The sequence below is a fragment of the Phallusia mammillata genome, chromosome 1 (assembly GCF_965637545.1).
Source record: "Phallusia mammillata chromosome 1, kaPhaMamm4.hap1.1, whole genome shotgun sequence".
In the NCBI taxonomy this organism is placed as follows: domain Eukaryota; kingdom Metazoa; phylum Chordata; class Ascidiacea; order Phlebobranchia; family Ascidiidae; genus Phallusia; species Phallusia mammillata.
In genome coordinates this window covers 20721766-20856478 of record NC_137252.1, presented here as the reverse complement: position 1 = coordinate 20856478, position 134713 = coordinate 20721766, and the positions used below count along the sequence as shown (strand labels likewise).

Genomic DNA, 134713 nt, shown 5'->3' with positions numbered 1-134713 from the left:
TGAGTTGTTACAGTACTTTAGGAAGGCTTCCACATCCACAAATGTGACAATTTCTATTTCTTTTATTGTCTGTTTTGTAACATAAATATAACAAAACCACTTTTACTTATCTTAACTATTTCTTTTGAGTTATAATCAATTTATATAATTTTGTATACCACGATTCAGAAATTCCAATCAAAATTTGATAAATTGATGACATCTTTGTTTCTGAAGTGAACAAAACAGTTGTTTAGAGTCCAAAAGTAAACTTTTTGGAATGGTAGCAATATCAAGTATTTTGTTTTGCACCAACATTTAAGTTTATTTCATAAAATAGAAGTCACATCACAAGCTTGCACCTACAATGTGAGTATTGTAATATCAAGTATCATTGTATGTCACAAATCATGTTGTTTATTAAAATAAGAAAACAGATCAAAAGGTTTGTAGAACGAACACAACACAGTTTACAATCAAATTCATTTTTAAAGTTCTTCATGTCAATGAATTCACAAACTTTAACTTTTGACATAACTTTAACCATGGAATGAATGACATCCTTTAGTCCTTACAGTTTCTTGTCCTCGATATAGTAGTAAGTTCTCAAACTTGGTCCAAAACCTGGATTTTACACACACAATTTACTTTTTAGAAAATAAAGAGCTTGCAATAACAACATACTGTCACCAAACAACATTTTAAGCACACAAAAGTTAAGTATTACCTTTCTCAGGCCCATATGATAATCATTGTTCCAGATGTGGGACACCTTGTAACAACTCACCCCACCAGCATGGTGCAACTTAAACCAATCTGGACTTAAAATTAGCTAAAGTTTGCAACTTTATTCTGTTACAAGGTACTAACATACCACTATCACTTGACAAAAAAACTTGCATCACAGAATTTATGAAATTGTGTGCTTTAGGAGAGTAGATTTAGCTTAAGTCCAAAAATTTACTTTAGACACCTCAAAATAGCAAAATTCAAGAAGTCAGCGAATACCCGCACAAATTTCACCAAATTTTGTCACGCTGGCCGTCCCAGATGTAACAACCGACATGCGTAATTCCAGCGGTTTTATAAAAACATAGCCGAAGTTATTCGCGTTGTAACAACCCGCCCCTGTAACAACTTACCCAAGTTACCCCACTCTCCCCTACTGTTTAGTGTAAATCTCAATGGGTATGATTTTTGTATGGTCCAATTATAATTGGATAATTATCAATGCTTTCAGCATACAAAGAACAATCTGTTAACACTTTCCAAAAGTAAAATATATTTAGTAAAAAAATGTGTGTGGGAGTGTGAAATTTGGACCAGGTAGCTGGAAATAGAGCAACCATTCATACACCATTCGGGAAGGTTTCTGACAGTTTCAAAAGAAGTTTGACTTATATTATGACAAAGCAGCTTAAGTCTAAATGGATTCAGGAGAGACAGTCCTTTAATTCTTCTGTTTTTGATGACATAGACATTCAGTCAGAAGTACTGATGGACCAAGCTCAATGCAGGATTTGTATTCATTATGTTTTGCTTCACCAATTGTTGCTTTAATCTGCCATGGTGCTGTTTTTTGCAGTGCTCGTCGAGTTGTCCTTCATTTCAGCTACCTTACTGATTCCTTTTGTGGCCTTTTTATCTTCAAGATTTCTTTCATTTTAACTCTAATATCTCATTTATGATTTCATTCAATAAAAGTCAAATATTTTGTGAAACATTGTGGTAATGTATTCTTATGAAAGAGAAGTCGCACCGATTGTAAGTGGTCCATTTTACACACGCTGTAGCGGCGCACCTTCAGTGCAGCGCCTGGACAAGCTACCAGTGCGAGCAACAGAATTTTATTTCGACCAAGATGAATGACGCGCGCAATAAACGCGGTTTTCTGCAAATATAACAACACTAGTAAAAGTCAGAACGAGGAACAACGACAAACGCATTTACAGGAGAGAAACAAATAACGTACCAAACTTTGATCGGTCCAGGCATTAGACCAGTGTTTCTTAACCTTTTTAGCGCTCGTACCCTTTGAGCTTTCATGAAATTTTCTCGTACCCCCTATCTACAATGGCTGACGAAAGTACATAAAATCGTAATAATATGAATTAAACTCCGTGTATTTATAACTTATGTGGTGAATACATGCATTAAAACAGTCTTGTAAGTTTGACAGCACACCAACAATTAATCAATTCAAATCAGTCAAAACATACAACAAAGTAACTTGTTACGCACTCTTCACAAATATGCCTAAATAGCGTATAATTTCACACTGCATATCGTACCCCGTGTTTTGTACCCCCAAGGGGTACATGTACCCCTGGTTAAGAACCCCTGCATTAGACTTTCCAGTTGGAAATCACAGATTACGGTTTTCACACTGTAAATATCGTAAGGCGTAATGAGTAAAACATATAAAAACACACCAAGATAAAACATACCGGCGTACAGCAATGCAACCAAGTCACTTCCTCGCACAGATCGATGTACGCCGAATCTTGCCCACAGTAAATTAATCGGGTCACAATATTCCAATGCTCAGCGCAAAGTTCACAGGTCCAATTTACTTAGGTACAACTTTTGCACATTTGCAGTAAAATTTCTGTTTCAAATAGAATCAGAATGTCGTTACTTAGCTATCACAACTCACTTTCATGCGTTCAGCACATCACAGACACTAATAACCATGCGGTCTCGCACAAGGTAATTGCACCACAATGGATTTTACGTCACAAAGTCATTGTTGCGACAATAGCAATGCCAGGACGATCTTCCTGGCAACCGTACATAACAGTTTGCGCCGCTAGAGGCAAGAAATCTTACATCCTCCCCCACCAAAATGGGAAACGCTACAGTTATGCGTTTACAATTTTTTACAATTAAAAGATTTGCGCCTCAATAGGCTCCGGCGCACGCGAAATAAACGTCCATGGCAGTCCGAATTTTCTACATCCTTGGCTCTGTTTCTTCTTCGTCGCCCTCAGTCTCGGCAGGAACGATAACGCACAGCTTTGCAACAGGTCTCTTCAGAACTCCGCTGGAAGACTTCACTTCAACGCTTCGGACGATTCCGTTTTTGTCGTGGAATATGTTAAGAACTCGGCCCATAGGCCAGCGCCCTCTCGGGGTCGAATCGTCTACCAACAGCACAATATCGTTGACGGGAAAATTCTTCTTACGTTCATGCCACTTCTGTCTGGCGATGATTGTCCGAGGGTATTCTTGCATCCAACGACGCCAGAACTCGTCAGCAAGGTACTGAACAGCACGAAACCGGCGTCTCGCGTAGCAGTCGGTCTTCGAAGTATTCACTGGCGGCAAACCGACCGTTGGTTTTAGCTTCAGCAAATGGTTAGGAGTAAGTGGTAATTCCTCTCCTACTTCTAATTGAACTTGAGTCAAGGGCCTCGAGTTCACAATATCTTCAACCTCAAGGAATAAAGTGTGTAGCAAATCATCGTCGAGTGGTTTGTCTGGAAGCAGCGTCATCAATATGCGGCGGACAGATCTGACCATCCTTTCCCAAGCACCTCCAAAATGACTGGCACTAGGAGGATTAAAGTGCCAAGTGACCGCCTTTTGTCTCAAGTAGTTGTGTATTTGCTGTTGGTTCCATTCATCGACAGACTCTCGGAGAACTCGTTCCGCTCCGACAAAGTTTGTCCCGTTATCTGAATACATGTGCTTGATTGGTCCGCGACGTGCAATGAAGCGTCGCATAGCGTTAATGAAAGCATCTGTCGAAAGGTCGGGGGAAACTTCCAGGTGGATTGCGCGACTGGTCATACACGTAAAAAGGCACCCATAGCGTTTCACTTCACTTCGGCGTATCTTAATTGTGAAAGGTCCAAACTAGTCCACCCCAGTGTGGGTGAAAGGGGCCTCATTTAATTGTAGTCTGGCCGACGGCAGATCGGCCATTTGCTGCGATCCTGGGTTGGCATCACGTCGTCGGCAAAGTAGACATTTTCGCAAGGCACGACGGATTGCAACTCGCGCGTTAACAACCCAGTAGCGCTGACATAACAGGTTCATTGTATGGTTGACACCTGAGTGTCCTGCTTTCTTGCTGTGGTAGTGTTCAATTAGCAGATCGGTAAAGTGAGATTGGTGTGGGATAATGGCGGGATGTTTAGCTTCGTAATCCAGGCAACAGTTTTCCAGTCTTCCTCCTACTCGCAACACGCCGTCTACCATGATGGGATTTAGCTTGTAGATCTGAGACGTCTTATTTTGGTGCGAGGGAAGGTCTCCTTTAGTCCAATTTGGGAATTCTTGCCGCTGGTTGTATTGTACAAGTGCCTTTTCAGCGTCCTGTAGCTCAATAACGGTGATTGGCGAGCGAGAAAGCGTAGCGGTTTCCCCTTTAGTCTTTTTGTGAAGATATCCTCGGACGCGCAAGAGCCATCCAGTGGCGATTTTAAGTCGGTAGAGCGACGAAAAGTGGTTGATCAGCTTATCGGTCGGTGAGCTGTCGCTGATTGAAAGAAACACGTCAGTTGTTTCTTTTAAATCAAAGCTGCTGTAGATTCCTTCCGGTACTTCGGGTTTAGTAAATCCCTTGGGCCACTGATCCGGGGGAAATCGCAGGAAGTCTGGCCCGTTTTGCCATAATTTCGACCCAACGAAGGCGCCGGCCGCCATGCCGCGTGAGGCTTGGTCTGCTGGGTTCGAAGCGGTAGGGACGTGTCTCCAATCATGTACGCACGTAAATTTCTCAATTTGCGAAAGCCTGTTTCGAGAAAATACCGGAAAGTTCTTGCTGTCTGCAAAGAGACTGTGAAGAACAATAGTAGAATCACTCCAAAAAACACAAGGGCAGTTTTCCATACACAGCTCCTTCTTGACTGTCCTGGAAAGCTTGACAGCATCCAGCGCCGCCTCCAACTCCAAACGAGGGATCGTGTGCTTTCCAAAACCTGACAAGAGCGACCTTCCCATTACAAAACTGCAGTGTGCACTGCCGTCTTCCATCGTTGTCCGTAGGTAGCACACACATCCTCTTGCAACTGTAGAGGCATCGGCGCAGAAGTGCAATTGTTGGCCTGTTATGTCGTTCGTTGTTTTAGGCCTAAAACATCGGGGAATCCGGACAGCGCGCAAACGTTCCAAGCTGCCGCACCATTTTCTCCATTTTGTCAAGTCAGCTCCACCAACTTCCTCGTCCCAGTCCAACTTCTTCTGGCACAGATTGCGGTACATCAATCGGGCCTCCAGAACGACAGGTGCCACGAATCCCAGGGGGTCAAAAAGGGAATTAGTTACCGAGAGCATACCTCGTCGGGTCAGCGGTTTAGCGGGCAGGTCGACGCTAAATTGGAACTCATCTTCGTTCACGTCCCAGTTTATTCCCAACACACGTTGCTGCACGCAATCCCCTAAAGAAACGTTTTGGCATGCCTTGCCTCTTTCTTGGACTGGAACAGATTCCATGACTGCGTCGCTGGTGGAAACCCACTTCGTCAATTTGAATCCACCCAAGGCGAGCAAGCTTTTCAAGTCTTTCACTAACTTAATGGCGCTTGAGTCGCAAGGGGCTGTCGCGAGGCAATCGTCGACATAGAAGTTGTATCTCACAGCATCAGCAACTCTGGGGTCGAAGAACTTTCCGTGCTCCCTTGCAGTTTCACGTAAACAAAACGTAGCACAGCTGGGGGAAGAGCGGGCACCGAACAAATGTACATTCATCCGGTGCGGAGTAGCCACCTTTGACATGTCTCCTCCTGGCCACCATAAGAACCTTAAAGCGTCGCGATCACGGGGAGCGACCGACACCTGGTGGAACATGGCCTCTATGTCCGCGACAACTGCAACACGATCCTTTCGGAACCTCGCCAAAACGCCAACAAGGTTGTTTACCAAGTCGGGTCCCTTCATTAGCTTGTCGTTAATTGATTGACCCGAGCACTTCGCGGCACAGTCGAAAACGATTCTGACCTTTTCAGGTTTCTTTGGGTTGACGACTGGGTGGTGTGGGAGGTACCATACTCTATTCTTCGTACCAACTTGGTCCTCAGGAATTCGTTCTGCATAACCCTTTTCTAACAGGGTGGTGGTCATATTCTCGATGTACTTATCGCGCATCGCGGAATTCCGCAACAGGCGCTTCTTTAGGCCTTCCAAGTGCCCACTGGCCATTGGCAAGCTGTCTGGGAGAACCTCACTGTCATTCTTCCACGGAAGTGGCAGCTGATAATGCCCGTTGACGCGTTCTACCAGTCGCGTCATCATATCGTAGGCGACTACATCCTTCCTCGAGTATTTCATCCCAAAATTAGAAACCTCCTCGTGACTGCGCAGCCATTGCATCAGAGATTCAACATCGCCGATATCGTCTTCTAGCGATGGGAACGAGCTTCCTTCATCGTTAATAAGTACGTTTCCTAAACAGTCAGCTTCAACATCTGAGAAAAACGCCGTCAAGTAGAAGCTGGATTCTTCCTCCACATGCGCTTGTGACTCCAGAGAAGGGCCCTTCAGTAGCCATCCCAGCGGCGTCCTAACCGCATCTGGGGTTTCGCGTGGATTGGGCGCAAAGCGGCTCTCCAGGCACCTGTGTGCGATCGCATTATCGTTCCCAATCAGCAATGTTACAGCGCCACCCTCTATTTGTGGCAAGTCGACACCGCACAAATATTCGTACTTTTGCAGCCTTTTAGCTTCTGGTACCCGGCTAGGGTTTGCGGGGATCCTATTAACCAATACAACATCAGGGAGTTTCAGCTCTTGTCCCCCCTTTAGCGGTGAAACCAATAGTGACACAGAAGTAGTGTCAACGGCTACAGGCTGATCCGTGGTTAATGTGTTTAGCTTAAAGTGCACGCCATTCGCAGTTGTTTTAGCACCCAATTTCTCTGCAAACTGACGTTCGCAAAATGTCATATTAGAACTTGAGTCAATCAAGGCGTATGTATTCACCAGCTTGTGTCTACATCGTACTTGAACAGGAAGTATATCCAGGTAAGCGGACGGTCTCCGTGCCAAACCATTTTCTCTGTTGATGACGGAATTCATGCAGTCATTGTGAAATTCGCCCACATTGCCGTTTCTCTCTTCCTCGGAATCTGTGGGTTTGCTTATCCACTTCGGGTTGTGAAGTAAAGTGTGATGATAGGCACTATCGCAACCTTTCTCGTCGCAGTTAGTCTCAGCTTTACAATCGCGTACCGAATGCCCAGGAGACAAACATTTGTAACACAGCCCTTTGATTCTTGCAAACTTTCTTCGCTCCTCGTACGATTTACGTTTAAATTGTATACACTCGTCGATTCGATGAGGCCTTTTACAAAGTGTGCACAGACGTGAGAAATCAGCTGCTGCGGCACTCTCCGGAGCTGATACGTTTACGTTGTACGCAAATACTTTCTGTCTTCTGGGTGCAGCTGTGTCAGTCTTTTCCACAGGAGAAGAAAACAAGCACTTTCCAAAAACCGAATTGGCTTCTCGGCTTTGCTCTATGACAAACTTTGCGAAGTCAGCAAATCTCGCCACATTATTTGTTCTATCCTGAACACGCAACGATTCAGAGACCCATTTTTCCCGCATCTTAAGTGGCAGTTTGTAAGCAATCGAGGAAATAAATCCCACCGAGTCTACAATGGACGTACCAACCATTTTTTCCAGGGAAGCACAGCAATTTCGGAGCAGTACGGCCAGTTTCTCGAGACCGGCTGGGTCATTTGAAATTAGTCTCGGGACATCCTGTAGCAAATTCTCGCAGCGCCGAGCTATTATGTGGGGCTGCCCGTACCTTTCGTATAATTCGCGTCGGGCCATTTCGTAACCCTCTCGAGGGCTTTCACACGCAGAATGGTGCTTCAATTGTTCGTATACACGCTCTTCGCAATGTTGCAACAAATAAATCAGCTTCAGGTCGAACGATTCAACCTTATCCGCAATATGCAATTGGTAACGGTTGATGAAGCTCCAATAGTCCATTGGGTCACCTTTAAACTTTTCTACAATCGGTTTCGGGAGAAAACGTTCACCAACCTCCAGGTATCGGTTGTGGCTAGCACGGGGCGCTTGAGTTTCGAGTGGTTTGGGGGGCGCCTGATAGGAATCAAATTTAAGTTGTGTCGGCTCATGTGCGCGGCATTGGTAAGGCGGAATTGCTTCTTCTTTAACGTATTTCTGGACGAAAGTGTCGCGTACAGTATATCGCTGGTCTTGCGCATAATTCTTACAAAGTGCTGTCGGTTGCGCTTTATAGTCAATGTAGGTATGCACAGGGCTGTCCAGTGGGCTACTCGGCAAAGGCACTGTTGTCGAGCCAGAAAATCCAGGATGTTGCTTACCACAAATGGATTCAACTACAGACGAATCCTCCCAAGCTCTAGCTTCAGTTTCAGCAAGTTCCAACTTTCGTTGCGACTCTCGGTCTGCTAACTCTCGCTCAAGTTCTGCCTCGCGGTCCGCAAACTCGGCCAAATCTTGCTTTGCCTTTGCCTCGCGGTCGGCCAAATCTTGCTTTGCTTTTGCCTCGCGGTCGGCTAAATCTTGCTTTGCTTTTGCCTCGCGGTCCGCCAGTTCCTGTTTTAATTTCCTTCTAGCCGCCTCCTCTTGCTTGCGTTCCTCGTCCTGTCGCCGGGTCACTTGGGCAATCCGAAGTTTAACTTGACTTTCTTTTAACCTCAAACTACGCATGGAGCTGGTCGTAGAGCCTACACTCTTTTGATCGTCTACGATAAAGGGACTGTCCACTAATGGCGGTAGAGATGCGTTGGAAACTGGAGTTTTTTGCCGCACATCACACAGCCATTGTTCCATACGCTCGTCGAACTCGATCTTGTCTCGAATATAATCTATCTTTCTTGTGCGGCTACCTGGGACAATGTCCCCGTCGGACATTGTTTCGCACAGTGACATTACTCTTTGAAAGTCCTTTTCGACTTCGGGAAGGAATTGTTCAACGGCAGGCGCGTCAGTAGGTTTAAGTAACATACTTTCAGCTCTGACATATTTAGCCATGAGACTTCTGTGAGCGGCAACAATAACTTCATCATCCGGATCCATTTGTTGGTTAAGACACGTTGATCAGTTTGAAAACGATGTAGCGGCGCACCTTCAGTGCAGCGCCTGGACAAGCTACCAGTGCGAGCAACAGAATTTTATTTCGACCAAGATGAATGACGCGCGCAATAAACGCGGTTTTCTGCAAATATAACAACACTAGTAAAAGTCAGAACGAGGAACAACGACAAACGCATTTACAGGAGAGAAACAAATAACGTACCAAACTTTGATCGGTCCAGGCATTAGACTTCCCAGTTGGAAATCACAGATTACGGTTTTCACACTGTAAATATCGTAAGGCGTAATGAGTAAAACATGTAAAAACACACCAAGATACAGGCCATTACATTAAAACATACCGGCGTACAGCAATGCAACCAAGTCACTTCCTCGCACAGATCGATGTACGCCGAATCTTGCCCACAGTAAATTAATCGGGTCACAATATTCCAATGCTCAGCGCAAAGTTCACAGGTCCAATTTACTTAGGTACAACTTTTGCACATTTGCAGTAAAATTTCTGTTTCAAATAGAATCAGAATGTCGTTACTTAGCTATCACAACTCACTTTCATGCGTTCAGCACATCACAGACACTAATAACTAATAACCATGCGGTCTCGCACAAGGTAATTGCACCACAATGGATTTTACGTCACAAAGTCATTGTTGCGACAATAGCAATGCCAGGACGATCTTCCTGGCAACCGTACATAACAGTTTGCGCCGCTAGAGGCAAGAAATCTTACACACGCCTTTGGTCCAAATTACACACCATGCGTGTAAAATGGAACACTTGGCAAAATTGTTTTTAAATGCTTATTACTCTTTTCACGTTCATATCCAGACATTGCCTTTTTGTCAATTAATACTTGGCGTCATAACTTAACAAATCGCATAAACCGCCCTTTATTTGAACGACTGGATTTTATTTTATGAAGGTTCAAACTTAAGTGGTCCAAATTACACGACTTTCCCCTACACAAATTGGTATTAACCAACGCGATAAAATACAACACAAACCGTTTAAATGGCGAAACAGCTCCAAAGTCAACATAAAACAAAAGTTGTCCGACCCAGTGTTGCGCAATGGAGCCTCATGGATGAGACAGAAAGCAAGCGTTTTTTTGCACAATGTGCGCGAAAATGTGCAGGTGCTAAAATACAGGTCAAAATGTGCGCACATTTTGAGAAAAGATGCAGGTCAAAAAGCAATGAAAACAGTGAAAAGGGAGGAAAAAAGCCCTATAGAAAATGTAAGATAAGGAAATAAATTCCTGATACTGCTGAAAAGCAGTGGTCATTCGGCATGACAATTTGGGCAAAAAATGTATCATGTTAACAAAACAGGTTGAGAAAATGATAATATTGATAAAATCATGAAAAAAATAATAGATGCGTAATGCAAAAGTATGAGTTCTCTAAATTTAGTTAACTGATACCCGTAAGTTAGTTAACTGATCAGTTTTTACACCCTCCTTGTTTTAAGCCACATTGCTGCATTTTCAGTCATTAGGGACTACAGATTCTTTAAAAAAAAAAAAACTTAATCCACAGCATTTACAAGACAGAATATCATTCAAAACTAAAAATGTAGGGAGATGTTTGAAACGTTGTTTCATGTGTAAAAAGGACAGAAAAATTGCCTTTTGTGCTATTTGGGCATTTTGACCTATACATTTTTGCGCACATTGTGCAAATATTCGCCATAAGCCCTGTTGTCATGGACGCCTTTTTGTGTCCAAAATAACACAGCGATATATAAAAACACAACACATATATTGATTTTTACAAACTGGAGAGCTTTTAACGCGAATTTGTTTGGTCAAATTGAATGAAACCTATAGGTTCTGTGGGAGCAATTTAGCATTAACGGAATATCGCAAGGTTACATAACATATTTTAACGCGATATCTGGACAAGAATGGTTTTAGAGCTCAGGCACATTTACAAACGGTTGTGGATTTTATAGTTTGCAACAACAACATCTACTTGCACTATAAGTCAGTGCCTATATTTTTTTCAAACTGCAATGATATCGGTTAGGAGTAAAGTGCTCTTTATATTGTGATATTTCACTGTGACTCTGTGGAAATATATTTATTTTTGTTAACGTGTGGTGTGTGTTGTTACTTTTAGCGCTGTTGATTATTTTCAGATACAAAAGATACCTATCACGTACGTCAAATAAACGTCGGATGACTACAGGCTTATCAAAGTTCTTAGCCTGGCAACCATAATGGTAAAGTCGTTAAAACAAAGGTATTAATACTAAAAACTGTGGCTTTTACGTTAAGGGTGCACAAATCTTGTATCGGTGTTACAAACACGCGCAACGAACATACCAGTGACTTTATTAAATGACAGCATGAACGTTTTTCTGCTTAGCCACATTTTCGGTTCTCCACCTCATTTGCAAGTTGTCGCTATCCAGCACATTTACCAAATACATTCACATGCGTTGTAACGATTACAACGATTACTCTATAACTTAATAAACCATCTTTTATTTGTCAACTCAAGGGAAAAAAACATGTTCACAAGAAGATATTTCTGTAGAACTGAGTAGGCCTACTAAATATACACGGCTAAACAATTTTATAAAGTAAAAAGGTGGTAGCCTATATGTTCTATTTACTATGCACACTATTGACCTACAAGCATGATTGTTTTTGCTTGCCAAAACAAATGGGTCTCCACACATCTGTTTATGCGAATCGGTTACCGTACGCATATTTCCAAAATGTTTCCGAATTCGAACCACAGGGATTTTTAAGCCAATCACAAAGGCGGGTTTTCCCGGGTCATGTGACTTTTTAACCAATCAGCCTAGTCGACTCATTGAACCAATCAGACGACAGCTTGCGTATATTTTTAGATTCTTAAGGACGAAGTATAGTAAAAAGCAGCAGCCCAAACTTGAAAAGGTTTTGTCCATAGGCCTACTCTTTTTCCAATAATATTTCACCATATTTTTACAACAGTAGTAACAAGAACGGTTAAAAACCTTGCCAATCTTCTGAGAATTCAATCTTTAGCTTTGACCTGGACATTTCTGTTTAAGGCCAGTTTTAAAATAGTTGAAAATTCCCCCCCCCCCAAAAAAAAACACTACAGACACTAAAGATTAAGTAGGGGTTTTACTGCAAAGGAACACATAACAAATTGTTCTTCACTTAACAATTTGTTTCGCAAAACGTATGCCAGTGACCTGTAGTAGCCTCTCGCCGTGCGGCGGCCGAACGTTGGACACGGTTTACAATAGCACACAGTACTCGCACCGAACCCGTCTCAAAAGGTTCGGGCCGAAACCGAATATTATGGCTGAATAATTTCGTACGAATCAGGCCGAATCATAGATCTTTTTTCTGACTGATGTTTTTAACTTAACCTTGACAAACAACATGGCTTGTATTTTTTATACGCAACAATTAGTTAGTTCAAAATGTTATTGTTTCAAAAAATAAACATGGTAAAACGGCAAATTCGGCCAACCGAAGCATAATTCGCTGCATCACTAGTTTGTCGAGCTTGTTTGTTAAAAAACAAATTTGTAACAACAACAAATCGTTCTCAATATTTTTTACAATTATGTTAAGAGCTTGCTTGACATGCAAAAAACTTAATTTGTACGCTTAATAAGGAAGAAATGTGAGCAAACCGGCGATATTTCCTATATATTTCCATTGTATATATTGTGTAAAAAGCATCAACCCAAACTTCAAATAGATGTGTCCATCTCCTGTTTACACTATATTGTCATATATTTACGAAAGAAGTAAAAATAAACGTAAGAAATAACCTACTCAACATATCCTATGACACTTCAGATTACTGCCACACAAAAAAACTAGCCATAAAGCTTTTTGTTGGTATCATAACAAATTTAACAACCACATTACATTTGTGTCAGAACTTGTTTATTTAAACATCTTTTCTTTGATTTTTTGTGTACAGACTATATAGCTTATAATTCCTTTTTTCAAATTGCAAATGCCGATTATTGCCATAAAAATTATTCTTAACATACACTGGTTAAACATAAAAACTATATGTATTGTTTTGTATAACAATTTGGAATGTCAAGTAAAAAATATAGGGGGTGCTACAGCTCCGCAGCCCCCTCGCACGAGCCGCCCCTGCTACAAGTTCACCTTCAGCGGTCAAAAGGCGGCCAACTTGTCAATTACCGTTTAATGACTTTTTATTGTGTTAATCATGTTAATCAACAACGTTTGCCGGAAATTTATAAAACCGACGTATCGCTTAATAATCACTTCTAAGATATAAAACCTTCGCTGAAACTGAAAATACGCGTGCTAACTCAATAAAACCACATAGCATTACCGCGCTGACGCTAATGTCTAATCATCAAAAAGACTGCCTCGTAAAACGCCCGTCCACGCGTCAAGCAGCGATCTTACGCTAAGCATTAAGTCGCCGCAATTGTAAACCAGTGAATTACTCCCCTGGTCTTTCCAGTGTACACATATTGTAATGGTTACCATTTGGCTATTGAGCCAAAATTTTAAGCATTAAATGAGTAACTCGCTGCAAACATTAAAAAAAAATTAGCAAATATGACAGGCTTGTATTTCTGACCCAAAGGACCGGAAAAACTAGATTATTTTGGGGTAAAAGGGGTGAAAATGAGTCCATCCAATTAAAAGTTGGAAAATTATTTATAATACCTTAAATTGCACCAACCAACAAAGCATGAAACTCCTAGATCAACTATGGTCAGTACAGCCGTTTCAAAAATTTTACGTTTTGGGAGACTGTGGGTGAACCGCTGGGTCATTCGGGGTCAAAGTTTAGGAGGATCAAATTTGGATAAATAAATAACATCTGTGTAAATTTGAAGCACACTTTCTGACCAAACGCGTATAACAAACCAACGTTAGACAGAAAAAAGAAAGAAAATGCGGACAAAAACAATATGTGTCCCGTTCAAGTAAGGGGACCCATAACAACGACAGGCGATCAGCACCAGTGTTATGTTTTATTTTTCAGACAGAACAACAGATACCAATACCAAAAACTGTACGATAGGTGGCAATGACGGCGTTAGTAGCCAACAAAAAATGTATAGAGAAGTAAAAGGCAGTGACGTAATTAGGAAATGAGAGGTGCAGGTAAGTACAAAGCTTGGTTAAATCATTGGCTGGATGTGAATTCACGCCCTTAGTTCGTTGACCGTTTGTTCTCACATATTTAAAACTGAAATTTAACTCATTTTTAATAGATTTTTAGGATTTAAATTAAAAAGAGCATATTTTAAATGCAGTTGTTTAAACTTATGTTGTAAGCACTAAACAATTTTTAAATTTATGCTGTAATATAACAGTACTTTATTCTTTGGTCCGTAGTGCAGACCACAACACATATCGACTAAATATCAATTACTGCAGTTAACCTGTTGATAAATTTGTGAAATAAAAGTACTGCTTTAGTTGTCACAGGATTTATCATGTCACTTAACAGTTTGTTTTGTAGGGGTAAATCGAATGAAGTCAACTTCAATGTCCTTCGATTTAACTTTGTGAAATGTAAATGTTGCATCTAAGTTGTATCGGAGCTCTGCAAATCAAAGATTTTCAAATCATAACAAAGAGAATAGCCATGTTACACAACGATTCTATGTGCACTTTCACAATTATATCAATCAGCTTATTTTACACTGGCCCCTAGTCATGTATTTAATAACTTACTTGTTTAATGACATTATGATTTCTGCAGGCTATAATACATGTCACAAATTGCTCTTGAGTATTGTAAATCTTTACAAAAACTGTAGTGACATACCAAGTGGTTACGGTAAAAATGGTGCGATTATATTTAGATTCTTAAGAACAAATTACTAGGAAGCATCAGCCCAAACTTAAGAAGGTTTTATCGTTATTCGTTTTACATCATACTGTCTATTTTAAAAAAAGGTTGTAAAAAAGTAGTAGCCTCTCGCGGTGCGGTAGCTAAACGACTGTTTAATGACCTTTTGACACACTTTTTTAGTAGCACGCAGTCCTTTGTGTCCAACTATACAGCGTTCTGGCTAACTTATGCTACGTTGTGACAAAAAATCTTAATTGTGTTCTGCGATACCTACAAGTTTACCATCAGTGACCTCTCGTCGTGCACCGGTCAAATGAACGTTTAATGAACGTTTAATGACCATTTAATGTGGCTTATGACATACGTCTCGTTTTCTTACCTTTTTGTTAATCAGCAAGATTTTAGCTGACATATACGAAACGTAAAGTTAATCAAGTTTAAATCACGCCTCAGATATAAAAACTTCGCTAAAACTGAAAATGCGTGTGCTAACTGAAGTAGTAAAGGGTGGCTTTCGTATATATTTCCATTTTATATGTACTATGTCACATTTACCCGATTTACTATACACACTATTTGACCTACCAACAGGATTGTTTTTGCATTCAAAAACGAATGGGTCCCCACGTGTTTATGCGAATTGGTTACGGTACAAAGATGATGAGATTATTTTTAGATTCTTTTGGGCAAGTCAGTACAACTACAAGCATCAACCTAAGTTTAATAGGGTTTTGTCAATATTCTTTTTCCCATATGTAGTGTCATATATTTACAAAAGTAGTAAAAAAGAAAGGTAAAAAACACTTCCAATCATCTGAGAACGTAATATCTTGCATTGACCTCGATATTGCTGTCAAAGACCAGTGTTAAAAGGTTAAAATTTCCCAAGAAAACCCACTATAGGTATGAAAAATTAAGAGATTTTGAAAATATTTCTATGACAAATTGTTCTTCACTCAACTTTGTTGACAAAACGTTTACCATAGACCTACAGTAGACTCTCGCAGTGCGGCAGGTGAACGACCATTTATTGACTTTTGACACGTTTTTTAATAGCACACAGTCCTTAGTGTCATAACGTTTTGCTTAACTTTTGTTTACGATATATTGCCAGATTTACCAATAGCTTCCGTGGGATTTGATCTTGCAAACGCACAGGGTCTTAAACACGTGTTAGAGGCTGTCAAGGTAACCACTAGGATCAGGTTTCCCTAATTTATACATGACTTAAGTATTGTTTCTCGAATTTATTTGTCAAAAATAAAAAAGCTACGTTGTGCCAAAAAATGTTCTTAACTGTGTTTTCAAAACCTACAAGTTGACCTTTAGTGACCAGTGGTCATGCGGCAGCCAAACGAGAATTTAAAGACCATTTATCGCGGCTTTTGAAAAAGTCATGTTTGTTTTTTCTTTATGTTGATCAACAACATTTTGCCATATACGAGACCGAAGTACGTTTATCAAATTTAAACCACGTCGAAGGTGTGAAACCTTCACCAAAACTAAAATGCGCGTGATAACTTAATAAAACGGCATAGCGTTGCTGCGCAAAAACAGCTCATTTCTAGTTAACGAAAAGACTGCCTCATAAAACGTCTGTCCTGCCGTCAAGTAGAGATCACCCGCTCTGCATTAAACCGCCTCAATTGTAAACCAGTGTATTGGGACTTCCATCTTACTGACTGGCTGTTTAGTGTACACATATTATGGGCTGTAAAGGTAACCACTTGGCCGATCGACCCAAAACTTAAACACTAAACAGGGAACCCACTACAAACAATTGTTTAAAATTTCAGCACATTAGGGCTTGTATTTCTGACCTTAGGACTGGTAAAGTTACAACCAAATATTTTGGAGTTTAAGGGGTGATTTCAGTTAAAAGTTACAAAATTTATTATGATAACCTTACATTGCACCAACCAACAAAACATGAAACGCCTAGATCACATACTTTAGCCAGTACAGCTGGTTTAAAAAAATACGTCTTAGGCGCCTGTGGGTGAAACTGCTGGGTCATTCGGAGTTAAACTTCAGGAGAATCAATTTTTTTGTCAAAAACCAGCATGTAAATTGTGTAAATTTGAAGCACTCTTTCTTGACCAAATGCTTATAACAAACCAGCTTTATACAGAAAAAATATATGGACATCGTATGACCCATAATGAGTACGTTCATTTCATTGTTTACAAGCAAATGTACCATATTGGTAATGGATGTAAGTATTTTAATACATAAGCTATTGCTACCAGGCATAATGTCAAGTTTAAAGAGATCTTCTGGAAAATGTATTTTTATTCCAACGTTGATGAAGACAACCTGTATAAGACGTCGAAACGTCGGAATAAAAATACATTTGCCAGAAGAGCTCTATAAACTTAGTATTTCAAGTAGCTAGACTTGACAAGTTTCAGGGTCAGCAATCAAAACAGCTTAATTTCATGCTGCACAAACTGGTGTCATACAGTTGCGTACGTACCTGCTTGAACACTAGCATCAAGGCCCATGCTTTTAGCTCTTTTGCAAACATACTTTCTAGTAGAGGTTTTGTGTAAGGAATATATTGCAGTTTTAAACATATTTGTTGCAGCCTCTAGAAATTCCATGTCGATTCCTGCAAAGTCACTTCAAAATTTACCACCAATTTTTAAAATTGTTGACTCTGTACACACATGTTACCTTTGTTATTTTTAGTTCCATATGGTGGATTCATGACAATTACATCAAATGAGGTTCTAAAACTGTATTTACCTGTGATAAATTACAAAAATATTTGCACAAAGTGATAAGACACACATACCTTTTATTAGTCATGTATTGTCGAATGTCACATTGCAAACATTCTACAGAATTTGATGGCACTAACATAGAACAATTTTCTCGGAAAAGTGTCAAAGCATCTAACAAAACAAAAGCTTTCCTATATAATGTGAACTTAACCTGTGTTTTGGAAACATATAACCACATAAATTACTGTCTATGGTGGCCATTTATCACTCCAATGGGAATTAGGTGTGTCTGACAAGGACACAATAGTGTTTTGACCAACACTTGGGGCTGCTCAGGTAACAACTGTGTGCACTAAAATATCAAACAAGAAATAACCTATAAACTGCCTTAAATTTCGGCATAATAAGAGATTGAACTTCTGACCTAACAAACCTATAAACCCAAAAAATATTTTGGATTAGGGGGTGTATAATGGGTAAATTCAACTAAAAAATGAAAATCCTTCATAATGAACAAACCAACAAAGTTGGTGAAATTCTGATCATATACTTTAGTAGCCATTGAAAAAAATCGTGTTGTGGGGTCAATTAAGTTATTTGTAGTCCCACTTTGGGAGGATCAAACTATCATCTGTGTAAATTTAAAAAGTTTCGAAGCACTCTTTTTAATTAAATGTGTTGAACAAAATAGTGACAGAAATGAACAGAAAACAAACATGGACTGAAGAAATACATGTCTATTTCATGGAAGAGGATCTATAATAAACTATTGTAATCCACACCTTCATCAATATCAACGCCCAATGTGTAGTCAGCACCTAACAATGAAGCTCCACAAGATAAAATTCCACTTCCACATCCAATGTCAAGTACAGTTTTGCCATAAATATCATGAAATTTACTGTCAGCCATATGGAGCAGGCAAGCTGTAAAGAGAGTAAGCATAAAACTTCTCACAAATGTAATGTTTTCAATTTTGCCCTGCCATTAAAAAGGTTAGAAATTACAAAAATATTTTATCTATCATGCCAAAATTATAAAGAACTAAAAGGGTGGCTTAGCACATTTTGCTGTTGCACATACACTAAGATTTATTGACTCTATGCTTTTACAATGATACTGTGACATTGAGCCGACTTCACTTTGGTTCCCAAGCAGCTGCTTGGCCATTGTGAGCCAGTTTCCTCTATGATGTATGCCCAGTTGTGGCATCGCACAGACTGGGTGAGGCATGGGTTTTTACCCTGCTACTCCCAACAAACTGGAGTGCCGTCGGATGGCTACATTAGTCAATACAGCCGATCTCTTGCTTTGTCACCAGTTGAAACAGTGTGCAGTGTGTGTAGCTTATCACTAACACCTATGTTGAAACATTAGTATATTCCCTATGCTTATTTTATATTGTATCCCACATTTGTTAAAGTTTTATATAACGATAGTTTGTTTCTGCAGACAGAAACTCATATGTCCACACACACATCGACAGCTATAAATGCCAAATTGAAAGTTTCATCCAAGTCCATCAACGGTTTCATGCCAAATATGTATGGATATACTTAAAAAGGGATAAACCATAGTGTCTGGCGTGCTTGCAAGTAAAATCAGTTTCAACAGAGTTTTATTTGAAGCATTACTACAGCACTTTCAGGGAGACAATTTAATTTAAAGGGCAACTCTATATATCAAGCAAGCTATTTGACAAATATTTTTGCAAAAGCTAAATTTACCCACAGATCTGAAAGCTTTTAACGAATTCGTGCAACACTTGCTAATCATGGGAAATCTATTTGAGATAAAGAGATGTGGGCAATTTAGATGGTCCTGTTTTTGAGATGTAAAACAACCCATAAAAATTAAAATATATTTTAATCTCATCAAACTGTTTTGTAAGGCACCAAAAGTTAGTGGGCCATTTTCTATCATAATACTCAGAATTAGGTGTGTGTTGCAAATAATTTAATTTCTTAATTTAATCGACTATTTTCCATACTATTTATCCATATTGAGGGTTTTTTAGCAAAAAAAATAGAATAGTGGTTTTCCTATATATTGCCAGTTTATATCTACTACATCATATTTAACGATGTATCACATATACCATTTACTATATTTATAATGGATATATATTTGGCACCTGCATTTCATTGGGTCCCTATCTTTTTCCTGGCACTTTATAACATAATTGTTTCTGCAAGCATAATCTAATGGGTCCCCACACATATGCACATGCGATTTGGTAACAGTAAAAATAGGGCACAATCGTTGTTAAACTGGAATAGAATTATGATTTTTAATCGACACATAGCGTTCCCTGGCGCCGTTAAGTTTCTACATACCAACCCATTGCGTCAGCTGTGCACTGAGCGAGCACCAATTTGACAAAAGACAGCATGTAAAAACATATTTGGGGCTGTTAAGAGTAATTACTGAGCCGATTGCACTGAAATTTTTAACAGCCAACAAGGAGTACCCTATCCACAGCTGTTTAAAATTTCAGCAGGTTAAGTCTTGTATTTCTGACCTCATTAACATGTGAACAAACAAACAAATATTTGGGGCTAAAAGTGTGAAAATGGATATATACATGTGATATTTACCAATTTACTATACTATACACAATTGTATCTACATGTATGATTGTTTTTGCAAGCAAAAACGAATGGGTCCCCACATGCGTGTTTATGCAGATTTACGGTAAACGTATGTTGCGGTTATTTTTAGATTCTTAAGGACAAATTTTTCACAAAGCATTAACTTAACTTTACAAAAAAATGGTGAAAAAAGAACGGGGAAAATACTTTCAATTTAATCTCTTGCTTTGACCTTGATATTGTCGTTCAAGTTCAGTTTTTAAACACATATTTTCCTAGAAAGCCTTAACTGTTATATTAGACACTATATAAAAAAAGTCGTTTGCTACAAAGGTATACAAAACAACTTGTTTTTCACTTAACTTTGTTTCGCAAAAACGACCCTTTAATGACCTTTTGACACTGTTTTTAACAGCATGCAGTCCTTAGTGTTCAACAATACCGTTTTGCCTAATTTATACATAACTTAAGTACTGATTGTTGAACTGATTTGTCAAAAATAAAGAAGCTACGTTATGACAAAAAATTCTTAACTGTGTTGTAATGCCTACAAGTTGACCTTTAGTGACCCGTGGTTATGCGACGGCCAAGCTGACAGCGTGAATTTGAAGACCATTTATCGCGGCACTCAAAAAAGTTAAGTTTATTTTTTCATATTTGTGTTGATCAACGACGTTTTGCCTGGCACAAACGAAACCGAAGTACGTTTATCGAGTTTAAATTACGTCTTAGGTGTAAAACCTTCACCAAAACTGAAAATGCTCATGATAACTCAATAAAACGACACAGCATTGCTGCACAAAAAACAGCTGATTTCTAATCACCCAAACGACCGTCTCGTAAAACGTCTGTCCGGACGTCAAGCTGAGCACTCCCGCCTTAATCGTAAACCAGTGAATTCCTCCCTTGGGACTTATATCTGACTGATAGCGTACACATATTATGGGTTGTAAAGGTAACTGGCAAAGTTTTAAATACTAAACCAATACCCTGCCTAAACAATTGTTAAAATTTTTAAATATTTCTGCACTAAAGGGCTTGTATTTCTGCCTTAAAACTAAAACCGATTATTTCGGGGTTTAAAGGGTGAATCTGAAAAAAAGATACAAAATTCTTTAAAAAACCTTACATTGCACCAAACAACAAACCATGAAACTCCAAGACGCTGTACTTTAGTCAGTACAACGGTTTTAAAAAATTTATGTTTTGGGGGCCTGTGGGTGAACCGCTGGGGGTCAAACTTCAGAAAGGTCAAATTTGGATTATTAACTAGCATCTCTGTATATTTGATTAAATTTGAAGCACTCTTTCTTGACCAAACGTGTCTCACAAGCCAGCGTTAGACAGAAAAAAAAATACGGACAAAAACAATATGTGTCCCCTTCAGGGAAGGGGACCCATAATAATGGATTCTTTAAAACATATCTAATTGAAAACTCACCTGCTAAATGTGGCGGTGTCATATATTGCTCGAGATAAACCTTCGGATTTTTAAATTTTAGTACCTCCTCCAATTCTATTTCCAATTGGCGTAACTTCATCATTAAAATTGTTAATATAACAGGTAAAAAATGCTTGTACCAACACAAAATAGGCAATTTAAAGGTTAAACAACATATATTTGTTTGTCTGTACTAGGGTTGTGTAAAACTATGAAGTTGTATTTAAACAAAAAGTTCAGTATAAGGGGACAGAAGGACACTGCAAAGACATATAACCAAAATGGAGACTGTGATAATGAACCATATGGAAAAAACCATAGCCCATGCCTCAGACTGTCTCTCAGTTGATGAGATATCCATCCAACCATAAGCAATAAATGCAAATTGCTTAAAACACTTGAACTATTGATAAATATACAAGTTTTTGTCCTTTGCAACGTCTGTTTAAGCAAATATATTAATGTCATGCACAAGGGGATTGCAAGAACTGAATGAAACATTGGGCGTTTTCCAAGTGAAACAGCTTTCTACAAAAAATAAAACACACATAAACTCTCAATTTTAGTCACAATGTAATCAATATATGAGTAAACGTTACAACCATACCTTTAGTGAAAAACTTTTTGCAGCAATAAAATGATCCACATCAATAAGACTTGAAAGAGTTCCACAAATCACTGCTTCTCGCACTAAATGACTTAGTCCACTATTTGATGCTATTAACCAACACCAAAATCCTGTAAATATTTGGATTATGAAATATATTTACATACTTTTCAGATAAATAAGAAGTCATTACCAATTGTAAAATGTATGCCAGAATCCAGAAACGCACCAAATACATATGTATCATGAGCAAGATTTGAGGCAAATAATTCCAATCCAACAGAAATAAATATCATTCCAAAGCATAAACACATTTTTTGTGTGAATTGCCTATTCATTTCAAACTTGGAAAATCAGCACCCTTTCTAGTAATTGCTGCATATTGGTTTTGAAGATAGGTATCAATCAATTTAATAGGTACAGTGCAATTTGCAGTGTTGTAAGTTTACATACAACAAAATAATAAATTATCCGTTAATGCAGTGGTTCCCAACCTTTTTTGACAAATTCCTTACTTAACAATTCGAAACATTTTCATTCCCTCATTATGGACTACATACTAGATGCTAAGCAAATTACAAATGCAAACATTTTTTAAAATTGGGTCCTTTTTAACTTCATATGTGATACTACCAGATCTTATGTGTCTATTTACAAATGTGGCCAACCTGAATATACTATGTGACCGCTGTGACCATTTTTTTAATACAAGCGTTGACGGTTAGAGCTATTTGGTTTTGAGTAAAGGTTTGTTATGTAAATCAGTGGTTCCCAACCTTTTTTTGAAGCAACCCAAATACTTCCCAAAATTTTGTTTTGTAGTTTCTTGTGACCCATAGACATGCATTCTTACTATTTCAGTTGTATTTTTGTCTCTAAATCAGAAAAGGTCTTGCTTTTCGAAAATTATTACGCCAAATTTTAAAATCAAACAAATACCTTTCATTTTTTTACAAGACCTTTCCATTTAGCACAAACTTTAGAGCAGGATCAAAGCATTATCAGCCAATATACGCCACAGAATTAACCATTTTTATGCCAAGTTATCTTTAAGTAATTTTAGGCAACAATTTAAAGCAGTTTGTTAGATCATAGACAAAATATTATGTGCAAACAATCGCCTTCTTTTGTTGAAAACAATGGGGCATTACTCGGCAGAGGAGAATCCTGTACATTTAACATTATATTACTACATTTATCGAATTAACTGATACAAAAACTTGTTTCAGAAGTGCTATTACGCCTATAGAAAGTGTGAAAGCGAAACAAGTTTAAGGGAAAGCTAATTACTGTTGTTTAAAAGTATGACCCGTCACCATACATACTACATAGCCTGAATAAAAGGTCCCCTGTGGCAAATTAAATGCCAAACCTTGCTCTCAAGATCACAAAAAGCACAAACAATCGCAAGTAAACAAAATTTATATTTAAATACCGGATTGGTTAAGCTGATGCGCCCTTGTCCCCCATGCTTTTTTGCAAGATGAATAAAATCTGCCTGTAGATAATGTTAGCTGAATTTCACAGTTCTTGTAACCTTATATGTTTCGCCCCCAACTTTAAAGCTGTCACCATCACTCCCTCGTTGAAAAACCCTGATTTAGCCTTGGGAAATTAAAAAATAACGCCACGAAACGAAGTCAAAGAGCAAATCCTCTTATTGTCACAAAAAACAGCCAACCCAACAAAATTTTCAGGCGACCCAATTTTGGCCTATGACATGATTTAAACTTGATAAACGTTCTTCAGGTTCGTATATGTCAAGCAAAACTTTGTTAATCAACATAAAGATGAAAAAAAACTTGACTTTTTTGCAAGATAAATGTTTTTGTAAATGCTCATAGTCGTTGTCAGCTTGGCCGCACCAGAGTGAAGCTTGGCCGCACCAGCAACAGGGGTTGTAACCAAAAATTGCCACTTGCCACTTGCCACTTGCCACTTGCCACTTGCCACTTGCCACTTGCCACTTGCCACTTGCCACTTGCCACTTGCCACCGGTTCAGCGCTATCCACGTTTTTTTCTAGATCAGTGGCGTTTATGGTGCTGACTCACCAATTATTCTTACCGGAAACCCAAATTGCTGCAACAGCACCATAAACGCCTATGCTCTTTTGCGCCACCTACCAGAAGTTCCCAGGTCGAGCCAAAGGTGAAGCTCAGTGTTAGTAGCTCTACCACCAAACCACTGATCTCTGTAAACCCTGGATTGCGCTACTCCGTTGAACGGTTGGGTGGTTTTTGAAGCAAATTGAAGCGTAATGGCGGCTGAAAAGGAAGCCCCAAAAATGCATTGCGGGCAATGGGGAGAGAGTGGAAAAATGTCGATAAATTTTTTTTTGGGCATTTTTGTGGCGATTTTTTCAGATATGATCAGTAGTTTAATAGGACGCATGTATTCCAGTGTGTAATAACCTATAAATATGCGTAGATTGACTGTGAGGTGTAAGTACGTGTACTGGGAATTAAAACGTTTTTAAGTTAGTGTTGAAATAAATCTTTACTGAGTTGTAATAAATGTTTTTTGGTTCAATATGAGTAGTTTACGTGCGTTCCTCTATATTTAAGACATAAATCCAACAAGAATGGCTCTTTCCTTCACACATGATGATGTGATACTTCATTTAACATCATCTTGTGCTGATCCAAACTGCTGTTTTTGATTGTCACCGAAGTCTTGGAACTAAAATGTGACTTTAAAGTTTTTTCAAAGTTTGTTGCAGTAGGTTTAACATTTTTACTTGTATGCTACAAACTGTAAACCTAGTATGCTCAATTTTTTTAGCTTATTTAATGTAACCTTTTCAGTTTGCAACCAACATGTGTAGAATAAATTTTTGGTAAAATGTTTCGAATTCTCAAACTTAACTAAACTCCAAAATCTCAAAGAGATACATGTACATAAATGCATTTAATACCTCACACCCAAATGAGATGCCTATTTATGTACTATTTTAGTCAGAATCATGACATATTGTTTTATTTCCATTTCATTTCCATTCAATATGCAATTTCCCGCAAAAAAATATGCCTACACATCACTCCAACACTTAAATTCTTTCTTGCAAACCAGGAATGAAGGCAACGATTACAAATGCACTATATAGCCAAGTTCATACAGATATTCTGCATTTATTGTCAGATGCATCACTATTATTGGTGATCCCATTATAACAGATGGTGCATTTACCAGACAAAAAACCCTCAAAGTTGTTAATTAAGTTTAGAATGTGCAGCATATCATGTTACAGGCTATGTTTCAGAGATGATTACAAGACATACTTAGTCCTAGTAAAAGAGTATACACACAAAAAATATTTAATGTAATTCCAATTCCTTCATAGTGTATTTGTTGTAGAAAAAGGCTGTATTGTAATCTTGCAGTGTCGTGAAGCTTGTGGGTGTGGGAAGAGACTAAAACATTTCCAGTGGACTTTACCTAAGACAATTAATGTTGCTTATTGGAGAAACATAAACCCAATTGTGTCTGAAATGTTTAGAAACAACTTCATGAGAATTTTTAAATTTTATAATAACACCAATTTTATAATAGATAATAAACACCCAAATCAAATGCACTCAATCAAGAAAAAAAGTCAAATACTGTTAAAAATATTTTGAGCAAAATAGTTGAAATATTATATTATTATTTTGTGTTTTTAATTAAAACGTTCAAACCACTTGTTCCTCAAAATTTCCTGGAGTTTGATGACAGTCAAAAACAACAGTTTGGATAAGCAAGGTAATGTCATACAAAGTATAACACTAATGTGTGTGTAGTAAAGATCTCTTAAAATTTTTGGATATAGTTATCCTAATTTGTGTGTACTGTGATATGTAAACTTTAAGATCAAACTTATTTGTATGTTTTTTTTGCAATTTTGCTCCTTGTAAACATTATTTTTTTCTTTGTCAATGTGGCTTTTGCAGTATGGATTATAATAAATAAATACAAAATACTTGAATACATTTCGTGAACATTTAGGCAAATTCCTAGGTCAGTGGATCCCTTTCATGCACTGTGGCCCCCGTTTCGGGCCTCATGGGACCTATAAGTGGTAACCCAGTAAGACCCGTGCCACCCTAGCAAAAATGTATTTAACAAACTTAACTAAATTATAAAGACCATGACCTATCTGGATAAGTTTTTTGTTAAAAATAAACCACAAAATAGTCGATTAAATTAGGTTATTTAATCATTTGCAACATATAATTAATTCTAAGCTTTAAAATAGAAAATGGCTCATTGACTTTTGGTGGGTGGTTACAGTAAGCGTACACCCATGACTGCCCTAAATACAGCTCCTGGGCCCTGGTTGGAATCCCCTGTCCTAGGCAGATGCACTACAAGCATAAATAAATCATTAATCTTGTTTATTGATGAACTTGCATGAACAAAGAAAATGGGGTGCAAATAGGGCATTTATACTTTTGCTGTTGCTCAAGGAGGTGAACAAAATCGTAAACACATCTAACAAAACAGCAGTAAGAAAAAACATGATGGTTAATGTCTGTGTCACCTTGCTGCAAAAACATAATTAAGAGGAAATATAAAGTCCATCTAGTAATTGTCAAACATATCATAATGCAGTAACAAACAAAAAGCTTGACAATGCACATAGGCTTGTGTGTGTGCCAGAGGAGGAGAGTGCTTGCTCGACACTTAACTACAAAATTATCACCTCTAAACATTTTTCATTAAAGTATCACATGCTAACACATAATGAGTTGGTAATAGATCACAGAACAACTAAACATCCACGTAAGAAAATATGCTTGGGCAATCACCAAAAGGACCATTAAAATCCAACATGGAAAGAGTAGTGATGGCACAATAGCTAACCATTGAAGTGTAATGAATAAATGTTGGATAGGGTAGAATTACATAATAATCCACAAAAATACACAAATTTATTCACTGCTCTCAAACAACATTTAATTTACACTGACTATTATCAATCAATACAATATGCTAAAACAATGAAATATATGTAATGCTTGCATTCCATGGAGCAGGTTATGTTCAGTTGCAGGTCAACAATATTGTGATGCAAATCAAATGTCCTTAAATCTTTTTCTGAAATATGCTTAGTAGAGAATCACACATCAATTCTGAAACGATAAATAGAGCCAGCAATTATACAACAAATACAGAGCAATGTAAGTTTGCTTTGTACTAGAACAAAATTTAAGTCTAAGCAAGATAAAAGTCAAAAATTTTCACTAATTATGGGTCCCCTTCCCTGTATCTGCCATGGCCAGTGGGCATCAAGTAGCAACCTTGGCCAGAAACATACATGGCCGAGAATAAGTTCAGCATCAAGTATTTAAATACCAGGTATAGCAACCTTGATATAAATGTCATAAAAGAACAGCTTATTGTGCAACAACATAGGGCAAAATGTTCTTGCAACTGTATCGGACTTTGGACTTTTTAATTCAAAACATTTTAATTCGTGTAATTGTCGTGTCATATCATCACGGTCAAACCCGTTTATAACTCGCCTTTTTTCTACACACAAGCTTGACCGGCTATTTAAACCTGTTATCACTGAACCGGTCAATTACTGCTTAAGACTATTATTGCATCGCTTTTAACGTGTTAACAGTAACCCACGTATTACTTGGCCTCCAGCCATGTTATATATGACACTTCTATAAGCGATTTAAAGTATAATTACGGTTTAGAACACAGTTAATCTTCTCGGGCGTACGTTTTACGACTATGTCCGTTATAACGAGATTTGACCTGAACACTATAAAGATGGACGCATTTTAAACTTAAAATCAGTTTCCTTAAGTTATCATAAGAGTGACCAGAGTACGCATTGGAATTGATATCTCACAGTTGATTCGTGGCGCGGTGACTTTTGTGTTGCTTGTTATGCCGCAATTGGCGCTCTCGTGGCATGCCTTATTGAAATCTAATGTGGGAACGTTAATTTAGCTTTGCGTCTTGTTAGGTTTGTTTAGGCAGCAGTTAGTTTAATTTTTAGAGTCAGATATACGGCAGTGTTTTTATTGTCTACCCATTGGGTCAGTACACAACCAAGCAACTGCTAAGGGATTCCTTCACACCCACCAAAAGGGATTGTGTGCTAATCAGAGGCAGGGCTAACTTTTCCAGCATGGGGTTATTTTTTCAACACGGCCTTAAGATTAAAGTGTCTTAACTCTACAAAGACAAGTCTCCACTTCGTTGATGGGTATCAAGACAACTACATGTGATAAATATGTAATTAGTCCCAAACAAAAAGTTGGAATTGACAGTGTTCACAGTACTTGACTCCCTAACATTAGCAATTGGAAAAAAGTAACATAACATGTTTGGCATAGCTTGCTAAAAACTTCGAACTTACATGTTGCTGTCTCAATGAACATAATCGTCAGCAAAGCCTTTTTGCTAGGGGTTTTCGCTTTTTAGGCTTAAAACGTCCCAGTCCATTTTGTTAAATGCTGTGATACGCCTAATTACACCGTACAGTAGTCGATTCTACGATTTTAAGTTGTAGCCTGCTAGTGGTAAGTAACAAGTAATCATTTTGTGATTATTGCATCATTTTTAAGTAAAGATGTTTATTTTAAGACTTATCTGTACATACAGGAGCGCTGCTGTTAAACAAACCTGTTGTGTCCTATGACTTCTGCGCCAACTATGTCATCATACTTGTGGTAAGTTTGTGTATGGCCCAATTTCATAAAAGCTAATGCATGTCACTCATATCCTAATTCCTAATAATACATGCCACTACCTATTTTTTACTTTTGTTTTAGATAAATAAATAAGAGATTTACTGGGGGAACAGATACTTTCTATTAATGATCAATCTTTTATCTCATATACCTGCTGAATGCCAACCAACTGAACTGTCATAGCCAAAACTTATCAAATCTTCACAAGGAAAAGCACTTTTGCCAAACACCAGCAAAGTCAGTGATAAAGGACATCTAAAATCGGCTTTATTATATGGTTTTGAAAAGCAAACTTGTTACTTTCAAACAAAAAACTCCCAAATTGAAAAATTCCGGCAATTCAGATAAACCTCCAAGTTGCTCCAAATACACAAGTTAGGGGATAAAAGTGTGACAAATACAGTTCCAGTCAAACTTTGCAGTATTTTACATCAGTTTTACTTTGAAATGTTTCCTTTCTTTTTTGTCATTGTCAGGATGCTTGCTGTTTGCATGTGACCCAAGAGGTGCAAATATGCTCTAGCTCTACCACTATTTTACCCAGACTAAAAATATCTGTACAAGCCAACCCAACTAAACATTTTATGACAGGCATACTATGGTGAATTGTAGAAAAAAAAGAGAAAGCTTAACAAAAGTATAAACAATCTACAAATTTTTACTACTATTATAAGACTATAACATCATATTAATTGAGAAATTTAAAACCAACTTCAAAAGTAAAGCAACAATGAAAATGAATTTTCAAACTTTCTGCATAATTATGTTCTTTAATTGTGTTTAGCCAACAGTAAATTGCAAAATAGATTGCATGTGGTAGTATCCCTTCAGCATCCCTGGAGAACAAATGTTCTCATTTGCAAAATGAAAGACATTATTTTATCTTTTACGAGTTTCGTTCTGCTGTGTTTTATACTGTAATTTAAATTTGTGTGTGATGTTTTTAACAACTATGTACTGCATTTTACTTTGCTGCAAAATAAAAATAATGCAACAGTTTTTTTTTGTAACATTGCTATACAAGTTAGAAGTGACCAGGAAAAAGCTCAAACAAGCGATAGCAAACATTAACATTTTAAGCAGCCAAAATGCAAAAAATGCTGTGTGCAATTTTACTGGATTAACTCCACATTGGGTATAAGAATAGAAATTTGGATTGTAGCAATGAACCAACATTGGTCCTAATTAAAATAATATTTTGTATGATGTCAAACACTCAAAAACCTAATTATGCAACTTTAATGTCTGACAGCGACCATCTTTTTCATTTATCCTTGTTTTACATCTAAATACTAACTTTTTATTTAAAAAAATCAATAAAAATATTGAAACATATAGCAAAAAAGGTTTATACCGCATCATTTACCCTGTGTAACAAGTGGCAAATAGCTTAAACAAGTAATGCGGGAGTGTGGTTATGACGTCATAAGCGCGTTTCATTTTGATTGTTATTTTTGTGTATCAACCGTAACTCAGGACCTGCCGCTTTACATTAAGTGCTTTTTGGGTTTTCCTTCGTCCTGCGTCACGGTTCAGTGCATAGAAGTTTGTTCAACATTTTGTTTGTAGTTTGCTATAGTTAAGTGCGCAAAACGAGCCATATGTGTTTGTAATTATCATCGCATGTTTCGAATTTAGTGCGAGAGGCAGAAAAAAATTGCCCATGGCAGTATGGTGGTACTAAATGTAGTTTAGTTTCGTTTATTCGCACTTTTTTACGGACGAGGTGGCGAAAAACCTTGATTTCACTTAGACAGCCACTGCTTATTTCAGTGCATACACGCTTGCATACAACAAAGCAAAAAGACTCAATCCATATTACGAAACTATGAAAAAAATGCTTTGTGAACATAAAGCGAATTAGGTCTTTGCTTAAGTTTTGTGTTTACATGCTTAAGGTTTTTTCGAAAAAAAGCAAAATTTCGTGGAAAAATATAACTTTCGTGCAAAATGACTTTCATAAATAATTTTCATAATCTTTCTGCAATTCTGCACCATTCTTGAACTTTCATTGCCTGCCAGGCAGTCTGATGAGCTCTAACAGGGCGAAAAAGTTCAATTACTTTAATTTTACATTAAACGTGTCTAAACTCTGTTGTATGCCACATTATGTCAAATAGGCCTATTTAATGTTACTTGCAAAAGATAAAAAAATATCTCAGTTTCTAAACAAAAAAATATTGTACATACATATAGGCTGGACCAACAGATTTAAAGCTGCTCAAAAAAGAGTGGATTCGTGAATCTCACAGCTGTCAGACACTGAAGTTTGTATTTGTTTTTTTAACCATTTAATTGTTTATGTTTTTTGCTTTGTTTCTTGGAAGACAGCAACAAAACCCAAAGAATGGAAACCCATTAACAGTAAACAATGTTAAGAAAGTTTTAGGCAACAACCAGCACAAAAGAAAGTAATTCAAACTTGCATTTTAAAAGCGTTCAGGCTCTTTAACAGCCTTAAAGGAGTATAACAGTACGTCAAAGTTAATTTGTACTTAAAAGTTGACCAGGTTCAACAAGTGTTTGTTTGTTGTTTATTCTGAACTTGGAGTGAGTGCCAGTTTAGAGGAAAAGACAGCCATATTGAGAAGTTGCATGCCAGGGATATCACCATGAGGCACTTAGTCCATGAAGCATGAAGCGAAAAACGTGCAAAACTTCTATGCACTGAAGCGGAACGGCGTACGAAACTAAATTCAGCTTAACAATGCAAATAGTCACGTGACAAGCCCGAGTTTCATCTCATGGTTTATAATCTCTTTGCTTGGCGCCCCTATAAAATTGCCTCGTTGGGTTGGGCATAAGCTATGCGGCCCGCGCGAATGATTGTTATCACTCATCCGGCCCGCAGTGAAAAAAGTTTGGTGACCCCTGCTCCAGAAGTTTGACCCCGAATGACCTAATGGTTCACCCACAGGCCCCCGAAACGTGAATACTTTCATTTTATATATTCTATATCCTGTATTACCAATTTACTATACACATCATTTAATCCACACATATGATTGTTTTTGTAAACAAAAACGAATGGGTCCCCACACGCGTACGTGTTTGTGCAGATTTACGGTAAACAAATGTTGCGGTGATTTTTAGATTCTTAGGCTAGATCCACACACACGCTTGCGCGCCAGCGCATAGTTGGTTTGTTCTTTTACAGCCAGCGTTTAACGCCGGCGCGCGAGCGTACGCTTTCGACTCGCCTGCAAAGGGTGAGGTTTCGCCCACAAGGTGGCGCGGAGCTTGAAAACACGCTCGCCTTTTGCCGAGCGCGCGGGCGCTGGCTAAATAAATTTGATTTAGCTCACGCCGGCAAGCCAGCGCAGTTTTGAATTGTGAACTTCTGATGTTCAGTAACTTTACTTGCTGGGCGAAATGCATATTATGTGTGTAGTGCACAGTGATTTTAGGGCATTGTTAGCAAAACACATATTGATCTTGCCAATGCAAACTTCCTTAACTATTGTTATCAGTATACCAAACAGAACTAAATTCAAATTATAGTAAATAATATGGATAGAAAGAATAAACTTTATCTATATTAACCAATATGGTACAGCCAAACATTCTCCAGGTGAAAAGCACAAGTAGAAAAGATCCCAGTAAAGTGAGGCTGTGTGAGCCAGAACGCCAGCGCACGAGCTAGAGTTTTATGTCTGTGTGCAGGTTTTTTTTAAGGTTTGGTTTGGGTGACCGCTAAGTAGTTTTAAGAGACCGCAAGTGTTTCATTTAAATACCAAAAAATAGCCTTATTTGCTTAAACGAATTATTTATTAGGCTACTGGCAGTGCACAATCACAGAACAAATTTTTCAGGTTCTATCTCATGCAACAAAACAGATTCGCAATCCCGTTCCCATCCGCCAGCTTCCATTTCTTCGTTGTTTGCAGATTCCAACGCCTTCAATGCTAGCACTGTCACTGTTCGTCGGTCCTTTGTTTTTTGCCACTTCAGAGAGTAGCCTACCTCAGGCTCAGAAAAAGCAGAGAGTACCTCAGGCTCAGGGAAACGTTCTTCGAGATTACAGAGCAGTGCCTCACAGTATGTTTCTGTGGTGAATCGCAGCAGTTTAAAATCATCTTCAAGAAGTGTATTTTGAGATCTTGGTAAAATTTTTGAAATCTTCTCCCAGTCAAGTTTTAGGCTGTTAAAACCTGATCTGAATTGGCAATGCTCCTAATCTCTTTTTTGCATATTGAAAGTGCCGACTGCATGTGAGAAAAGTGAAAACTACCTTTTTGAAACAACAATTATCCCGTTTCCATGGCCGTTGGTCCGATCGGACTTTTCCGCTATTTCAGTCCGATTGGACGCAATAAGGAATGACTCAGCATTTTTTTCAGCGTTTTCGCGGACCTCCTCGCGAGGAGGTCCGATCGGACTTTTAAAAGTCCAACGGCAATAGAAACGGGACGATGCAACAGGAAGAGTCGACTGCTCTTGAACATTTTCAGCAGAATTGCGGTCATTCAGTAAAACACAATCAGAACTTGTGGTGCCGTTGGCAGATGCGGTTTCGGGGGTTAGAGCAACAGTACGTGTTTTCGGTTTACCAGAAAAGAACTGCTTTATACTTCGATTGTTTGGTTTATCAGAGGATAAGCGTTTACGCTGCGACATTTTCACCTGAAATACCTCACAAAAACTTAAAATTTTTAAGTTAACAAATAGAAAGAGTATTTAAGAAATAGCCTATTCTAAATTTTATCGCAAAAACAATCTTTCTATCTCAAAAATGCTCAAGATAGCGACTGTCACGTCTTCCTTTTCTTTTACCAGGAAAGAGATCGCTGATCAATTAACGACTGAATAGTTCTACTTCTGAGATCGCTGATCAAAATCTTCAGAGAACTGGCAAAAAGGGCGATGTAATCTACAATAGCACTTGCAAATAACGCATTAAAACTTGATAGCAACTGTCAGCACTTCAACGTATTTCTTAATTTCTGTCCTTCCTCTCTTTACATTGTAGCGTTTCAACCAATGTTTGCGCAAACAAAGTGACAACAAACGTATTTACACATAGCTGAAAATATACTATGTTAATATTTAGAGCTAAATCAGGGGTGCACAACCTGCGGCCGTACGGCCACATGCGGCCGCGGAGACGAGTTTGTGCGGCCGTGACCATGTATGTTAAAATACATGTACTGGCTGTCGTGACGTAACAAAAACTATTTTGCCTAATATTTTGATTTTCAAACTGCTAAAAACGGATTTCGTGAGACTGAAAAAAAGATTACCATCCTAAGAACCACATGCGCCAGGCTTTTTATCCGCTTGTTGTCTGCAAACATTGCAAAAAATCAGACACGGCAATCGTCACAATACCGATTATGACGTCATAAACAGTTAGCTCCGTTCGGTTAAACTTATGCACCAAGTTAGAAATTATTAATCTGACCATTTTAAGCGGCTTTGTATGGTATATACATGAATTAAACCCACTTCTTTACACCAGTTATTAAAAAAAAACCAAGCAAGCAATTGGGGGGCCGTTGGTGAAATACTATGCGGCCCCCTGAGATTAAGAACTTTTGAATGCGGCCCTTGCGCTGAAAAGTTTGCCCACCCCTGGCTTAAATGATTGTGACAGCGACCAAACAGCCTGCCCAATACGGCCGCCAAACAAGTTTGCTGCACAATCAAACAAAGTGTGCTTGTTGGCTTCTGCTTGTTATGTTTCCACACGTAAAAACTGATCATTACGCGCCATAAATCAGAAATAAACATTGACGAGTATCGAAGGTGCACTTCTTTTGTGAACAACTATTGGATTCAGCGGTTAGCTGTACCTCCACTTATTCTTTTTTCCGGACGTGAACTATTGATCGTAGGCTATATTCGTATTATCGACAAGACATAGCGAGAAACAACCATTACTTTTCTACTGTAGTTGCAAGTCCAAATTTTGGAAATTTTGTTTCGGTAAAAAAAACACTGTCTGTGTGTACGACTCTGCGCCAGCGGGGCAGCTCGTGGGCGTACGCTAAGCTGGCGAGAAATCCTGTGTGGATCTAGCCTGAAGAACAAATGTTTAGGCTAGATCAGTGGTTCTCAACCTTTTTTCTTTCATGGCCCAATTTCATTGCTCAAAAATTCTGTGGCCCAGTAAACTTTTATGAAAGAAAAAAACCACTATAAAATAGGTTCAGAAAAAAAAAGCAGAACATATTTCAAACAGATTATAAGTTTAAAATAACCTAATGCAAAAAATGCATAAAACAGCACCTTCCCTTCTTTAATCAAGCACTTTCAGTTATTACCAGAGTAATTGGACAATGGATATGCTGCTATCTGGCTTTATTGTAATCACACAGTAGTTTATTACATCATAAACATACGGGGTTGCAGAAACTCAAAGTAACTTTATGCTGTAAATAGATCAATTCAAATTAATTTACATCCCTTCTCAATTTCTCCCCAAGCCATTATTTTTGTAAAACTGAGTATAGTGACACAAATGAAAATAATTTTCAAAAAAAGCTTTCTATTAGATTGGTCTGTGGCCCAATCAAAATGCTCCCATGGCCCATTGGTTGAGAACCGCTGGGCTAGATCCACACAGGAAAGCATTAACCCAACAATAAAAAAAATTGTTCGTATTCTTTTTGCACTATTATTGTCATATAATTACAAAAACATTAAAGAACGAAACAAATACTTTCAATTTGCTTTGACCCAGATTTTGTCGTCCAATGTCAGGTTTTAAATACATTTATTTCTAGAAAGCTGTAAAGGCCATTATATTTAATATTGTAATTAATTGTATTTAAAATGTACATTTACCCCAGCACAGCGGACTACATGTTATAGAAACATGAAAGTAAGATAAACATGCCACCAATCTATGCAACAACATCCTAAACAATCCTGTATGATTACCAAGATGCAAAATCATGTTTAATAACAAAATATGATTTAATTTAGATTTAAACAAAGCTTATTCGATCTAAAATAGCTAACAATAAATTCATGTGCTGGTTAATGGTCATCGACAGTTGGTGTGAGCTAAAAAAGACGTATAGTATATTATTTAGTACGCGGTACGCACCGATAATCGCAGTGTAAACGGAAGGGGTCGCAAGGTAAGGTTAGGTTAGGCGCCGCTAAGCATAGTGTTAACGGGGGCAGGAACTTGGCCGAACGGTCTGGCGCGCCTGACCCATACACAGACTTTAAAAAAAAACCTGATCGGGATTCGTCCCCGGGAGAGTCATAGGTTCGAACCCCGTGAAAAAAAAAATAGTGTAAACGGGCCTTTTTAACAGTTGTGTTACAGACACTTTAAATTAACGGCAATTTGCTACAAGTGAAAATTGTTAAAAAAACAAATTGTAAAAACAAAAAAAACAAACGGGGTCAACTAACATATGTCCAAATTTGAATAAATTTGAAGCACCCTTTCTTGACCAAACTAGCGTTAGACAAATTTACGTTTCGGGGGCCTGTGGGTGAACCGCTGGGTCATTCGGGGTCAAACTTCAACTTCTGGAGGATCAAGTTCAGATTAATAACTAACATATGTCCAAATTTGAATTAATTTGAAGCACTCTTTCTTTACCAAACGAGAGTTACAAACCAGCGTTAGACAGAAAAAAGAAAAAAAAATACGGACAAAAACAATATGTGTCCCCTTCAGGAAGGGGACCCATAATAAATTTAAAGCACCCTTTCTTGACCAAACGCGTTTAACAAACCAGCGTTAGACAGAAACAAATATTTTGGGGTTTAAGGGGTGAAAATGGGTAAATCTTTTTTAAGGAACAAAATTCCTTAAAATACCTTATATTGCACCAAACAACAAAGCATATATATCCTAAATCAAGTACTACAGTCAGTACAGCCGTTTTTTAAAAAAATACGTTTTGGGGGCCTGTGGGTGAACCGCTGGGTCATTCAGGGTCAAACTTCAGGAGGATCAAATTTGGCTAACATCTCTGTAAATTTGAATAAATTTAAAGCACTCTTTCTTTACCAAACGCGTATCACAAACCAGCGTTAGACAGAAAAAAGAAAAAGATACGGACAAAAACAATATGAGTCCCCTTCGTGGAAGGGGACCCATAATTATTTTCATTTCAAAAAACGTTTTCATTTTAAACCCGTTTTCATTTCAAAATCAATTTCATTTTAAAATCAATTTCATTTTAAAATCAATATCATTTTAAAATTGTTTTCTTTTCAAAAATCGTTTTCATTTATGAAAATCCGCGTGTGGCCCGTCGTTGTCAAACCATAGAATTCTGAAAACATTTACTCGATTTTACAATCTGGGGCGGCTTACAATCCATGCCGTTTCATTCTATGAGCGCGAGCAATAGCGAAATTTTTTTTTCATTTTTGACCTGCGAACACTTCGCCAACTGACAATTGACTTAAAGTTTGTTGATTTTCCCCTTAATATCAAACAAGTTAATCGTCATATCAAACTGGCTTTCGAAGAATTCGCATGAATAGGTATAAAACGATTGTGAAGTGACCAAATCACGTAAGAAATTAAATCTATGCCTTAGTTTTGACTTTATCCTAAACATTAACGTAACGACCCTAGTTTATGTGTGGTGCATTGAAAAGGACAATAAAAGATGCACGGTACACATTTCGGTTATATGTCGGTGCGAAAAACACATCCGTGGATTGCTTGCTTGTGGAACCGAATAACTATATGTTTGATTCACATTCATCTCAACAAAGTAGAGTTGTTTTCGCAAGAACAAGATTTTTTTGGCGGTTTCTTAAGGTATAACTTACTAAACACAGGGCAGCAAAATCCTAACCCCTGTCGGAACCTTTTTTTTGGTAACTGGTAGTACATGTCTTGTCGGCAATTGATTGATTTTTTTGTTAACGACAAATTTTTGGATAGTAATAAAGTTATTGTTACGACTATTGGTTGATAATTTTTTGGACAAACAAAGCAGTTGTTTTTCCCGCACCTGTCCATAAAAACTAGCAAGTTCATTTTTCTTAGATTAGGTCAACCAGACACAAAGCAAATGTATGGCATGGCAGTCTTTGTGGGAACCAAATTATTGGCTACTATTTTCTAGTTAGCAGCACAAAAACAAGTCAAAACAAGTTTCCAGTTTACCCCTGCGTGATGGGTTTGAACATTTTGCAGAGGAAGTATAGACTATGCTTTTATGGTTCTGCTCGGAAACATAAAACTTTACCCAGTTCTTGTAGTGGGCTATCGAAAAAACGGGCATTTTAATGTTTCTTATCCAGCTTGTTTATAAAAAAGGAGATTTTAAATTTCTTAGTCCGGTAAGAATTTATTTTAAAGCACCAGTCACCAAAACGTATTTTATGTCTGAGTAATTTGTACAAAACGCTCTTTCTTAGAAAAGGATATTATGTTTTATTTTCGTGAGTTTGGCGGTTTTGAAAGCATTTTGTTAATTTGGTTTGACGTTTTAAAGAAAGCTTTATTTAAGTCGCTGCTTAATATAAGGACTTTATTAATGACCTGATTTTCAACCAATAGTTTCAGAGCACTTCCAATGTGTATTTTGCATTTTTTCTGAAAAAGTTGTAGTAAATACTTTTTCTTTAAATAATTTTATAGTTTGGTATTATTATATGAGCGGATTTGTGTTTTGAAACCATTTCTTTTGTCTGTTTTAATTTTTGGGTACTTTGTAGAAGATGCTATTTTTTCGAGAAACATTTTATTGCTCACTTGTAGAAGGTTCGGGGTTTACAGATATTTTTAAAAGGTAACTTAAAATAAAAGTGTTTACATGAGCTTCTACAGATAACGGCGCTTATTCACATCTCCTTTTTCGCTTCAAGGCTAACGTCGCTTTTCGAGAGAAGAAGATTATATGGTTTGTTTTGGTGAGGTTTTTTTATTATTATTTTTTTTTATTGTATTTTTCGTCAATCAGGCGGCAGTCCGAGAACTGAAAATTGATCTTTGTCGTTCACGGGATTCGAACCCAAGATACTCCCGGGGACGAAACCCGATCAGGTTTTGTATATGGGTCAGGCTTGATCAATACACATGATTGCACTTGGTTGCAAATACTGCCCACATGGTGTGTTAAGAAACCAAAACTTGAAATTGTCTTCACTAAGGTATTTCAAAATTCCTGTTGCTTCTGCAATTGTTTGTTCTGCATTTAATATTGCCTGAATTTCAGTGACTCCGCAGTCACAAAGGTGTTTTTTCTTTTTTAGCATTCAAAACTAAAACTGCATACTCATGAGTAGTTCTTGTGGTTGCTTATTCCTGCAAGTGTTAGATGACCCTTTTCTCTTTTTCAAGGTGTTAGATACACTTTTTAATTCAATGATAACTGCAAAAACTGAAGCCCACTTACAGTCATCTTAAAAATTCACGACTAACCTTCAAACAAATAAATTAAAAGATGGCAAAATAATTATTTAACTGTACTCACTGTCGAACTTAATAGCAGAGAATATAGCAAACGGGTTTGGTTTTGAAGCACAGTAGACCCGGAACAGACAACACAACTACAGGCCGGTTCACACGCTACGTGATTGGTGGAGCTGCGCGAGCCGCAGCACCCTATCGCCTATTTCGCCCGGCATTTAGCTTTTCCAAGTGTGCATGCGCACAAGTGCAAAACGTCACGGTTTGTCATGAAACTGGAGCTGCAGTTCCACCATAGATAACATATTAATGCCATATTTTTTTTAAAAAAACAAGAAAAAAATGCCGATCAAGGCGGAAATTATACTTATAAAAATTATACTTAAGAAAAAAAATTAAGTATCATGAAAGTTATGTGTAATGCTGTGGTAGGAATATTAAGTAAAAATATCTAGGGGGTGCTGCAGCTCCGCAGCACCCTAGCACGAGCCGCCCTTGTTTTTTTTCGCTTCAAGGTTAACGGCGCTTTTCGACGCTTGTCGTTTCAACTCCAAGCGCGCCGCACAACCGCAATCATTTAATTTTGGCGTAGCCATAGTTCACCATCAACACCGAGAAACTCTTCTCTACTAAGCTGCTACTAAGCTTTCCCCCAGAGATTGAGTTTGATAAAGCTGCTACTTTATCAGCTTATCTGTCAAAGACTGTGTTTGAAAGATTTCAAAACAGCACCAACGCATGTAACCTAGCGAGCCGCCCAACTTTCCCATTGTTATGAGGGGAAGTACCAGCAATATTTCACACGCGTCAACAATTTTCCAACTCCCGCTACGTCACCTTTCCAACACAGTTTTTTTACAAGCAAATCAACATGGATATACTTGCACCACAGCAGAAATGCGTAAAAACCGAGACCGACGTCTATATGAAATAAAAAAATCCCGATCGACTCTATCCATTTCATTGCGAAAAAGCTTCCACCACCATATCCAGGTAAAATTTCCACAACCACTACGTCCAGGTAAACACCACCACCTCAACCAGGTGAACTTGCCTCCTCCACCACCACGTCCTTTCAGATCTACTGCGCCTCTGCCACGTATCCCACTACTTACGTCGCACCAACTACAAGTTTCGTCGTGTCAAAAATGGATACCTGCACCAAATACGAGTTTAGTCGAGTCCAAACGAGTTACCTGTAGCATAGAAATTTTGGCCACGGTTTTCCCTATTTAAATGCATTACCTGCAGTAACCGAATTACCAAGCGGACCAGTAGCATTCGAAGACACCGTCCGTTTGTTGCGTGACCCCTATCGAGGTTATTCGCTGCAGCAAACAACAAGTAAATATATTGCAACAGCTGGTAAGTTATTTTTATAAAGCCAGCAAATTCTTTATGCTTGTGGCCTTCGACTTTTATGGTTTAAGCTAGACATGTACCTATTCGGTTTGCCGAATTTATTCGGCCGAATCGGTCATTTTTGCAAAGATTCGGTTTCGGCCGAATAATTTGTTGTGATTTTGCTAGAAGAAATTTTAAACCCAACATAACTGAAATAAGGACGAAACACAACTATTCTGCACTAGTTGCCTGGTAGATAACATTTTTTCATGTCAAACGCGTACCGTACGACTTCGCGTGACGTCATAAATGGTTTTGCCCGAATGAATCGAAATTTAGCCGATTCCGTACATCACTGGTTTAAACATCGCCGTTCATTTCGTTAAATGCTGTAATACGCCTAATTATTTTAAAGTAAAAATGTTTGTTTTAAGACTTTTCTGTACATACAGGATTGTTGCTGTTAAACAACTTGAAGGTATGTGGTGGCCCATTGTTATCAATCACTTTTTTTGAAAAAAAGACGAAAAAAATAAAAAATGAAAAAAAAGCAAAGTTTATTGGGATGCAACGAAAGTGCCATACATCGAATTACAGTATCAAAAAAAACATGCACTATCTGCAGGACAACTGTAACAACTGACCAGATTTCCTGTTGTTGGTGTCCTCAACCATGTTTCTTGTGTAAACATCACCAGTTACAAGAAGCATGTTTCATTTGTTCATAAAAAAGGTTAGCTTGGAGTTAGAATCAGTTGGAAAAAGCCTGAACTTTATGAATGTTAAGTTTCCAAAAACAACATAGTATTATGGTAAGTATATTGTTTGTAATATTTTTTTGGTTAACTGGACGTTTTTAAAAAAGGAAGTTCCTTAAAAAAAAGTTGGTGTTGCTGCTGATTTTATTTCGTGTTTCTTTTTTGTAAAATTTTTGTTATTTATATCCGTTTAAAGTGTGACACATTAAAAACTATCTCTTGTTTGTTTTGCCACCTGTTACCTGCCTAACACACTTATTGCCGTATTTCTTGTCCCATATTGAATTAACAATTTGTTCAAACACTTTTCATTTCAAAATCAGTTGAAGCTTTGCAGCCTGTCCCTCACTCCAGGTACAATATGGCTATTGGCGAAGGTCCTGGACTAAAAAAACCTAACGACCACTACGGATTGCCTCCAGGGCGTGGTTGGAAAATCCAATAATGTTGCTTTTGTAAGAGGCCAAAGCCACAAAGTATTGCTTTAGTTTATGTCCACAAAAAGATAACTAATTTCATATTCTTAAAAGCTAAAAAAATTTTAAGTTTAAGATACAAAAAATGATATTTAACTTTTATGCTACTCAATTAATTAATTGGGCAACACGAACTGCATCACACTTTTTATAGCACTGTGTAAAATGCTAACATTTTAAATATGTTCCATACAACGTTTGCACAGCAACTAAAGTTACTAAATGTCAGTGAAACGTGATTAATACAAAAAATTAAAATTACTCAGTGAAAGTCACTTGTTTTCGCATTAACTGAAGCCATGCATCCTGGCATCACCACGCGCCAAACTGAAATCGTCCACCAATGACGGAAACAATCACCTGGCTATGGTTACCGTAGGCAGGCTGCATTCCTTGGAAAAAAGTGCTTACCCTATGACATTTACGTTCATTTGTCACGTATGTCTGCAAGCGCTGGCGATCGACTCCCTAGGAATTTTAAAGCCAGTGTGGTGTTGGTAATGGCAAAAGGTATAAATCTTCATATAGGACTAGGTCAGTGGTTCTCGACCAGGGCCTAGGGCCCCTCAGGGGGGCCAGGAGCTATGTTCCGGGTGTAGATTTGTGTAGATTCACCAGAAACACCCACTAAAAGCCATTTTCTTTTTAACTTTATTCCCTAATTTAATCGACTATGTCGCATACTATTTGTCTGTATTGAGGTTTTTCATGATTACAGATTCTTGTTTAGGCTACTCTATTCGACCTGTTTAAAGCCGAAATTAGTACCGAATTCCAACACGAGATTGCCATTTACATTTTTAAGGGGGGCACAGGGTTACTTGAAGGGGGCCATGAGGCCCAATGGTTACTTTGAGGGGGCCACGGTCCACGAAAGGTTGAGAACCACTGACCTAGTCCTATTGGAAGAATTATACCTTTTGCCATTACCAACACCACACTGGCTTTGATATCCCTAGGGCAGGGGTTCCCAGCCTTTTTACGATCTCGTACCACTTACTTAGACGCAATGTACTGCCACGCGTACCACTTCTTGCAGAACGACTAATTTAATCGAATAATATTTTATTCAGAATAATAACACTAAAGCTTAAGTTTGTAGCTTAGGATATAAAACAGTAGATGGTATCTATCAAAAGCAATCTTTTGACATATTTAACGCCCACTGTCACACAGCGTTGTACGGCTTTTCAAAGCAACTGTGCTTCTTGTTGACAATTGATATGACCAGTATTTTCAAGATCGTAATATATATTGTCGTATGATACAATATATGAAACAACAAAACGTAAATGTCATAGCGCATATAATGTCTGTGAATTTTGATAGCGATAGGCCATCGCCCATTGAAAAAGCATTGGAATGATAGCGATGGGCTACGTGGATGTCATTTTTTTTTCGTCTTTTTTTTTCAAAAAAAGTGATTGATAACAAGGGGCCACCATAGTTGTGTCCTTCATCATACTTGTGGTAAGTCTGTGTATAGCCTTATTTCATGAAAGCTAATTCATGCGAAATACACGTCACCACCCATTTTTTTACTTTTGCTTCAGAAACATAAAAGTGAGATTTACTGGGAAAACATAGATTTTTCTATTGGTCTTTATTCTATTATCTCATACCTGCTGGATGCCAACCAACTGTCATTGTCAAAACTTATCAAATCTTCACAAGGAAAAGCACATTTGGTCAAACACCAAAAGTCAGTGATAAAGGACATCTATTTGGTCAAACACCAAAAGTCAGTGATAAAGGACATGCAAATTTGTCCCATTTAAACAAAAAAATTCCCAATTTGAAAAATTCTTGCAATTCAGATAATAAAAGTGTGACAAGTACAGTAGCCAACCAGTCAAACGTTGCAGTATTAGACATCAGTTTTACTTTGAAATGTTTACTTTCTTTTTTGTCATTGTCAGGGTGCTTGCTGTTTGCATGTGACCTAAGAACTACTGTTACCGTAATTTTTGCGTCGTTATGTTATCACCTTGTTTCACGTTAGCCACCACCTGTGTCTTGTATTGTCTTTAGTTCACTAAGTTTGTTTATCAAGAGTTGTTTTCTGTGTAGGCCTATATGCTTATTTTCCTAAAACGTAAAAACGTAGTTACCTTAATTTCACGATGTGTTTTTCATGTTTTTAACTTTAATTCTGCTTTACATCTTTTTGTTACGTTCACGTTTACCTTTTAACTATTCGTTTTGCTTTCCAGTGCATTGTTTTCAATTATACGGGAATTTAACCCACGGCACACCTTGTGTTCACTGCACCTTGCTTTAACTCCTCCCCTGCCGTTGCCTTTCGCAGCATTCCGGCTACAATCTCAGGTGTTACATTCTAAAGTAAGCCGCTACGGTGATGATAATTGACCGGGGCGTTTCGACCACGTGACTTGTTGGTTTCCTTGTTTCTTTTACTAGTTTCGTCGCGATCCCTTTTTCGAGTGTTTTCCAGTCCTTTTGCGGGCCACGTGTTGTTACGAGAGTTCTTCCCCAGCTGTCGTACTGTTCAGTTGTGTTGATTTTTGTGCAGCGGAGTGAATTTGCCAATATTGTATAGTTTTATTTAGTGTTTTTAAATAAAGACAGCAGTGCTCGAACGCGTCTAAACTAGGGTTTTTCGTGGCTAGCCGTTAGTGCAGTGTTCGAAGGCTTTTGGCAACCATTAAATTGGGCGCCACACTACAATGCTCTACCACTATTTTACCCAAACATCAAAACTTAGTGTATTGTGACAGCTGTTCATTGTGTAATCGAACTTCTGTCAGTGTCATTAGCATGCTGCTCATATCCTCGATTCCGCTGCTCGATTTCGGAAATTCATCCATGAAGGGGATTGATAGTCCGTTGTTTGATGGCTGAAATGGATTGGCGATAAAGTTGGTACGATTTCGTGGACGTTCGAGTCCACGTGCGTCAATTTGTAATTGTCGAATACAATGAATTCTTCATCAATTCGGAATGACAGTACTCGTCCTGGTAGGCTACGTAAGTTTTAAGAAATTTGACGTTTTGAAAAACAAAACCATCGCGGTATAATTGGCCGACTATTCTTGTTCCAGTTGAGTCGATGTATTCGATTAGTGGCCTTGTAGCGAAAAGTTTACCGTGGCGAAGGCTGTGTAGAATTGTTCCGTTGATTTCTTCGCAGGTCGTTAGGTCGGATGTTGTAATTGCTGCTCGATGTCCTTAAAGTGCTTGGCTGATGATTTCGCCAGGATATTGACGGGACAGCAGAGAGTAGCCTAGACCGTGAATTTGGCACTCTACGTAGTGTATATCGTTCGTCATGTTTGTGATGCTGGTTATCAAAGCATCAGTAGCTTCGTTCAGGATTAAACCTCGCGTCTTTCTGCGAACGTTGCATTGTGTCCAGCCTCTTTGTGTTGATACAATTTTTAGGTAGCCTACAACGATAATTATCGTAATTCCTCCAGCACAAAAAGCGTGCGGGGAGTAACAAGATGCAACCTCGTTGGGACATTCAAAAGTGTGGTGAATGCTGATGCCAAGATCGGGTATTTCGGGGCGTCGAGGTGGATTTGCGGAATCGCCGTGATGCCGGATCATCTCGTGGGTGCCTATGGGATATGTAATGGCACAGTCGACGTTTTAAGGAACTGACCAAACGAAATTACGAGCACCTATACTGCAAAAACATTGGTAAACGTTGCAGTTTGACATAATCCCCAAACAAACCGTTGCCCCCCAGTCTCGATGTCCAAATGCGCCAACCTCACCCTCTGACGTGAGTCCCCGTCAAATAACGCTTAGAATAACGGTGTAGCTGCAGCGCGTCTTCCATCCCTCCACCGTCATCTTTGTCGCGCTTTTTAACGTTTGAACATTGCGCAGCTATTTCCGGCCTGGTGAATATTTTAGCGCAATTGTGCTGCTACGATTTTGCCCGGCGAAATAAACTCAACTCAACCGCTGCAAATCTTTTTGTTGATGCGATCATAATAAATAGTCGACTTGGTCATTATAGCATTATTGACTGACCCCACGTTGTTAGTTGGCCACTTGCATTCTATTTTAATTTGGTTGCGTTTTTATTCTTCAAAAGTGCCAGGAGCGGGAGTGGAAATTGTATTTTTCGTGTAACATTTTTCACCGAAGAAATAGTAATGCGACTCGTAGCTTGTGGTGTATATCTGACACATGGCAACATTAACTTTAATTTCCCCTTTGGGCGGGTTAAACACGTCTACAGTGCATTTGTGTTCTAAAGGGTGTTTGTAGTTCTTCTTACAAAGCATGGATTTAGGAAAGAAATATTCCCCTTTGTAAAGCGTGTCGTGACATAGCTTGAACTTGGGTGAAGTGCTATTTGTCGTAATGGAAAGAAATGTAAACAAACTGAAATAAATCATGATGTTTAATCTCTGAATCTGAGTGGTCTATAGTATCGTTTAAGATCTTCAATCGCGTTTTAATGACTTGTGAGCGGATTATTCTTTGAACAGTGAAAAACTAGAAACATGGCTTTCCTATAGCCTATAGGCCTAGCCTATTGCCGATTTATATATTGTATCTCCTATTTAACAATTTAGGCTACTCTTTTCACTCTCTGATCTAGGCTACTAACATGATTGTTTATGCCTTGCAAAAACGAATGGGTTTTCCACAAATGTGTATGTAGCCTAGCCTAATAAGTAACAGTAGGCTGTTAATAAGTAATGATGCGAATAATTCTGAACACCAAAGAAAAATTACAAACATATTTGCTAATTCAGTCACAAAACCGAGATAGTGTTAAAGCACTAACACATTGGCACAGGTGCAATATGTGTATGTAGTTCTGCAGAAATCTCTTGCGTTGCGATGGTAATGCAGACAATGACCCTTTGACCTTCGCGGTCGTTCATCGTTTTGTTTACGACACATTGCCAGACGTTTTCGAGATTTTCTAAAGTTTGATTTTTTATTTCAAGATCAGCAAGTGGACCATCACCACCAGGCCGCCTCGCGCAGTGTTACGGTCCAACAGGCGCTAAAAACAAACCTTCAGCATTTTTTTCATTTCTTCATGTCATTCGCATTAATAGTCGAGAAGAAAAACAAATCAATTAAACAAACACTTGACACTTTGACATAAGCAATATTTTGTTGTTTACTGCAATAAAGATACCAACAATTTACGTCTGCTTAACCTTTTGCCGAACGACATCTTTTTCGACAACAACAGCGTTTGTCTGGGTATGCGTGGAGATGTTGTTTCGTATCACGCTAAGTAAACTGGCTCGTTAATCCGGCAACCATCTCCTCCCTTTCCCTCATGTCGTGCATAACCCTGGCTCTGCTTTGGTACACAAAAATTATATGCAACGTCCGTCATTGCGATACAAATAACTGAAAACGTTACAGGTTTATCCCAGCGAGAACCTAACCTAGCTTCACGCGTGGTCATGCGTAAGGCCGGCCGACCATAACCAACCAATCGCTTCCGTGGGATTTGATGGTCCACCAAGTGCACAGATACTTAAACACATTTTAGGGACAGTAAAGGTAACCACAGGGCCGATAAGGCGAAAATTTTAAACATCAAACAAGGAACCCACTACAAAAGTATTTAAAATTCCAGCACAGTAGGGGTGGTATTTGTTAATGAAAGGACTGGTAAAGGCAAATACAAAAAATTTGGGTTTCAAGGGATGAATCCAACTAAAAGTCACAAAATTCTTTAGAATACCTTACATTGCACCAACCAACAAAGCATGAAACTTCTAGAATCTAGATCATGTACTTTAGTCAGAACAGCCTTTTTCAAAAAAAAGGTTTCGAGGGATTGTGGGTGAACCGTTAGGTCATTCGGAGTCCAACTTCAGAGCGGAGGGGATTTGGATAACTAACTTTCAGGTGAGTAAATTTGAATACGTTTGAAGTACTCTTTTATGACCAAACAAGCGTTAGACAAAATACGGACAAAAACAATATATGTCCCCTTCACGAAAGGGTACCTATAACACTGAAACGAAGCAGTTTTAAATGTTAAGCCGCTTTGTGGCCAACAAATGCAACATCCAGGCGCTGTATCCGCGATTTAACAACATACGTCCGCTATATATGCAAATCATTCGGGATTACGTAGTATAGATATCAATGAAAAATGAATGGCGAAAGCTGTTTATTTATGTCACCAATTCCCTTCAATTGCAGATAATTAACAAATGGTTTGCGTTTTTTTCATCACAGAAATATTGCTAATTATAGCAATATAAAGTTAAAAGCAAATCCGTGACAGCTATGGGGCGCCGTTGTCGAATAAATTAAGTTGCCTCAACTTAGTTTATTCCACCATGGCGCCCCATAGATAGCACAGTAACAGTGATTGTGCGTGATTCAGATAAATAAGAAAACGCAAACAATTCTAACAGGAACTGCACATAATTCGGGATTTAATTGGCGTTACTGTTGCTTGTATTGGCTCATAGGAAACAGCTTCACCATCAACAGTAAGAAGTCCTGTTTTATTTGTGAATGGTTCCAACCTGAAAGCCCTGCATGGCACAACCAATGTGTTTTCGGATGAAATGTTTAAATGCGTTCCATCAGCAATGTTGAGAAGTATGTTTAGCAACTGAGCTCTGCCCTGCAAAAGAGCGAATAACAAAAAATGTAAGTACAATTCGCGGTTGCAATTGGTTTGAACTAGGATTTTTAAGCGTAATTCCAGGAAATAACTTAATCGGAAATAGTCGCGTTGCTAGTTGACCATGAAAAGGCAGCGGACACAAATGGTGGCAAATTTTTCAAGAAACCAATAAACTTTGATAGCCTTTGATAGCCTAGCCTTTTTTTAGGCCTAGTCAGGTTTTTTTAAGGTTTAGTTTGGGTGACCGCTAAGTAGTTTTAAGAAACCGCAAGTGTTTCATTTAAATTCCAAAAAATAGCCATTTCCAAATTTTGGGAAACCGCTGGAGAAATTTGAAAAACACCTGGGCCTAGCGCAGGGGTGGCCAACCGGTCAAAGCCTAAGAGCCATATTTTTTATTGTGTTACCACAAAGGGCCACATTATACACATAAGCACATTTGTTAAATGGCTCGTCCCTTCCTCACACACAGAGACCTGTGCTTATAGCCAGATCTATTCTAAATGTCCCACACCAACATAATAATGACACAATTTGACTTGTACAGACCACGGGCCAGTCATTTTCAACAATAAATGGTCAGTGCAAACACTGTCTCTCACATAAAACTCTCATTTCAACGAATCCATCAAACAAAAACATATGAATTAAAACACCCCTTTTTTCTCATTCTGTAAATAACGTGCGGTGAGATTCATTTCCGGTGAATTGCTAAAATCTTTTTTCACTGCCAATTTGAAGGCTAACTTGACAATAATTGTTTATTAAAAAGATTTTCCCTGCTGAAAAAACTTGCGGTATTTTCATCTAACGCGCACGCGCCCCAAAAACCTAACGCGCATGTGCCCCAAGTTCAAAGTGGCGAAACTAAATCGTCATTAATGCATTCACCACCAACAATCGCTCAATTCAAACCCAAGACAAATTGCCGATAGAATATAACGTTCGTCATAACCCGAAAAACAACGGATTGAAGCATTATTTACTTTGGAACACATTTGTTGTAAACATTGCTGTTGCTTCGTGTCTCATTCGCATTGTACGCAACAATGAGCAACCATTCATTGTTCACAATTAAATATATGCCATCATAATCACGCCATTTGCCACATAAAGTTGCAGTTTTAAGGCATGGTTTGTGGCCATAACGATAATAAGTTTGTTCAAAAGCAAAATTGTTAAAGCTTTACTTTAAATTTAACGATTTTTGTACCAGATCGCCACATACTAACCCAAATATACACAATGGCCCCAAACTTCGACAACAACTTAAGAGCCGCATAAAACCAGGCGAAGAGCTGCATGCGGCTCGACGAGCCGCGGGTTGGCCACCCCTGGCCTAGCGGGTAAAACAAACCCGCATTAGACATAAAAGGAAAAGAACGGACGAAAAACAATAAAAGTCAATTTAGGGAAAAAACATCGGTAAATGAAAGGTTTCCTGGTACTTCAAGCGCTATATTACCCGCCATTTAAGTCTCCTTGATCCAAATAATTGCGCACCAGTAATACTGTATGTGCAAAATTGATTTGAATACGTTTGAAGTACTCTTTTATGACCAAACAAATGCTTTGACCTTGATATTGAAACTTGATTTCAGCTAAAACAGCATCAAGCCAATAAAAAGCAAACTTGTTAGACATAACAACATATCGGTAGACAATAAGTCAGGGTTTATGCAACCTACTAATTTAAGTCCCTCATTCTACAAAAATAACTAGAATAGTGGTTTTTCTATATATTGCCAGTTTATATATACTACATCATATTTAACGATGTATCACATATACCATTTACTATATTTAGCACCTACATTTCATTGGGTTCCTATCTTTTTCCTGGCACTTTATAACATAATTGTTTCTGCAAGCATAATCTAATGGGTCCCCACACATATGCACATGCGATTTGGTAAAGTAAAAATAGGGCACAATCATTGTTAGATATTTACCAGTTTACTATACACATCATTTGATCTACACATACGATTGGGTCCCAACACGCGCGTTTGTGCGGATTTATGGTAAACAAACATCCTGGTTATTTTTAGATTCTTAAGGAAAAACTTAACCAACTTTAGCCTTAACCCAACTTTAAAAGTTTTGTCCGTATTCTTTTTGCATCATTATTGTCGTATAATTACAAAAAAACAGTAAATAACTAGAAGGGTGGCTTAGCACATCTTGCCATTGCACATATACTATGACCTATTTCGTAATGGGTCCCAAATCAGCCACTGTATTTTATACCTTTAGTTGTTTCTGCAAGCAGAAACTCATAGGTCCCCCACACATGCAAAGTTGTAAATAGTGCATTTTTTGAAATAACTATAATAAATTTTGGTGCTATGAGTTTAAACAGGATGAAAACAAGTCTGCAGAAATAATCATGCTGTGTGAGATAGAAACTACACAAGTCACATTTAATTCGGCAATTGTTTGCAAAATTTACCTATTTTAGGGATTGGTGGGGCTACATGGTAAAACTCAACAATGAACACCTCAAAATGGCATATTCTACTAACTGTCCAAATTTTATGAAATTCAGACATTTTTAAAAAAGTTAACCCTTTCTGGGGGCTAGTGGAGTAAATACTGGGGCTACAAGGTGAAACACAACTATCGTCAGCTTATTATAGCAAAATAAACAAATTGTCCAAATTTGATTTAATTCGGACAGTGTTTAAAATTTCACCCATTTTAGGGGGCTAACGGGGTAAACACAACAATTGACAAATTCCACAAGCTGTCCAAATTTCACTTAATTCTGACACCGTTTAAAAAACTCACCCATTTTAGGGTGTTAGTGGGGTAACTGATGGGTTTTAACACCCAAAAGTATAAAATATGAAACCACAATGAACTAATCAACAGTCATGTAAAATTTTATCCAAATCGGACAATGTTTAAAATTCTGACCACTAGGGGTGTTATTAGCAACATTCCTTAACAGTTTTGACGTCATAAGGCTGTTAATACCCCCTCTGACTGGCAAGTCCAAAACGCCTACCAAGTAATGCACAAACACATGTACCATATGTTATGTTGCCTATACTATACCGTTACACCACAGAAATTTTTCGTTTGTGGTGCGCAGCAACATACAAAAACGTTTTACATTTTGGGGTCTAGCGGGTAAATACTAGGGTTATTAAGTCAAACGAACCAGATGGCACATCTACATAACTATATCTACAATCTGTGAAAGTTTCATCCAAATCCACCAAATATTTCATGCCAAAAGTGCATGGACAAACTTCGGTGGAAAAAATCAGAAAAAAAAACAGAGCGATATCAAGATGTGTTCAGGGAAGGGGACCCATAACTAGAAAGGTGGTTTTCTGATATACTTCTATTGTATATGATATATATTCTATACAATATTTACCAATTTACTATACACATCATTTGATCTACATATATAATTGTTTTTGCAAGCAAAAACGAATGGGTTCCCACACGTGCGTTTGTGCGGATTTAACGTCCTGGTTATTTTTCGATTCTTAAGAAAACAATATGTGTCCCCTTCAGGGAAGGGGACCCATAAAAACTTAACCAACTTTAGCAATAACCCAGCTTTAAACATTTTGTCTGTATTCTTTTTGCATCATTATTGTCATATAATTACAAAAAACAGTAAATAAGAACGGAAAAATAATTTTAATTTAATCTCATGCTTTGACCTTGATATTGTCGTTCAAGGTCAGTTTTTAAACACAATTTTCCACAACTGAAAATGTACTTGATACTTAATAAAATGACATAGCATAGCTGCGCAAAAACAGCTGATTTCTAATCACCGACATGACTGTCTCGTAAAACGTCTGTCCGGACGTCAAGCTGAGCACTCCCGCTGCATTCACCCGCCCTAATCGTAAACAAGTGAATTACTCCCTTGAGAGTTGAGACTTCTATCTGACTAACAGTGTACACATATTATGGGCTGTAAAAGTAACTATTTGGCCAATTAAGGCAAAATTTTAAATACTGAACGAACAACCTACTGCACACAATTGTTTAACATTTCAGCACATTAGGGCTTGTATTTTTGGCCTAAAACTTATTATTTTGGGGTTTAAGGGGTAAAATGGGTGAATCCAATAAAAAGTTACAAAATTCTTTAGAATACCTTACATTGCACCAACCAACAAAGCATGAAACCCTCAGATTATGTACTTGGGTCAGTGCAGTCGTTTTTAATTTTTTTCGTTTTGGGGGCCTGTGGGTGAACCACTGGGTCGTTTGGGGTCAAACTTCAGGAGGATCAAATCCGGAACAATAACTAACATTTGTGCAAATTTGAATAAATTTTAAGCACTCTTTCTTGACCAAACGCATTTAACAAACCAGCGTTAGACAGAAATGAATATTTTGGGGTTTAAGTGGTGAAAATGGGTAAATCTTTTTTTAAGGTACAAAATTCTTTGAAATGCCTTATATTGCACCAAACAACAAAGCGTATAACTCCTCAATGAAGTACTTTAGCAAATATAGCTGTTTTAACAATTTCACGTTTTGGGGGGCTGTGGGGGGATCAAACGGGGTCAATCTTTAGACCAATATCTATAATGTGTGTAAGTTTGAAAGAGTTTGAACCATTCTTTCTTGACCAAAATGTGTGAACAAATCCGAGAAAAAAAATATAGACAAAAAAAAAACATAATGAGTTGGGTAGCTGGTCAAGTGATGTTAATTTTAGTGTCACAGTGAAAGTTTGTAAGTTGCCGACAAAAATGGGTAATATAACAGGTTAAATCTATTGTATCACTTGTGTGCCTATTTCACGAATTCTGTACAAGGCACAAACAACCAGCTTGACAGCCTGATAAAGCTTAAATCCACAATCATTACAACAATAGACTGAAAACTTTGACAAGTCTGAAGTCGTCCACCGTTTTATTAGACATATGTCTAATAAAACGGTGGACGACTTCAGACTTGTCAAAGTTTTCAGTTTTCAGTCTGTTATTATATGCGACTGTTGTCTCCATCTGTCGTACTGAGTCTCTGGTGACTCGTGATTTATAATATACTACACAGTTTATCATTACAACAATAATACCTATTTAACTAGAAGGGTGGCTTAGCACATATTGCCCTTGCATATACACTACTTGCATATACACATAAAAAAGAGAAAATAGGCTAAAGCACAACAATTAGCTCATACTAATGGCGAATTGCACATGACTGTAGGGGTCGGTCTAGTGGAGTAAATGATAGGTACTACAGAGTTTAACACAAAAATCAACACCTACAAATGGTACACTCTACAAACTGTCCAAATTTTATTTAATTCAGGGGTGTCCAACCTTTTTGGCCAAAGGGCCAAATGCGCTTAACAAATGATTGCGCGGGTCACTTGACTGTTTACTGCTAATTTGTAATCTTACAAATAGGTGTCTTATATTATCTAATTAAAACCTTCACACCGAAACTCTAATGTCAGAAATGTGTATTATCCTTGTTTATAATATTATAAGAACAATAAACATACAAAGATACAATAAAGTCAACAAAGTTTTTACTACACGGCGACATTTTAATGTGAAGTTTGGCACTGTTTTTCTCTAATAAGTTTGGCAAAATTCGGTGAGATGGACGATGTAGCAATGCGAAGCGAGTTTCCATATGGCTATCAGAAATTAGTGATCTCACAGGGGATTTGACATGGTTCATCTGCGAAAAAACTTGCTCGCACAAGTAAGTGCTGCCGAAAAATGAGGTCACGAATACTGCCAATCTGTGATTCTTCTGATATTTTTCTTTGGAGACATATTTTTTGTAAAATTCTAGCAATGTAACGTCTTTCAACTTCTCCCTTAAATCAGATGAGCACTGAAGATAAATGCACTCCATCTGTAGGTTTTCAGGCACATCTCCTATCTTTACAGAAAAGGGGCAGGAAAACAAATTAAAATGCATAGCAGACTTTTTGAAGTCAGCGAATCTGTGATCAAAGTCTTTCCTTAGTTCCGTTACTAGTTCTGCGCATTTCTGGGAGTTTTGAACTTGAGGACTCTGAAGAGTAGGAAAATGAACGAAGTTTTTGTTGTTTATCTGTGTTTTCCACAGGGTTAAATTCACAGCAAAGACGTTGACATGGTCGAACATGGAGTGTATCAGTTGCCCTCTTCTTTGTAAACATGAATTTAGTTTGTTTAGATGGGTAGTTATATCCACCAGAAATGCAAAATCTTTTATCCATTCCTCGTTCGTGAATTCATCAACACTATTTCCTTTGCTTTCTATAAAGCTCTGTATTGCATCCTTCCAACACTCGTTTTAGCATTTTGCCGCGACTCAGCCATCGGACCTCGGTGTAGCATGGAATGTCATCGAAGTCAGCATCCATGCTATGTAGTAGCTCTTGAAACTCCCTTTGGAACGAATGAAGTTTACCGTTTTAGTAACAACTGACATGACATTTTGCATTTTCAATGACTTGGCACATGGGTTCTCTTGGTGTATTATGCAATGGAATTGCATGACAGTGTCATTTCCGACTTTACTAGCTTCAAGTTTAAGTAAGTTTGCTAGACCCTGCTGTCTTCCAACCATTGATGGGGCGCTATCAGTTGTAATTCCCGAAAGCTTCGACAATGATAAACCAAGACGCTTGATTGTAGTCATCACAGCTCCCAACAAATCTATGCCTCTAGTCATGCCTTTCATTGGGACAATGGCTGCAAGTTCTTCGGTAATTTCAAAATCGTCATCAACTTCTCGCACGAAGATTGCCAACTGAGCAGTAGACTTGACATCAGTGTTTTCATCAAGCGCCAAAGAACACGATGAAAATTTTGGCGCTTTTGCAATTAGTGTTTCTTCTATAGAATTTCCAAGCTCTTCAACACAACGAGTTATGGTCTATCTTGACAGACTTGTTTTGGCAAATGTCTCTTTCTTTTTCAGACATACATCAGCAACACGAGCAATGCATTCCTTAACAAATTCTCCATCTGCAAATGGCTTTGATTTTTTGCTATTATTTCTGGCACCAAGTAACTCGCTTTCACAACCGACTCCTGCTGCAAAGAAACTTTTGAAAAAAAAACATTTGCTGTCCACGAAGAACTTTTGTTAATTCTTTCGCTTTATCTTGTCTAAACTCATTCTGATATTTATCATGAGCTGATTAATGTCTGCTGTAGTAAAGTCTCTTCATGTTGTATTCTTTGCATTCTGATACAGATTGATTACATATCAGGCAAATTGGCTTATTGTCGACATCTACAAAAAAAGTAGTCACATGACCACCTTTCTTGGAATATTCTGTTAGCGTTGCTTGCTTTTCGTTTTCTATTTGACATATTCTATTTCACTGCAGAATTCGGAAAAAATTTCACTGCTAAATGTGTGTTGCGCGAGTTTTTGATATCATTTGTACCTCATTGAAGCAAGAAATGTTACTGACTGACTGACTCTTGAGGCACGAGTAAGATTGTGGACGTAACAATGAGGAAAATGTGATGCGTAACAATTACATTGTGATCCAATAAAAGTAACTTAACAGTTGTGTATTGCTCTATTAAAAAAGAAACGCAACCAATAAATGCCGATTTCTCGAAATGTAATTCGCCATAAATTATGTAGGCGATTAAGTTGATAATATAAGTCATTTCGAAAATACCGCGCGGGCAACCCCTGATTTAATTCAAACATTGTTTAAAAATTTGAACCATTTTGGGGGGCTAGTGGGGTAAATGTTGGGGCAACAGGGTTAAACACAACATTCTACACCTATAAATGGCATACAAGCTATCTAAATTTCATGAAATTCTGACATTTTTTACAAAATGGACACATTTTGGTGGGCTAGTGGGGTAAATGTTGGGGTGACAGGGTTGAATATAACAAACAACAACTATAACTAGAAAAGTGGCGTTCTAATATCGTTCCATTTTATATATTCTATATCCTATTTACCATTTTACTATATACATCATATGATTGTTTTTGCAAGCAAAGACGAATGGGTCCCCACGCGCGCTTTTGTGCGGATTTACGGTAAACAAATGTTTCGGTTATTTTTAGATTCTAAGGAAAAACTTTTAGAAAGCATTAATCCAACTTTAAAAGTTTTGTCCGTATTCTTTTTGCGTCATTATTGCCAAATAATTACAAAAAACGTTAAAAAAGAACGGGAAAAATACTTTCAATTTAATCTTGTGCTATGACCTTGATATTGTTGTTCAAGGTGAGTTTTTGAAACCAATTTTCCAAAACTAAAAATGTAGGTGATAAAATAAAACGACATAGCATTGCTGCGCAAAAATAGCTGATTTCTATAACGTCAGTCTGGATGTCAAGCTGAGCACTCCCGCTCTGCATTCAACCGCCTAATCGAAACCAGTGAATTACTCCCTTGAGAGTTCAGACTTTTATCTGACTGACAGTGTACACATATTATGGGCTGTAAACGTAACTATTTGGGCAAATGAGCGATACAAACCAGTGTTAAAAATTTTACGTTTCGGGGGCCAGTGGGTGAACCGCTGGGTCATTCGGGGTCAAACTTCTGGAGGATCAAGTTCAGATTAATAACTAGAACAGTGGTTTTCCTATATATTGCCAGTTTATACTACATCATATTTAACGATGTATCACATATACCATTTGTTATATTTATAATGGATATATATTTGGCACCTACATTTCATTGGATCCCTATCTTTTTCCTGGCACTTTATAACATAATTGTTTCTCCAAGCATAATCTAATGGGTCCCCACACATATGCATATGCGATTTGGTAACAGTAAAAATAGAGCACAATCATTGTTAAACTGAAATAGTGGTTTTCCTATATATTCCATTTTACAGAAACTGTGCCATAGTTACGCACCATCCATAATTGTAAGGGATATATATTTAATGGATACATTCAGTATGGTGCCAATATTTTTTTATCCTGTTATAACATAATTGTTTTTGCAAGCGAAGACCAATGCTACACACACATATATTTTGAATTTGTAACAGGATGAATGGCGCATGCATATGGTAGCTAAGAATTTGGGGTCAATGCAAAGCTCCAGACAACAGAGGCTAGCGTCGATTTTTCACGGTTTCATTTCCTTCAGCGATCATTGTCTCGCGGCATGTGTTCATGTGTGAAGCAGAGGCATTTTTTCCATGCGCCACTATCGTCAATCACTCCCATTGCATCAGCTGTGCACTGAGCGAGCACCAATTTGATAAAAGACAGCATGTAAAAACATATTTGGGGCTGTAAGACTAATTACTGAGCCGATTGCACTGAAATTTTTAACAGCCAACAAAGAGCACCCTACCCACAGCTGCTTAAAATTTTAGCAGGTTAAGTCTTGTATTTCTGACCTCATTAACATGTGAACAAACAAACAAATATTTGGGGGTAAAGGGGTGAAAATGGATATATACAAGTTGAAGTTACAAAATACTTTAAAATATGCTGCAATGTACCAATCAAAAAAGTATGAAACTCCAGAATCATCTGCTTTAGCAAATATAGCCGTTTTAAAAATTTCACGTTTTGGGGGGCTGTGGGTGAACCGAGGGATTAAATGGGGTCAAAATTCACATGGACCATCTTTAGACCAATATCTATAATGTGTGTAAATTTGAAAAAAACTAGAAGGGTGGCTTTCTGATATACTACCATTTTATATATTCTATACGATATTTACCAATTTACTATACACATCATTTGATCTACACATATGATTGTTTTTGTAAACAAAAACTAATGGGTCCCCACACGCGTGTTTGTGCGGATTTACGGTAAACAAATGTTGCGGTGACTTTTAGATTTTTAAGGACAAATTTTTAGAAAGCATTAACCCAACAATAAACATTTTTTGTTCGTATTCTTTTTGCACTATTAATGTCATTTAATCACAAAAACATTAAAAAAGATCGCAACAAATACTTTAATTTAATCTCTTGCTTTGACCCAGATATTGTCGTCCAAGGTCGGGTCTTAAACACATTTTTTTTCTAGAAAGCTGTAACAGTTGTGTTACAGACACTTTAAATTAAAAAGCAATTTGCTACAAGTGTACACATAACAATCCATTGACCTGTAGTAACCTCTCAGGGTGCAACGACTGTTTGACCTATTGACACCGTTTTCAATAGCACGCCGTCCTTACTGTTCAACAACACCGTTTAACCTAATTTATACATGCCTTGAGTGTTGATTCCTAAATTTATTGCCAAAAAAACGCTACGTTATGACGAAAGAAAGTTCTGAACTGTGTTAGTAATACCTACTAGTTGACCTTAAGTAACCCGTGGTCATGCGGCGGCCGACCTGACAACGAGCATTTAAAAAAAAACATTTATCTTGCAAAAATGTCAAGTTTATTTTTTCAACTTTATTTTGATTAACAAGTTTTGCTTGACATATACGAAACCGAAGCACGCTTATTAGGTTTAAATCACGTCATAGGTGTGAAACCTTTGCCAAAACTGAAAATGTGAGTGATAACTTAATAAAACGAAATAGCATTGCTGTGCAAAACAGCTGATTTCTGATCACCAAAACGACGTCTCGTAAAACGTCTGTCCGACGTCAAGCTCAGCCCTCCTGCTATCGTAAACCAGTGAGGACTTCTGCCTACAGTGTCTTTCTTGACCAAACGAGCGTTAGACACATTTACGTTTCGGGGGCCTGTGGGTGAACGGCTGGGTAATTCGGGGTCAAACTTCTGGAGGATCAAGTTTGGATTAATAACTAACATATGTCCAAATTTGAATAAATCTGAAGCACTCTTTCTTTACCAAACCAGCGTTACAAACCAGCGTTAAAAATTTTACGTTTCGGGGGCCTGTGGGTGAACCCTTGGGTCATTCAGGGTCAAACTTCAGGAGGATCAAATTTTGGTTAATAACTAACATCTGACAAAATTTAAACAAATTTAAAACACTCTTTCTTGACCAAACGCATATAACAAACCATGTTTTAAAAATTGGGGTCAATCGGGGTCAAACTTCAGGAGGATCAAACTTAGATTAATAACTAACATCTGTGCAATTTTGAATAAATTTGAAGCACTCTTTCTTAACCAAACGCGTCTAACAAGCCAGCGTTAGACAGAAAAAAGAAAAAAAAAATACGGACAAAAACAATATGTGTCCCCTTCAGGGAAGGGGACCCATAATTAAAGCATTCTTTCTTGACCAAAACAAGGGAACACATCCGCGTTAGACGGAAAATAAGAATAGACAAAATCACTCCATAAGCTTTACCAATTTCATCTAATTCGGACAATGTTGAAAAAATTCACCCTTTTTAGGGGGCTGGATGGGTAAATATTGGGGTTACAGGATTAAACACAACAATTGACAAATATAAATGACAAATTCTCAAATTTCACTAAATTACGACACTGTTTAAAAACTTACCCATTTTAGGGGGTTAGTTGGGTAACTGATGGGGTTCAACACCCAACAGTATAAAATATGAAACCACGATGACCCAATTAACTGTCCTGTAAAATTTTATCCAAATCGAACAATGTTTAAGATTCTGACCACTGGAGGTGTTATTGGCAACATTCGTCAACGCTTCTGACATCATAAGGCTGTTAACATCCCTCTGACTGGCATGTGCAAAAACGTCCACCAAGTAATGCACACATTGGGGTCTAGCGGGGTAAATACTGGGGTTATCAAGTCAAACGAAACAGATGGCACATCTGCATAACTGTATCTACCAGCTGTGAAAGTTTCATCCAAATTTACCATAGATTTCATGACAAAAGTGCATGGACAAATTTCCCTGGAGAAAAAATAAAAAATAACTGAGTGAAATAAAGATGCGTCCCCCAAGGGGACTCATAATTCCTAATTTTGGCATCAAAAATCTTTTATGTAAATAAATCTTACCACGCCACTTTTTAGACAGTAAAGATATATTACGTCTTCATCGAGTTTTGCATTGGGCATCATAAACATATCTTGTCCAACATGAGACAAATACACCGGCATAACCCACACAAATTCTTCCTCAATAGATTTCCATTCATTAGGGAGCGACTCATGAAGTGAAGATGAAATATGAAATATCTTTGTGTTTTTAGATGAAAAATAGCCACTTTCCTCGGATCGTATTCCAGCTGATGACGAATTATTCCAGTTTGTTTCAGCCAAAGTTCTGTAATTTTGTTGTGATATAAAACAAAATTGTGACATTTAATTGCATAATTGTTCCTAAGTTGCATTGGTTCTAGAATAACTCAACTGCTCCAAAACTTCAAACAAGAACTAGATGGGGTTACTTGCCATGTTGCCCTTACACATGTTTTATGATGGTTTAATTTAAAATAGAGCAGGTTTTGTCCTGCAGTCACAGAATCTTTGTGAGATGTGTTACAGGTAAATTATTCAGCTACTAAGATACAGAGATCCACCCTATACTTTGCCATTTTTTCACCATTTCGATAAGTGTTTAATAATTTGACTATGACATACATGAGAATCAAACTATCCAAAAAAGCATCAATCAAGTGAATTAAGTGGTTTACAACTTTATACAAATAGTGCCAATTATCATACACATTGTTTTTAACAATTGACCAAAACACATTGTATAAAAGCATCAAGTCAATAAATGATAAGCTGCAGATAGTTGACACTGTTTCAAGAGATAGGCCGCCATCCTGTACTTTAGTTTGTTGAGAGTAACGGGCTAACATTGACACAAATTATTCACTACATTGTTTTACACCAGTTAAAATAAATTTTTATTAAGTGGTGATTCAATAGGTTATTAAGGGACTTCACACAAAATTAAATATTACATACACAACAAAGTTTTGTTACACATGATTGTTTTTGCAAGGAAAAACAAATGGGTTCCCACACACCAGTTTATGCAAATTGGTTACAGTGTAGAGAGCATGTCAATATTTTTCGTTTTACTGTTAGGCAAACAGTGATAATCAGTATTAGCCAGGCTGTTAATGGTTTTATTTATTACTGAAGCCCTTCAGGCAAGGGGACCCATAATTAAGAAGCGATTTTGCAGCAAATGTTCATTTAACAAATTGTTCTTCATTTAAATTTGTTTCACAAATGTTTACCACCTACAGTAGCCCTCCGCAGTACGGGAGCCTAATATTTAATGATCTTTTGACACGGTTTTCAATAACACACAGTCCTTGGTGTTAAACAATAATGTTTTGCCTAACAGATACATTACTCAAGTATTGCTGCTCAAGTTTAATTGTCATACAGCAGCTAAGTTGTGTCACAAAATCTTTTTTGCGATATCTACAACTATTTTTGTGATATCTACAAGTTGACTTTTAGTAACTCCTAACTCCTCAAGCGACGGCCAAGAAGACCATTTATTGTGGCCAAGGGGGACATTTAGTTCATCTTTTTACCACTATGTTATTAACCACTTTTTCCCTGACATGTAATAAACCGAAGTACCGTTACAGAGCTTAATCATGTCTAAGGTATAAAACCTTTGCCCAAACTAAAAATGGCAATGCCAACAAAATAAAACGTGTAGCATTGCTGGTAATAACAGCTCATGTCTAATTACAAAAAATATCACACAGGCTTAAAGCAGAGACCACCAATTTTGCATTAAACCATTACAATGGTAAACCAGTTAATCAATCCTTTGGGACTTCTGTGCCATAGTATAGACATAAGATTTAATCAATGTTTAACAAACAACTAAAAGGGCGCCTTTCTGATATACTTCCATTTTATTGATTCTATACGATATTTACCAATTGACTATACACATTATTTGATCTACATATATGATTGTTTTGCAAACAAAAACGAATGGGTCCCCACACACATGTTTGTGCGGATTTACAGAAAACAAATGTTGCGGTTATTTTTAGATTATTAAGGACAAATTATTAGAAAGCATTAACCACACTTTAAAAAACTTTTGTCCGTATTTTGTTTGCAACATTATTGTCATATACTAGTTCAGTAGCCTATCGCAGTGTAGTTGCTGAACGACCATTTAAAGATCTTTTGACACCGTTTTTAATAACACGCAGTCCTTAATGATTAACAATAACGTTTCTCCCAATCTACATTTAACTTCCGTATTGTTTCAGGAGTATATGTGTAAAAATTAAAGAAGCCATGTTGTGACAATAAATCATTCTCAACTGTGTTCTGCGTTTCCTAAGTTGACCTGCAATCTCCCGCTATGCATTAAATCGCTGCAGTTGTAAAGTGAATTACTTGGGCTTTCCTGTGTACACATATTATGGGCTGTATTGGTAACCATTTATTGAGCCAAAATTGTAAACACTAAATGACTTGCAAACAATTTTTTTCTTTCAATTTTAAATTTTAGCAAATATAATGGGTTTGCATTTCTGACCTAAGGGACTGGAAAAACTAAAACCGATTATTTCGGGGTTAAAGGGGTACAAAATGGGTGAATCCAATAAAAAGTTAGAAAGTTATTTAGAATATCTTACATTGCACCAACCAACAAAGCATGAAACTCCTAGATCATGTACTTTGGTCAGTACAGTCGTTTTTTGAAAAAAAAAACATTTTTAAGGCCTGTGGGTGAACCGCTGGGTCATTTGAGGTCAAATTTCAGGAGGATCAACTTTGGATTAATAGCTAACATCTTTGTAAATTTGAATAAATTTAAAGCACTCTTTCTTGGCCAAACACGTTTAACAAACCAGCAGTAGACAGAAACGAAAACTGTGGGGTTTAAGGGTGAAAATGGGTAAATCCTTTTTAAGGGTACAACTTTCTTTAGCATACCTTACATGCACCACACCAAACAACAAAGCATAAAACTCTTAGATTATGTACTTTGGTCAGCACAGCCATTTTTAAAATTCTATGTTTTGGTGGCCTGTGGGTGAACCCTGGGGTCATTCAGGGTCAAAAAAAGTAAACAAATAAAAAAATACGTACAAAAACAATATGTGTCCCCTTCATGGAAGGGAACCCTTAATAACTTATTCGGAGCTGTAAACATAGGCGTAGAGTTTTACAAACTACCAGGGGTGCGCCTGTTGATCTTCGAAAACGATGCCTATACCATGTGCAGTATCTGTAACCTTATAAGACCAAATAACGACGCTTTTTACGTGCTTTAGTATGTAGTTTCTATCACATTAATTTGCAAATAGTCACTTGGCGCAATTTCTTTGTGTTCGATTGGAACGTTTGCCCTGCGTCTGATAACGTCTGATGTAACGAAAGGGCGATTTGCCGAATCAGCAATTTTAACAACGATTTAGTTTAATTTAAAGTAACGTGTTACGGCGGGAAATAAAAGTAAAGCAATTCACGTTTTAAATATAGCCGATTATGTATTGTTGACGCTTAAACTTAGGTCAACTTGGATCAAGTTTAGGACGTTTCAGAGCTTTGCAAACGGACATTAAACTCAGCTTAGGAATCAATATATTAACTATTTTTATATTTATTTTTATTTGCAGAGAGTTATTGCGACAAATAATACTAAAACGTTAGTCTATAAGTCATGTTTATGTTGCATTAAAATGCCCATTTATTGCGAAACAATTGCAATTGTTACGTTTCGACCGATGTCTGTTTAAACAATGGCGTGAGTGCAAGCGCATTTGTTTAGATGGAAACACGTTTTGAAACCGACGTAACTTAAACAAAGATGCGATTTTGACTTTATACAAAGGTCCATGCCAGGGGTGTGCGGCACCCCCGCACCCCCGTACTCTACGCCAGTGGCTGTAAAGGCACCCATTTGGTCAATTAAGCTAAAATTTTAAACACTAACAAGAAACCCACTACAAACAAACAATTGTTTAAAATTTGTATTTTTTGTAGTTCTGACCTTTAAGACTGATAAACCTAAAAAGAATATTTCGGGGTTTAGGGGTGAAAATTGAGTGAACCTTACTATAAGTTACAAGATACTTTACAATACAACAAATGAAATAAGTCCTGGATCATGTACTTTAGTAGAGTGGCTTTCTGATATACTTCCATTTTATATATTCTATACAATATTTACCAATTTACCATACACATCATTTGATCTACACATATGATTGTTTTTGTAAACAAAAACTAATGGGTCCCCACACGCGTGTTTGTGCGGATTTACGGTAAACAAATGTTGCAGTGATTTTTAAATTCTTAAGGACAAATTTTTAGAAAGCATTAACCCAACAATAAAAAAAATAGTTCGCATTCTTTTGGCAGTATTATTGTCATATATATATAATTACAAAAACATTAAAAAAACGATACAAATACTTCAATTTAATCTCTTGCTTCGACCCAGATATTGTCGTCCAAGGTCGGGTTTTAAACAAATTTTCCTACAAAGCCTTAATTACAGACACTATAAATTAAACAGCCATTTGCTGCACAGGTATACATAACAAATTGTTTTTTACTTAACTTTGTTTCGCAAAACGACTACCATTGAGCTTTAGTAACCTCTCACTGACCTTTAGTAACCTTTTTTGACACCGTTTTCAATAGCAAGCAGACTTAGTGTAAAACAATACCGGTTTGCCTAATTTATATTTGAGTATTGGTTTGTCAAAAATAATGAAGCTACGTTGTGACGAAAATTCGATCTTAACTGTGTTTGTAATACCTACAAGTTGACCTTTAGTGACCTGTGGTCATGCGGGGGGCCAAGCTGACAACGAGAATTTAAATACTATTTATCACGGCCATAAAAAGAAATTATGTTTATTTTTTCACCTTTATGTTGATCAACAATGTTTTGCTTGACATTTACAAAACCGAAGCACTTTTATCGAATTTAAATTACGTCTTAGGCGTAAAACGTTTGCTGGAAGTGCGAGTGATAACTTATAAAACGACATGGCATTGCTGCGCAAAAACAGCTGATTTCTAATCACTGAAAAGACTGTCTCTTAAAACGTCTGTCCGGACGTCAAGCTGATCCCTCCCGCTCTGCACTAAACCTTTTAATCGTAAACCACTGAATGACTCCCTTGGGACTTCTGTCTGACTGACAGTGTACACAAACTATGGGCTGTAAAAGTCATTATTTGGCCGATTAAGGCAAATTTTTGAATACTAAACGAGTAAACTACTGCAAACAATTGTTTGAAATTTCAGCACATTAGAGCTTGTATTTCTGGCCTAAAACCAAAAAAGATTATTTCGGGATTTAAGGGGTGACGATTATTTCGGGCTTAAAGGGGTAAAAAATGGGTAAATCCAACAAAAAATTGGAAAAGTATTTAGAATACCTTACATTGCACCAACCAACAAAGCATGAAACTCTTAGATCATGTACTTTAGTCAGTACAGCCGTTTTCAAAACTTTACGTTTTGGGGGCTTGTGGGTGAACCGCTGGGTCAGTTGGGGTCAAACTTTAGGAGGATGAGGTTTTAAACAATAGCTATCATCTGTGTAAATTTGAATAAATTTAAAGCATTCTTTCTTGACCAAACGCGTTTGACAAACCAGCGTTAGACAGAAACGAATATTTTGGGGTTTAAGAGGTAAAAATGGGTAAATCCTGTTAAAAGTTAGAAAATTCTTTAGAAAACATCACATTCCACCAACCAACAGAGCACATAACTCCTAGATGATGTACTTTAGTCAGTACAGCCGTTTAAAAAAATTTACGTTTTGGGGGCCTGCGGGTGAACCTCTGGGTCATTCGGGGTCAAACTTCAGGAGGATCAAATTTGGATTAATATGTAACATCTGTCTAAATTTTAATAAATTTGGAGCACTCTCTCTTGACCAAACGCGTTTAACAAACCAGCGTTAGACAGAAAAAAGAAAAAAGGAAAAAAAAATACGGACAAAAACAATATGTGTCCCCTTCATAGAAGGGGACCCATAATAAATTCGGATAACTAACTAACATGTGTGCAAATTCAAATAGTTTTAAAAACATATTTTCTTGACCAAATGCGTTAAACAAACCTGTGTTAGGCAGAAAAAAAATAAGGACAAGGGGATCCATAATGAATTGTCAATTTAATACATAACATACTTGGTTTTAAAACTTGTTCCAATGGTTGTTTGTGTCTTTGATCCATTGTTTATTATCCCAGATTTCTAAAGAACATGAAAATTTGCAAAATTTATTTCTATCATAAAACTAACTTTGTTGGTTTACCAACCTCCAACGGCAAATAGGAAACCATGCCATGGTATTTTCGATAACTTGCGATTCTTACTGCGCATCCCAATGTGAACCGAGCATTTCCCAGACCTCTACAAGAAAAAAATGTCTAAATGTTGATTTTTTGCTTTTTTAAAAACTTAACATGCCTGAAAAAAAACTCACCGAAATTTTTCACTTTCAATATCTACATCTGCAACGAATCCCCATCCAACATTAAGAAATGAGAAATAGAAACTACTTTGTGATTGAATGTAAACAAGAGACAGATCTCTTGATCTCCCTTTTATAATTTCAAACATTGAATCTGTCACCAAATCTAAAGATGCATGTTGCCTAAAATGTAAAAGGGGAATTTACTTTTAACTACCCAACTCTAAAATTGGCTATTTTTTGTAGTTTGGTAAATTGCTGTGTATCAACGGTTGGTAAATTTATAACCATAATTAACTAGAAGGGTGGCTTAGCACATATTGCCCTTGCATATACACTATAACCTATTTTAAAACATTGATATATTTCCTATGCTTATTTTATATTGGGTCCCATACCATCCACTGTCTTTTATAACCTTAGTTGTTTCTGCAAGCAGAAACTCATGGGTCCCCACACATGCAAAGTTGTAGATAATGCATTCAAGAGATAACCAAAGTTTAGTGTTGTAAGGTAAAACGCAGTGATCGGGACTGGGCTTAAATATTAATACTATGTAGAGAACAAACTATATAAATTTAGATTTACCCCAGGTATTGTTTGAAGTATGTCCTATTTAACGTTCTTTTTCAAAGAAACGAAGGAGTAAGTAGTGGCATAATGGTGGTAGAACAAAAAATGAATAGCAAATTCTACAAGCTGTCCAATTTTCATTCAATTCGAACATTGTGAAAAGGGTTACACATTTTAGGAATTAGTTGGTTAAGTTGTGGTGCTACAGGGCAAAACATAACATTTGAGGACTTACTATGTTTAATAAACTTTGTGAATTTCATATAATTAGGACGTTTTTTTAAAGTTCATTTATTTTAGGGGGCTAGTTAAGTAAATGTTGGGGCTACAAGATAAAACACATCAATTGAAACCTACAAATAGCATAGTCCACATAATACCCAAATTTTATCCAATCCCGACACTGTTCAAAAAACTGACCCATTTTAGGGGGCTAGTAGGGTAACTAATGGGGTCCGACACACAAACTAAAAAAATATGAAACCTTAATGACTTAATCAATAGTACTGCAAAATTTCAGCCCAATCCGCCAATGTTTAAAATTTCGACCACTAGAGGTGTTTTGAGCAACAGCCGTTAATGTTTCTTACCTCATAGGGCTGTTAACAACCCCCTAACTGCCATGGCACAAACATGTTCACCAAGCAATCCACAAAGTCACAAACAAGTAACATACAACTGCTTGCCCTTGTAACACTATTGAGCAACAGAAATCTTTCGTTTGTGGTGCCCAGTAACATACAAACGTTTTACACTTTGGGGGCTTGTGGGGTAAATGTTGGGGCTACAGGGTTGAACACACCAATCGACATCTATAAATGGCATACTCTATAAGCTATCCAAATTTCAGCCAATTCTGACACTGTTTACAAACTCACCCATTTTAGGGGGTAGCGGGGTAAATACTAGGATTATTTGGACAAACAAAGTGGGGTGCACATCTACCTAACTTTATCTACCATCTGTATAAGTTTCAGCCACATCCATCAAACATTTGATGGAAAAATGAGTTGGACAAACTTTGGGAAGAAAATAACCCATTTTAGGGGGCTAGCGGGGTAAATACTGGGGTTATCAACAAAAACAAAGTCGGATGCACATCTACATAACTATATCTACCATCTGTGTAAATTTCAGCCAAATCCATCAAACATTTGATGGAAAAACGAGTCGGACAAACTTTGGGAAGAAAATAACCCATTTTAGGGGGCTAGCGGGGTAAATACTGGGGTTATCAACAAAAACAAAGTGGGATGCACATCTACACAACTATATCTACCATCTGTGTAAATTTCAGCCAAATCCATCAAACATTTGATGGAAAAACGAGTCAGACAAACTTTGGGGAGAAGAACAATGAAAGAAAAAAACAGAAAAAAACAAAAACAATTTGAGTAAAATCAATATGTGTCCCCTTCAGGGAAGGGGACCCATAATGAACAGAAAATGTTAACCAATCAATTGGCTAATTAAACAATGCAATATATAAGCGACTTTATTGGTTAAAGCAGGGCGATTATTTTTTGACTTTGTCAAAATTTTTAGAATAGGTCAAAAATTGTCAAAATTGTTTACAAAGTCAAAATCTTTTGCAAAGTTAAAATTGTTTACAAACTGCATTGTCGTGGTGTTGTAGAGGTTGCACTGTAAGTGAACTTTTCCTTATACACCTTGTAGCCTACTTTATACTGTTGTAATTGGCCCATTGCCTACTTACTGTGAATCATAAACCATCAAGTGAGTGAAATAATTAGGTTGATATGGCGTGATGCTCAACACCTCAAAACGTGCAAAATTTCGGTAGGTCCCAAGTCATTTTACAGAAGCTGCAGCTCTTGCTTCGGCTTTGCTTTAGATACTTCATGTATCTTTCGTTTAGACCAGGGGTCACCAAACTTTTTTCACTGTGGGCCGGATAAGTAATGATTCGCGCGGGCCGCATAGTTTGCATGCCCCAGCGCCGTCTTTCAAAACTTATCCCTCGAGGCGATTTTTATAGGGGCGCCAAGACATGGTCTTTCTACAATCCTATTTAAAATCTGGTAATGCGACTGTTAAATTGTACAGTTGGTCTCATCTTACGAGCAATGCTTGTAGATTACGTCATAGTCTTGTTTGTGACGTAACAAACCAGTTTGGATCAATCTTGGGCGTTGTAATTCTATGAAACTATAGGTAATGTCAATTCTACATGTCGCAACAGGAAAACTTTCGTGAGGAGTAGATTAATTTTTGAATGTTACGAAGTTATCAATACGATTCTGGCCCGCGGGCCGTAGTATGGGAACCCTGGTTTAGACAAATGTATTGAATAATTTTCGTTGTGTCTTAGCTGCAGTTTTTTGGCAGTGATTTTTAATTAGCTCATTTCCCTTTTCAGAATAGGCTAGGTCTGTGTTCAGATTTTTGCCCTTTTGCACATTCTTTCGCTCTAGTTAGATTAGCCTACAGCCATATTTTAACTTTTTGAACAATAAAGCGTAATTTAACTACTTGAATTCTTCATAGGTCAAAATTTTGTCAAAAAAAGCTTTCAAAGTCAAAATTTTCAATTTGTAGGTCAAAATTTTTCATTTTTTAGGTCAAAAAATAATCATCCATAGTTATAATCTTTGGACACAATATGTACACCACAGGCAATGTTTACAATTTTGACCATTAGAGGAGTTTTAACAGCAATAGTTATGCTTCCGGCGTTATACACCTGTCCCACCATCTGTAAAAACTTCATCCATACCCATCAAACATTTCATGACAAAAGGCGGTCTACCATAAACAATCCACTTCAGGGAAGGGTACGCACAACAAAACTATTTGAATACCTTCTGCAGTTGGTACCTTGTGATGCATGAAATCAATAAATCATTACTTGTACACATTTGGTCTAGGAGTGTTCCACAAAGCATAAAAACTTTTTAGTGCTACCAATGATACTCGCATTTCATTGCTTATATTACAATCTTTTTTAATCAGTGTAAAACAGACACTACATACAAAGGTTGCCTATATATTTCCATTCTGTATTTTCTATATTACTTACACATCACTTCGGGACTTACTATATATATCATTTGACCTACTAACATGATTGCAGTTTTTTCACTTTAGGTTAATCAACAACCTTTGCCTGACATAGACAAAACCCAAAACCCAAGTATGGTTTATCATTTAAATTTCAGCACATTAGGGCTTGAATTTTTGACCTAAAGGACCAGTAAACCTTAAATCTTTGGGATTGAGGGGTGAATCTGAGTAAAAAATTCGGAATCAAATACTATGTTTAATTTCAAAATCAAGTATGGTAAATTTTTTTTGCTCGCATTTTGGTTGTTGGAAAGAGTAAAAAAACTTCTAATAGATGTCAAATAGCAAAGTTGAGGACATACTTTTGTAGAAATAAGTGCTCTGAAAACCAATATAGTTGTATTTTGTTCACTTGAAATAAATGCCCGAACAAATAGGAGATACTTTTTGTTTGCACTTAAGATCTGCAGTGCAATTAAACAAGATCATTGAGAATTTCAGTTTACAAATGTGATTAATTAATAAAAAAATGCAGGCACACTGGTATGGCAATTGGTGAAATAAGGACATGTGATGCAGTCAGAAAATGATGTGATATCATATAAACTGAACATTTCCCATCTCACAAACAAAATGGCACAAGTTGAAAGCTTTATATTCATTACTTCCGGTTTAAAAGAAGACTTAACTTCCAGCTTTTAAAAAAAAATTGCAATTTAAAGGTGTGAATAGTATTTGATCGATGTTTGACCGGCCAAATACCCAACCCTATTATAACAACAGGAAAAATGTAGTTGTTTTTTATCAGAACCTTTCAGTCAACACTTGTTGAAAAGTTCAGTTACAAGTCAACAACCATTCAGACAATAATTCCAAGTTTAATCTCAAAAAAGCTTTCATTGGAAGGAAAAAATCAATCAGCATATTACCAAAGCAATCATGGGGTAAAATTATGTTTAGTTCCCATCTTGTTCGGTAAAGTTTCCGACTGTTATAGCAGTTTGAACCTGAACCTGTAAAACTTTGGTTCAATTTGGGATCATATTTGACAACCTTGCTAGTAAACTTACAAGAAATGAGCTTTTTGCAAAGAAGGCTCAGCTCTGCCATGTTTAGAAATGAGGTTAGTGGTTATTTATTACAAAACTTACAACAACAAAGAAATATATACTTGGGAAGACCTTAACAGCAAAGATTATACATAACAAATTAAATACTGTAAATATGAAACAGTATTTTTTTAAGTTTTTATAAAATAATACTATGCAATAGGTATGAAAAAGTAAGCAATAGTAAATAAATACATGAAAAAAAATTCACAATTGCAATTTTCACATTTAGGTCACAAATACGAACTAAATACCATTTACAAACAACAATAGAGAAACTATTATAGGAATGTTACAAAGTCATAGTGACCTTTTACTTATGATATGATCTTACATCTCAACAAAGCAAGAGTAACGACTAATACTTTTGATGTCAAACATGTTGCAAAAGTAAATCCAATTGCTGGTCTGCAGTTAATGGGAAGCTTTGCATAAAGACAAATTTAACTACATCCGCTCATAAAAACCCTTCCAAGGCCTTGATGAATTTGGCATTGTATAGCACCATAATCAATTCTTTCACCATCCAGTGTCATAATTTGTGAATGGTTTGCAGAAGGGATAAGTCTAAAAGCATTACACTGGGTAACAGTTGTGTCAATTGGTTCTCTTGTGTCTGTACTAATGCCAATACCACTTTCCATGAAATCCCATAATTTCATCAATTTGAAACGAGTCATAGAGGACTTCAGCTGAGTTAAGTGAATTTTTCCATCAGATAATTTACTGTCTTTATGCATCATTATCCCATTTGCTATGTGAGATATATTAAGAGCTGAAACCTGCACACAACTGCCACAAGTTGATTTCCACCTACCAGAAACAGGAGAACTGAAGTTTGTTAAAAGTTTATTTTCAAGTTGTTTATCTTGCGAAGGTTGGGTTTCAATGCCTTCCTTGGTGACATCCAAGACCTTATCAACTGGGTCGAAACTTATATCTACTGTGTATTGCCTTTTTGATAAAATTCGCAAAACTCCAAATATTGTTGATCTTAGTTCTCCACCCATCCATCTTATGTTTTCACTTTCAATGTCAATATCAGATATCAGTCCAATAACAAAACCCAAAATGCTGTAAGTTCTCTGAACTTGGTTTTCAGCAGTTTTGTCTGGAGTTTCCACAGATAAAATATCTAGTGGTGCTACTTTTGCTCTGCATATTTCAAATATTGATGAAATGACAAGTGTTGGTGCTGGGTGACACCTGTAGACATAAAACTCAATTAAAAAATATAAATCAGTAGAAGATTTTTTGTTTCAGACACAAAACATATTTAGTATAGTACAGCTACTTTAATTAAATGTGAATTAAACTTGGGTCTAACCAGTATTAGGAAAGACATAAATTAACTTTGCAGTATTACAGCTAATTTATCTGCTAAAATTGTGTAAGACTACATTATACAGTGTTATGCGGCTGGAGACCTAATCCCAGAGGTAACTAGAAGGGTGGCTTAGCACATTTTGTCATTGCACATACACTATAAGTAGGGCAAATATTTTTTGACTTGTCAAAAAAAGTCAAAATTTTGTCAAAATTTTTAGAATAGGTCAAAAATTGTCAAAATTGTTTACAAAGTCAAAATTTTTACCAAGTTAAAATTGTTTACAAACTGCATTGTCGTAGTGTTGTAGATGTTGCACTGCCAGCAAACTATTCGTTTTACACCTTGTAGCCTACTTTATACTGTTATATTTGGCCCATTGCCCCAATTATTGCGAATCATAAACCATCAATTGAGTGAAACAATTAGGTTGATATGGCGTGATGCTCAACACACCTCAAAACGTGCAAAATTTTGGTAGGTCCCAAGTCATTTTACGGCAGCTGCAGGTTAGGTGCAGCTCTTGCTTCGGTTTTGCTTTAGATAATTCATGTATCTTTCGTTCATACAAATGTATTGAATAATTTTCGTTGTGTCTTAGCTGTAGTTTTTTTGCAGTGATTTTTAATTAGCTCATTCCCTTTTCAGAATAGGTTAGGTCTATGTTCAGATTTTTGCCCTTCTGTTAGACTTTTGCACATTCTTTCGCTCTAGTTAGATTAGCCTAGCCATATTTTAAGTTTTTTAACGATAATGCGTAATTTAACTACTTGAATTCTTCATAGGTCAAAATTTTGTCAAAAAAAAGTTTTTTAAGGTCAAAATTTTAAATTTGTAGGTCAAAATTTTTCGTTTTTTTCGTCCTAACTATAAGCTATTTTGAAACTCTATTATATATATCCTATGCTTATTTTGTTTTGGGTCCCATATTAGCTATCATCTTTTATAACGTTAGTTGTTTCTGCAGGCAGAAACTCATGGGTCCCCACACATGTAAAGTTAAAAATAATGCATTTCAAACGATAACTAGGGATGGCCCGATAGTACTGTATCGGCGCCGATACCCGATGCTTCGAGCAGTATTGGTACTCGTCCGATACTTTAGCGGTACTTTTTCCGATACTTTAGCTTTAGCGGATACTTTTTTTGAGACTTTATCATGTGTAAAATTGAAAATGAAAGGAGGCAAAAAAACAGCAATCATCGGCTGTGATGAAATATTTATGGGACTACATTTAAAAAAACGAGTTCGTTTTGGATTTAATGAAATAATATGACCTAATTCGCTACAGCGACTTAATAACGACTAAATTGGAAGCTTAACAAAGCAAATTTTCCTGCATTAAAATGTTTTTAGGCCTGCCATCCAGTAGTGTTGCTTGTGAGCGATTATTTTCTGTTGCTGGTAATATTGTGTCTCCTTTAAGAAACCGTTTGTCACTAGAAAACGTAAACAAACTTATTGTCATCAAGCACAATGTGTGAATAGATAACTGATTACTCATTTCAATTTCTGATTACTGTAAAACAATGTTTAGTGCCAGTAGTTTAGTGTTGTTTCTTGGTGTTAAGACTTAAATGGTGAAGTGTTTTGTAAGTGATTTATTATACTGTGTGCGTTGTTAAATTAACTGTGATGGTTAAAAAGCAGTTAATGTGTTAGACTCAGTATGTTGTTATATTAACTGTGATGGGAAAACACATTACAAATACATCAGTTTGAAAATGTTGTTGCTTGTTTGCAAAGTATCGGGTATCGGATCGCAGTACTTTTGGGGTAAAATATCGGGTATTGGTATCGGTTCAAAATATTGGTATCGGGCCAACCCTAACGATAACCATTATACAGTTGGGTGTTGTAAAGCAAAACAGAGTAATCGGCACTGGGATTAAATAATACTATATTGTTTGAAGTATGTCCTATTTAACGTTCTCTTTTAAAGAAAAGAAGGGGTAAATAGTTTAAAATAGAACAATTGAGACATATAAATAAAAAAATTTGCAAGCTGACCAAAATTTATTTAGTTTGAAAATTGTTACAAAATTTACTTATTTTAGGTGCCAGTGGGGTAAATCGTGGTACAGGATTAAACACAACAATTGAGGCCTTAAAATAGTGTGTTTTATAAACTGTCTAAATTTCATTCAATTCCGACATTGTTAAAAAAATTCACTCATTTTAGGGCTGCTGAGGTAAATGTGGGGGCAAAAGGGTTGAACACAACAATAGGCACCTACAAATGGCATATTCTACAAGCTATACAAATTTCAATCGACACTGTTTAAAAAACTCACCCATTTTAGGGGGCTGGGGGGTAAATGTGGGGGATAAAGGGTTAAACACAATAAACAGCTCCTATAAATGACAAATTCTACAAGTAGTCCAAATTTCATTCAATCCTGACACTGTTTAAAAATTCACCCACTTTAGGGGGCTACTGGGATAACTGATGGGGGTATACACCCAAATGTTTAAAATATAGAACCACAATGAACCAATGAACAGTCCTGTAAAATTTTGTCCAATTCGATTAATGTCTGAAATTTTGATCACTAGGAGGTGTTTTAAGCAACAACCGATAATGCTTCTGACGTCATCAGGCTGTTAACACCCCCTAACTGCCAACTGCAAAAAAATCCACCAAACAACCCACAAACATTAGTAACATATCTATGGTTGCCTTTATAACACCACAGAAACCTAACGTTTGGGGGCTAGCGGGGTAAATACTGGGGTTAACATGACAAACGAAGCAGATGGTACATCTACATAACTATATCTACCATCTGTGAAAGTTTCATCCAAATCCATCAAACATTTCAGGGTAAAAGAGGGTGGACAAACTTTCAGGGAAGAAAAAAACACACAGAAAAACACATTTAAATCGAGTAAAATCAAGATGTGTCCCCTTCAGGGAAGGGGACCCACAACTAGTGGGGCAACTGATGGGGTCTTACATCCAAACTAATAAAATACCAAACCACAATGACTAAATCAACAGTCCTGTAAAATTATTTCCTAAAAGCTACTGTTCAAAAATATTGACCACTAGAGGTGTTTTAAGCAGAAACTGTTATTGCTTTGATGACATAAGGCTTTTGACACCATTATGTAATGCAAGTAGACCACATACACAATTAGCATGTGTTCAGTGGCCTTTATCAGACTATTACACCACTGAAACTTTTTATTTGTGTTGGCCAGTAGCATACCAAATGTATGAAAACATCTTACACTTTGGGGGGATAACACATCTAGATGGCACATCCGCATGACTAAATCTATCATCTAAGGCAGGGGTTCCCAACCTGTGGTACGCGAAGGTATTTCAGGTGGTACGCGAAGGTATTTCAGGTGGTACGCGAGTAGCTTCTGTTTTTTCACAAAAACCTGGATTCACAACTTTATATTTTCTTTATGTCTGGTTTTGTTTAAATTTTTTTTTCTGAAGCCTATTGTTATTGTTACGCAACTATTCCTGTTGTTTCGTATCATTGCGATCTTCATAATACAGGTCATGTCAATTGTCAACAAGAAGCACAGTTGCTTTGAAAGCCGTACAATGCTGTGGGACAGTGGGCGTTAGTCATGTCAAATGATGGCTCTTGATATATATCATCTACTGTTTTATAGCTTAAGCTAAATAGCGTTTGATTTGGTCAAATTAGTTGTTCTGCAAGAAGTGGTACGCGTGGCAGTACAGAGCGTCCAAGTGGTACGAGATCGTAAAAAGGTTGGGAACCCCTGATCTAAGGTTAATCTAAAGCAGTGATATTCAACATTTGTAGGGCACTGGATCAAAATCGTTCCCTATGTGATTGTTATTTTGGATAAAAATGTTGCCATATTAAATCAATCAAATACTTCGCAGTTTGGAGAGCACTTATAGGCAACCTACAGGAAGTGTGAAAGCAAAAAAAGTTTGAGGTAAAGCTTAAAAGTTACCATTGTATTAAAAAGGTACACTTAACCTTAAAAAGCGCTCCCCTGTGTCAAATTAAAAGCCCACCCTTGCTCTCAAGATCACAAAAACACACAATCGACTGCAAACACAGATATAACTAGAAAAGTGGCTTTCTGATATACTTCCATTTCATATATTCTATACGATATTTATCAATTTACTATACTATACACAATTTTATCTACATATATGATTGTTTTTGCAAGCAAAAACGAATGGGTCCCCACACATGTGTTTGTGCGGATTTACGGTAAACCTATGTTGCGGTGATTTTTAGATTCTTAAGGACAAATTTTTCACAAAGCATTAACTTAACTTTAAATGTTTTTGTCCATATTCTTTTTGCATCATTATTGTCATATAATTACAAAAAATCGGTGAAAAAAGAACGGGGAAAATACTTTCAATTTAATCTCTTGCTTTGACCTTGATATTGTCGTTCAAGTTCAGTTTTTAAACACAAGTTTTACTAGAAAGCCCTAACTGTTACATTAGACACTAAATAAAAAAGTCGTTTGCTACAAAGGTATACATAACAACTTGTTTTTCACTAAACATTGTTTCGCAAACACAACAGTTTAATGACCTTTTGACACTTTTTTTAACAGCATGCAGTCCTTAGTGTTCAACAATATCGTTTAGCCTAATTTATACATGACTTAAGTACTAATTCTTGAATTGATTTGTCAAAAATAAAGATAGGTTATGACTAGTGATGGGACGAGTACCCGGTACTCGGTATCGATGGTATCGAACGATTTCAGTGGTATCGATACTCGTACTCGGTATCGAAATATTTTGTCTCAGTTTTCGATACCAACATGCGAGTACCGAAGACCGATTTACACTATAAGAACACTGAAAACTTTGTGCCAATATATGCTTCGGACAGTACAAATTTGGGAAAAAGTTCCGCCAGGTTACGTATTTTTTTCGCTATCGTATGGAGATTACTTTTTTCTGCATGTGTGTGTGCACCCCTGTACGCCGGCCTTGGCAGATAAATTAGCAGGGGATATACAACTAAGTACAACACTGTACTTAAGTACTCAGTAATCGTACTCGGTATCGAAGGTATATACATGTGGTACTCGTACTCGGTATCGGTACTCGCTTCAAAACCTGGTATCGTCCCATCACTAGTTATGACGAAAAAATCTTAACTGTGTTGTAATGCCTACAAATTGACCTATAGTGACCCGTGGTTATGCGACAGCCAAGCTGACAACGAGAATTTAAAGAGCATTTATCACAGCATTCGAAAAAGTTAAGTTTATTTTTTCATATTTATGTTGATCAACGACGTTTTGCCTGACATAAACGAAACCGAACTACGTTTATCGAGTTTAAATTACGTCTTAGGTGTAAAACCTTCGCCAAAACTGAAAATGCTCATGATAACTCCATAAAACAACACAGCATTGCTGTACAAAAAACAGCTGATTTCTAATCACCCAAACGACCGTCTCGTAAAACGTCTGTCCGGACGTCAAGCCGAGCACTCCCGCCTTAATCGTAAACCAGTGAATTACTCCCTTGGGACTTATATCTGACTAGCGTACACATATTATGGGTTGTAAAGGTAACTGGCAAAATTTTACATACTAAACGAATATCCTGCTTAAACAATTGTTAAAATTTTTAAAAATTTCTGAACCATAGAACTTGTATTTCTTGCCTGAAACTAAAACCGAATATTTCGGGGTTTAAATGGTGAAAAATGGGTGAATCCGAAAAAAAGATACAAAATTCTTTAAAAAACCTTACATTGCACCAAACAACAAAGCATGAAACTTCAAGATGCTGTACTTTAGTCAGTACAGCCGTTTTGAAAATTGTCGACCAGGTTTCAAAAGTGCTGCAATTTCCACACCATGCAAATTAAAAAACTCTTTGATTTGCTTCTAAAATTTGTAAATAAGCATCCTCTCACCTAATGTAAACAATTCTTGAAGAAACTTCATCTTGAATATGTGTTTGCTGGAACTTTTCTTACAATTTCCTGTTTTACCTTAGCAACTCAAGCAAGCTTTATCAACAATTTTAGATGCAAAAAATATGTTCTCGAAATGAAACAACAGTTTGCATGACAATATTTTAAAAACTGTTTAAAAACAATGCTATTCAACTGTTTGAAATATTTTGAACAAACATTTCGTACATTTGGCATAGGGAAATAAAAATGGACAAATTGTCTGTCTAGTTAAACTCAAATCCGGTTATTTGCAATCAGGTTAAACAGTTTTGTGGATCCAAATCAAACTGGGCTGGTGGCTTCTGATCTATTCCCATTTCATATATTCTAAATCCTATTGACCATAGGCGCCGACATTGAATTTTTTCCAGGTATGCCGCACTATATGACGTCATATAATGCCAAACATAGTTTCTGTTGATGCATATGGTAAGAATGTTTTAAAGTTGCAGTATATAAGCTTTACACAACGTAATTCCACCGCCAGGCCCTTTTGCTACTGTTGCAATTTAACAACCCATTTGCCTAAATTATGGGGAGGCAAAACAATAAAGATAGAAAAGATTTAGTTCGACTGTCACCTAACATCGCAAATTATATACTTTGCCGTGCTTCGCAAATTACTTTATTGTTTAACATTTATCTTCTCTGTAATAACCATTACAAAAATGCTTAGTTTTCACGCAACAAAGCGCACACACTTCTGGCCTAGCAATCACAATAATCGTTTTATACGTTTTAACGTCGCTTGTTTCGTTACAACGTGTCACCTATTTAACACAGTGAATTGTATGTGGTGCATTATTAATTTTAAAGTTTAGTGTACTTTGTTTCAACGATGTTTTGACCTGCCTGAAACTTTCAACAAGCAACCACGTTAATTTTTGGAAGTACCAATCTTAAGTTTGTGACGTAACATTAGGTGTTATTTTTGTTGGGTTGAAACTAGTCAGTTGTTGTTCTTGTGGTGGAGGTAGTTACAACAAAGGTTGGACTGTATTTTTATAATTTAGTTCACAAAAGGTAATCTTTTTATCACGTGGTTGTTGACAAAATACCTGGGGCAGCGGTGTTTCTACCATAAGACAGCACCAATACCTTTGTTGTGCTATTTACCACTCTTTAATGTTTACATTCCAATGCTTCTCGAATACGTTTCACAACTGTAATGAATGCGAACAATTTAATTGTTGTGAGACAATAACCTCGATTGAAATCAATTGCGTATGTTACGTATTAGTCGAAATAATTTTACAAAGCGTGACGTTGGTCTGATTCTCAGGTATGCGGCATACACGAGTTTTTCGTCCTGGTATGCTCATACCCGGCATACCCGTGTTCGGCGCCTATGCTATTGACAGATTTAATATACACACCATTCCATATACAAACATGATTGTTTTTCCAAGCAACGAAGAATCCCTACACAGGTGTTTATGGAACTGATTACTCCGCGAATTTAATCTCTAAAATTTTTACCTCGATATTGCTGACCAAGGCCAGTTTTACACAATTAAAACTTTTCCAACATTAAAAATTAAGGAGCCAAAAAAAAAATATACCAAAAAAATGCCTGGTATTACTTAAGTTACGTTGTGACAAAAAAGCTATGTTTTACGATACCTACAAGTTGACCTTTAAACTCCTAGATCAAATGTTCTTTAGTAAGCATAGGCGTTTTTAAAACTCTACATGTTTGGAGTCTGTGGGTAAACTGCTGGGTCACTCAGGATCAAACTTTGTGTGATTCAACTTCAGATAACCAACAACATGTTTGTCAATTTAGAATAAGTTTAAAGCACTCTTTCTTGACGAAACTGTTAAAACAAACCAATGTAAAACAGAAAAACGAAATATGTTTGGTGTTGCCAAAGAACCTAGGCTACAGAAGTGTAAATTTGCGATTTTGTCAACATTATGTACTGTTCATACACTAACCAAACAACAGGAAATTCCAGTTGGCAAATTTGATTTACGATTAACTGGATTCGTCTTTAACACCACGAAACTTAATAGTGAAACAATTATGTTTTTATTGTCATGGAAAGATAAGCACCCTACAAAAATTAGGTAGTAAATGTATATTTGTGTTAAGTATGGAAAATGGTGCATATAGTACAATTAAATGAGTGGTTTCGAAAGTGCTGTAGTAGTCAACACAAATTAGCACCATTGGGTATCTGCCCTGGTGAGTTTGTGACAATGACCTCTAGTTCACATAAATCGTTGATACATAGAAAACCACCTTTCAAATTTCTTTAATCATAACTATATTAACTAGAAAGGTGGCTTTTTGATATACTTCCATTTTATATATTCTATACAATATTTACCACTTTACTATACACATTATTTGATCTACATATATGATTGTTTTTGCAAGCAAAAACAAATGGGTCCCCACACGCGCGTTTGTGCGGATTTACGGTAAACAAACGTCCTGGTTATTTTTAGATTCTTAAGAAAAAACTTAACCAACTTTAGCAATAACCCAGCTTTAAAAGTTTTGTCCGTATTCTTTTGCATCATTATTGTCATATAATTACAAAAAACAGTAAATAAGAACGGGAAAAATACTTTTAATTTAATCTCATGCTTTGATCTTGATATTGTCGTTCAAGGTCAGTTTTTAAACACAATTTTCCACAACTGAAAATGTGCTTGATAACTTAATAAAACGACACAGCATAGCTGCAGCTGATTTCTGCTGATTTCTAATCAGCAACACGACTGTCTCGTAAAACATCCGTCCGGGCGTCAGGCTGAGGACCCCCGCTCTGCACTCACCCGCCTTAATCATATACAAGTGAATTACTCCCTTGAGAGTTGAGACTTCTATCTGACTGACAGTGAACACATATTATGGGCTGCAAAAGTAACTATTTGGCCGATTGAGGCAAAATTTTAAATACTGAATGAATAACCTACTGCAAACAATTGATTAACATTTCAGCACATTAGGGCTTGTATGTTTGGCCAACTTATTATTTTGGTGTTTAAGGGGTAAAATGGGTGAATCGAATAAAAAGTTACAAAATTCTTTAGAATACCTTACATTGCACCAACCAACAAAGCTTAAAACTCTCAGATTATGTACTTTAGTCAGTACAGGCGTTTCAATTTTTTTCGTTTTGGGGGCCTGTGGGTGAACCGCTCGGTCGTTTGGGGTCAAACTTCAGGAAGATCAAATTTGGATTAATAACTAACATCTGTCCAAATTGGAATAAATTTAAAACACTCTTTCTTGACCAAACACATTTAACACACCAGCGTTAGACAGAAATGAATATTTGGGGGTTTAAGGGGTGAAAATGGGTGAATCGAAAAAAAAGATACAAAATTCTTTGAAATATCTTATATTGCACCAAACAACCACGCATATAACTCAGAGATGCTGTACTTTAGTCAGTACAGCCGTTAAAAAAAAACGTTTTGGGGGCCTGTGGGTGAACCGCTGGGTCAATCGGGGTCAAACTTCAGGAGGATCAAATTTGGATTAATAACTAACATCTGTCCAAATTTGAATAAATTCAAAGCACTCTTTCTTGACCAAACGCATATAACAAACCAGCGTTAGACAGAAAAAAGAAAAAAACTAGAAGGGTGGCTTAGCACATTTTGTTGTTGCATTTACACTATAACCTATTTTAAAACATTAATATATTTCCTATGCATATTTTGTATTGGGTCCCATATTAGCCATCGTCTTTTTTATAACCTTAGTCGTTTCTGCAGGCAGAATCTCATGGGTCACATGCAAAGCAAAGTTGAAAAACACACATGTATAAACTCACCCATTTTAGGGGGCTAGCGGGGTAAATACTGGGGTTATCAGCAAAAACAAAGTGGGATGCACATCTACATAACTACATCTACCATCTGTGTAAATTTCAACCAAATCCATCAAACATTTGATGGAAAAACGAGTCAGACAAACTTTGGGTAAAAAATACCCATTTTAGGGGGCTAGCGGGGTAAATACTGGGGTTATCAACAAAAACAAAGTGGGATGCACATCTACATAACTACATCTACCATCTGGATTTCAGCCAAATCCATCAAACATTTGATGGAAAAACGAGTCGGACAAACTTTGGGGAGAAGAAAAATAAAATAAAAACAAACTTTTTGAGTAAAACATCAATATGTGTCCCCTTCTGGGAAGGGGACCCATAATAATCACCTGGTTAAGGTTGTCTGCACTGCAAAAAATTTACAACCTTTAGATTGCATTATCACTAGTCCATGCGGTAAACTGCTTCACAATGACTAAAATTTTTACCACAAAGATTTCTGTTCAAACCAAAATAATAAAATCCAGGTTAAAAAAAACCTACCCAGTTGAAGCATAAACTATTGCTGCTGCCAAAGCATTTCCTGATCCCCCAGGAACGATACCAATAGGAGTTTGGATAGCAATTTTCCAATCATTCCGATCCATCAATCCATTAACAACCTAAAAGTGATGTAACTGGGATTTTTCAACCATAATTTTAATTTCAACGTGGAACTTGAAAGTTGCTTTCCTAAATATTGCCAATTTATATGTTCTATTTAACAATTTACTGTACACACAATTTGACCCACTGACATGATTATTTTTGCAAGATAAAACGAAAACAAACAAAACTGTACATGCGAATTAGTTACAGAATAAAATTGTAGTGTTACTTTTAGATTCATAAGGAAAAATAAATAGAAACCATCATCCAAAACTTAAAATTTATCATTATATTGCCATATATTTACAAAAGCGGTAAATATAATGGGAAAAATGCTCCAAGGCCTGTTTAAAACAGTTAAAATTTCGCGTAGATAACTCAAATAGTATTACAGACACTGAGAAACTAAGAAGCCATGTTGAGGCAAAGGTATAAAAATTTGTTCTAAACCTAACTTTGTTTCACAAAAAGGAAATGATGACCTGTAGTATCCTCTTGCCATAGGGTAGGGGTGCAAAAATGCGGTCGCGCCGCACAACTTTAAAATCGGCATGTATGACTGTAATTTCTTGCCACCTAATTTGAGGTGTTAGAACTAATTTACTCAGATATGAATTTATGTTCATCTTAACTGATACTGGTCAATCTGGCGATCCCCTACTACGAAGCTGACATGTGCAGCATACGAGGCAGGCAACGGTGCTTGTGATTCGACTTTCGGCGGATTCTCCACTGAGCCTGTGTAGCTCAGTTGGTAGAGCGCGAGTCCCGGAAAGACTACTGTCGTGGGTTCGAATCCCACCGCAGGCTAGATTTTTCTAGCCTACGCCTTGCCATATGGTGGTGAATGCTTGGTGACCGGCTGATTCGGTATAGCGCCTTCAATGGGCCTGGCGCACTGTGATTTACTCAGATATATTAACAGAACTAATTTACTCAGATAGTGCTAAAACACTGAAGCGATGGCTTAACTGGCAAAAAATAGGTTTCAGGCAACGATCTACCAATATTGCTTTTCTCACAAAAACAGGCTAGGATCAGCCTGCTACCACAATAGGTTGGTCACATGCTGAACTTTCAAATTTGCCACACTTTTGAGGCACTGTCGCAATGCTATGCAAACTTCGCACAAAATGCTGATTTTGCAATCATCATGTAACGTCACAGTGGCCGTCATAAGTGGGAGTAGTGACTTCATTTCTATCTTTTATAACCGAGATAGAATATTTTCTCCTTTGGAATAAGATCCATTCCTACACCTCGGGCGCAGGATGTGATGTCACTCATGCTAACCGTCGTGGGTGTGGTGCAATCGGTCATGTGTGTTTCAAAAATGGTTTGCAATGCATATCCACTCAACAAAACGTCACACACGCCCCACATACATATCTTATTGATTTGTAGCTCATGATGCAATATTTTGGCAACCTGTAAAAAGTACAGTGCCTTTCTCGTGTCAGGGTACAATGGTTTGCCTTAATCGTTTTTACGTTTGTTTAACAACACTTGTGTTTTATCCAGTATATGCTAGGTTAACAGCATATACCACAACAAACAAGCTGAGGTCTTTTTTTCTAATCATCGCATGGATCTTCGTAAAACACAGATTGTACGTTGTAGTCATATTACAGACTTTTTTGTGCGGTCGCAATAAACATGTGAAAGGGAAATGTTTGTCTATGCTGATGGCTTGTGAATTTAGCCGATTACCAAACATTCCTACAGACCAAGGCACTGTGGGATTTGAACCCATGGAATTTGTTTCAAGTTTCAGGAAAAAACACTCTACAGCAACAGGCTATACATTGCCCTGATGCTATGCAAGCACAGGGGCGCACAACCTACGGCCTTCAAGATGAACTGGTCTGAAAATATACATTTAAAGAGATGTGTTAGTGGTCATGAGTTGATTTAAACTTCACCATTTGTGTACAAATAATGCTAAAAACACAGTCAGCACACAAACTAGCAATATAGTTAATGACATCATAAACAAGTAAAACTTCAAATCGTTCAGCTAAATCCCTGGATTATGTTAGAAATCAATCCAGACTTTTAGGCATTAGTGAATGTGATATTATGAGATAAATCAAAATTCATAAATCAGTAATTTGTAAACAATTTTTTTTGGACCTTTCACAGGCTTAAGTGAAATAAGAACCTGTGAAGCGGCCATTAACAACAACATGGTTGTGCTCCCCTGTCAAAGCTTTTGCCACTTGTTTTTGTTATGCCAAGTTTATTTATTTGTGAAAGGGTTTTATCAAAATAAACTGCGTCGAAACACAGCACAGATTGGCTTCAGTGGTATCCAGTTAAACTAGAATAGTGGTTTTCCTATATATTGCCAGTTTATATATACTACATCATATTTGACGATACAACAATTGCATAACTAACGTTTTTAAATGATCTACAAACATATCATAATTGCACAGTGCAAAAAGACTGCCTGATAGCACGTCCAGTTATGCGCGAGGCCGAGATATTCGCTTTTCAGTGGGCAGGTTTGTGCATTTCACGCCCAATTGGGCTTTTTTCGTGAGGTGGAAAATGGATGAGTCCAACTATTTAAACTTTTAACAAAGTTTCAACATTTTTTTTCCTTAATAGCCCTTTGTTTGTTGAATTATGATTTTTAATCCACACATAGCGTTCCCTGGCGCCGTTAAGTTTCTACATACCAATAATATGATTGCTTAACTGGGCTTTTTATGTCCAAAACCTGTTTTGAAACAGGTTTATTAACGCTTTCAGTTTGAGAAGTCACGTTACACAGGTGTAACAAATCGTGCTGCGTTGTCGCTCTTCGTTTCGAAACACGAATAAGTTGACCAACAATAACGTTTACAGCGCAATATAACTAACATCGTAACATTATAATTCCAACCAGTGAGAAAATGGTCAAGTGACGACTGCGCTCATGCGTGAAGCAGATTTTTTTCGGCATTTTTCCATGCCCCACTATCGTCAATCACTCCCATTGCGTCAGCTGTGCACTGACAAGCATAAATTTGATAAAAGACAGCATGTAAAAACATATTTGGGGCTGTAAGACTAATTACTGAGCCGATTGCACTGAAATTTTTAACAGCCAACAAGGAGCACCCTATCCACAGCTGTTTAAAATTTTAGCAGGTTAAGTCTTGTATTTCTGACCTCATTAACATGTGAACAAACAAACAAATATTTGGGGGTAAAGGGATGAAAATGAATATAAACAACTTCAAGTTACAAAATATTTAAAATACGCTGCAATGTACCAATCAAAAAAGTATGAAACTCCAAAATCATCTGCTTTAGCAAGTATAGCCGTTTTAAAAACTTCACGTTTTGGGGGGCTGTGGGTGAACCGATGGATCCAGTTGGGTCAGGGAAGGGGACCCATAACAATCAAAGCATTTGGCTCTGTCATGTATGAAGTGGGTAAGGACATAACTTATAAGGTATTTGGTCAGACTTTCAGTGACAAGCAGTTAAATCTTTATGTTAAAGTTATCCTAAACTGGAAGTATGGCTCAACACATTTAGCCATTGCTCATAAATCATAACATATTTTAAATAATTAATATATTTCCTACACTTATTTTATATGGGTCCGATATTAGCCACCATCTTTTATAACCTTAGTTGTTTCTGCAGGCAGAAGCTCATGAGTTCTCACATGAAAAGTTGAAAATAACGCATTGCAAGAGATAACCATCCATAAGTTTGGTGTTGTAAGGTAAAACACAGTGATCAGCACTTGGCTTCAATAATAATGCTATGAAAGTACAAACTATACAAATCAGACTTAATTCAGATATTGTTTGAACTTTGTTCTATTTAATGTTCTATTTTAAAAGAAAGAAGGAGTAAATAGTAGCAAAACTAGAAGGGTGGCTTAGCACATTTTGCCATTGCATATACTCTGTTTTGAAACGTTAGTATATTCCCTATACTTATTTTATAAGGGTCCCATATGATCCATCGTCTTTAAAATCTTAGTTGTTACTGCAAGCAGAAACTCATGGGTCCCCCACACATGCAAAGTTAAAAACAATGCATTTCAAGAGATAACCATCAGTAATTTTGGTGTTGTAAAAAAACAGTGATCAGTACTGAGTTTAAACGATCATGCTATTAAAAGTACAAACAAGGCCAGTGGTTCTTAACCTTTTTCCATGCTGCGCCCTTTTTAAATCACCAACCAATTTTTGCACCCTCTTCTGTAACTGCTTAAATAACAAAACCATTGCAATTTAATTTTATACAGGATCCCTACACCCCCTAGGAACAGTTCTCATACCTATTGGGTGAACTAGGCAAACCGCTGAACTAGGCAAATCTGATTCGCTTCAGACATTGTTTAAAGTTTGTCCCATTTAACCTTCATTTAGGTAAGAAAGAATGGGTAAATAGTGGCAAAATAAAGTAAAACACAGCAATAGACACCAATAAATTGCAAATCCACAAGCTATACAAGTTTAAGCCCATTCCGACACTGTTTAAAAAAGTCCCCCATTTCAGGGGGTTAGAGGGATAAATATTGGGACTATAAGGTTAAACACAACGAACAGCTGCTACAATTAAAAAATTGTTGTCTAAATTTAATTTAATTTTGACACTGTTTAAAAATCTCAACCATTTAAAGGAGTTAGTGGGGTAACTGATGGGGTTCTACACCCAAAAGTATAAACTGTCAAACCACAATGACCCAATCAACAATCATGTAAAATTTTATCAAAATGTTTACAATTTTGACCACTAGATGTGTTTTTAGCAGCATTTGTTAACATTTCTGACATCATATGGCTCTTAACCACCCCCTTAACTTCCATGTGTGAAAAGTCCACCAAGCAATGCATAAACATATGTAACACATGCTCTGTTACCTTTATAACACTGTTACACCACAGAAATCTTTCATTTGTGGTGCGCAGCAACATACAAAAACGATTTATATTTTTGGGGCTAGCGGGGTAAATACTGAGGTTATCAAGTCAACGAAGCAGAGGCACATCTACATAACCATATCTATCATCTGTAAAAGTTTCATCCAAATCCTCCAAAGATTTCATGCCAAAAGTGCATGGACAAACTTTACTGGGGAAAAAACAAAAAACATTGTGAAGTCAAGATGCGCCTAGGAAGGGGACTCATGATAAAGTAAAACACAACAATCGACACCTGTAAATGGCAAATTTTACACACTGTCCAAATTTCATTGATCTTAAACACAAGGTTAAACACAACAATTGACCACTTAAAAAAGCGTGTTTTATAAACTATCCAAATTTCATTCAATTCTTATATTGTTAAAAAAAATTCACTTAATGAAGGGAGATGGTGGGGTAAATGTGGGGCTAAAGGGTTGAACACAACAAATCGACACATATAAGCAGCAAATTCTACAAGTGATATAAATTTCAGCCAATTCCAACACTGTTTAAATTTTTTTTAGAATACCCTACAATTGCACCAACCAATAAAGCATGATACTCCTAGCACATGTACTTTAGTCAGTATAGCCATTAATAAATTTATGTTTTGGCGTGCCTGTGGGTGAACTGCTGGGCCATCTGGGTTCAAACTTCAGGAGGATTAAATTTGGATCAATAACTAAGATCTGTGTAAATATGAATAAATTAGAATCACCCTTTCTTGACCAAACGCATATAAGAAAGCAGCGTTAGAAAGAAAAAAAAAAAAAAAAAGGCAAAAACAATATGGGTCCCCTTTAGGGATAATAATAAGAAAAAAAATACAGACAAAAACAATATGGGTTCCCTTTAGGGATAATAATTATGTCTCCTTCAGGATAAAACCCATAATTATGCAAAACCCAAGTATTGTTTCTAATCTTGGTAAATTGATAATAAACATTTCCCAACTTGTAAGTATTACTGTTTCTAGAATCTAATTTCATGTCAAAACTAGAAAGGTGGCTTTCCTATATATTTCGATTTTACATATTCTATCTCCTATTTATCGATTTACTATGCACACCGTTTGAACTACACATATGATTGATTTTGAAAGCAAAAACGAATGGTTCCCCACACACATGTTTATGGAGTTATGCCATAAATATGGAAAAAATATTTTTAGATTCTTAAGGACAAATTAGTAGAAAGCATCAACCCAAACTTCAAAGGTTTTGTCCATATTCTTTTTTACGGTAAAAAATACTCCCAATTCCTTGCGAATTTAACCTCTAATAGCTTTGACCATGATATAGTTGTCCAAGGCCTGTTTTAAAACAGTTTTCTGAGAAATCCCTAACAATCCTAAAAAAACACAAGAATAAAGAAGCCAATTTGCAGCAAAGGTAGACATAACAAATTGTTCTTCACTTAACTTTGTTTCGCAAACCATATACCATTGACCCTCTTGCCGTGTGAATTTCGAACGACTGTTAAAGCCTTGTGAGACATTCTTCAAATGTAGCATGCAGTTCTTAGTGTTCAACCATAACATTTTGTTATCAAACTAGAAATGTAGCTTTCTGATATACTTTCATTTTATGTATTCCATATGATATTTACCAAAATTTATTTGCTAGAAGAGCTCTACAAACTTGATATTATGCCTGGCAGCAATAGCTTATATAAGATATGCTGTTGTTTATAGCAATAAAGATACTACTTTATGCCTGTTCATCCTTTTGCCAAAGACAATATTTTTCTACTAAATTAACTTTGTTAAAGGCTGTATAGAAAAATGATTGTGTATGCGTGGAGGATTTGTTTCGTATCATGCAGAGCTGGCTTGTTAACCTGTCGATCATCTCCTCTCTTTCCCTCATGCCATGCATGACCTTGGCAGCATAGGCGTCGATTTTTAGCACACATTTTCTTTTTAGCACAAGTGTTTCCTTACGTGATCAAACCACACTATGATACACGTTAAGGTTTGTAGATGGCATTTCATGGATACGCAATCTTGTCTAACTTGGACGAACCACCTATGAAAGTCACATCACAAATCGTCCATCTAGTTGTGTAGTTATGATTAGAGCAATAATTTTTTGACTTGCAAAAAAAAAATTAGTCAAAATTTATAGCATAGGTCAAAAATTGTCAAAATTGTTCACAAACTGCATTTTCATCGCGTCGTAGAGGTTGCACTGTCAGTGAACTTTTCATTTTACACCTTGGAGCCTACTTTATACTGTTGTAAATGGCCTATTGTCTACTTATCGTGAATCATAAACCATTAAGTGAAATAATTAGGTTGATATGTGATGCTCAACACACCTCAAAATGTGTACAAATTGTGGTAGGTTCCAAGTAATTTTATGGCAGCTGTAGGTTGAGTGCAGCTCTTGCTTCAGTTTTGCTTTAGGTACTTCGTGTATCTTTAGTTTATACAGATGTATTGAACAGTTTTTGTTGTGTTAGCTGCAGTTTTTTGGCAGTGATTTGTAATTACCTCATTTCTCTTTTCAGAATAGGCTAGGTCAGTGTTCAGAAATTGCCTTTCTGTTAGACTTTTGCACATTCTTTTGCTTTAGTTAGATTAGCCTACAGTCATATTTTTTTGTACAATAATGCGTAATTTAACTACTTGAGTTCTTCATACATCAACAAAAAAAAGCAAAAAAAGGTATTTTAATGTCAAAATTATCAATATTTAGGTGAAAATTTTTCATTTTTTAGGTCAAAAAATAATCGCCAAAAAAAGAAAAAAGTGTATCTCGTGCTGGGTAGCGTTATTTATCTGAAGTGGTGTGGTTCAAAAGGTAACATAACACACAATACGCATACAAGGCTTGTGATACCTAAACAGAGATATGTAAATTTATTTTACAAGTTCAATTTTGCAAAAGTATCGAATCAGCATTGCAGTGTTGACCTGAAATTTGCACACATGGGTGGACGCTGCAATCATTTTCTGCGCATGGAAATGGAACACTATGTAACAATACAATCCCTAACTGCGAATTAACATCCATTTCAGAATACATAAAAATTGCCATTGTTTATCATAAGTCTTGTTCAGACTTGCTCTGGAGGAGCAAGCTTGACGAAAATCACTGAAGAGAGTAGCGCAAAATGGGTTTCCCCATGCATTGTTTAAAAACAAAAGACATTCCGCGTAGCTTGCTTTGTACATGCTCAAAATATACTGTGTACTAATACTTTACAATGCACCAACAAGCAAAGTATGACACTCCTGAGCATAGGCCACTTGCTAAAATCGGCGGGGAGGCAGAATTTCATAACTCGGTAAAGATGGAAGCATTTTCAGCCCGGACTTCACCTAACGTCGCAAGTTACACCCTTTGCAGTGTTTCTGTATCGGTATAAATCAGCAACTGATGCCGACCCAACTATACAGTAATACATTTTTTCTTTCCTCGCAGAAAATATTACAAAACATGTTTTATTTTTACGCAACAAGGCACACATGTGTCTAAAAAAGCCATCATCATAATCGTTTCTTACGTTTCTAGGTCGTTTGGTTGGTTTCAATGATGTTTTTTTATTTACACAGCAAATTGTATGTAACATATTTAAGTTTAGTTTATTTTAAATCAGGAGTTACCAAAGTAAAGCTCGCAAAGGTATTTGTTCTAAATATATAACTTGGAAAACAACGAGTTAACTGTTGAAAGTTAACTTGCTACAAAAGTGTTCCCACAACAACACATGAGCTTAAGTTTACCCAGTTTTACACTACACAGGATGCATAAAAATGATCCAAAAACAGTTTGTTACATCACTGACAAGACTAAAAAGTATCAATGCTTTCGTTACTGTGCGCATACAGGTACATTCTTTGTTAATTGTGATGAAATAAATGAGAAGTTAGTAATTTATGCCAAATAATTTTATTGTTCGACAGTAGCGCTACCTGACTCTTAATAATATTGTAGCTCATGCTGGTCCCGCAAAAGCGCTTTGTAGACCACAATTACGGAACGGCGCTGTGTTTGGGCTTGCAAACTATGTGGCCGTCAAATGTCATTTTTATGTTATCCGACACACCCTGAAAAAAATGGCTACCCCTTCTTTAAACGATATCAATTTGTGTCGATGTTGCTGACCGAGTTTTAGTAAACACTTCTTGCATGTTTTTATCCCATGGCTCATTGCATATATCACTTGATGTATACGTTTGTGACGTAACAATATGCGTTGTTTGATTTTTCAGAAAGGTTTTTCTGTTCAAACAGTCGTTGACTGTGCAGTAGTAACAGAGGTAATACAAAACTGTATGAGCATTATTTTGTAAATTAACGCAAAATTTGTTGATGACGTAGTCAGCGACGCAGATACCCATAAGGGCCAGTGCTCCTGAGTCATGTACTTTATTTAGTAGATGTACTTTTGGATCACATACTTGAGTTTGACGTCTTTAAAATTTCACGTTTTGGAGGCCTGTAGGTGAACCACTGAGTCATGCAAGGTCAAACTTTGGGAGTATCAACTTTGGATAACTAACTAACATGTGTGTAAACTTGAGTAAGTTTGAAGCACTCTTTCATGACCAATCACATGGCACAAATCAGCGTTAGACAGAAAAAAAACATAGTTTTATGAGAAAGACACAAACCTCATGTATCAATCCATCACCAGAAACAATTACAATTCCATCACAGCTTGCTAAATTAAGGTCTCTGGCTAAATGGCGGGCATGTCCTGCATACTCTGTTTAAACATATTAATCTTTTTTTTAATAACACAACGAAGCAATTTAGACTAATGGCATTTTAAGTTACTGGGTTACTTCAATGACTAACAAAAAAACAGATACAAGACAATGATATTGTGCATTTTTTGTTTATGATGCATGCCATTCAACCGTTTCTAACAAAGATTGCAAAATCTTACCAGTTTTTACAACTGTATGTTTTATTTCCGCCTCAGCAAACATCTTCTTGACATGCTTTTTGTATATTTGCATAGCTTTCCCCTGTCCACTAAAGGGGTTGATGTATACGACAAGATTGCGGCATTCCAGATCTGGTAAATTGTTCACTAAAAAAGTATTGTCTTTGAGTTAAAAAAAGGTTTGTTAATTCTAATGAATAAATGCTTTCCTGCTGAGTGTATGACATCAACTGTTCATTTGTTTTATTATACAGTTTCAGCTGCATATTGACTTCAAATATTTTTTAGAGATGAATATTTTAACTTTTTATTTGTGGCAACAATGCTAAGATTTATTTTTGCAAAAATAAAAAAACGTTTTTGTACTTAAACCAGGGCAAACACATGTTGCAGTTATATTTCGGTCAAAAACTAGAAAGGTGGCTTTCCAATATACTTCCATATTATATATTCTACATGCTATTTACCAACATCATTTGATCTTAACATATGATTGTTTTTGCAAGCAAAAAACGAATGGGTCCCCACATGCGCGTTTGTGCAGATTTACGGCAACACAAACGTCCTGGTTATTTGTAGATTCTTAAGGAAAAAATTTCAGAAAGCATTAACCCAACTTTAAAACTTTTGTCCATATTCTTATTGCATTATTGTAATATAATTTAAAAAAAAACAGAAGAACGGGGAAAATACTTTCAATTTAATCTCATGCTTTGACCTCAATATTGTCGTTCAAGGTAAGTTTTTAAACACTATTTTGAAAATGTGCGTGATAACTTAATAAAACGACATGGAATAGCTGCGCAAAAAAACGGCTGATTTCTAATCACCGAAACGATTGTCTTGTAAAACGTATGTCCGGACGTTAAGCTAAGCACTCCCGCTCTGCCGTCTTAATCTTAAACCAGTGAGTTACTCCCTTGGGACTTCTTTGACTGACAGTGTAGACATATTATGGACCGTAAAGGTAACCATTTAGTTGAATAAGGTAAAATTGTAAATACAAAACGAGTAACCTACTGCAAACAACTGTTTAAAACTTTAGTACCTTAGGGCTTGTATTTCTGTATTCGGGCCTAAAACTAAAACCAAGTATTTGGGGGTTTTAGGGGTGAAAAATGGGCGAATCCAACAAAAAGTTTACAAATTCTTTAGAATACCTTACATTGTACCAACCAACAAAGCGTGAAACCCTTAGATCAGTGTTTCTTAAATTTTTTTCTACACCTTCCCTTTCAGGTCTGCACAAGTTATAAACGCCCTCCTCAAAATGAAAAAAATCCAAATGATTTTTTTTCACGTACAATGTGATAATTGATGTTTTAGTGATTAAAAAATAAAAATGCTAAGGGTTAATTCAACATGAAACCACTTAACTGCAGAGAGTGCTCATTGCTTTAACTTGGCCCCAAAGGTGGGCCAAAACTGCAAGTGTTCGGTTGGTTGACCAATACAACCGTTTTAAAAAAAAAGCGTTTTGGGGGCCTGTGGGTGAACTGCTGGGTCATTCGGGGTCAAACTTCAGGAGAATCAAATTTGGATCAATAGCTAACAACTGTGTAAATTTGAATCAATTCGAAGCACTCTTTCCTGACAACATGCGTTTAACAAACCAGTGTTGGACAGAAAAAAGAAATCTGGACAAAAACAATATGTGTCCTCTTCAGGAGAGGGATATTTAAAATGAAAGATACATAGTTAAAAATATAGGTTCAAATTTTCTGAACCATTTTCTTAATAAACAAATTTGACAAAAAACTAGATGGGTTGCTTAGCACATATTGGCACTGCATATACATTATAACCTATTTTAAAACATTAATATATTTCCTACACTTATTTTGTAATGGGTCCCATATCAGTCACTGTCTTTTATAATCTTGGTTGTTTCTGCAGGCAGAAACTCATGGGTCCCCACACATGCAAAGTTGTAAATAATGCATCTCAAGAGATAGCTACGAAAAAGTTCCTGAGTTTGAGCATAAATAAATATGCTATATGGACTACAAACTATTCAAATTTCATTCCATTCAGACATGTTTAAAAAAATTGACCCATTTTGGGGGGCTAGTGGGTTAAATGTTGGGGTCACAGGGTTAAACACACCATTCTACACCTATAAATGGCACACTCTACAAGTTGTCCGAATTTCATTCAATTCAGACATTGTTTAAAAAATTCACCCATTTTAGGGGGCTAAAGGGGGGAATATTGGGGCTACAGGGTTAAACACAACAATTAACACCTACAAATGACAAATTCTACAAGCAGTCCAAATTTCCAATCAACAGTTATGTAAAATTTTATCCAAATCGGACAATTTTTAAAATTCTGACCACTAGAGGTGTTATTAGCAACATTCTTTAACTCCTCTGACGTCATAAAGCTGTTAATACCCCTCTGACTGTCATGTGCAAAAATGTCCAACAAGTATTGAACAAACACAAGTACCATATGTTATGTTGCCTTTATTATACTATTCCACCACAGAAATCTGTCGTTTGTGGTGCGCAGCAACATACAAAAACGTTTTACATTTTGGGGTCTAGCGGGGTAAATACTGGGGTTATTAAGTCAAACGAAGCAGATGGCACATCTACATAACTATATCTACAATCTGTGAAAGTTTCATCCAAATCCACCAAAGATTTCATGCCAAAGTGCATGGACAAACTTCGGCAGTAAAAAGAAAAAAAAAAGTAAAAAACTGAGTGAAATCAAGATGTGTCCCCTTCGGGGAAGGGGACCCATAGTAACATATTAAACACACCTTCAGCATGGTTAACACATCGGCCAGTGATTAAATGCTTTATAGCCCGTTTCCAGGTAGTAGTGGTAAGTTTGTTTTCTTCTTCAGTTTTAGAACCACCTGCTCCAAGGGACCTTAAATAAAGTATGGTCAAATGTACCAAGGTTTACCTAAACAATAAACCATTCTCCGACTTTGTTTCCAGGCAATGTTTTGCTGGTTTATACAACAGTAATTAAATTTGTGTCTTGAATGGTCTAATTTTTGCTGCAACAAAATTTCGTTGTTTTTCTGCTTACGAACAATGCACACAATGCTCTCTCATTTATCACCAGCCGTCTCCATTTACTTGCTTAATTTTTTTTTTAAATACTTGGTTTATATCATATTTATACTATCTAATAGCGCCAAAAGAGCCAAGATTAATTTCCAGCTTGGTGCACAGATTGAACTGCACAGCGTGGAGATCAGTAAAGTGTTTATGATGTCATATTCTATATGGTGATGCTTGCAGTACCTGTTTTGTTGGCATTGTTTGCACACAATAGGTGTACAAAAAGTCTGATGCATATGGTTATTAGGCTGGTTCTCTTTTTAGTATAGACGGATCCGGCTAATTGCATCATTGATTTGCCATGGGCATTTGATGCGATTAACCGGATTATGCGATAATCCGGTTGCCATGTAAACAGCACATGCCGTTAACATAAGTGCTCATTTTCACTTCCCCAGCTAAATTAAAGTTGCAGTGACGCTCAACTATGGCAGTGGAGCAGTATTTTCTTTCTTTTGTCACCGAGAATTGAAAAAAGTACTCTCAAGTCAAAAATAGATTTATTTCTCTCAGCGCAATACATGACGTCATGCTTTCTAAATGTCTATGGTGCAATCGCCCAAGTGTGTTGAAGAAACAGTAGCAGCGCACACACACTCTTTAATTGGCGCACACGCCACAGTTCGCTTGATTCGTGCTTTCTCTTGCAGGCGTTAAGCGGCAAAGTGCTAGGTGCATATTAGTAAGCAAGCCAATGCCTGAAATGACACGACCGAAACCTGGTCAAACTTACAACTTCGGCACATTCGACAGCGCAAGGGCACTAAGACGAGGCACATCAGTTTCTATTATAACTCGTTATCCAATTGACAAAAAGAATAATTGATTTTAGCAAAACCTTTAAACACTCAAAATCACGGCGTTACATTGTAGCTTACTCAGCAAAACTGCAGCTGCAAGATTAGCGTGACTGTCATGTGATCAACATGTGATCATTGCTTCAAAAATTTAAACCAGCAACAGATGCTAGAGGAATAAATGCTTTTCTTAATTGGTGATACACCTGATAAGTTGCGCAAGGTCACAAATAGAAGACAAAAAATATGGCAACCATTGGCATTTTACCAATTACGTGCATTTAAACAACATAGTGTGATTACTTGCAGTCTTAAAGTTTTTACAACCATTACGTGTTTGGCCGGTTATGAAATATATAACAGAAAACATTTTTAACCATTTGTTTTACATTTAACATTGTTCAAATTTCACTACAGTTTAATACTTCGAATTTGGTGCAGTTCGCACGGAGCAAGAAATTACAATCAGCGTCTGTGCCGGAACACCAGTTTCGTAATTTTAACACGTTGAACTTTTTATTTAAACGCTTGTTATATCACTATTGGTGATTAGATAAGCGAACAAAAAAGGATCAATATGCACGGCTTTGAGATAACGACTTCTTGTTATCGCACAGCGACAGCGGTAAACTGAATGCAGGTTTAATCTCCTAATAACTTTTTATGGTCGAGACGTGTCATTTTCAACGTTGAAATTAGATTATTTGGTGTAGAATGCCACATGCATCTACGTCACGTACATTACCTCCTGAGGAGTTCCGGAAATATTTGCAATTTGTAATTTATTTGAAAGCAACTACACTTAGTCGTTCGAACGTTGCACAGGTATTCTGGGATTAACGGTTTAGTGGAATAGTTATCCTAAAACCTAATGCGTAGCTAAGGTTGGTCTTCCTTTTACATTAATTGACAATCAAACAAAAGTCGATTTGAATTTTAAACTGTTGCTTCGGGCAAGCAATTAGACATGCACAATATTAAAAGGGATTGCTCAGTTAAGGTAGCGCACAGATCAGTTGATTTTATTATTATATCATCATTTTTTATTCAAAAAAACTCGGTCTGTTCGACTTTCACATAGAGATCATCAATCCGGTTAATCGCACATTTCGTTGAAAATCGATGCGAATATCCGGTTTATGCGATAGACCGGTATGAGATTAACCGGACGATTTTCTTAACAAACGATGCGCGACGGTTTGGGATTTTTAATTGTGATGCAATTAAACGGATTATGCGATTAAACGGATTCGTCTGTACCACAAAAACTGTTAAGAGCAGTTTAAAAATCAAAATATTTAGCAAAAGAGTTTTATTAACGCCACGGCCACCAGTACATATATTTTAATAAACATGTTTACGGACCCTAAAGTTTGACGAAAACGAGTATTTGTATTGCACTTCAAAACGACCTTCGTCGAACCCCTGATTCAGCATTGTCGAATCCCTGGGGTTTGATCGAACCCCGGTTAAGAACAACTGCTTTAGGCATTAGTTTCAACCACCAAAATAACTCGGTTTCAGCAGAATTTTTAAATAGTCTGAAGCCGAAACATTTACAAAACAGCATATTCAGCTGAAATGTTTCAGCCAACCCAAAGGTTGGTGCATTACAAGTTTTTACATCTCAAGAATTTTATAGCGATAAACAACTTACCTTACTATCCTGTACATTGTTACAGACATACACATTTTTAGGAACTTTTAGCAACAATATGCGGTAATAAAAAATACTGAGCAAACCTCGATATCCTTTGTCGAATTTGCCCTTTGAGCAGCTTTTTTTTTAAAGGATAAACAAACACACATAAATGCCACTTTGCAGGTGTTGAACAATTTCCTTCACTCACATGACATCCTAAAAATGTGTTGAACTTAAAGCTTTTGCAAAAGATTTAAATTGTATAAAAACGGTAAAAAAAGTGGTTATGCATTAAGATATTAAAATGACAACACTTTCCTTTTTGCCTGTAAATCGTATCGAAAAATTAAATCTTTACCAGTGACATCTTTAAGATTAATAACTTCTACTTGTGATTCTGGCTTGCCATTCTTTCGTGTAATAATAATAGATGTTTCCGTGAGCTTTGCAATAACATGCATTTTTTGGGGATACAGAAAAAACTCAGAGGTAAGTAAATAGTTACTATCATGATTATTATCCATATTTAAAACCTAAGCATGCAAAACATGTATAATTTTAAGATTGCTGCATATGGTGACTGGTGACACTTCCTCACATTTCTATAATAAATTGTTCAAAAATTGTTTTAAAAGTATAGCTAGTTGAACAATGTTGCCACATTACAATCTAAAAACAAGAGTATCAACGTAGTTTTGCACTAATACAGACACAAGGGGTTAATTGGGATTGCCAAGTGTTTTGTCCCGATTAACCAGTTTTCCTGATTATCCAAATTCTACATAAACAATACAAATTATGCACAGAGTTGCTAATTCACACTTCCCCAACTCAATTAACATTGTTCTGACACTCATACAAGGCAATAGAGATGCTTACTCTCTCTTTTTTAGACCAAAATAAATGTAATGACACTCATAAGTCAGCACAGAAGGTAACGTCATACCCCAAACTGCAGTGGGTGTGTGGTGCAGTCGGCATGTTTTGCAACAAGCAATAATGGTTCACTTGCCAAACATACACTTCCAACATTGTTTTTAAAGGGCAACACTAAAAGAAGAAAAACAGAAAAGTGGGAAAAGCAGGAAATTAACACTAAAAGCAGAAAAGAAAGAAAAAGCAGAAAAAAGGGAAATTTATGTTTACTAAAAGAGGGAAAAAATTATTGCAGAAAAACAGGAAAAGAGTGAAATTTCTTGTTTCATAAGATTTCAAAATAGAAAAAGCAGAAAAATGAGAAATGCTCCTTTGCTTTTTATGCCATTCTAATTCGTTAAAAACATTATTAGAAATAAAGAAACATTTCCTGTTTTTGACACAATCAACGCCAGATTGGAAAGAATGGCCTGGGCGGAGGAATTATCCTCCGCGCAATATTTTGGATTTCCCCTTGTAATCCGCGCAAATTTAGGCTTCTTACGTGTAATCCGCGCAAAAAAATGTTGTCCGCGCAACTTAGCACAGCTTTCGTAGGTAACTATAATAAACTTTCTTTAAAATTTTATATTTAAGTTGCACAATGAAGTTCTATGTCGTCACAAGCCTTATTTTGCGAACAATCCACGCAAATCAGTCAAGCACATCGAAACTTTTCGATCGTCACGCTTGAAATAACATTTCTATTTCGCTAACGTAGTCGTTAAAAGTACATTTATCTGTATTTTTAGGACGTAGTTTGACTATTAAAGTTACTGTCGGCTGGGCAAGTTACATAAAATAATGTTTTCTGTATGACAAATAATTAAAAAAAGTTAAGAGTAGCTTGACAATCACAAACCATCCCCATGAAACAAATCAGCAAAATGTTTGAATCGTTATGAAAATGAAAAATGAATCTAGCAGAACAGCTGCGTGCGCAATAGAGCAAAACTGAAGATTCGTCGTGTTTATTACTTTATTTAGTTGTTCTTTTTGTCGGCTGGATAGTCTTGCAGGCGTTACATACAAATTGCGCTAATCGTTAAATCCACCTGTCAATCAAAAGTCTATCAATCCGCGCAGAAAATTGTAATTCCGCGCAAAAATCCGCGCGATTATTTTGACGAAAAAAATATCCTCCGCGCAAAAATAAAACTTTCCAATCTGGAATCAATGTAGAATGCTATTAGTTTTCCTTTCAATGTTTTTTACGAGCTGAAATAGCACAAAAAACAAATAAACAAACATATCCCGTTTTTCTGCTTTTCATATTTCGAAATCTTATGAAACAATAAATTTTACTCTTTTCCTGTTTTTCTGGAATTATTTTTTAGGATTGTCATTCTGGCGAAATGAACGACGAAGATATGGAAAATTATTTTACGCACGACTGCACAAAATTTCACACAATTTTTAAGACTTTTAATTTTGCAGGTGCCGTATTTCAACACAACCAGACGTCCGGAGTCACCCGTACATGTTTGGAAATGGCATAGATACCTGGACAGGATTTCTACCAATAAAACCACCACAAATGTCCGAAATTTAGGGTACAATATTGTAAGGAATCATTCAAAATCAGCAAAATTGCCAATTTGGGCAATTGAAAAAAAGAAAAACTCATCTGCTTTTTTTTCATTCCATATAAAAGCAAAAAATAACGACAACAGTAAATACAAAAGGTACACAGCATTTAAGCTTCTGCTGTTCAATGCGCGGAAAAATTATTTTGCTAAAAATTCTTTAATCGCGCCAAATTTATTTTATTACCAAGGTTTTAAGCATGCTTTGGTCTACACTTCTGCCAATTTTTATTCAATTCTCATTTTCGGAAAGTGTTTGAATTAGGCTTTAAACTTTAAGGTTCCTACTGTTACGTCATATAGCCAACAATGCATACACATGCTAAATTGTATAGGTGTCGGACAAAAAGTCATTTTGCTGAAAATTCTTTAATCGCGCCAAATTTATTTTATTACCAAGGTTTTAAGCATGCTTTGGTTTACATTTCGGCCAACTTTTATTAAATTCTCATTTTCGGAAAGTGTTTAAATTAAACTTTAAGGTTCCTACTGTTACGTCATATAGCCAATAATGCATACATATTCTGAATGGTATAGGTCTCTGACAAAAAGTTATTTTGCTGAAAATTCTTTAATCGCGCCAAATTTATTTTACTGTCAAGGTTTTAAGCACGCTTTGATCGACATTTCTGCCAATTTTTATTCAATTCTCATTTTCGGAAAGTGTTTGAAAAAAGTTGTAACCTCAAGGGCTTAGCCGTCACGTCACAGCCAAAATGGTGCACATGCTAAATTAAATAGGTTTCTGACCATAAGTTATTTTGCTGAAAATTCTTTAATCACGCCAAATTTATTTTATTACCAAGGTTTTAAGCATGTTTTGGTCCACATTTCTGCCAATTTTTATTAAATTCTCATTTTCGGAAAGTGTTTGAATTAGGCTTTAAACTTTAAGGTTCCTACTGTTACGTCATATAGCCAACAATGCATACACATGCTAAATTGTATAGGTGTCTGACAAAAAATTATTTTGCTAAAAATTCTTTAATCGCGCCAAATTTATTTTATTACCAAGGTTTTAAGCATGCTTTGGTTTACATTTATGCCAACTTTTATTAAATTCTCATTTTCGGAAAGTGTTCAAATTAAGCTTTAAGGTGGCTGTACACAGGATCCGTTTCGGTCCGTTTTCGTCCGTCATGCGTATACGCGCGTAAATTTCGGTCCGTCGCCTTCCGTCGACGTGCATACACAGAATGCGAACCATGCGTTTTGTCCGAAAACGGTCGAAACGGACGTTAACGCAAGGCCATCCGAACAAATAGAACATGTTCTATTTTTTCGGACGTACGCATGCGATTTTCGGTGTAGTGATAGTGCAAAACTGAGAGATATTTCTAGATTGGTTGATTAATATTAATTATTTTGATCAAATCACAAGACTTGAAGCCCTCTTGTTTCTAATAATAAATAGAAGTGAAGTAATATGCAAGGTTTTATTTTTAAATCGGCAAAAGACAGACTTCAGACTCGACTGGAATGCAGAACAACAGCGAGATACAAAAAGCTAATAATGTAAGTAACAAAAGCTTTCCGCGAAACAAATGGGTCAGGAAACAGTCAGTTCATAACTTAGTTCTGGCAGTTAATGTCATTGATTGCAAAATTTCAGAAAAAAGAAAACTGCAAATATGCCATCAGGGTTTAGAAATTCGGAACTATGTTGTATTAATATTTAGGATGTTGCTTATGAAATCTAAGTCCATACGCTAGTTGTTTACATACACTTAAGTACTGGTTGATGTTTCTGCAACAATCTGTGAATTATGCACTTTAAGTTATCATGATAAGTTCTTTTGTAGAATCCTTGGATTGATAAATATCAACTAAAGAAATCAAGTTTAACAAGAAAAACTAGTAACCAGCTTTGGAGAGAAATCTACCTTATAAATGCCTGTAATTCAACTTCAGCAGAGTTTGGTTTAACAGGTAATTTAACTAACTTGTGTTACAATGTGGATACATTTTTAATGGTGATAGAAATGTTGTGGGTTTTTACCAAAAAATGTTTTGACAACATTTTATTGTACATTGGGAAGGGCTTATTCTGCTTATCAAATGTACATTTTGTGAAGTATATGTGACACCTGCCTGTTACTTTTTTTTACAGAAAAAATGTGAAAGAAAGGTGACATATGCGACACCCATATAAAAAAGACAGAAAATCCAATGGTTTAAGATTTAAACACAGCACCACAGGTATGTAAATTAAATGATTTATGCTCCATATTTGTAATAAACCTACTATATGTGTTATGTTTGTAAGGCATGGACCCCAACAATGTGCTATTTGAGTACTGCAGGGAGAGAATTGTGATCAAAAATAGTATTATTTTTCACATCTTCATTGTAATTTGTAACCAAGGTTTGTGTTTAATATGAGAGATGGAAACAAACCAGAAAAGTCAAGTTAAATGAAAGATTGCACTTAATTGTGGATTAAACAAATATACTTCTAAACTAATTTGTACATACTGTTGCATTTATGTTTTTGTTATTTGTAGGAGACCTACAGGCAACAACCAGCACATTGCCAAATTATAAGAATACACCTACTGATGGATTGCTTTTCACTTTTCAAAAATAAGAAAATGCTTGAGGCAATCGAAAGAGGGTACAGGAGGGTTTTTAAAAGCAAATGAAATTCTTTAGAAATACGAAGCATTCTGTAAAAACACAAAAAAGTCCTTTCAGTATTTGTTCATCCCCAATTTTACCATTTAAACATTTCGCTCATATGCGCTGTGTGTTTGTACTTTTTTATTTTGTCTGCTTTAAAAGTGTCTTTTAGAAAAAAAAAATACAAATATTTTGTGACATTTGTTTTCCATTAGCGATGTTATTGTACTGCTATCTTATTTGAGCATGTTTTGACACCAGCGAATGCCAAGGGTAGGTTGGGTAATGTCGATTGTAAACTATTTAAATTACTTTTTTTGGTCGGTGTGTTCGAGTTTAGCAATATTAAAATCCCACCACCACCACCGTGATAACCCAAATGCAAGAAATTAGCGGTGTTCCTTCTTTGAACAGCCAAACAACTGATTTGGAGTAGGACGCATTCAAGCAAAACGTCGCATCGTTCGGATCCTGTGTATACCACCAAACGCAGCCACTTTCGGAACGTAAATTCGGTCCGTTTACGCACGTCAGAATACGGACCGTTTTTCGCATGCGTTTACGCACGTTGACGGAATACGCAGTCTGTGTACAGCCACCTTTAAACTTTAAGGTTCCTACTGTTACATCATAGAGGCAATAATGCATGCACATGCTAAATTGTATAGGTGTCTGACAAAAAGTTATTTTGCTGAAAATTCTTTAATCGCGCCAAATTTATTTTATTACCAAGGTTTTAAGCATGCTTTGGTCTACATTTCTGCCAATTTTTATAGAATTCTCATTTTTGGAAAGTGTTTAAAATCAGTTGTAAAATTCAAGGGCTTAGCCGTTACTTCACAGCCAAAATGGTGCACTTGCTAAATTGTATAGGTCGCTTAAAAATCGTAATTGGAGATCCAGATCAAAACGGTATTATTTTATATCAAAAAAAAGTTGTTTTTAACATTAATTTTTTTTGGGAAACACTGCAGAAAAATATTTCTTCTTTCTCCCTATTTTCATTTCGCCAGAATGACAATCCTTATTTTTTCCCTCTTTCAGAAAACACAATTTTCCCATTGTTCTGCTTTTTCTTTCTTTTCTGCGTTTAGTGTTAATTTCCTGCTTTTCCCGTTTTTCGGTTTTTCTTCTTTTAGTGTTGCCCGTTTTTAAATCAAAGGCGTCGGTTTTTTCACTTATTTTATCTGCTCTTTTTCTCCAATCAGATTTGTCTAAAGGCATTTGTTACTTTAGTGATTCTTTGCACACATTGCATTATTTGGGCCAGTTTGTTAAAAGTGAATATGGTGAGAAAACCACCAGGGTTGATAGCCTAAAGGGCAGTCACCAGCAAAGTCTATAGAAAACACAAGTTGTCCAACCCGGTAAGCACTTTTTTACAGTCAGTAGGGCATTAACAACGGTAACCATAGCCTGTGATTGTTACGTCACAAGAGGATTGTTGCCAGTTTGGCGCGGGTTTAAATGTGGAGTTTAGACAGCTTTAACTGTACGTTAATGCAAAGTAAAAAGAAATTATGACTCAATAATCCGATAATTGTGCGGTTGTGCCACATTTGCGCAAAGGTCGTCTGCAAGATATTGGGAATTCGAACATAAACTTTTTCGGGCATTTTTAGGTGTTTGTCGCTACAGAAGCTGTTTAAAATATCGGTATTAATTTTAGGAAAAACATAAAACGACTTTGCAATTTCGAAAAGTGGGAAATTTTCCCTATCGCCTGACAAAAATTTCCCACTTTTCGAAATAAACATCGCAGAAAGCTGAAATTTGGTGTGTGACGTCATCAAGGCTTTGGATGACGTCATGCAAAAATATACGTCAATCGGGTCACGTTAACTTTATGTATTCAACGTCTAAACTTACTCGCTTATGCTAAATACCTCTCGCTCGCCGATGATCTGCGTATGCTCACTTAGGTACAATGACAAACAAAATTTAAAGTTTGTGAACGGCTGCGGTAACTATAATAAAAAGTTTTCATATTATTACAAAGTTGTATATTACTTCAATGTCATGTTTTCATAATAGTAAAATGTGTATGTTAATTTTATGTGATGTACACTGTTATAAAATTCCAACAGGATCGGATGAGCTGTGAGTTTTCGCCCAAGTGTGACGTCATAATGCCTTGGGGTAGATCGGTGGGTCGAAGTGGGTGAAAGTTAAATCCCTTGTAAATATTCGTGCCAAGTTTTGAACCGAAAGCTCAAGTACATTTCGGATGAGAGACCGATATCTCGACCCGCTTCAAGCGGCCGAGTTAAGAACGGAAAAGCCTATGTCGGCACCTGGTATACTTTCATGACCACAAATTCTCGACCTCGCTACAGCCAAAGTTGAGATCGCAGAAGGGCGACCGATACATTGTTGGAAAGGCCTATCCTTCCTCTCCAGCTTGCACCCCCCCCCCCGCGTTGCACCCCCAAGGAAGTGCGTCACCTAGCGATCGTTTGAATAAAGGTAGTTTTCGCATAAGTGTGATGTCACAATGCCTGGGGGTAGGTCGGTGGGGTCAAAGTGAGTGGAAAGTTAAATGCCTTGTGAATATTCGTGCCAAGTTTCAAATCGAAAGCTCAAGTACATTTCGGATGAGAGGCCGACAAAGGAGTGCACCTCGACGAAGCTCGACCCGCTTCAAGCGGCCGAGTTAAGAACGGAAAAGCCTATGTCGGCACCTGGTATACTTTCATGACCACAAAAAGATGAGATCGCAGTAGGGCGACCGAGACATTGTTGCAAAGGCCTATCCTTCCTCTCCAGCTTGCACCCCCCCGCGTTGCACCCTCATGGAAGTGCGTCACCTAGTGATTGTTTGAATAAAGACAGTTTTCGCATAAGTGTGACGTCACAATGCCTGGGGGTAGGTCGGTGGGGTCAAAGTGAGTGGAAAGTTAAATGCCTTGTGAATATTCGTTTTCCGGATGAGAGGCCGACAAAGGAGTGCACCTCGACCCGCTTCAAGCGGCCGAGTTAAGAACGGAAAAGCCCATGTCGGCACCTGATATACTTTCATGACCACATGGTGTAGAAGTTGTTTGAACCGTTAGCATTCCGTGTCACATGTCGTTGCTTGTATAATTAAATTTATTTATTGTAAGATTTAATCGCTTATGACATTTTTCGTTTTTTTACCAACCAGCCGGCCAAAAATGTATGCAAACCAACAATCTTATTTGCTTCCCATGAAAATAACTTAAATCTAATCTTATAAACCCAATTGCTTCACAACCTACAGCACCACCAGCTGCATGATGAGGAGATGCTCGACGGCAACATTCTCACATTCTGTCGCAACGACTGTCCTTTTGACACCCGGGTCTGTCAATGGGATCACAGGAAACGTTGCGAAGAACCGAGCTTGTGTTTCCGTTTGGCGGATTTCATTTGGCCAGCAGAACCCGCGGGTACAACCGTCTCATGCAACCGGACGTACCCCGCTAGGCTCGTGCGGTCGGTTGCGATCCTACGGCAGGATAATGGAACTGTGATGATGAAGTGACAATGCAAATAAAATTTGACTTGTCTTGATCCAAAAAAGCTTCTCTATTTCCCAAATGTGAGCATTGTCTCATTGACATTTTTAAGACCGTTCAGTCATACGACTTTACTGTGACTAAATTCAACTATGGCTCCTCCAAGGGTTTTGTGGGAAACTATGCAAAACTTTGTCAAAGCCCGCTATTCCATATGTAAATTTCTACAAAAGATTGGATAAGTTTCAAACAAATTGTTTCGCAAACACCTAATAACACTGTAACTCGTCTGCTCAAAATTGATTGTTTGCATTGACACTTCTGATACAACATTTTTATTAAATAATGCAGACAGCGAACTGGTCTTAGTGAAAAGCCATCACACCACGTCAAGGTGCCAGTTGTTGTGATGGGAAAAAATTTGCCGGGTGGGATTTTTTTGCATTTTCTCTAACACGAGGGCTCAGAGCTCAGGTGATACCGACAGGGTCGAGACCTGGAGTCGTGGCACCATGCAGTCTTTCATCATAGCCGCTGGGGGAACTATTTACATTTATATCTGGTACAGTGGGTTGCTTGCAATGGCGTTAATGAGGTCGGCGAAATACTGCGACTTATCTCGCATACGCCGCCATGAAATCCCGGTAAGCGCCGTTCATGCGTTTAAATTTGCGTTTGCAGTCACACCACAAACTTTCAATGTCGTTAGTGTGTACTCCGGCTGGAGTCACAAAACGATGAGAATGGTTGACGGTTTGGTGCTGGTATTGTTGTGGCAAACCTGTAATTGAACAGCACAGCAATTACATAGCAAAACGTGTCAATAAAAACAAATTACTAGATAGGTAAGCAGCCCATTCATCTGACCAGATTGTTGTCCCAGGGGCCACGTGTCGGACAATAACTGTTTCTAGCGTGGCACGATCCCGGCGTGGGACTAGTTCCAAAAAACACTCCCTGTACAAGAGTTTATTAGCCAAATAATATGCAATAGTTTTAGGTCTTACTTGGTCTGAAGATAAACGCCTCCAAAAACCCACTGTTCCCGTATTGGGCGCGCCTGTGCATTTGACCCGCGTTTGCGGCGTGCCACCAGACTTTCATCTATGGCCACAATGTGCCCGACTCCACCAATCACGTTGGGCCTGGACAGGAGATCCTGCGTGCATATCTAACGAAGGTGTTTACAATAAAAGCTTGTATCTAGTGAATAAGCTTACTTCGCGAAGGAAATTGCACCAATCAACACAAATGGCCTTTGAGATTGACGCCTCTGCCATAATTACGTCTTGACAGACATCTAATGTCCAAAAATACATAAGTGTCACAAGTTGACGCAGGTCGAGATGGCTTTTCTCAAAAAAAGACCCTTTCCGGATCGAAACTATTTTTCTGCATGCCTGTTGAAACACAAACGAATCAATCCAAAAACAAAATAACTTTCAAAACTGTATATATCATGCCAAACGCAATCAGATTCAACTCCAAAAAACAATCAGACAACTGCAAGATAAACGCAATGCGTCAATATAACAACTTACACGTGATGGACAGCGCCAAGCTAGGCCATCGACCTTGGCCGACGCCCAAACCTTTTCTTCCATAACCGAATCACATTTTGGGCAAGTTTGCTGCCGAGAAAGCAAACCATGGGCTCGTAAAAACACGATGCATTTACCTACATCCTGCAAAACTCCTAACTCCGCCAATTTCCTCACGTTTACTTGATTACCCGCCATTATACAAAAACAGTATAATTCAGTTGAAGTTGATCAACAAAGTGAATAAAGAACTCATAACGAAAGATAACGGGGGGGTGCATGCTGGAGAGGAAGGATAGGCCTTTCCATCAATGTATCGGTCGCCCTTCTGCGATCTCAACTTTGGCTGTAGCGAGGTCGAGAATTTGTGCAGATTTCTCAAGAAACAACTAGAAGCACTCATCCATGACCGTAACAATGAGTTTGTTATCCATGGTAAGTAGGCTTGCCATACGTCCCGGTTTAACCGGGACTGTCCCGGTTTTAAGGGTCTGTCCCGGTGTCCGGTTTAGACTGCTAAAAATGTAAATTAACTAGTCAGCTCAAAATAGACTACCCATATATACGAGAGACGCATGATGACAAGGTTCACTGTGATCGTTGTCGGTCTGTTTTTTCAATTTGTCATGGTGGTCGATCAGATATCAAAGAACATTTGGAAACCAAAAGGCACAAAACTTCCATTGAGGCAGCAGCGTCGTCAACTCAACTGACAACATTTTTCAAAAAGGTCAATTCAAACGAATCTTTAATCTCAGCAGCAAAAGAGGCTACATTTGCGTTTCATACTGCTATTCATGGACACAGCTTTAAAAGTTGTGACTGTACGTCCAAGTTGATTGCAAAATTGTTTGATCCGAAGTTTTCCCTGGCAAAAACAAAATGTGAATTAGTGGTTGTTAATTGTATTGTGCCGATGTTAGCGGCTGAACTACGGCTGGAGTTAAACAAGGCTAATTTTGTCACCGTTACAATCGATGCTTCGAACAGAAAAGATATCAAACTTGTTCCAGTTGTGGTTCGTTACTTTGTGCCCGACTTGGGCGTAAAAGTAAAGCTGTTGGAGTTTAAATCACTAGGTGGTGAAACTTCTGAAATACTTAGCAACTACTTAGTGTCCATTCTTGACCAAAATGTGCTGAAAGAAAAACTTGTTGGATTCTGTGCGGACAACTGCAATACTAACTTTGGCGGTGTAAAAAGAAAGGGGAAAAATAACGTTTTCTTCAAAGTAAGGGAAAGCCTGAAAAGAAATATAATAGGCATTGGATGTGCTGCTCACATTGTTCACAACTGCCTCCAACACGCAGTGGATACATTGCCTGTGTGTGTGGAAAGTCTTGTAGTAAAAATCTACAAATACTTCCACATTTACACTGTTCGCGTTACCGAACTGAAAAATTTTTGCGACTTTGTCGAAATTGAATATCAGCGAATCTTGCAACATGGTAACACCAGATTTTTGTCCTTGTTACCAGGTTTGCAAAGAATACTTGATATGTTTGAAGCTCTAAAAAGTTACTTTAACTCCCAGGAAGGCTGCCCAACACTAATCAGAAGATGTTTTGAAGAACCATCGCAAGAGCTTTATTTGAAATTTGTCCACGGCTTACTGAAGTACTTCAACGAAATTATTTTGAAGTTGGAAAAGGAAAATGCCAGTGCTGTGGATATGGCAAACGTTCTGTCGGAACTAAAATTAAACTTACGTGAAAGGAAGGAGATCAGCTTCATTCCCTACCAGGCACTGTGTCTTTTAGAAAAGTTGGAAAACGCGGGGGAAGTGGATGGAAAAGTATTCCGTAAACAAACAACAGAATTTTATCAAAAATGCCTATCATATCTGGATCTTTATGAGGATGCTTATAAAGATGTGTTACCTCATCTTTGGATTGATCTAAAAGCAGATGAAATATCATGGCCTCGTGTTCTTTCATCGGCAGAGCACATTAACACCCTGTTTGGGATTGAGGTAATCAACAGCGACTCCCTTTTCGACGAGCATGTGCTAATCAAACGGTATCTGTCTCAACATGACAAAAACGAAAGCTGGAAAAAGAAATGTTGTGAAAAAAAGTGGTTCGAGATGTTTGCCTTCCTTTCAGAAAAAAATGTACTCACTCCAAACTTTCGAAAGGTGATGGAATTTGTATTTTGCTTACCAGGGACTTCGGCACCGGTGGAGAGAATTTTTTCCATTATGAAAAATATATGGTCTGACAATAAAAGCAGAATGTTGGAGCAGAATGTAAAAGCCCTTCTGACATGCAAAATTAACACTAATATGTCATGCTGCGATTTTTATGACAAAGTTAAATCGAACAACGAGTTCTTAAAAAAAGTCCGAGGTACAGATAAATACGACTGGTCCAAAATGTAAATTGATTGCGTGTTTGCTTTTTGTGTTGCGTAATTCGGATATCGTTGTTCGTTTAAGTTAGGTGGTAGAGTAGTGGTTGAAACGCAATAGATTTTAGCTTAATATTCCTCAAATTTATGGATATGCTAAAAAATGAATAAAATGTAATTTATTTGCTGTGTGATTGTAGCGTTTCGTTTGTGTCTGTAAGGTTTAGTGTGTTTGTGTACGGGGTATTTTTTGGACAGTATCCACCCCAGCCTTCCGCCTGTCAGTAAGTTTCATTTTCAGGATAAAAATCGTATCGTCTGTTTTTGATGTAAAAAATACCGCATGTTTATGTCGTTAAAAATGTTTGTGTTTTCTGCTGCGTTCGCAAATACACAGCCAGATTTTCTTGATTATGATCAGGTCAACCACCTTCAGGCAGATCGTACAGAAGAAGACGGCGTTGTCTCATATCAGTAATATCACCTACTATGCTAACCTTTGTTCCCCCAACACAGAAGAAACGGGAAAAAAATGTTTGGAAGTGTCCCGGTTTAAAGTAAAAAAAATATGGCAAGCCTAATGGTAAGTAATCTCAAAGTCTAAATAAAACACAAGTTGTCCAACCTATTGTTACGCAAAAAAGCCTATGTAGCCATTTTGTGTCCAAAATGATACTGTGGGTAGAGAAAAAGAACACATAAATTGTCTGATTTTTACAAACTGGAGAGCATAGACGCGAATTTGATTCGCCAAATTGAATGAAAATTTCGGGTTCCAACATTTCAACGCAATATTAAAAGCTAAATTGCTGTTTTTCATGTAAATTTGGCTGCTTAATTTTCATGTAAACTTTAAATATTTGCGTTCAGCGTGCGTTATCACGCTCAAATGTTAGAACCCAAAAGTTTTATTCGATTTTACCTATCAAACTCGCGTTAAATCCGACCAGTTGGTAAAAATCAGACAATTTTTGTGTTTTTCCCTATACCTGATGTATTAATTTGAACACAAAATGGCGTCCATGCGGCTCTATCGCGTAATTTCCACGGTGGCCGCCACCGTGCTTTACAAACCCAAGGTGGCGGCGCCACCCCGCCACCGCCTACTCGGCGCCTATGGTTATAACTAGGGCAATTATTTTTTGACCTAAAAAACGAAAAATTTTGACCTACAAATTGAAAATTTTGACAATTTTGACCTTAAAAAACTTTTTTTTGACAAAATTTTGACCTATGAAGAATTCAAGTAGTTAAATTATACGCATTATCGTCCAAAAAGTTGAAATATGGCTAGGCTAATCAAACTAGAGCGAAAGAATGTGCAAAAGTCTAACAGAAGGGACGTAACAAACGTTATGTCTGTGACGTAACAAACGATGTTTGGATATTTATGCGCCTTGCAAAACTAGATGTAGTTAATCTTACATGTTGTTGCGGAAAATATTGTATTAAATTAACTTTCAATGGTTAATTTCAACCCACGGGCCCGAGTTTGGTGACTTCTGATTCACATAATTTCCCTCTTACCGGTTAAGAACCACTGGACTAGGACATAGGCGCCGAGTAAGCGGTGGCGGGGTTTGTAAAGCACGGTGGCTGCCACCGTGGATATTTTGATTTCTTTGAAGTGGTATAGTATCGTAAAATCTGAAGAAATTTGGGAATAATTTTGCTTTTAAACAAGCATGCTGGCATAAAAGCAACAAAACTGCAACCTGTTTTGGTTAGTGCTTTATGACGTCAAACACACAATTGTTGGCAGTGAACGTATGGCCAGTACTGTGTATTTGTGTACAATGCGATTGTACTGTAACAAATCGTTCTTTTAGGTGATACAAGAGCAACAACTTGACGAATCATTTTCTAAACGTTGCTAAACCAATAATAACGTTAAAGCAATGTGTTTCAAATGAACATTAGTTTAAAAGTTATTTTTTTGAAGAATTTGACAAACGTTGCATTCTATTGAAAGTTTATTGTGCTTTGAGTTGGAGCTCGTATGGTTGCACGCATTAGTGCAAAAAAGTGACGTCATAATTTACGTCACAAAAAGTGACGTCATAATTTACGTCCGCCACCTTGCAGTTTTGTAAAACTCGGCGCCTATGGACTTGGGACATTGGATTTGAAAGGCAATGATACATGGTAAGTGGTTCTCAATTGTCATGATATGCTTATCATTCTCAACTGTTTCTTTTATTTTAGCAGATGGTAATTTGTTATTTTTTAGGCATGATTAAAAATGTGGTAGCTCATCTCTAGTGTGATCCTGGTTTTGTAAAACATTGGCTTTCATTTCGACTGGCCTAACTCAAGCATTTTTGTGTAAACTCCTACTTGTCAAATTAAATGTTGCATACACTTTTTCTTTTATTTTTTGTTGTAGTTCAACATCTGGAAAACTGAATAGAAGCAGAAAAAAAACAGCAGAATCATTCCAAAGGTAATTCAAGATTGCCTTGGATAACATGGAAGAAAGTAATTGATGTGGAAGAATGGTGTGAGTGAGATGAGCTCACTGAAGTGTCAGCTAAATCATTGATGCATACAAAATGCTTCTTCCCTCACTTGCAGGGGAATATTTTATTTTAAGTTATTCACCACACACTTCAGTTTTACATGAATCAAATCGAAATATGTGTTTTTTTTGCCGCTGTACTACCCGAAAGCAAGTTTATTTAACAATTGTTGTGCCCAATTTAAAGCAAACTAGTTATGTTAGATGTGTTCAATGATTTGTTGGTGTTATTTTAATCTCGTACCCAATTTAAGGCAAACTTGTTGTGTTGGTTAGATGTGTTTAAACATTTGTTGGTATTAATGCTGTCTTACCTACATGACATAATCATGGCGTAGTTAAAAAAGCATCTTTTGGGTAAATATTTAATACATTTTCACTTTGGAGTAGACTCTTTCAGTAAAAGTGGTTCATTAGACAGGAATGAAAAACCTTTATTTTTGACCAGTAATCGCTATGATAGCTTGTTTGCCAGGATTGTTTGATACAACCTCATCTTTCACATGATAGCTGGTTTAATTTTATTTCAGTAACTCGCAACACATTGCATTTTCAGCTGTAAACTGTTGTTTCACCTTTTTTGTTTCTCAGTCTGTTTACTTGATGACCCCTTTTTAGTGTACTCATTGTAAATGCAGGTTTTTGCTTGATAAATCAATCTTCTAATTATTTATCCTCTTCACATTTATTTCTTCTTTCATATAACTGTGGCACCCAATATGAGTATGTTATTGTGTGGTAATTGGGTTTATGAGGTGCTTCATTTTTTTTCATTAAAAAATGTTGCCCTTAACTGTGCATTTGTTATTTCATCATTTTAAGTAGGCTACTAGTCTTAACTGGTTTAAAATCACAAAGGGCTTGATGTTTTCACAGGTCAACTCTAAAATACATCTAGTAAAAGTAAACACATACCAAATATCTTTAGAATCTAACCACCATATCATGAATGAGAGGCGTACATCATAAGCGAACGAAGGGCATGGCCGCTTTAAAATGATTTCATGCGCTGACGACCCTTGTAGCATATACAGGCTCCAGATCACAAACGGTTTAAGTTAAATGAAAACGTTTTTCACAGGTCGACTCTAAAATACATCTAGTAAACGCATACCAAATATCTTTAGAATCTAACCACCATATCATGAATGAGAGGCGTACATCATAAGCGAACGAAGGGCATGACCGCTTTAAAATAGTTTCATGCGCTGACGACCCTTGTAGCATATACAGGCTGCAGATCACAAACGGTTTAAGTTAAATGAAAACGGTTTTCACAGGTCAAATCTAAAATACATCTAGTAAACGCATACCAAATATCTTTAGAATCTAACCACCACATCATAAATGAGAGGCGTGCAAGCGAACGAAGGGCATGACCGCTTTAAAATAATTTTATGCGCTGTCGACCCAATAGCATGTACAGGCTCTAAAACACAAACGACATAAAGTATTGAAAACGGTTTTCGCAGGTTAACTTTAAACTAGATCTACGTCTAGTGAACGCATACAAAATATCAATCAATTCTTATCATTTCCCTAAAACAAAGAGGCGTTCATCATCACTATACGTTGAGATTGTATTCTACACGCTACAAGAAATCTACATGCTACATGAAATCGACAGCATTAGCGGTCGTGCCCTGCGCTCGCTTATGATGTACGCCTTGTTTTTGATGTTCTTCTCAGAAGTTAAAGATATTTGGTGTGTGTTTACTAAATGTACTGTAGAGTTGACCTGTGAAAACCATTTTCATTTACTTTAAACCGTTTGTGATCTGGAGCCTGTACATGCTACAAGGGTCGTCAGCGCATAAAATTATTTTAAAGCGGTCATGCCCTTCGTTTGCTTATGATGTATGCCTCTCATCAGGGGCGGCTCGTGCGAGGGGGCTGCGGAGCTGCAGCACCCCCAGTATTTTTACTTGACATTCCTATTCCAATTAGTTGTTGTACAAAACAATCTTTACATATAGTTTTTATGTTTGATCAGTGTGTACTAAGAATAACTTTTATAACATTAATCGGCATTTTATTAAAATAAAATTAATAAAAATTTTGTATTATTTAAAAATTAAAAAAATAAAAATAATAATAATAATAATACGTTATCTATGGCGGAGCTGCAGCTCCAGTTTCGTGACGTTTCATGAGGTTTTCAGTTGTGCGCATGCGCACTTGGAAAAGCTACATGCCGGGCGAAATAGGCGAGAGGGGGCTGTGGCTCGCGCAGCCCCTCCCGTGACGTAGCGCTAGTTGTGTTGTCTGCTTCGCGTCAGTGAGCTCCAAAGGCAAACCCGTGTACTGTGTTTTTAAGTTCGACAGTGAGTGCAGTTAAATAATTATTTTGCTATCATTAAATTTATTGTTTGACTGTTAGTCGTGACTTTTTAAGATGACTGTAAGTGGGTTTCAGTTTTTACAGTTATCATTGAATTGAATAAGTGTATCTAACACCTTGAAAAAGAAAAAAGGTCATCTAACACCTTTTAAAGTCACAATTAACCTTTATAATAAATCACTGAATTAAAAAGATTTATGAAAGTATGGGACAAAAAATCTGCTACTCAAATGTCATGCAGGAATAAGCAACAACAAAAAATACTCAGTTTTAGTTCCTAATGCTACCAAAGAAAAATTAAATTTGTGACTGTGAAGTTAAATGCCTCACTGAAATTCAGGCAATATCAAATGCAGAACAAACAACTGCAAGCAACAGGAATTTTGAAATGAAGACAAAAAAGAGTGAAGACAATTTAAAGTGTGGATTTCTTAACACACCATGTGGACAGTATTTGCAACCAAGTGCAATCATGTGTGTAAGATTTCTTGCCTCTAGCGGCGCAAACTGTTATGTACGGTAGGCATATTTCCAAAATGTTTCCGAATTCGAACCACAGGGCTTTTTAAGCCAATCACAAAGGCGGGTTTTCCCGGGTCATGCGACTTTTTAACAAATCAGCGTAGTCGACTCATTGAACCAATCAGAAGACAGCTTGCGTCGTAACCAGTCAATCTGCCTTGAGTTACTATATTTGTAAGTTAAGGTTGTGCGTGGTTTTATAATTGTATTACTAAAAGAAAACCATTTTAAAAGGCATTTTTAATAATTAATCACAAGCTTTTTTGTAAATAATTATCGGATATTGTTAAGTGGATTCCATGCAGCAAATTGCGGAACTTGAAGGCATGCAGCAAATTGTGGAACTTGAAGGAAAATTAGTAACAAAAGGAAATGAAGAAATGGTTTTTAGATTGACCTTACAATCAGCAAAAGACTGGGACGAGTGGCTTGAGTCTTTTTGTGTAGTTTCTAGTACTAGCTGGAATGTATGCCAAACATTTTTCAACCCTAAAATATTTTGGGGAAACCTTTAAATGCCATCTTAATCAGTTTTGCCAACATGAAATTGGTGCATCAAATTCAACACTTTGTGTCCTGTGTCTATGGATGTTAAGATCAAACTTTACACCAAGTCAACTAAACATCAGATAAGTTGGTTTCTACTCATCCGTGTATGACAGTTAACCACAATCACTTACTTAAAGCTGCCGGAAACCTTGGTTAGCTAAAGATCAGTGAATCTACAAAAAAATTTTGGCAATGATTGTTAGTGTCTCAAGCATTAAAAAGTTCAAACCCATGAGACCAAGTTGCTTGTTACAGATGGAATAAGTGCAGCAGTCACTAACAACTGCCATAATCCAAAACCCTGCTCTATGTACTATCTCTGGGATCAGTGGCGTAAATATAACTTTGGGGCATCAAGTGGTATAAATTTGTTTTGTGCTATACAGAAGTATGCCGATAAATCTGAGGCTAAGATCTGCCTTTAGCAATTTAAAGGATTTTATGTTCGTGCCATTGTAAGTCCGATCATGGAAAGAATCGACAAAATGATGTTACAATCTTCTGAGGTGGTGTTTGTGGCTTCTACAACCAATCTGGACCAGACTAATGCCTCACTTACAGTCCTGTTATGTGGTAGTCCAATTGGGGATGTATCAGGGATCAGCACCTCAGAAGCATATGTATGTAGGCGTTGCTTTTGGTCAGTAGCAGGCCCCATCTGTGGAATTCATTAGTGATTTGGCCACCACACATCTACACAAGATCATGGTGGCTGTTCAAATGCCATGGAAATCAATCCACCCACTTCATTGTCTGATGGCATTGCTGGACCCTCATAAACATAAACCAGTGTCCAGACTACACTGCAGAGAACTTTTCTTAAATTTAATAGCGTTCTGAGCTTATAAAGACCAAGCACTCTAGTGACTTTCATTAAAAGAAAACTAATGAAGCATTAGAAAGGTTTAAGAACTCTATCTCTTCTGCTCATTTTGTTGCACAAATAAGATCAGCTCTTCATTCATTTGGAAGAAACTCAATTGGCAGCCGCAATGCTGGGAGCAAAATACATTGTTTTTTTTTGGTACTGACATTAAAATGATATATTTTCTTGGTATGATTGGTACAAAAATTCATTTCCTTTTGTGTTTTACTCTTTTTCTGCAGCTTTTCCGTGTATTTTTGTATTATTACCTATTTGCTATTCCAGAACCTGCATGGATGCATAATCATATTTGTTGTTTAACAATTAGAATTTACTTTTCCATGCTCCAAAGTGATTACCTATAGCTTATGGTGCCTTAAGCCACTAGAGCTCAGGCCTGTATGTGTGGAATCGAGGAAGAGCATTTGCGCTGCCAAAACAAATAAAACCTTGAGAAGGGATGGACTACAGGAAAAGGCAAGGCAGATCAGAGACATCAAGCACTCCAAGTTAAATAGCATTTGCTTGACAATTAGCTATAACTAAAGTTATTGTACTAGTAAACATATTGACTATCATGGAGAATGTTATACCAATAGATTATCATTGGATCTACTTTATAGAACTGTGTTGACTGATTATTTTTAACTGTGGTTACTGCATGCATAATAAACAAACTTTTGGAGGACTGTTGAAATGAGTGATATAGTGTTTTAATTTAGGTACAACTGTTTGTTCCAAAAAAGAGTTGCAAATAAATAAACTAATATAAACCATGAAGGAAAATAAATAGCCTGTGTAGCAAGGTCAAGACAAACTAATTTAACTTGTTGACAAATATGACTGGTAATATAGAGTGCTGTCAATACTACCCAAGCTTGCTTACCCTAATTTAGAGTATTGTAAGTAAAATGGTGTTTTGTTTTATACATGTGATTATAAATCAACAAAAAAAAACTGGTGTAAACAAGAAAAATAAAATATCTGAGAAAAAGCTGCTCACATCAGGTGAGATAAGGAAAATAAATTTCTGACACTGCTGCATAGTTTTAGATGGTAGCTATTCTGTACAACATTTTTTGGGACTATTATCATTTCAATGTCACAAGAAAAACAATAAATTTGCTAGCACAAGTAAATCTTCTCATAACTTACTTTATACTGTAGTAGTTTTTCTTAATCCTGCATTTGTTCTCAAGCACACTACTTCAATTTGCTATTTAAAATCGCTTCTGTTTTATTGTAAACTTATGACAAAATTCCAGAAAAAAAACATGCACAATAAAAATAACATATACATTGGTGGCACAGAACAACATTCAAAACTGAAAATACGGGGAGTTATTGGAACAACTATGCAACTGGCAGGCCTAGTGTACACTTATGTTAGAACTGCACTGTGTACAATTATAAACCATTCATCTCCGTAGGTTAGGAACAGTTTGTTGATCCCAAGGTATGGCATGCATGTGTTCAATTGCGTTGATCATAGGTGCTTGCACTAGAGACAATGAGGCATAATACACTGTTTTTATGCCATGCAAACTTTCCTGCATGCAGTGCTCATCATATACAAAGTAAAAAATATACAAAGTAAAATTTTGACATTGATGGATTGAAGGGGTTGCGTTGCTATCCTAAACAAACACATAGCATTAATAATAGAAAATATTTTGCACAAAAGCTATTTCAGACTTAATAAAAAGTATCAGTGTATAATCTAACATTAATGGAGCATATATTGCACAAAAGTGATTTTACACCCAATAAAAATTATGTGTGTATAATTTACTGCTATACTTAACCTAATAAACATTACCTTCAGTTTAAACATCCAAAATGCATCAGTCTTCACTATGTTCCGACTTGTAAAAACGTTTTTTTTTTCATTCAAAACTGACATAAAACTTGCAACGTCGACAATACTGAAGTCAAAGTAACCGCTTAGCAACCTAGACGTGACGTAACGACAACCCGCAGATTTCCGCTGCTGTGATTGGCTGAAAAAGCCCTGTGGTTCGAATTCGGAAACATTTTGGAAATATGCGTACGGTTGCCAGGAAGATCGTCCTGGCATTGCTATTGTCGCAACAATGACTTTGTGACGTAAATCCATTGTGGTGCAATTACCTTGTGCGAGACCGCATGGTTATTAGTTATTAGTGTCTGTGATGTGCTGAACGCATGAAAGTGAGTTGTGATAGCTAAGTAACGACATTCTGATTCTATTTGAAACAGAAATTTTACTGCAAATGTGCAAAAGTTTTTAAGATTCGGCGTACATCGATCTGTGCGAGGAAGTGACTTGGTTGCATTGCTGTACGCCGGTATGTTTTAATGTAATGGCCTGTATCTTGGTGTGTTTTTATATGTTTTACTCATTACGCCTTACGATATTTACAGTGTGAAAACCGTAATCTGTGATTTCCAACTGGGAAGTCTAATGCCTGGACCGATCAAAGTTTGGTACGTTATTTGTTTCTCTCCTGTAAATGCGTTTGTCGTTGTTCCTCGTTCTGACTTTTACTAGTGTTGTTATATTTGCAGAAAACCGCGTTTATTGCGCGCGTCATTCATCTTGGTCGAAATAAAATTCTGTTGCTCGCACTGGTAGCTTGTCCAGGCGCTGCACTGAAGGTGCGACGCTACATCGTTTTCAAACTGATCAACGTGTCTTAACCAACAAATGGATCCGGATGATGAAGTTATTGTTGCCGCTCACAGAAGTCTCATGGCTAAATATGTCAGAGCTGAAAGTATGTTACTTAAACCTACTGACGCGCCTGCCGTTGAACAATTCCTTCCCGAAGTCGAAAAGGACTTTCAAAGAGTAATGTCACTGTGCGAAACAATGTCCGACGGGGACATTGTCCCAGGTAGCCGCACAAGAAAGATAGATTATATTCGAGACAAGATCGAGTTCGACGAGCGTATGGAACAATGGCTGTGTGATGTGCGGCAAAAAACTCCAGTTTCCAACGCATCTCTACCGCCATTAGTGGACAGTCCCTTTATCGCAGACGATCAAAAGAGTATAGGCTCTACGACCAGCTCCATGCGTAGTTTGAGGTTAAAAGAAAGTCAAGTTAAACTTCGGATTGCCCAAGTGACCCGGCGACAGGACGAGGAACGCAAGCAAGAGGAGGCGGCTAGAAGGAAATTAAAACAGGAACTGGCGGACCGCGAGGCAAAAGCAAAGCAAGATTTGGCTGACCGCGAGGCAAAGGCAAAGCAAGATTTGGCCGAGTTTGCGGACCGCGAGGCAGAACTTGAGCGAGAGTTAGCAGACCGAGAGTCGCAACGAAAGTTGGAACTTGCTGAAACTGAAGCTAGAGCTTGGGAGGATGCGTCTGTAGTTGAATCCATTTGTGGTAAGCAACATCCTGGATTTTCTGGCTCGACAACAGTGCCTTTGCCGAGTAGCCCACTGGACAGCCCTGTGCATACCTACATTGACTATAAAGCGCAACCGACAGCACTTTGTAAGAATTATGCGCAAGACCAGCGATATACTGTACGCGACACTTTCGTCCAGAAATACGTTAAAGAAGAAGCAATTCCGCCTTACCAATGCCGCGCACATGAGCCGACACAACTTAAATTTGATTCCTATCAGGCGCCCCCCAAACCACTCGAAACTCAAGCGCCCCGTGCTAGCCACAACCGATACCTGGAGGTTGGTGAACGTTTTCTCCCGAAACCGATTGTAGAAAAGTTTAAAGGTGACCCCATGGACTATTGGAGCTTTATCAACCGTTACCAATTGCATATTGCGGATAAGGTTGAATCGTTCGACCTGAAGCTGATTTATTTGTTGCAACATTGCGAAGAGCGTGTATACGAACAATTGAAGCACCATTCTGCGTGTGAAAGCCCTCGAGGGGGTTACGAAATGGCCCGACGCGAATTATACGAAAGGTACGGGCAGCCCCATATAATAGCTCGGCGCTGCGAGAATTTGCTACAGGATGTCCCGAGACTAACTTCAAATGACCCAGCCGGTCTCGAGAAACTGGCCGTACTGCTCCGAAATTGCTGTGCTTCCCTGGAAAAAATGGTTGGTACGTCCATTGTAGACTCGGTGGGATTTATTTCCTCGATTGCTTACAAACTGCCACTTAAGATGCGGGAAAAATGGGTCTCTGAATCGTTGCGTGTTCAGGATAGAACAAATAATGTGGCGAGATTTGCTGACTTCGCAAAGTTTGTCATAGAGCAAAGCCGAGAAGCCAATTCGGTTTTTGGAAAGTGCTTGTTTTCTTCTCCTGTGGAAAAGACTGACACAGCTGCACCCAGAAGACGGAAAGTATTTGCGTACAACGTAAACGTATCAGCTCCGGAGAGTGCCGCAGCAGCTGATTTCTCACGTCTGTGCACACTTTGTAAAAGGCCTCATCGAATCGACGAGTGTATACAATTTAAACGTAAATCGTACGAGGAGCGAAGAAAGTTTGTAAGAATCAAAGGGCTGTGTTACAAATGTTTGTCTCCTGGGCATTCGGTACGCGATTGTAAAGCTGAGACTAACTGCGACGAGAAAGGTTGCGACAGTGCCTATCATCACACTTTACTTCACAACCCGAAGTGGATAAGCAAACCCACAGATTCCGAGGAAGAGAGAAACGGCAATGTGGGCGAATTTCACAATGACTGCATGAATTCCGTCATCAACAGAGAAAATGGTTTGGCACGGAGACCGTCCGCTTACCTGGATATACTTCCTGTTCAAGTACGATGTGGACACAAGCTGGTGAATGCATACGCCTTGATTGACTCAAGTTCTAATATGACATTTTGCGAACGTCAGTTGGCAGAGAAATTGGGTGCTAAAACAACTGCGAATGGCGTGCACTTTAAGCTAAACACATTAACCACGGATCAGCCTGTAGCCGTTGACACTACTTCTGTGTCACTATTGGTTTCACCGCTAAAGGGGGGACAAGAGCTGAAACTCCCTGATGTTGTATTGGTTAATAGGATCCCCGCAAACCCTAGCCGGGTACCAGAAGCTAAAAGGCTGCAAAAGTACGAATATTTGCGCGGTGTCGACTTGCCACAAATAGAGGGTGGCGCTGTAACATTGCTGATTGGGAACGATAATGCGATCGCACACAGGTGCCTGGAGAGCCGCTTTGCGCCCAATCCACGCGAAACCCCAGATGCGGTTAGGACGCCGCTGGGATGGCTACTGAAGGGCCCTTCTCTGGAGTCACAAGCGCATGTGGAGGAAGAATCCAGCTTCTACTTGACGGCGTTTTCCTCAGATGTTGAAGCTGACTGTTTAGGAAACGTACTTATTAACGATGAAGGAAGCTCGTTCCCATCGCTAGAAGACGATATCGGCGATGTTGAATCTCTGATGCAATGGCTGCGCAGTCACGAGGAGGTTTCTAATTTTGGGATGAAATACTCGAGGGAGGATGTAGTCGCCTACGATATGATGACGCGACTGGTAGAACGCGTCAACGGGCATTATCAGCTGCCACTTCCGTGGAAGAATGACAGTGAGGTTCTCCCAGACAGCTTGCCAATGGCCAGTGGGCGCTTGGAAGGCCTAAAGAAGCGCCTGTTGCGGAATTCCGCGATGCGCGATAAGTACATCGAGAATATGACCACCCTGTTAGAAAAGGGTTATGCAGAACGAATTCCTGAAGATCAAGTTGGTACGAAGAATAGAGTATGGTACCTCCCACACCACCCAGTCGTCAACCCAAAGAGACCTGAAAAGGTCAGAATCGTTTTCGACTGTCCCGCGAAGTGCTCGGGTCAATCAATTAACGACAAGTTAATGAAGGGACCCGACTTGGTAAACAACCTTGTTGGCGTTTTGGCGAGGTTCCGAAAGGATCGTGTTGCAGTTGTCGCGGACATAGAGGCCATGTTCCACCAGGTGTCGGTCGCTCCCCGTGATCGCGACGCTTTAAGGTTCTTATGGTGGCCAGGAGGAGACATGTCAAAGGTGGCTACTCCGCACCGGATGAATGTACATTTGTTCGGTGCCCGCTCTTCCCCCAGCTGTGCTACGTTTTGTTTACGTGAAACTGCAAGGGAGCACGGAAAGTTCTTCGACCCCAGAGTTGCTGATGCTGTGAGATACAACTTCTATGTCGACGATTGCCTCGCGACAGCCCCTTGCGACTCAAGCGCCATTAAGTTAGTGAAAGACTTGAAAAGCTTGCTCGCCTTGGGTGGATTCAAATTGACGAAGTGGGTTTCCACCAGCGACGCAGTCATGGAATCTGTTCCAGTCCAAGAAAGAGGCAAGGCATGCCAAAACGTTTCTTTAGGGGATTGCGTGCAGCAACGTGTGTTGGGAATAAACTGGGACGTGAACGAAGATGAGTTCCAATTTAGCGTCGACCTGCCCGCTAAACCGCTGACCCGACGAGGTATGCTCTCGGTAACTAATTCCCTTTTTGACCCCCTGGGATTCGTGGCACCTGTCGTTCTGGAGGCCCGATTGATGTACCGCAATCTGTGCCAGAAGAAGTTGGACTGGGACGAGGAAGTTGGTGGAGCTGACTTGACAAAATGGAGAAAATGGTGCGGCAGCTTGGAACGTTTGCGCGCTGTCCGGATTCCCCGATGTTTTAGGCCTAAAACAACGAACGACATAACAGGCCAACAATTGCACTTCTTCGCCGATGCCTCTACAGTTGCAAGAGGATGTGTGTGCTACCTACGGACAACGATGGAAGACGGCAGTGCACACTGCAGTTTTGTAATGGGAAGGTCGCTCTTGTCAGGTTCTGGAAAGCACACGATCCCTCGTTTGGAGTTGGAGGCGGCGCTGGATGCTGTCAAGCTTTCCAGGACAGTCAAGAAGGAGCTGTGTATGGAAAACTGCCCTTGTGTTTTTTGGAGTGATTCTACTATTGTTCTTCACAGTCTCTTTGCAGACAGCAAGAACTTTCCGGTATTTTCTCGAAACAGGCTTTCGCAAATTGAGAAATTTACGTGCGTACATGATTGGAGACACGTCCCTACCGCTTCGAACCCAGCAGACCAAGCCTCACGCGGCATGGCGGCCGACGCCTTCGTTGGGTCGAAATTATGGCAAAACGGGCCAGACTTCCTGCGATTTCCCCCGGATCAGTGGCCCAAGGGATTTGCTAAACCCGAAGTACCGGAAGGAATCTACAGCAGCTTTGATTTAAAAGAAACAACTGACGTGTTTCTTTCAATCAGCGACAGCTCACCGACCGATAAGCTGATCAACCACTTTTCGTCGCTCTACCGCAGTGTTTCTCAAACTTGTACGGATCGCGTACCACTTGACAATTTTTTTTATTGTTGCGTACCACCTAAACCTGGGTTCTTAACCTTTTCGTAGTCACGGCCCCCTTTTGTAAGTCTGCGTACCACCAACGTAATTTACCGTCTTTACATGTGACTTGCATTATACGTTATTGAAGCATTCAAATTCACTTTAAACTAAGTCCTTTCTTTCAACGAAGTTTCTGTACAGTAGCGGTCAACACAACAAACCGATAAATTTTCTGGTATATATAACTTGACTCAAACCTTGTCCTATGAAGTCTATCGTCCATGTGTGTTATGATGTCACAATAGGGTAAATAATTATAAAAAAGTAATTGTTCTTGACCTAATTAAGGTTTGTTATACTGTATGCACTTGTATGTAGGATTGTAAAAACTGCTGAGAAGCTTAAAATAAATTTCTGTTGGTTAAGATACTCAACATATTTGCCTCCATGGGATCTCACGGACCCCACGTTGGGAACCATTGACCAAAACCCTTTTTTCAAACCAGAGCTGATCAATTGGGTCATTTGTGTTCGAATTTTAGAACGGACTTGAAATAGGTACCACAGAAAGCTACTCGCGTACCACCTGAAAAGCTTCGGCGTACCACTAGTGGTACGCGTACCACAGTTTGAGAACCACTGCTCTACCGACTTAAAATCGCCACTGGATGGCTCTTGCGCGTCCGAGGATATCTTCACAAAAAGACTAAAGGGGAAACCGCTACGCTTTCTCGCTCGCCAATCACCGTTATTGAGCTACAGGACGCTGAAAAGCCACTTGTACAATACAACCAGCGGCAAGAATTCCCAAATTGGAGTAAAGGAGACCTTCCCTCGCACCAAAATAAGACGTCTCAGATCTACAAGCTAAATCCCATCATGGTAGACGGCGTGTTGCGAGTAGGAGGAAGACTGGAAAACTGTTGCCTGGATTACGAAGCTAAACATCCCGCCATTATCCCACACCAATCTCACTTTACCGATCTGCTAATTGAACACTACCACAGCAAGAAAGCGGGACACTCAGGTGTCAACCATACAATGAACCTGTTATGTCAGCGCTACTGGGTTGTTAACGCGCGAGTTGCAATCCGTCGTGCCTTGCGAAAATGTCTACTTTGCCGACGACGTGATGCCAACCCAGGATCGCAGCAAATGGCCGATCTGCCGTCGGCCAGACTACAATTAAATGAGGCCCCTTTCACCCACACTGGGGTGGACTACTTTGGACCTTTCACAATTAAGATACGCCGAAGTGAAGTGAAACGCTATGGGTGCCTTTTTACGTGTATGACCAGTCGCGCAATCCACCTGGAAGTTTCCCCCGACCTTTCGACAGATGCTTTCATTAACGCTATGCGACGCTTCATTGCACGTCGCGGACCAATCAAGCACATGTATTCAGATAACGGGACAAACTTTGTCGGAGCGGAACGAGTTCTCCGAGAGTCTGTCGATGAATGGAACCAACAGCAAATACACAACTACTTGAGACAAAAGGCGGTCACTTGGCACTTTAATCCTCCTAGTGCCAGTCATTTTGGAGGTGCTTGGCAAAGGATGGTCAGATCTGTCCGCCGCATATTGATGACGCTGCTTCCAGACAAACCACTCGACGATGATTTGCTACACACTTTATTCCTTGAGGTTGAAGATATTGTGAACTCGAGGCCCTTGACTCAAGTTCAATTAGAAGTAGGAGAGGAATTACCACTTACTCCTAACCATTTGCTGAAGCTAAAACCAACGGTCGGTTCGCCGCCAGTGAATACTTCGAAGACCGACTGCTACGCGAGACGCCGGTTTCGTGCTGTTCAATGTGTATTGATATAATGGACATGTACTGTTTGTCTAAACTGGGGGGCGTAAAAGGTTCGCAAGGGGGGCGCAGCACAATCTGGCTGCAAAGTTTTCACTTGCAAACAGTTGTAAATGAATGTATTGGAATTATGTCGGCGCTGATTTGAAATCAGTGATTTCGAACTTATCGTTTAAAGTAAACGCTTCATTGCTCTGAAATGGATGTCCAGTTGTAGGCCTACTAACCAAACTTTTTTCCACTGCGGGCTTTACATGCCCTAGTGCCCTCTTCCCAAACTTAGCCCACGAGGCGATTTTTATAGGGGCGCCAAGATATGATCTTTTGAAAAATCTATTAAATTGTAAGTTATAGTTAGTCTCATCTTACAAGGAATGCTTGTATATTACGTCACAAGTAACACAATAATACAATTGTTTGCGCACAATTAACACTTTTTGTTTTGTTTGTACGTAATAAACTGGCTTTGGGTCAATCCTGGGCGTTGCAATCCTATGAAAGTCGGTAATATTAATTTTACATGTCGTAACAGTAAACTTTTGTAAAGAGTAGATTAGTTTTTGACAGTAACAAAGTTATCAATACGTTTTGGCAAACCTAAAAAATGGGATCGCGGGCCGTAGTTTGGTGACCCCCTGTACTACATAGTCGGCTGTACATTCTTTATTTGTTGTTAATTTCGCATCAGAGATTGCCTTGACTTTTAGTGCATCAACAATTTCTGGGCAACATATGCGTAGTTTACAAGAATACGGGCACCGTGGCTCTGTGCGCGCGCTTTTTTCGCAACTTATCAGTGTTGAAGTGGCCTTTTCTAACGATTGGAACTAACTTGACAGTAGCTTAAGGCGGACCTACGATGTATGTTGTTTTCAAAAAACAAGACAAGCATCATCAGTGCTATCGTTTTTAGGGGGGGCGTGAGAATAAATAAATAGTGTCAAGTGGGGCACGACCGAAAAAGTTTAAGAACCCCTGGTCTAAACAGTAGCTGCTAAATTGCTTTACAGGAAGTGTTTCTTAAGAATGAACATTCTACAGACAAGATAGTAGTGACACCAAGCACATCCTATTGTTGACAAAGAAAAGCTAGTTACTCAAATGAAAATGTTTCTGTAGATCTGATGTTCATGATTACTTTGAAAATAATTAATCTAGAGATGATGTTTTGACAAGTTAAATTACTAGGATGAAAAATCCTTTTTGCTGTTTCCATAATTCCTTCAAAGGGAAAACAGTTCTTTTTAACACTGAAAAAGATGCCAATTTTTCTGGGGAACACCAATATTTCCAAAAGACTTGCACTTGCAGTGCTAGCACTAAATAGAAAAACAGTTTCTTAGTTACCATTTGGGATTAAGGAAGAAGCTATCAATTATCATGCCCAAACTATAACTTCATGATTCATTTTGATTGGAAAAAGGAAGCACAAGATTTAATAATATGGTTTAAATTTAAGTGAGAGTGTTGTAAATTTTAAAGCTTGAAGGCGTTTTGCACTTAAAAAAGAAATTATAAGCTATTTGCCAGCAAGCAGCAATTATAGCAGTTAAGAAACTAAAATACAATTAATAGTCTGTACACAAAAATTCAAGAAAGATGTTTAAATGAACAAGTTCTGAAACCAATGTAATGTGGTTGTTAAATTTGTTAGTTATGATACCAATAAAAAGCTGTATGGCTAGTTTTTGTTTGTCACAATAATCTGTGAAGTGTCATAGAATATGTTGAAAACGCTGACTGTGACTAAATTTACTTAAATAAAACATGACAATTTTTGTTGTCGAACTGAAATACTTCGACCTTTTTCGACTCATTTATATCTATTTTTTCTATTACTTTTTTTTCTATATTCCTGTTGTGTTTTACCGTATTTACAACCGCTTCGTTTCAAAGCTGTGCCACGTGTGCTTTTGTTTTTCACATTATTGTGTTTGGCCCGTCGCTGTGCAAGTAAACAAAATACACAAATGATGCCGTCTGCTGTTTACACTCGTGTACATTATTGCGTAACAAAAATTACGTCACAATGGAGTTGCTAATTAAGATTTGTATTACTTGTTTTTCTGCACAAAACAAATGGCTAGAAAACTAGAAATGTAGCTTTTCAATATATTGCCAACTTATATATGTTCAGTAGAGGCTAAAATTTGTGGGGGCAGCACCCCCACAAATTTTAGGCACGAGCCGCCACCGCCTCTCATTTATGATGTGGTGGTTAGATTCTAAAGATATTTTGTATGTGTTTACTAGATGTATTTTAGAGTCGACCTGTGAAAACCGTTTTTGTTTACCTTAAACCGTTTGTGATCTGGAGCCTGTATATGCTACAAGGGTCGTCAGCGCTTAAAATTATTTTAAAGCGGTCATGCCCTTCGTTCGCTTATGATGTACGCCTCTCATTTATGATGTGGTGGTTAGATTCTAAAGATATTTTGTATGCGTTTACTAGATGTAGTTTAGAGTTGACCTGTGAAAACCGTTTTTGTTTACATCAAGCACTTTGTGATTTTAAACCAGTTAAGACTAGTACTTAAAATGATGAAATAACAAATGCACAGTTAAGGGCAACATTTTTTAATGAAAAAGAATGAAGCACCTCATAAACCCAATTTCCACACAATAACATACTCCTATTGGTTGCCACAGTTATATGAAAGAAGAAATAAATGTGAGGATAAATAATCAGAAGATTGATTTATCAAGCAAAAACCTGCATTTAAAATGAGTACACTAAAAAGGGGTCATCAAGTAAACAGACTGAGAAACAAAAAAGGTGAAACAACATTGTACAGCTGAAAATGCAATGTGTTGCGAGTTACTGAAATAAAATTAAACCAGCTATCATGTGAAAGATGAGGTTGTATCAAACAATCCTGGCAAACAAGCTATCATAGAGATTACTGGTCAAAAATAAAGGTTTTTCATTCCTGTCTAATGAATCACTTTTACTGAAAGAGTCTACTCCAAAGTGAAAATGTATTAAATATTTACCCAAAAGGTGCTTTTTTAACGACGCCATGATTATGTCATGTAGGTAAGACAGCATTAATACCAACAAATGTTTAAACACTTTTAACCAACATAACAAGTTTGCCTTAATTTGGGTACGAGATTAAAATAACACCAACAAATCATTGAACACATCTAACATAACTAGTTTGCTTTAAATTGGGCACAAGAATTGTTAAATAAACTTGCTTTCGGGTAGTACAGCGGCAAAAAGCACACATATTTCGATTTGATTCATGTAAAACTGAAGTGTGTGGTGAATAACTTAAAATAAAATGTTCCCCTGCAAGTGAGGGAAGAAGCATTTTGTATGCATCAATGATTTAGCTGACACTTCAGTGAGCTCATTTCACTTACACCATTCTTCCACATTAATTACTTTCTTCCATGTTATCCAAGGCAATCTTGAATTACGTTTGGAATGATTCATTCTCTATGTGTTTTTTTATGACGGAAATCGACACTCAACATTGTAGCGGTCACATGCAATAGTGTGGAACGTAGGGCAAACGGATGTATATACCAAATTTTCCCACAGCGCTCGGGAATCCCCTAATGTTGGCCTATATAAGCCGCGAATTCTGGGAAAATTGTCATTTGTATGTTAACGCTTAGAATCTTAGATAGTCAGGAACTAAACAGAAAGCAGACTTAGACAGGAGCAAAAGAGAAAGCAGACCTGCGTTAGTTTAGATAAGGCTAAGTTTTTAATTTAACTTGTAGCTTCTGGATTTAGAATTTTTAACAGCAACTAGGAAAATTATAAAGTTTTAATTTAACTTGTAGCTTCTGGATTTAGAAATTTTAACAGCAACTAGGAAAATTATAAAGTTTTAATTTAACTTGTAGCCTCTGGATTTAGAAATTTTAACAGTGACTGTATTGAATGAATCAGCGACACAACAAGCCCACAGCTACAAGACACTTCGAATGACGGTAAAGGTTAAACGCACGCTTTTATATGGGCATGCGGCAAGATCGTCACAAGGCGGGGCAATATACTTAATGCGTCACAAGGTGGCGCAATATACATTACAAGGAAAGCTTTTAATTTAACTCGAAGCTTTGGACATAGAAATTTTAACAGTGACTAGGAAAGCTTTTAATTTAACTCGAAGCCTTTGGAATTTTGCGACCAGCGACCCATAAGGGCTAATTAAAACAAATTAGTTCATCTGTTAATTAAACATAGACAAACTAGTGCCTTCACTGTAAGGGGCTAGTGTCAGCGCTAACATTTATTAGAATAAATACATGTTTAGTTAGGTTTTGGTATGGAGATTAATACAGGTTTAACGGCTTTTCCTTTGTCTTTCTTTGCAACACTTATTATTAATTGCTGTTAATGTTAATTGGATTCTATTTGAATAGGTTAATTGGATTCTATTTGAATAAGACTTCTTGAAACATTTCTGTCGCTGATAATCAAATAAACCAACAATGTAGTCAACGGATTATACAAGTGGTGCTTTTTGGAGTTTATCTGCAAGGAATCTTGAGGCAGCAGTTTGAACTATAAACTTAGTGAGGCTCATAGCGCAAACCTATTGCGTTGTTAAATTGTGAGAGTAGCATTACCAGTACTTGAAGCGCCCAAGCCTCCGCAACATTCTTTATGTGTTTCTTATGACGGAAATCGACAGAGATCATTCTCCATGTATTTCTTATGGCGGAAATCGACACTCAACATTTTATTTTGTTTCTTATGACGGAAATCGACAGAGATCATTCTCTATGTATTTCTTATGACGGAAATCGACAGAGATCATTCTCTATGTATTTCTTATGACGGAAATCGACACTCAACATTCTCTATGCATTTCTTATGACGGAAATCGACACTCAACATTCTCTACGTGTTTCTTATGACGGAAATCGACACTCAACATTCTCTCCGTGTTTCTTATGACGGAAATCGACAGAGACCATTCTCTATGTATTTTTCATGGCGGAAATCGACAGATATCATTGTCTATGTATTTCTTACGACGGAAATCTACAGAGAACATTATGTATTTCTTATGACGGAAATCGACAGAGATCATTCTCTATGTGTTTCTTATGACGGAAATCGACACAGATCATTCACTGTGCGTTTCTTATGACGGAAATCGACAAACAACATTCTCTAGTCCAGGGGTGGGCAAACTTTTCAGTGCAAGGGCCGCATTCAAAAGTTTATAATCTTACCGGGCCGCATAGTATTTCACCAACGACCGCCAATTGCTTATTGTTGTTTTGTTTTAAAACAACTGATGCAAAGAATAAGGTTTGTATCATATATATACCATTTAAAGTCGCCTAATATGCTCTGATTAACAATTTCTAACTTGTGCATAAATTTAGCTGAACGGAGCTAACTGTTTATGACGTCATAAACTGTATTGTGACGATTCCAGTGCCTGTTTTTTCGCATTGTTTGCACATAATAAGCGGATAAAAAGCCTGGCACATATGGTTACTAGACTGCTAATCTTTTTTCCAGTCCCACGAAATCTGTTTTAGCAGTTTAAAAATCAAAATATTTAGCAAAATAGATTGCGGCCGCAGGTTGTGCACCCCTGCGCAAAATTATTACATAGTATATTTTCAGCTTTATGCAAATACGTTTGTTCATGACTGCACAAACATTGGTTGAAACGCTACAATTGTAATTGTTTCAAAAAAACAAGCGTTTGTTGCAACAAAGGCTGAACCACGTATTTTGTTAATAAAGTCAGAGTGCCAACATTAAACAAAAAGTACTGCAACGACCTAACCATGATCCAAAGTGACCAAAGTTTGGGCGTCAACAGTGCAAAGTTGGCTGTTTTTGAAAACGTGAATCGCTTTTACTTTTATCGAACGAAGAAATTGTGTCAAGTGACGATTTGCATAATAACGTGGCAGAAAAAACAGGCTAAAGCACGTGAAAAGTATCTGTGTTTAGTTCCAAAGTATCGAACGGGTACAGATACTGCATATGGCATTGGTATCGGCAAGTCGCACCCCCGGTATTTTTAAAACTCTGCGCCTGTGCTCATAGTACTATTCAGCGTTACTCGGAAACATTTGGCGGGCCGCATAAACTCCTTTGGCGGGCCGCATGCGGCCCGCGGGCCGTAGTTTGCTCACCCCTGCTCTAGTCCAACCCATTGTTACGCGATATAGCCTCATGGACGCCATTTTGTGTCCAAATTAATACAGCAGGTATAGAGAAAAACACATAAATTGTCTAATTTTTACAAACTGGTCCTGGTGGGCTTTAAGGAAGAAGAAGGGAGAGGGGGACTACGGGAAAGCGCATATTCAAATGACCAAAAAACGGGACTAGGTCCAGTGGTTCTTAACCGGGGTTCGATCGAACCCCAGGGGTTCGGCAACGCCGAATCAGGGGTTCGACGAAGTTTTTTTTGAAGTGCAATACAAATACTCGTTTTCGTCAAACTTTGGGGTCCGTAAACATGTTTATTAAATTATATGTAGCCTACTGGCGGCCGTGGCGTAAATAAAACTCTTGGCTAAATATTTTGATTTTTAAACTGCTCTAAACAGTTTTTGTGGCACTAAAAAGAGTACCAGCCTAATAACCATATGCATCAGACTTTTTGTACGCCTATTGTGTACAAACAATGTCAACAAATAGGTACTGCAAACATCATATAGATTATGACATCATAAACACTTTACTGATCTCCACGTTGTGCAGCTTAATCTGTGCACCAAGCTGGAAATTAATCTTGGCTTTTGGGGCGCTATAAGATGGTATATATATGATATAAACCAAGTATTTAAAAAAAAAGTAGCAGATAAATGGCGGCCGTTGGTGAAATACGAATCTGCGATGCGGCTGTCCTAGCAAAAAGGTTGCCCCCTGCACTAAGGTTTTATTTTCTTTATTTGACTTAATAAAGAGCATTGTGCGCGTTGTTCGTAAGCAGAAAAACAACGAAATTTTGTTGGCAACAAAAATTTATTACTTCATCTTTTTCATGTTTGTGTACAGATGCTGAAAATACAATGCTTCATTTTGGTAAAACCAAAAATTGCCGAAATTAAAGCAATCCTGAAACAGGTTGCTTGTAATATTCAATGAAAATGACCAACAGTAACTGTTGCCACTACGTTTGAACAAAAACTAATTATGACTCACCAAACAAAATGGGTTAAAACCTAGGCTGAATCGACCCAAGGCTGAATAATATCGTAGGGGTTCGGCCGTTATAAAAAGGTTAAGAACCACTCTAGGTGAAAGTTTAGGTGAAAGTTAAGAACCACTCTAGGTGAAAGGTGGAAATTATACCTATTATATATTGCTAAAGAAAAAAAAAAGTTTTGTGAAAGTTGTCTGTAATATTGTGGTAGGAATATTGGGTAAAAATATCTAGGGGGTGCTGCAAATTTAGTGTTTAAATCTGTGTCAGGGAGAAATGTCAAAATGTACTTTAAAGTCAGGAATTTAAGAAAAAAATATAGATATGTACCAACGGAGAAAATTTCTAGTAGTTAGCTACAACCGCGTCTATACCATGAAACGTAAAGAGGTAAACTGGCGGAGCGCCGGTTAACGCACAAGGTCAATTACTGTTTCGTTTTGCAGTGTGTGTGCGCGCGTAACAATACGCGTTAAATACAGAAATAAAAATCCGCGTCGCAAGAAAACTGCGTTCGATGCTACGTGGGAACGTGGGAAGTTTCATTTGCTTTAACTGTATACCTAATATGCAAGGAATCTAACAACAAAAAGTCGTCGTGAGATATAAAAACGATTTTACAGTGGCATTTTTTTTTCACGGGGTTCGAACCCAGGACTCTCCCGGGGACGAATCCCGATCAGGTTTTTTATGAGGTCCTTAAAAGGGCGGCTCCCAGTGTTGTTGTTTTTCTGTGACAATTTGAAATTGGTCCGAATACTTTTTAGAGTGGCAAAGGTTGACGACCC

At 37.5% G+C, this 134713-nt stretch overlaps 7 protein-coding genes, 4 long non-coding RNA genes, 1 other non-coding gene and 2 pseudogenes across 15 annotated transcripts; 5 read left to right on the top strand and 9 right to left on the bottom strand.

The window, feature by feature from the left end:
- Positions 1-1810: 1810 nt before the first annotated feature.
- LOC145209281 (uncharacterized) lies at positions 1811-2053 on the bottom strand. The gene is made up of 2 exons (XR_013855051.1): positions 1952-2053; positions 1811-1870 (listed from the first exon to the last, which is right to left on the bottom strand). It is a non-coding gene; the product is annotated as an uncharacterized LOC145209281 (long non-coding RNA).
- Positions 2054-2159: 106 nt separating this feature from the next.
- Positions 2160-9742, bottom strand: LOC145208939 (uncharacterized). The gene is made up of 3 exons (XM_080079189.1): positions 9360-9742; positions 2427-9283; positions 2160-2365 (listed from the first exon to the last, which is right to left on the bottom strand). The coding sequence occupies exon 2, from the start codon at positions 8998-9000 to the stop codon at positions 3838-3840; it is 5163 nt and encodes a 1720-aa protein (XP_079935315.1). The 5' UTR covers positions 9001-9283; positions 9360-9742; the 3' UTR covers positions 2160-2365; positions 2427-3837.
- LOC145208951 (uncharacterized) lies at positions 2932-3771 on the bottom strand. Its single transcript, XM_080079197.1, has one exon. The coding sequence runs from the start codon at positions 3769-3771 to the stop codon at positions 2932-2934; it is 840 nt and encodes a 279-aa protein (XP_079935323.1).
- A 4240-nt stretch (positions 9743-13982) lies between the features above and the next one.
- On the bottom strand, positions 13983-21694 carry LOC145233724 (rRNA N(6)-adenosine-methyltransferase METTL5-like). The gene is made up of 6 exons (XM_080098502.1): positions 21590-21694; positions 18340-18483; positions 17629-17728; positions 17508-17569; positions 17308-17442; positions 13983-14579 (listed from the first exon to the last, which is right to left on the bottom strand). Exons 1-6 carry the CDS (start codon positions 21690-21692, stop codon positions 14473-14475), a joined length of 651 nt encoding a protein of 216 aa, XP_079954628.1. The 5' UTR covers positions 21693-21694; the 3' UTR covers positions 13983-14472.
- A 60-nt stretch (positions 21695-21754) lies between these two features.
- LOC145233735 (transmembrane protein 267-like) lies at positions 21755-24122 on the bottom strand. The gene is made up of 3 exons (XM_080098510.1): positions 22390-24122; positions 22197-22327; positions 21755-22117 (listed from the first exon to the last, which is right to left on the bottom strand). Exons 1-3 carry the CDS (start codon positions 22532-22534, stop codon positions 21755-21757), a joined length of 639 nt encoding a protein of 212 aa, XP_079954636.1. The 5' UTR covers positions 22535-24122.
- A 2429-nt stretch (positions 24123-26551) lies between these two features.
- On the bottom strand, positions 26552-28608 carry LOC145238378 (uncharacterized). Its single transcript, XR_013862112.1, has 2 exons — positions 28554-28608; positions 26552-27306 (listed from the first exon to the last, which is right to left on the bottom strand). It is a non-coding gene; the product is annotated as an uncharacterized LOC145238378 (long non-coding RNA).
- Positions 27975-29886, top strand: LOC145238367 (uncharacterized). 2 transcript variants are annotated; one of them, XR_013862110.1, is made up of 3 exons: positions 27975-28716; positions 28781-28866; positions 28969-29886. It is a non-coding gene; the product is annotated as an uncharacterized LOC145238367 (long non-coding RNA). The 2 variants fall into 2 exon arrangements; XR_013862109.1 differs by having other exon boundaries at positions 27976-28716; positions 28799-28866.
- Positions 29887-44518: 14632 nt separating this feature from the next.
- LOC145208931 (uncharacterized) lies at positions 44519-45563 on the bottom strand (annotated as a pseudogene).
- A 2351-nt stretch (positions 45564-47914) lies between these two features.
- LOC145232284 (sphingosine kinase 1-like) lies at positions 47915-100324 on the bottom strand. 3 transcript variants are annotated; one of them, XM_080096871.1, is made up of 11 exons: positions 98769-100324; positions 98512-98626; positions 95659-95771; positions 92889-93035; positions 92611-92705; positions 82966-83084; positions 66668-66838; positions 66501-66594; positions 66371-66435; positions 60273-60540; positions 47915-48396 (listed from the first exon to the last, which is right to left on the bottom strand). In XM_080096871.1, the coding sequence occupies exons 1-11, from the start codon at positions 98932-98934 to the stop codon at positions 48175-48177; spliced, it is 1575 nt and encodes a 524-aa protein (XP_079952997.1). In that variant the 5' UTR covers positions 98935-100324; the 3' UTR covers positions 47915-48174. The 3 variants fall into 3 exon arrangements, with proteins under 3 accessions (XP_079952997.1, XP_079953015.1, XP_079953007.1); XM_080096889.1 differs by lacking the exon at positions 47915-48396 and adding an exon at positions 53838-60165 and having other exon boundaries at positions 98769-99634; XM_080096881.1 differs by lacking the exons at positions 47915-48396; positions 60273-60540; positions 66371-66435; positions 66501-66594; positions 66668-66838 and adding an exon at positions 70630-72567 and having other exon boundaries at positions 98769-98972.
- Positions 83807-83880, top strand: Trnas-gga (transfer RNA serine (anticodon GGA)). The gene has a single exon. It is a non-coding gene; the product is annotated as a tRNA-Ser (tRNA).
- A 1683-nt stretch (positions 100325-102007) lies between the features above and the next one.
- Positions 102008-103730, top strand: LOC145232302 (uncharacterized). The gene is made up of 4 exons (XR_013860856.1): positions 102008-102426; positions 102714-102840; positions 103022-103110; positions 103416-103730. It is a non-coding gene; the product is annotated as an uncharacterized LOC145232302 (long non-coding RNA).
- A 12270-nt stretch (positions 103731-116000) lies between these two features.
- On the top strand, positions 116001-118382 carry LOC145227569 (uncharacterized; annotated as a pseudogene).
- A 524-nt stretch (positions 118383-118906) lies between these two features.
- LOC145227578 (uncharacterized) lies at positions 118907-119835 on the bottom strand. Its single transcript, XM_080092445.1, has 2 exons — positions 119514-119835; positions 118907-119331 (listed from the first exon to the last, which is right to left on the bottom strand). The coding sequence occupies exons 1-2, from the start codon at positions 119808-119810 to the stop codon at positions 119113-119115; spliced, it is 516 nt and encodes a 171-aa protein (XP_079948571.1). The 5' UTR covers positions 119811-119835; the 3' UTR covers positions 118907-119112.
- A 75-nt stretch (positions 119836-119910) lies between these two features.
- On the top strand, positions 119911-126794 carry LOC145208920 (uncharacterized). Its single transcript, XM_080079172.1, has 3 exons — positions 119911-120021; positions 120098-124937; positions 125724-126794. The coding sequence occupies exons 2-3, from the start codon at positions 120381-120383 to the stop codon at positions 126792-126794; spliced, it is 5628 nt and encodes a 1875-aa protein (XP_079935298.1). The 5' UTR covers positions 119911-120021; positions 120098-120380.
- The last annotated feature ends 7919 nt before the right edge of the window (positions 126795-134713 follow it).

Coding starts and splice junctions, on each gene's coding strand:
- LOC145227578 (XM_080092445.1), bottom strand. CDS start 119,810: ATGGATTTACGTCACAAAGTCATTGTTGCGACAATAGCAATGCCAGGA. Junction 119,332..119,513: donor TTTGGATGTTTAAACTGAAG/GTAATGTTTATT, acceptor GTGTTTGTTTAG/GATAGCAACGCAACCCCTTC.
- LOC145233735 (XM_080098510.1), bottom strand. CDS start 22,534: ATGAATAGGCAATTCACACAAAAAATGTGTTTATGCTTTGGAATGATA. Junction 22,328..22,389: donor TGGCATACATTTTACAATTG/GTAATGACTTCT, acceptor AAATATTTACAG/GATTTTGGTGTTGGTTAATA. Junction 22,118..22,196: donor CAAAAAGTTTTTCACTAAAG/GTATGGTTGTAA, acceptor TATTTTTTGTAG/AAAGCTGTTTCACTTGGAAA.
- LOC145208920 (XM_080079172.1), top strand. CDS start 120,381: ATGGATCCGGATGATGAAGTTATTGTTGCCGCTCACAGAAGTCTCATG. Junction 124,938..125,723: donor TTTCGTCGCTCTACCGCAGT/GTTTCTCAAACT, acceptor ATTGAGCTACAG/GACGCTGAAAAGCCACTTGT.
- LOC145233724 (XM_080098502.1), bottom strand. CDS start 21,692: ATGATGAAGTTACGCCAATTGGAAATAGAATTGGAGGAGGTACTAAAA. Junction 17,729..18,339: donor GGGCGTTGATATTGATGAAG/GTGTGGATTACA, acceptor TTGTTTTGTTAG/ATGCTTTGACACTTTTCCGA. Junction 14,580..17,307: donor TGATGCTAGTGTTCAAGCAG/GTACGTACGCAA, acceptor TTTGATTTGCAG/AGCTCCGATACAACTTAGAT.
- LOC145208951 (XM_080079197.1), bottom strand. CDS start 3,771: ATGACCAGTCGCGCAATCCACCTGGAAGTTTCCCCCGACCTTTCGACA.
- LOC145208939 (XM_080079189.1), bottom strand. CDS start 9,000: ATGGATCCGGATGATGAAGTTATTGTTGCCGCTCACAGAAGTCTCATG.
- LOC145232284 (XM_080096871.1), bottom strand. CDS start 98,934: ATGGATAATAATCATGATAGTAACTATTTACTTACCTCTGAGTTTTTT. Junction 83,085..92,610: donor GTGATGGATTGATACATGAG/GTTTGTGTCTTT, acceptor CATCACTTTTAG/GTTGTTAATGGATTGATGGA. Junction 48,397..60,272: donor ACTGTCTAAAAAGTGGCGTG/GTAAGATTTATT, acceptor GCTCTTTTGCAG/GGCAGAGCTCAGTTGCTAAA.